Source organism: Chenopodium quinoa, unplaced genomic scaffold, assembly GCF_001683475.1.
Source record: "Chenopodium quinoa cultivar QQ74 unplaced genomic scaffold, ASM168347v1, whole genome shotgun sequence".
Classification (NCBI taxonomy): Eukaryota; Viridiplantae; Streptophyta; class Magnoliopsida; order Caryophyllales; family Amaranthaceae; genus Chenopodium; species Chenopodium quinoa.
This window is the reverse complement of record NW_018744092.1, coordinates 1,558,585-1,662,066: the sequence shown is the minus strand read 5'-3', so window position 1 is coordinate 1,662,066 and position 103,482 is coordinate 1,558,585. Positions and strand designations below refer to the sequence as shown.

General features: G+C 37.5%; 7 protein-coding genes across 10 annotated transcripts; 5 read left to right on the top strand and 2 right to left on the bottom strand.

Annotated features, from left to right (window-relative positions):
- Positions 1–8,311: 8,311 nt before the first annotated feature.
- On the bottom strand, positions 8,312–10,989 carry LOC110691790 (pentatricopeptide repeat-containing protein At1g03560, mitochondrial-like). The gene has a single exon (XM_021868740.1). It carries the CDS (start codon positions 10,847–10,849, stop codon positions 8,873–8,875), a length of 1,977 nt encoding a protein of 658 aa, XP_021724432.1. The 5' UTR covers positions 10,850–10,989; the 3' UTR covers positions 8,312–8,872.
- An 11,891-nt stretch (positions 10,990–22,880) lies between these two features.
- Positions 22,881–28,003, top strand: LOC110691702 (glutathione S-transferase T3-like). Its single transcript, XM_021868638.1, has 4 exons — positions 22,881–22,943; positions 27,037–27,125; positions 27,246–27,592; positions 27,687–28,003. Exons 1-4 carry the CDS (start codon positions 22,881–22,883, stop codon positions 28,001–28,003), a joined length of 816 nt encoding a protein of 271 aa, XP_021724330.1.
- Positions 28,004–29,080: 1,077 nt separating this feature from the next.
- On the top strand, positions 29,081–29,798 carry LOC110691701. Its single transcript, XM_021868637.1, has 2 exons — positions 29,081–29,207; positions 29,470–29,798. Exons 1-2 carry the CDS (start codon positions 29,081–29,083, stop codon positions 29,796–29,798), a joined length of 456 nt encoding a protein of 151 aa, XP_021724329.1.
- Positions 29,799–31,481: 1,683 nt separating this feature from the next.
- On the top strand, positions 31,482–45,566 carry LOC110691789 (GBF-interacting protein 1-like). Its single transcript, XM_021868739.1, has 11 exons — positions 31,482–32,072; positions 34,752–34,795; positions 36,889–36,994; positions 37,588–37,705; positions 37,804–38,102; positions 38,241–38,381; positions 39,049–39,436; positions 41,406–41,685; positions 41,923–42,075; positions 43,520–44,029; positions 44,686–45,566. Exons 1-11 carry the CDS (start codon positions 31,907–31,909, stop codon positions 44,977–44,979), a joined length of 2,499 nt encoding a protein of 832 aa, XP_021724431.1. The 5' UTR covers positions 31,482–31,906; the 3' UTR covers positions 44,980–45,566.
- A 1,249-nt stretch (positions 45,567–46,815) lies between these two features.
- On the top strand, positions 46,816–68,948 carry LOC110691787 (serine/threonine-protein kinase HT1-like). 2 transcript variants are annotated; one of them, XM_021868737.1, is made up of 12 exons: positions 46,818–47,369; positions 50,933–51,001; positions 51,135–51,212; positions 53,832–53,917; positions 54,006–54,126; positions 56,828–56,907; positions 58,453–58,512; positions 58,631–58,749; positions 60,152–60,237; positions 64,322–64,443; positions 65,427–65,538; positions 68,219–68,948. In XM_021868737.1, exons 1-12 carry the CDS (start codon positions 47,055–47,057, stop codon positions 68,312–68,314), a joined length of 1,344 nt encoding a protein of 447 aa, XP_021724429.1. In that variant the 5' UTR covers positions 46,818–47,054; the 3' UTR covers positions 68,315–68,948. The 2 variants fall into 2 exon arrangements, with proteins under 2 accessions (XP_021724430.1, XP_021724429.1); XM_021868738.1 differs by lacking the exon at positions 51,135–51,212 and having other exon boundaries at positions 46,816–47,369.
- An 11,910-nt stretch (positions 68,949–80,858) lies between these two features.
- LOC110691786 (HVA22-like protein f) lies at positions 80,859–82,186 on the top strand. The gene is made up of 5 exons (XM_021868736.1): positions 80,859–81,171; positions 81,278–81,304; positions 81,384–81,506; positions 81,603–81,849; positions 81,947–82,186. Exons 1-5 carry the CDS (start codon positions 81,125–81,127, stop codon positions 81,974–81,976), a joined length of 474 nt encoding a protein of 157 aa, XP_021724428.1. The 5' UTR covers positions 80,859–81,124; the 3' UTR covers positions 81,977–82,186.
- On the bottom strand, positions 81,463–84,628 carry LOC110691785 (histone acetyltransferase KAT6A-like). Of its 3 annotated transcripts, none has more exons than XM_021868733.1 (3): positions 84,299–84,628; positions 82,926–83,630; positions 81,463–81,820 (listed from the first exon to the last, which is right to left on the bottom strand). In XM_021868733.1, coding segments are annotated over exons 2-3 (600 nt in total). In that variant the 5' UTR covers positions 83,525–83,630; positions 84,299–84,628; the 3' UTR covers positions 81,463–81,819. The 3 variants fall into 3 exon arrangements, with proteins under 3 accessions (XP_021724425.1, XP_021724426.1, XP_021724427.1); XM_021868734.1 differs by having other exon boundaries at positions 82,926–83,621; XM_021868735.1 differs by lacking the exon at positions 84,299–84,628 and adding an exon at positions 84,216–84,277 and having other exon boundaries at positions 82,926–83,621.
- Positions 84,629–103,482: the final 18,854 nt, after the last annotated feature.

Here is a 103,482-nt window from a genome sequence, read left to right as displayed (position 1 = left end):
TTATTTTAATCTTCTTACCCAATTGATTTTCAACTTCATTTTTGTAGTTTTTGAAGGCACCAATAGCCTCATCTTTACTACTCAAAAGATAGACACAACAATATCTACTGCAATCATCTATGAAGGTTACAAAATAATTTTTACCTCCCCTAGATGGCAGTGATTTCATGTCACATAAATTAATATGTATTAAATCTAAAAGTTCGGTATTTTCTAGTAAATTTAGATTCAACACATACTTGACATTTCCTTCTTAAACAATCAAAATATGGTAATATTTCCATGGTAATTAATTTCCTTAAGGAGTTATAATTAACATGGCCTAATCTTGAGTGCCATAAATAAGAACACTCAAGCAAATAAATAGAAGTTGCAGTCTTATTAATATTGTCATCCTTGGATACAATAGTCATTACTTTAATTTAAATAAGCCATCACTAAGATAGCCTTTGCCTATATACATATCATTCTTAGAAAGTACAAACTTATCAGATACAAAGACCAATTTAAAACCATTTCTACTAAGTAATGATCCAGACACTAAATTCTTGCGAAGGTCAGGCACATGGAGCACATTATTTAGCGTCACCGTCTTGCCAGAAGTCATTTTTAGTGCTATTTTTCCAACTCCTTGAACTATAGAAGTTGAAGAATTTCCCATATACAACTTTTCTCCTTTCGATACAGGGGTATAAGATGAGAACATTGACTTGTTTGCACAAACATGACGGGTTGCACCTGTGTCAATCCACCATTCTTTTTGATTACCTACCATATTGCACTCCGATATCATTGCCGAAAGATGTACATCATCAAGTTCTTCGGAGACCTTAACAACCTCCACAAAACTAGCTTGGGCATTCTTCTTTTTCTTATTGGGATTTTTGCAATCTTTGGCCTTGTGACCAAGTTTACCACACCCACAACATTTAGGGGCCGTTTGGTTGGGGGTATTCAACAAAGGGAATGGGAATCGATGGGAATCATTCCCTTTGTTGTTGTTTGTTAGGCCACTTTTCCAATTCCCTTTACCCCCTTCATTCCCCCAAATCCCTCCAAGTTTATTCCCCACCCCCCCCCCCCCAAGGTATTTCCATTCCATTCCTTGGCCACCACCATATCACCACCCTCCTACCTACCCACATCACCGGAACCACCATCACCGTCGTCACCTTCGTCACCGTCTTCACCTTCGTCACTGTCGTCGTCGCCCTCCCTTCCCCCAAACCACCATCACCGAAACCTCATTCCCCTCACCTCAAACCACCAACGACACATCACCGGAAACAACTCCCCTCCCCAAACCCCGTGGCTACCTTAGTCACCGTCGTCGTCGCCCTCCCCTCCCCCAAACCACCATCACCGAAACCTCATTCCCCTCCCCTCAAACCACCAACGAATCTGAACGTTGGAGCAATGGGATTGATACGTCGTCGGAGTTAGGGTTTTTTACGTGGTGGGTAGGAGTCGGAGAAGGGAGAGGGAGCGGCAAGGAGGTCGGGGTTGGTGTCGCCGGCGCAGGGGAGGGGGCTGGGGTGCTGGCAGGGGGTCGCCGGAGGCCCGGGAGTGGGGAAAATTTTAATGAAAGAGATCAACAGTGGTGGTGGTGAATCTAGTGATTCCCATTGTTTTTTTACAACCAAACAACATATTACATTTGAGGGATTTTCATTCCTTTTATTCATTCCATTCCGTTTACCCCGTGCAAACCAAACGGCCCCTTACCTCTTAAACTTCTTTTTGTGGCTTTGGTTAGAGTCATCATTAGTACGTTTCCTTTTCTTGGTTTTCGAAGAACCTTCAACCACATTGTCCTTGGAAGACATGATAGTGTTGCCACCGACTTTTCGGTTATCCTCTTCGATTCTTAATCGAAAAATAAGATCTTTAAGTGACATATCCTTTCTCTTATGTTTAAGATAATTCTTAAAATCTTTCCAAGATAGTGGCAATTTTTCTATACAAGCAGCTACTTGGAAAGACTCACTCAAAGTCATATTTTGAGCATGTATTTCATGGATAATTAATTGAAGTTCTTGGACTTAACTCATTACAGTCTTACTATCCACCATCTTGAACTCCAAAAATTTACCAACAATGAATTTCTTTGAACCGGCATCTTCTATCTTGTACTTATGGTCTAGACTTTCCCACAATTCTTTTGTCATTTTAATCAGACTATACACATTATAAAGTGTGTTGTCAAGACTATTAAGTACATAATTCTGACACAAAAAATCGGAATGCTTCCAAGCATTTATGGCGGCAACCATGTCTTTGTTAGCCTCTCCATCCTTTAACTTAGGGGCTTCCTCTGTGAGGAACCTTGCCAAGTTCAATGTAGTAAGATAAAACAACATTTTTGTTGCCATCTCTTAAAATCAATCCCATTAAACTTTTTTGGCTTTCCCCATGAATAGGCAAAGGAGTAACCAAAGTGGAGTTTTTAGCCATTTCTATCACAACAATAGAAAATATAATTATATAAATAATCACGTTGTGTCCTTAAGACAATTTTGCTCCCTTTATGATACTCAAGGTTGTTAAGCAATTGTCTTCCAGGATAGAACGAGCTTCATTTCTTATAAAATGGTATTGTAATTATAAGAAACCATCGAACAAACTAAATTAAAGTAACCGCAACTATATGCATGTATATTTAGAGAGAGTAATTAAAACTTATATTTAGTCCCACAAAAAAAAAAAAAAAAAAAAAAAAAAAACATAGAACAACCAACAACTATTTATAGAAAAAGCAAAATAAACATGGATGAAAAAGTGCAAGTAATGAAATAACACAACTATCCATTATAACTAATGAAGAGTTAATGAAATAACACAACTATTCACATTAAAAATTACCAATGATAAGTTACCATTATCCAAATATACTATCCAAATAGTCATACGAAATGTCATATGACACCACTCTACATTACCTACATAATTCTTCATTAATACACAAAAAAAAAAAAAAAAAAAAAAAAAAAAAATCAATTATGACAATTGTTAGAAATCCAGAATATTCTATACTATTCTGTAATGTTCTGTAAACCTCTCCTCTTTCTATACTTAGGATAATTAAATCAAATCACTCTGATTTTTAGAGTGATTACAGGCTGTGATTAAGGAGTGATTACAGACCGCAATTGTAGCCCAATTAGGCAAGTAGAACTTGTATAAATGCTGTAACCCGAGCATTTTTGAATACATAGAAAACCATTGAAAACCTTAAAACAGTGTAGTTTATTTTTAAGTTGGTATCAGAGCCAGGTTCGTTTTTCCGGTAATCGGAGACGATCAGGCAACATCATCTACCATGGAAACAGACAGCAAAGAGGTTGTACAACAACCAGTGACCATGGAAGCTTTAATGCAACTTTTATCAAAGTTAAACACCACTAAAACAACCACAGACATTCCAAATCAACCCATCCAAATCCCAGAAAAACTAAACCATAAAAATTTTATGAAATGGTCCAAACTAATGCAGTTGGAACTCGAAGGCAAGGGGAGGCTCAGTCATATCACAGCCTCACCACCGCTGCATGAGGACCCAGAATACACCAGATGGACTCAGCGGGACTCGTTGGTAAGGTCATGGATTATCGTAAACATTGATCCAGAACTGCAAAATCAGTTTTTGGATTACCCAACCGCAAGAGACTTGTGGAAGGGGATTGAAACTTTGTACGGAGGCAGCAAAGACGGACTCCAAATCTTCGACCTTACGGTCCGGGCAAACAAGATGCAGCAAGGGATAGACCCAGTAGAGGTCTATTATAGCAAGTTAACAGCAATATGGAAGGAAATTGATAGAAGAGTTCCTAATCCAATGACTAGCCCAAATGACAAAAATACCTTTAATCGAATAACCCAGAACAACAGGTTATACCAATTTCTTGCCGGACTTGATGACTCATTCGACAAAGATCGGAGGGACATCCTCAACAGAGAACCCCTTCCAACCCCTGAAAAGGCGTTCGCCACCATCAGAAGAGAAGTGGCTCGCCGCAGAATCATGAAATCAACCGGAACAACCACCCCGATTTCCTCATCTACCCAATCATCAGAGATCGGCAGTGGTTTTGCGGCCAAAGGAAGGGCAGAGAAACCGGTTTTCCGGCGAGAAGATGAAAAATCGGGACTCAAGTGTACTCATTGCGGCGGTACTCGCCACACCAAGGATGGGTGCTTCAAAATAATAGGGTACCCGGAGTGGTGGACTGAACGAAAGAAGAAAGGAGGAAGAGGTAGTACCGGTAAGGCAGCTCTGAGCACCGGCGAAGCACCAGCGACAGGTGAAGGAGGAGTAACGGAAGCAGCAGCCACCACTGCTACAAAATCAGGTTTGAAAGAAAATAAAGAAGAAGGTATGAAGGATGAAACCTTAGACTCCTATTTATATGACTACAAAAATCAGGAGAGTATACCTCTTAAAAATTCATTTCAGCCCATTTGTGTTAAGCCCAAAACCGTGGACCTAGAACAACAGATTGAGCATGTGGACTTAGAACAGAAATTTAGTGAACCTACCCATTCAAACTCTCATAAAAAATCTGTTGGCTTAATGTGCAAACCCAATAAAAATAATAGGTGGATTTTCGATTGTGGAGCAACAGACACTATGACTTTTGATATCAACGATCTCGAAAAAATCCATACACCAAAAAAGGACCATATACAAACAGCCAACGGAGAGGTAATTAAAACAAAGGGGTCGGGTGTTGTCAAAATTTCTGATAACATCAAACTACCTAATTGCCTCTTTATACCGGACTTATCCCATAAATTACTTTCTATTAGCCAATTGACAAAGGACTTAAACTGTACTGTTCTTATGAATTCTCGTGGATGTACTGTTCAGGATTCTCGGACAGGGAAGATTATTGGGCATGGTACTGAAGAAGGCGGACTGTATTATGTTACTCGGATGCCTCAACATGGTAAAGCAGCGCTTGTTCGCGGGACGGTTGAACAACAGCTTTGGACTTGGCATAGGCGTTTAGGTCATCCGTCTCTTGGGTATTTAAAAAAACTCTTCCCTTCCCTTTCGAGTTCGAATTTTGTTTTTTATTGTGAGGCTTGTATTGTTGCAAAGAGTCATAAACATTTTTATCCAAGTAGTACGAGTCGAACTGATAAACCGTTTATTTTAATCCATTCTGATGTATGGGGTCCAGCTCCAGAGTTTAATAAACATGGTTTTCTATATTATGTTACCTTTATCGATGATTGCACTAGGATGAGTTGGGTTTATTTTCTTAGAAATAAGTCTGATGTCATTAACACCTTTGTCTCCTTCTACAAAATGGCCCAAACACAATTTCAAACCAAAATTAGAATTCTCAGGTCTGATAATGGAACCGAGTATAAAAACATTGATATGGAAACCTTCATCCAAACAAATGGCCTTATTCACCAAACTACATGTCCTGACACTCCACAACAAAATGGAGTAGCAGAAAGAAAAAACCGAACTCTCCTGGAAATGACTCGGGCCATGATGATAGAATCTTCTGTTCCTGCTTATTACTGGCCTGAGGCCATTTCCACAGCCAATTACCTCACCAACCGCCTACCTACAAAAAGCCTACATTTTTCTACTCCATTAGACACCCTTAAAAACCATGTCAGTGTTCCTACTGCCCACTCATTACCACCTAGAGTCTTCGGTTGTGTTGTGTATGTACATCTACCCAAACGGAATAGAAATAAGCTAGAACCACGGGCTGTCAAGTGTGTCTTTGTGGGGTATGGAACTAACCAAAAAGGATACCGCTGTTACGACCCAGTTGCAAATCGATTGTATACTACTATGGATTGTGACTTTGTCGAAACAGAATTTTATTATCACCACCTTCGATCTCAGGGGGAGAGCCCTAGTGAGGATCTAAGCTGGTTGGTCTATCCAGAACTGAATGTTCCTGACCCAAAAGAACAGGTAGGCGATACCGCCGAGGCAACTGATAACACTATACAACTCGATCTTCCTAATATCATGCCTACTAATCCAAACATGTCTGAGTCTCCAGTTCAAAATGAAATAGAGGTATGTACACCAGAATCGAGCCATATTTCTGAGTCTAGGTCACCTGAATCTACTAATGTACCTTCTGAAAGTGAAAATGTAGTACCAGGTGCAAGGGAAGATCATTCGTTGAGTCTCGTACATGGCAGGTATGAGTTGCCACCAAGGAGCACAAGAGGTGTTCCTCCCAAGAGGTATGATCCAGAATTTGAAGCGCAAAGATCAAAATATCCTGTGAGCAAGCCAGGAGAGGGAAATCTATCCCAAGGAGTAAAGAGCTACAGTGCAGCCTTATACTCTGAAAGCACTCCCGCCACAACAGAAGAAGCTCTTAGAAGTAAAAACTGGAAATCAGCTATGGAGGAAGAAATAGATGCACTGGTCCGAAATAAGACTTGGGAAAAGTGTACCCTACCTACTGGGAAAAAACCCGTAGGCTGCAAATGGGTCTTTACAATACAACGTAAAGCAGATGGCAGCATTGAAAGATATAAAGCAAGGCTGGTAGCTAAAGGGTACACGCAAACTTATGGGATAGATTATGATGAAACTTTCTCTCCAGTAGCGAACTTCAACACTATCAGAGTGCTTTTTTCAGTTGCAGCGAACAAAGATTGGCCCCTGTATCAGTTCGATGTAAAAAACGCATTCCTTCATGGAGATCTTTCTGAAGAAGTCTATATGGAAGCTCCACCAGGGTTCTCACATGGCTTTGGTAAAGGTGAAGGTTGTAGACTGAAGAAAGCCTTGTATGGACTGAAACAATCACCAAGGGCGTGGTTTGGAAGATTCACTGTGGCAATGAAGAAGTTCGGATACAAACAAAGCAATGCAGACCATACCTTGTTTCTCAAAAGAAGAGGTACTGCAATTACCTGTCTTATCATATATGTTGATGATATGATTATAACAGGAGATGATACAGAAGAAATAGAGCAATTGAAGGAGAAACTTTTCAAGGAATTCGAAATGAAGGATCTTGGAAATCTTAAGTATTTCCTGGGAATAGAGGTACTCAGGTCAAAAAGGGGTATCTTTATATCTCAAAGGAAGTATATCCTGGATTTCTTGACAGAGACAGGTATGATAGACTGTAAACCAGCCGACACTCCTATGGTTATGAACCATGGGCTCCAGATTATTGAAGGAGCTAAATCAGTAAATCAGACGCAGTACCAGAGACTCGTTGGAAAGCTAATATATTTGTCTCATACTCGGCCTGATTTAGCTTATGCAGTTGGAGTTGTTAGTAGATTCATGCATAAACCACAGAAGCAGCATCTTGAGGCAGTTTACCGGATTCTGAGGTATTTAAAAGGGACTCCTGGAAAGGGAGTTATTTATGAGAACCATGGCCATTTAGATCTTCACGCCTTTACAGATGCAGATTGGGGAGCAGATCGTGACAGTCGAAAATCGACTTCTGGTTATTTGACTTTTGTGGGTGGAAATTTGGTTTCGTGGAAGAGTAAGCGACAAAAGGTAGTTGCTATGTCGAGTGCTGAAGCAGAATTTAGGGCAATTGCAAAAGGAATTACTGAAGTGCTATGGATCAGAAAACTCCTAAAGGAGCTTGGGTATGCACCAAAGAAAAGTTGTAAGTTGTACTGCGACAATATGGCTGCCATACGCATATCTGAAAACCCGGTCCAGCATGATCGAACAAAGCACGTGGAAATTGACAGACACTTCATCAAAGACCATCTAGATGGAAAAGTGATAACTCTACCTTTTGTTCGATCAGAAGATCAACTAGCAGATATCTTAACTAAAGTTGTTTCTACACAGGCGTTTGGGCAAGCATTGAGCAAGTTGGGTGTTAGAGATCCTACCATCCAACTTGAGGGGGAGTGTTAGAAATCCAGAATATTCTATACTATTCTGTAATGTTCTGTAAACCTCTCCTCTTTCTATACTTAGGATAATTAAATCAAATCACTCTGATTTTTAGAGTGATTACAGGCTGTGATTAAGGAGTGATTACAGACCGCAATTGTAGCCCAATTAGGCAAGTAGAACTTGTATAAATGCTGTAACCCGAGCATTTTTGAATACATAGAAAACCATTGAAAACCTTAAAACAGTGTAGTTTATTTTTAAGTACAATATTGGCTTATTGCATTAAATTATATACGATGTATAAGTAAAAGTTATAAAAAGTTGATAATTTAAAAATATAAATTGATGTGGATTCAAACCATTCAATGTACATTCTAATATACAGTATGTTTTACGAGTAATTTGTAGAAAAATATTGGTCAAAAAAGAAAGCGTGACTAGTTAAAAATGTCAAAATAGTGCAATTTTATTTGAAACAAAGTTAATAATTTAATACTCCGGATAACACACGATTATTTCTCAACTTTCTGAATCTGTTTTCATATCACTGCTTTTGTACCTCCAATGGCCTGGATAATGTCCAAACATGACTTCATCTCTGATCTTCTAAACTTCAAAGTAAGAGTGAAAGGCCTTGCCTCTAAAAATTGTTGGACAATAAAAGGCATTTCACATACTTCAGTGACGAATCATTTACTTTGCTTTTCCTCTTCCTAATGTGATTGTCAGACAAAAGGTCAGACTCTATCCATAGTAGTTTTTGACCAACAGAAGGCTATTCAGATTTCACTCATTAGTTTGATCCCTCGATAATTGGCAGTCTTGGACTCTTGGCACAATATTAGGCCTCGCCTTCGTTCTTATGCAAAGGGAGTAGGGTACTTTTTTCCCTTTCAAATGGCATATATTACTTACCCAAATCTTGTTAAATAATGTTGTATACCATTCGATTCCTCTCTCCCAAACGTGTTTTGTCACCTCATGAACAATCACCTCTGAGATCTAAATGTCAAGGAGAGTTCTGAACTTTACTCGTCTTTTAACGCTCCCCATTCTATCATAGCCAATACCAATTTTACTATGCAACAATTTCATTGCCAAATCTGCATTTCCTGCTTTTCTCAGGGAATTGATCAATATAGTACGAACTCTCCCAGGTATCTCTCGGCCCCTATCAACAATCCCATCAGCCAATTTACAAGCCTGCTCTATGCGCCCTGCTTTACAAAGTGCGTTAATCATATCTTCACAGGCATTTTCAGGTATGACACCCATAGGTGCTAGGTCATCCAAAATTCTGCAAGCCCTGGCAACCTTACCAGAAAGACAAAGTCCGATTGCAAGAACTCTGAAAGAAGCTGCAGTAGGTGCAACTCCCTTATCAATCATCGTATTCCACAACTTCAATGCTTCTTCATTCTTGTGTTTTTTAAACAATCCATCTATGAGTATGGTGTACGTATAAACTGTCTGGTCACAACCCTCATCATCCATCTGATCAAAGAGTGTCAAAGCTTCGTCAATTTTGCCACATTTTGCAAGAGCATCGATCATTGCATTATAGCAATAAGAATCACGAGTGCAACCCTTCACAGCCATCTCTTCAAAAAGCCTTTCCGCTTCCTTTACTTTCCCTCCCTTGCCCAGTCCATCAATAAGAGAGCAATATATGGTAGCATTTACACCAATCCCATCGTATGTGCACACCCTGAAGTATTCCATGGCCTCTTCTAGTCTACCATTCCTGCAGAGCCCATTGATAATGGCGCCACAAGTAACCTCATCAGGAGAAAGACCCTCTTTCTTCATTTTCTTCAAAAGACTGATAGCATACTCCACATTTCCACCCTTGACATACGAATCAATTAACGCAGTATATATTGCAATGTTAGCCTTACATCCCCTCTGAATCATGTCCCCGAAAACCACATTTCCTTCGGCATACTTCCCACCCTTACAAAGCCCACAAATCACCAAACTATAAGCATGAGGTGGTATTTCCAATCCCTTCTCCACCATCTCATGGTAAAGAGACAAACAAGCATCAAAATCACTCTCTCCATAACAAAGCTGTATCAAAGTCATGTAAGTAATCTTATCAGGCTCTACATTTCCAATTTCCATCTCTTTCAACATCCCCATCGCCTTCCCGGTCTTCCCAGCCTTACTATACCCTTTAATCAAAGTATTATAAGTAACAATATCAGGCCGAGTTTTCCCATTTCGCATCACCTCGAAAACCTGCTCAGCCGACTCGATAAACATAGAATTCACAAGTCCATTCATGAGGAAATTATAAGTATACAGGCTAGGTTCAATCCCATTATCCTTCATTCGCCGCCATACCCACAATAATTCCTCAACCATTCCCAAATTCCCAAAACTCTTGATCAAAGAATTAAAACAATTCACATTCATAACAAAATCCAACCTCTTAAACTTACCAAACACAGTCTTAATCCTATCAACATTATTTGAAACACTCAAAACATCAATCATAGTAACATAACATTCAAGCTTATGACTATAATTCTTTTGCTTACCAGCCCAACAAAAGAAGCGAAAAGCATTATCTGGGTTCGTTTTCACCTGAGTTGAACCCAACACAAAAGCAACAAAATTAGGCGTTAATCTAATCAAAAACTTATTGCAATAATTACTCAAATTAGACTCCATTAATGATGAACCATCGAGGAGTTCGAGGATTCGAGAAACCCAAATAGAGGGTTGGAGATTTTGGTGGGGTTGTAAAACGACGTCGGAGATGTCAGTGAAGGGTTCGATCCATTCAGGTGGAGGGAGTGAAGAAGTAGTGAAGAATACCCATTTGAGTTCAGAGTTAGGTCGAGGGATTTGGAGCTGGGGTTGGGAATTGGAGGTTGGAGGAGAGAGAAAATAATGGCGGGGAACGCCATTGATGAAGGTGGAAGCTCTTAAGAAGGTTGAAAGTGGTGTGAGAATAACAAGGGGTTTTCTCATTTTGAAGGGTTTTTGAGGTGATTGTCTTCTCTACTTCTATATATCAAAGCCATTAAGCCATAAATTAAATTTTCGTAACTTTGTTCTAGATCGAAACTTTGTCATTTTTTGTACAACTATTTTTTTTTCCGAAAAAGAAAAGATGATATGCGAAGTGTTTGATTCATTGTAATGATTATATTCGAGCATAAACCAAACTTTTATCATTGTATTAGTAAAATATAATTAGAGATATTAATGATAAAAATTATGGATTAAACCGGTAAAAAAGGGGAAGAACAAAAGAAACGCATGGAGTAACTAGAGTATAACTACTTTTTAACTTTACCTTAAAAATCCGTGTGTGGATGTGTAGAACTGTAGAAGTACACAAAGATGATGTTGAGAAATGTGTGGTTTTCGTCGAACAGGTTGTAAGTGCCTCATTTCTTCAGCCGCGTGAGAGTGATTTTATAAGTAGCTTACTAGTTGACCTCCATTTTACTACTACTAAATCATTATTTCTATCTCCCACTAAGCTGCTAACTACAATAGAGTATTTGGAAATAGAGAAATGTTATTATATAATGTAATGTAAACCTTACATATATAAGATCTACCACCTAAAATTATTTGCATTCAATAAGTGACATGAAGTCACATTTACGATTTTCTCTATTGAACCTCTCAATCCGTGATCTATAACTTTTCCTCTCATATTCATTTTCTTTACACCTTGGAAGACACCTCCCACCACCTTCTTCAAACTCGATGTATAGTTCATTTTGTAACAACTCAACAACATTAAGAGTTATTATCAGAGATAGTAGCGAAGCCCTCATCAAGACATTCATGTTCAAGTTCGATAACACTAAGGCATTCATAGCAAAAATCACATTTTTTCATAAGGGATTCCGTAAAATTCAAATTAAAGGCGACAATTTACAGTCATTAACTTAGAGCACCCACAATGGTGGGCATTATTTTAGCTCATGGGCATTTTGGTGGGCAAGCATGTGAATTTATGAGTTACAATGGTGGGCTAAGGATAATATGCCCATGGGCATGTCTTAAAATGCCCAAGAGTTGGGCATAAATGCAAGTGAACAATGCTAAGGTGGGCCCCACTTATTGTTGAGAGAATTAAAAAAAATTCGGTGGACAAGGCAACTGATAAGTGGTTTATTTGACCACTTATTGTGTAAATTTAAACCCGATTTTGCGATCATTTCCCCTCTTTCTAACCCAATTTTGAATGAAAATGTTTTGTCTCGGCTTTCCCCCTCTTGGTTTGTGTTTGTCCATGTTTTGCAGGTCTATGGACTCAATTAGGCAGGCTTTCGGTGCATGAATCGTGTTTAAGACAAGAGGATTGAGGATTGGAGAGGGCGCTCTAGGGGAGCGGGCGTGCACCTCTCATGGAGCGGGCGCTCCTCGACTCTAGCTACATTCTGCCCAAGTTCAGGTGCTGTTAGGAGCGGGCGTGCTCCTCACCAGGAGCGGGCGCTACTCCCTTTGAAGATTGAATCTGCCCATGCTGCTGGAACAAGGGAGCGGGCGTGCATCATGTGAGGAGCGGGCGCTCCTCCCTGACACTTTCAAATCTGATCCTTCATTGAAGCATTCTGGAGAGGGCGTGCAGCCGCAAGGAGCGGGCGCTCCTCATTATGGAGCGGGCGCTCCTCGCTGGGAATCCGTTTTCTTTTGACGGATTTCCCTATGTGTTTCGGGGAGTATAAATACTTCCCCTTTAGCTCATTTAGAGAAGGGGTACAGTAGCCTAGTTTTCAGAAACCTCTCTTAGTTTGAAACATTCCTTAGGATTAATTTAGCTTAGTTTTCATCAAATCAAATCATTGTATTAGTGAAATTCAAGAATTACTCTCAAAGTTTGGCAATTTGTATTCAACATTTGAAGCTTCAATTAGTAATTTCTCCAACCTTTTTCCACTTAATTTCATATTTTATTTGGTATTTGCATGTTATTTAAATCTTCTTAGTTCTTGGTAATTTGTTATTGGATGATAGTTATTTCAATTGTTAACCACTTTTCCCCAATTATTGAAGTATTTAGAACCCTAATTCTTGATTGCATGTTGATAAACATGAGTTGTGAGTAGTCTTCTTGCTAGGGGTTGGGTGAAGCTCGACCTTTTGGGTTAACTATGCAAATGTGGGAGAAGCATTGATGTTTGTATTGCAATTAAATTGATTATATGAGATTGCTTGTTAGTTCCTCATGATAGGTTTAGCTACCCTTGACTTAGGAGCTTGATAGTATGATATGCCTAATTTGACATGGAAGTGTAAATTGAGTACGTCATTACTTATTGTAATTTGATTATGTATCATCTATTGCTAAACTAATGAGGAATCTAAGTTTAGTAGTGTGAGTTGTTTTCTAATTGCATGAGGTTGATTTTACATATAGTCCTTGCTATATCTTGTCTATTCTACTCCCCGTTTGCCTATTTGCCTTGGTTGAGTGGATCTCATTCCCTAGTATCTTTAATTCATTGATTTAGAACCATAGTTTGTTTGTCTTCTTGACGAACCCCAATTCACCAATTGACTTCGAATTAGCTTAAGTGTAAAGATCTTTGGCAACCATATCTCGTTCCTTGTGGACCGAACTATTACTTGTCATTATGCTTGGTTTGTAAGGTGTTTGTTAATAAATGTGTTTGATTGAGTGTGGAATGTACGACCGTTCTAACGCCCATCAAAATGGCGCCGTTGCCGGGGAACGGTGTTGTTGATAGCTAATTGATTACTTGAGTCTAGTTCACCATAAAAAAATTTTCAAAAAGATTGTTTCTTTTTGGCTACACTTGTAGCCTTGGTACTAATTGCGTTTGTTGAGAGTGTATGCGCAGAACTCATAACAGGATCTTGGTACCTTACGATCCCGAGATTGAGCAAACTTATAGAAGGAGAAAAAGAGCCGGTTCTAGGCTGTTTACTACTCCCCCAGCTAGAGACACCAATTTCGAGGAGGATCGAGATCAAATGGGTGACGCGGAACCACCACCTCAAAGACCTTTAAAGGAGTTGGGAACTCCGGGAGCTTATAGAGCTTCAAGCGGCATTGCTCCACCCATTACTCAAGCCAATGACTTCGAGATTCGGCCCGCAATGATTAATTTGATTGAAAGGAGGCAATATAGTGGAGCAAAACATGAGAGCCCTCTTGCACACTTGAACGAGTTCGAAAAATATTGCAACACGATCAAGGTAAATGGGGTAACTCAAGAGTTTGTGAGACTAAAGCTGTTTCCTTTTTCTTTGATAGGAAGGGCTCTTGAATGGCTTGAGAAGGAGGTGAGGCCTAACTCCTTGAGAACTTGGGACGAGGTCACCACGGCTTTCTTAGGAAGATTTTATTCCCAAAAGAAGACGGCCGAGGCAAGAGCTTTGATCCAAGGTTTCCGTCAAAAAGGTAGTGAAACCATTTATGAAGCATGGGAACGATACAAGGAATATCAAAGGGAGTGCCCTCATCATGGCATTCCGTCATATCAAGTGCTTCAAATTTTCTATGGGGGCTTGAGCCCACAAGGAAAGACTAGCTTGGATGCAGGAGCGGGTGGCCCGATTATGAACAAGACGGAGGAGCAAGTCATAGAGATAATTGAGGATGTGGTGAGGCACCACATGGATTGGCAAGAAGGAGAGAGAGATTCTCTAAACAAGGGAGGAAATGCGGTTTACTCCGTTGATCACCTTAATGCCATCAACAATTTGACCTCCCAAATCGCCAACCTTGGAAAGGAGATGACGTCCATTAAGGCAAAATTAGAGACCTCTAGTTCAACACAAGAGCATCCCTCCCAATCTAAGGGGAGAGGTATGAATTCTAACTCTTCTCCCTCTACTTCTAATAACATGCCTCATGGATGTTTGTTTTGTGAAAATTGTGGGTCTTATGACCATGATACCTCTTCTTGTAATTATGATTTCCAACCCCAACCCCAATACGAAGATGGTAATGAAAATGAAAATGAACAAGTCAATGCCTTGTCTTATGATAATAGACATAGGAATGATAATCAAAAATACTTACCACCAAATAGAAGAGAACAAGGGGGAATTCCTATAACCAAAGAGGAAATGATTACGATTACCATAATCAAAATCAATGGGGAAATAGGAACCAAAGGGAACAAAATCCCCAAGGTAACTACAACCAACAAGGTGTTTATGGTAACCATAATCATAATAATCAAGGAAACTATGGGAATCAAGGGCAATTTCACCAAGGGGGAAACTCTAATAATCGGAACAATTGGAACAACAATAATAATAGAGGTTCTTCTAATCAAAATGCGTCCAATCCGAATGTTAGAGGTAATAGGGCTTCCCAAGACAACCACTATGCACAAGCACCACATAGTAGGTCTAGCTTGGAGGAAATGATGGAAAATCAAACTAAAATGTTCAATTCTTTCATGGCCTCAAGTGAAAAGAAATTTAGTGAAGTGATGACCCATAATAAAATGCTAGAGACACAAATTTCACAATTGGCCAATGCTTTGAAGGAAGGGACTAGCACTTCTAAACTACCACCCCAAGGACTAGATCCTAAGAGGCCCGTAAATGTTATATCAACAAGGAGTGGTAAAGTTTTGGAAGAAAGTGTTCCTAAAAAAAGCAATGAGAGAATGAACATGAGTGAGCCTCCCTTTAAAAGTGATTTTGAACAAGAGAGAGAGCAAAACCATGAGAATGAAAAGGAGAAAGAATGTGAGAAAGAAAAAGAATTTGAGAAAGAGAAAGATTTTGAAAAAGAGAGTGAAGAGAGAAGAGAAAAAGAGAGAGAAACAAAACAATTGCAAAAACTACCATATCCTCACAAATTTGTTAGAAACAAATTAGATGTGCAATTTGGAAAATTTCTTGAAACATTGAAACAAATTCACCTTTCAATTCCTTTTACCGATGCTATCAAGCAAATGCCTAACTATGCTAGGTTTTTGAAAGATATTTTGAGTGGAAGGAGAAAGTGTGAATTGGTTGAAACGGTGAGTCTCACCGAGAATTGTAGTGCAATTATCATGAACAAGATGCCACCCAAATTAAAAGACCCCGGTAACTTTTCTATCCCATGTGCAATATACAAGATGCAAATTGATAATGCTTTGTGTGACCTAGGGGCTAGTGTTAGCCTAATGCCATACTCGGTATACCAAAGACTTGGGATAGGGGAACTTCTACCCACCAACATTACCCTACAATTGGCCGATCACTCTATTAAATTCCCAAAGGGTAAGGTAGAGGATGTTCCTCTAAGGGTGGGGAAGTTTGTAATCCCGGTGGATTTTGTTGTGTTAGAGATGGATGAAGATGTTAACATTCCAATAATTCTAGGAAGACCTTTTCTTGCTACTTCGGGTGCTTTAATAGATGTTCAAAGTGCTAAAATTTCACTAAAAGTAGGAGATGAGGTGATAGAATTTGATTTGAATGAGAGCATGAAATATCCAAGCTCTAGTCTTGATAATTGCATGATGATTGATACTATTGATTCTATTGTAACTTCTATGCATGAGCACTTGCTCACTACTAACGATGCCCTTGAGAATGTCCTTTTGAACAAGGAAAAGATAGGTGACCAAAGCAAAGAGATGGCATTGTATGAAGAGATGCTTGAAGGAAGTACGGAATCAAGCAATGAGCAAGTGTGCATGGGAATCACAACACATGATGCATTAGAAGTAGCTACCTCAAGAGAAGGTAAGGGTGTTCCAATGGTAGATTTGAAACCTCTACCATCACACCTAAGGTATGAGTTTTTGGGCCCCAATTCAACTTTTCCGGTTATTGTGAATTCTTCTTTGAACGAGTGCCAAACTCAAATGTTATGTGGTGTTTTGAGAGATCACCAAGGTGCTTTAGGCTATACCATAGATAACCTCAAAGGTATTAGCCCCGCTTTATGTATGCACCACATAACACTTGAGGAGGGTGCTAAGCCTTCCATTGAGAGGCAAAGGAAACTCAATCCTCAAATGGGGGAGGTGGTGAAGAAAGAAATCACCAAACTCCTTGATGCCGGCATCATCTTCCCCATTTCGAGTTCTAGATGGGTTTCCCCCGTTCATGTGGTCCCTAAAAAGGGAGGAATGACCGTAGTTGAAAATGAGAATGGTAATCTCATTTCAACTAGAACGGTGACCGGTTGGAGGATGTGCATAGACTATAGACGTCTAAATGCATCCACCAACAAGGATCATTTTCCTCTCCCTTTTATCGACCAAATGCTTGAAAGACTAACCAAGCACAAGTATTATTGCTTTCTTGATGGTTATTCGGGTTTCTTTCAAATCCCTATAAACCCGGATGACCAAGAGAAAACAACTTTTACTTGTCCCTATGGAACTTTTGCATATAGGAGGATGCCCTTCGGGCTTTGCAACGCACCGGCAACCTTCCAAAGATGCATGATGAGTATTTTTGGGGACATGCTTGAAGCCGAAATGGAAGTTTTCATGGATGATTTCTCGGTAGGGGGCCTTTCGTTCGAGGATTGTTTGTCCAACTTGGGCAAGTGCTTGACAAGATGTGAGAAGGTCAATTTGGTTTTGAATTGGGAGAAATGCCACTTTACGGTAGAAGAGGGAATTGTCCTTGGTCACAAGATTTCAAGCAAAGGGATTGAGGTTGACAAGGCCAAAGTTGAAGTGATAGAAAAGCTTCCGCCACCAATCAATTTGAGAGGAGTAAGGTCATTTTTGGGGCATGCCGGGTTCTATAGGAGATTCATCAAGGATTTCTCACAAATTGCTAGACCCCTAAATGCTCTTCTTCAAAAAGATGCCATCTTTATTTTTGATGAAGAGTGTCTCCAAGCTTTCAACAAATTAAAGGAGGCTTTAATCTCAACTCCAATTGTGCAAGGGCCAAGATGGGATTTGCCCTTTGAACTTATGTGCGATGCAAGTGATGTTGCGATTGGAGGAGTATTGGGGCAAAGGGTAGAGAAGAGGCTTCACGTGATTTACTACATGTCTAAGACTTTGAATGAAGCTCAACGGAACTACACCACAACGGAGAAAGAGTTTCTTGCCGTGGTTCATGCTTTTGAGAAGTTTTGGAACTACCTCATTGGTTCCAAAACTATTGTTTATACCGATCACGCAGCCATTAGGTACCTTATTGCAAAGAAAGAATCCAAGCCACGTCTTCTTCGGTGGGTCCTATCTCTCCAACAATTTGATGTTGAAATCCGTGATAAAAAGGGGGCCGAGAATGTGGTTGCGGACCATCTTTCCCGACTAGAGAATGTGCAAGCTAGTGATGATGAAATCCCTATATGTGATGAATTGAGAGATGATATGCTTTACATCTTGAATGAAAAAGAGCTTCCTTGGTTCGCCGACTTGGTAAACTACTTGGCTTGTGGAGAATGCCCACCCGATTTCTCCAAGAATCAAAGGAAGAAGCTAAAAAGGGAAGCAAGACATTATGTATGGGATGATCCCATTCTCTACAAACGAGGAGTAGACAGTTTGCTCCGTAAGTGTGTCCCGGATGAACAAGTGCAAGGAGTGCTCAAGATGTGCCATTCTGATCCATGTGGAGGGCATATGGGAGCCAACAAAACTGCATTGAAAATCTTGCATAGCGGTTTGTGGTGGCCTCACATCTTCAAGGACGCTTGGGGATTTGTGAAGACTTGTGACCGGTGTCAACGAACCGGCAACATATCCAAGCGCAATGAGATGCCCCAACAACCGATTCTTGAGCTTGAGGTATTTGATGTATGGGGTATGGATTTCATGGGGCCATTCCCAAATTCTCATGGGAATCAATACATCCTTGTGGCGGTCGACTATGTATCAAAATGGGTGGAAGCCATTGCCTCCCCAACTAATGACCACAAGGTTGTCATGAAGATGTTCAAAAAAGTCATATTTCCAAGATTCGGTATTCCAAGGGCGGTGGTGAGTGACAATGGTTCACATTTTGTTCATAGTGCTTTTCAAAAGATGCTAAGAAAGCACGGGGTCCACCAAATATTCGGCCTTACCTATCATCCACAAACAAGTGGACAAGCGGAAGTGTCTAACCGTCAAATAAAGCTAATCCTCGAGAAGACGGTTGCTAAGAACAGGAAGGATTGGTCAGAAAAGCTTGATGACGCTCTATGGGCATATAGAACGGCGTACAAGACCCCAATAGGCACAACTCCATATCGTCTAGTGTATGGAAAATCTTGTCATCTACCGGTGGAGCTTGAGCACCGGACCCAATAGGCAATCAAGAAGATTAATTTCGACTTGGCTAGCGCGGGAGAGCAAAGATGGCTTGATTTGCATGAACTTGAAGAGCTAAGGTTGGAAGCCTATGAGTGTGCTAGAAACTATAAGAATCGCACTAAGGATTGCCACGACCGGAACATTGAAAAGAAAGCATTTCTAAAAGGCGATAAGGTACTCCTCTACAATTCTAGGATGAAATTGTTTCCCGGGAAACTTTTATCAAGGTGGAGTGGACCTTTTGTTGTCAAGGAAGTGTTTCCTCATGGAGCCGTGGAAGTTTGGGATATGGACGACAAGAGATCTTTCAAGGTGAATGGGCATCGCCTCAAGCTTTACTACGAGGGTGCTCATGTGGGTGTTTTAGAATCAACTCAATGTAATCTTACCTCCTGAGTGTGGAGGTCGTCAAGCTATTGACGTTAAAGAAGCGCTTCCGGGAGGCAACCCGATTAAAAAAAAAGAAAAAAAAAGAGAGAGAAGAGAGAGTCAAGAAAATAAAAGGAGTGAAAAATAAAACAATGAATGAGAGAAGGAAAGAATATGAGTGTTGGGAATATCTGATTTTGGCCAATATTGTTGAATTTTGTTCTTGTGGTTTTGATATAGGTACTTGAAGCAAAAAGAGCCGAAGAAAACAAAACAGGAAGCTGTCAACAGCTAGGAGCGGGCGCTCCAACACAACTGCAAGCCCGCTCCAAGCTCAATGTACGAAACAGTAGGCTTCAAGACTGGTAGGAGCGGGCGCTCCAGCTCAACTGCACGCCCGCTCCTGTCTGGGTTAGCAAACAGGTTTCAATCATAGCATTAGAGCGGGCGCTCCACTATCATTGCACGCCCGCTCCTGTCAAATGCCGTAGCCAAAATTGATTTAAGGAGCGTGCGCTCCAACTCACCTGCACGCCCGCTCCTTGCTGGGTCAGAAAGTCAGATTCTCAACTTCGGCTTGGAGCGGGCGCTCCAACATCTCTGCACGCCCGCTCCAAAATGGTTTTAAAACAGGCAGAAACTCTTTCTCAGTTAGGAGCGGGCGCTCCTACCCTTCTGCACGCCCGCTCCTACCTGTCCGGGTAAAAAAAAAAAGAGGAACTTATCTCTCTTTTTATCACTTTACCCATCATTTCTCACCACTCATTCAAACATTCATACTCTCTCTCCTCCTTCCCATCTACTTCTCTCTCTAAAAACCTCATATTCTCCAACTTCTCTCTTCATTTTCATTATCAAATCTCAACTTTCTTCAACCGAAATTCACAAATTCTTAATCTACATCAAATTCTCTCTCCAAAAACCATAATTTTACAAAAATTTGGGCAAAAATTTCGAAGACCCACAAGTGGGAATTGAAGAAAATCAATAGGGAAAGGGGCAAGCTTGCTAGTAAAGGAGGAATTTGGGTAAATTGGAGGATTTTAGAGTATTTTCATACTCTAAGTGGTATAATTTTCTTCCTTATTTCACTTTCCCTCTTAAACCTAAGGGTTTTTCTTCAATATTTCTCTCAATTTGTTTATTTCATGATTGTTGTGTAATTAGTTGCATGATTAGGTGATTTAAACAAATTTTCTTACCTTTGATAATTAAATTGTTGATTTTTGTGGATAATTGTGGAGTAAGGGAATGGCTTGTGCATGAAAAATTAATTATAATTTGTGAATTTGTGAATTTTTGTGTGAGAATTGTTGTGTTAAGATTGTTGGTTGGTTGTGTGGAAATATTATTGAATTGTGAGCAGGTACCTTGGTTTAATTTGGGGGATTTGAAGTTAAGGAGGTTGTGTTTGTTGAATTTTGGTGCTTGTGTGAGGAGTTTTGAGTGAACCCTCTTTACTCCTTTTTCCAAATTTGTCAAGATGGTGCTAAGATTGTTTGGAGGTACGGGAGTAAAGAAAAGAAAGACTTCCAGCATCCAAATATCCGAAAACCAAAACCAAACCCAAACTCAAAACCAAGACAATGCTCCTCCTCCGGTTAGAATCCCCGAAAAATTTAAAAAGTATCACTCCGAGCTTTCAAAACGAAAAATCCTTCCAACAAGATTTTACGACCAATCAACTTGCCATCTTTTAGGGATAGATGAAGGAATTCGGCGTGTGGCCGATAATTTCGGATGGTTAAACTACCTCAAGAAGAGGAAGCTAACCTACGAATCGATCACTCTCGAGTTCCTCTCAACCTTAACCATGCGCCGAATCAATTGTGAGGGAGAGCCTCTTGAGTGCGAAATTAAGTTTAGACTTTTCAATCAAGAAAAGACTCTAACCTTAACTCGCCTCAATGAAATATTTGAGTGGCCCGTGTATAATCAAATAGACAACCCCGATAGTTTCTACCTTTCTAGCTACGAAGAGCAAAATTGGTGGAATACTATCGCGGAGTATCCTAATTTCACCACCCGGTCTAGCCACGCTAGCCACATTGTCCACCCCGTACTCCGTATATTCATGAGAATTATGGGGTACGCTTGTTTCTCGAAACAAGATCTCGGGAAGCTAACAAAAGAGGAGATCAAATGCCTCTTTATAGCTTCCCGATTTGAGGGGGACCTTGAGGGTAATGTAAACATGGGATACTTGTTTATCCAAAGGTGCCTTGAGATTAAGAGGAGTACGGAGTTCAGAGGGGAGATAAAATGTGGTGGCATGATCACAATAATTGCCAAGGCTTTGGGTTTCGCTAATTGGGTTGAGCAATTAACCCCGGTGAACGGGTCCAATGTCCTTGACCTTGCCGGACTTGCCTCAATGCAAATGCTTGTGGAGATCCGTGGCAATGTCACCTCATACTCTTGGTTGGTCAAGGGTAAGCACCGTTGCTTTCTCCCTAATGCGGCGGTAATGAACACCGTGGGGAACACTTGGCAAGTGCCAATTGAGCCACTCCCCGCGAATGTTCCCAACCCTGACCAACCATCTCAACCTCGTCGCCATAGTATTTCTACCGCTCCTAGGTTTTTCGGCGGCTCCTCTTCTTCTTCTTCTTCCTCCTTCGACCTTGAATCGGCTTTTCACCGCCTAAATCTTTCCAACCAAAGAATCCTCCAAGAAAAGGAATATCAAAGTTATGTGTCTCAAATGACATATCAAAGCCAAGTTGAGAGGGGAGACTTTCTCCCCTATGTCAACTATCCTAACCGCCCCGTTCAAGAGGGGCCGGTTGCGGGTTGGAACAACAACCAACCCACCTACTCTTATTGGCAAGGACCTCGTAGCTCCGTTTCGGAGCTACGATCCTTCCCTCCCTACGATTATACACAACCCGGGGGTTGTGATTTTAGGGGGGACCCTTCTTATTACCACGTCCGCGAGACATGTGGTAATATGACTCCCGAGGAAATCGATAACCACCCCTTAAGGGGATACTTCGGGTTTCCACCCGGGTATGATGGTGGGTGGGGCACTAGTAATGCACCGGACTACGGTCACTATCGTAGTAGCCCCAACTATGATCTTCCTCCATACGTGGATCAACCTTCCTTTTCCGGCGATGTAGACCTCAACTATAACTACATGCCATCACCGCCTAGGGAGGATGATCGGGAGTAGCCTTTAGACATTTGTTTTTACCGTTCCCTTCTCTTCTTTTCCCATCATGTGTAACACCGAGGCCAGTGTCGAGTTCTAGCTTGGGGGGGAGATGTTTCTCATTGTGTCCATCTATCGTGGGAACGGTAATCAAATGTCTAGCTTGGGGGAAGTCTTGGGGTCTTTGTGTCTAGGGTAGTTTTCGGTTTTGGTAGGAAATGTGCTTTCTTGTGATGCCTTTTGTGCTATGTATGGAGAAATTTGAGATTGTATGTGGAATGTTTGGCATGAAAGGCTTAGTCTAGCCTTTGGGACTTGTGGTAGGATTCATAAGGTATTATGTTCTAGTTTGCATGCCTATTTTAGGTTGGTTGTTACCCTTTTCACGTTTTTATGGCATGCCTAGGCTAGAACAATTGCATATTGATGTTTTTGTCTCACTTCTCTTTATGTGTGTGCTATTTGGAGCATCTTATCTATGGCTTTGATATGATCATGCTTTGGTTGGTTTGATTGTTGGTTGGTATCATGGTTGATTGGCATTGTTCTTGGTCTTGCTTGATGATGAATTTTGATGATGATTTCCCTTAATATCCAAATTTCTTTTTCTTATCCTCTAACCCCTCTAACATCCAAATTCCCTAATATCCAAATCCCTAATATCCAAATTCTTTAATTAGTTTCTCTTTCCCCCATTTTCAACCTTTTTTTCAAAAAAAAAAAAAAAAAAAAAAAAAAAGGATTTTGTTTGCCTTTGATCGGTTTGCAATGATGATATTGAATTGTATGTGGTGGATGTTTGTTTTCTTTTCGTAATAAAATTTCGAGCATGGTTTAGATGCCCTTGGTGGAACATAGAATTGGTTAGTTTAGGCTAGTGTGAGAATAACTTTCCCGAATGTGCGAAACTTAAAGTCTAGGTTTTTGGTAAGATGGAGTCGCCCATATCAAAGGAATTTGAACCCCGAAAGGTAGTAATTGATCCCACATTGTTCCCAAAAGTGAGGTTGTAATATTTTTTTTTTCAAGCCTACTACATTTTGAATGAGTGGCAAGGATCCTCTTTGATTTAGTACCTAGATCGAGAACTTGAGTCCTGACTCCCAAGATCGCGGCCTAAACTACTCTTAGTAATATGAAGTTGTTATGTATTGTTCATTCGCACAAAGTTAAGGCATGTCATTCTGGTTTCCTTAGTTCAATCTTTAAGTTGTTATAAATAATAGTTTGTGATGTAAATGCCCAAGTTTGAAAAAAAAAAGAAAAAAAAAAGAAAAAAGGGAAAGAAGTGATGAATAGCCACCACCCTAGCGATTAAACAAGCTTGGGGGTGCGTTTTTGTTTCAAGTTTATTCATAGTTTGTATTTTGGGTCAAAGTTAGAAACCTCTTTAGGTTTGCTCTTAGTGCTATATATCTTAGCTTGACTTTAATTGCAAAGCACTTCTAGTTTTCTCTATGCCTTAACTTTGTGCCGTATTCCTTGAGTCTTGTAATGTTAGTAGACTAGTTGAAGCCATAGACGGTGGAGGGAGTTGGTTCACAAGCATATGGAGAGGGTATTTATCATTGAGATGTCGAGTGCTCTAAACCTTCTTTGGTCTATTTTTCTTTCGGCTCCTTCGAGGAGTCATGAGACATTACCATTAGGGGGAATTTGAACTTTGTGTTGGGGACGCGGTAAGATTGGTTGAATGGACCAAAGTTGAGTACATTCGGGAAGGTTAGCTAGGCCTTGGCTAGTCATGACCGTGGTTGATCTTAGGCATATACCTCATGCTCGAGTTTTATTGCTTAAGGATTCTCATATCTATGCATGTGCTTTTCTTTGAGCAAATTGATCTTTGGGTTTGTTTTTGGGCAATGTGAATTGCTTGAGGACAAGCATTTGGCTAGCTTGGGGGGATTTGATAAGTGGTTTATTTGACCACTTATTGTGTAAATTTAAACCCGATTTTGCGATCATTTCCCCTCTTTCTAACCCAATTTTGAATGAAAATGTTTTGTCTCGGCTTTCCCCCTCTTGGTTTGTGTTTGTCCATGTTTTGCAGGTCTATGGACTCAATTAGGCAGGCTTTCGGTGCATGAATCGTGTTTAAGACAAGAGGATTGAGGATTGGAGAGGGCGCTCCAGGGGAGCGGGCGCTCCTCGACTCTAGCTACATTCTGCCCAAGTTAAGGTGCTGTTAGGAGCGAGCGTGCTCCTCACCAGGAGCGGGCGCTACTCCCTTTGAAGATTGAATCTGCCCATGCTGCTGGAACAGGGGAGCGGGCGTGCATCATGTGAGGAGCGGGCGCTCCTCCCTGACACTTTCAAATCTGATCCTTCATTGAAGCATTCTGGAGAGGGCGTGCAGCCGCAAGGAGCGAGCACTCCTAGCTTAGGAGCGGGCGCTCCTCATTATGGAGCGGGCGCTCCTCGCTGGGAATCCGTTTTCTTTTGACGGATTTCCCTATGTGTTTCGGGGAGTATAAATACTTCCCCTTTAGCTCATTTAGAGAAGGGGTATAGTAGCCTAGTTTTCAGAAACCTCTCTTAGTTTGAAACATTCCTTAGGATTAATTTAGCTTAGTTTTCATCAAATCAAATCATTGTATTAGTGAAATTCAAGAATTACTCTCAAAGTTTGGCAATTTGTATTCAACATTTGAAGCTTCAATTAGTAATTTCTCCAACCTTTTTCCACTTAATTTCATATTTTATTTGGTATTTGCATGTTATTTTAATCTTCTTAGTTCTTGGTAATTTGTTATTGGATGATAGTTATTTCAATTGTTAACCACTTTTCCCCAATTATTGAAGTATTTAGAACCCTAATTCTTGATTGCATGTTGATAAACATGAGTTGTGAGTAGTCTTCTTGCTAGGGGTTGGGTGAAGCTCGACCTTTTGGGTTAACTATGCAAATGTGGGAGAAGCATTGATGTTTGTATTGCAATTAAATTGATTATATGAGATTGCTTGTTAGTTCCTCATGATAGGTTTAGCTACCCTTGACTTAGGAGCTTGATAGTATGATATGCTTAATTTGACATGGAAGTGTAAATTGAGTACGTCATTACTTATTGTAATTTGATTATGTATCATCTATTGCTAAACTAATGAGGAATCTAAGTTTAGTAGTGTGAGTTGTTTTCTAATTGCATGAGGTTGATTTTACATATAGTCCTTGCTATATCTTGTCTATTCTACTCCCCGTTTGCCTATTTGCCTTGGTTGAGTGGATCTCATTCCCTAGTATCTTTAATTCATTGATTTAGAACCATAGTTTGTTTGTCTTCTTGACGAACCCCAATTCACCAATTGACTTCGAATTAGCTTAAGTGTAAAGATCTTTGGCAACCATATCCCGTTCCTTGTGGACCGAACTCTTACTTGTCATTATGCTTGGTTTGTAAGGTGTTTGTTAATAAATGTGTTTGATTGAGTGTGGAATGTACGACCGTTCTAACGCCCATCAGCAACTAAACACACCGTTTAATGGTGCATAGAAGAAGAGCCTTGATCAAAACGCAACGTTTTGACCTGCGGTTTTTGAAAATAAAAATAAAAAAGCTGACTGACGCGCGTCAGTCAATGAACGAATGGTGGAGCGCCACGTGGCATGTGCAGGGAGCTGGCCAATAGGAAAAATATAGCTGTTGCCAACGGTTATAATTTTTGTAATGTAATTTCTGAAATAAATATTTATTAAAAAAAAAAAATTACCAACGGTCATAAAATTTAATTCTCTATAAATAGACATGCATTTTGGTATAATTTCAGAAATACCATAAATCCTCCATATTCTTTATTTTTCTAAATATTCCGAAATTAGAAGAAGATTTTTGTTGTATTTCACCAATTTTCAGGTAAATATTAATTTATTTATTTTTGCAAAATTCAGTTATTTATTAAAATTAGTATATATGTGATTTTTTTGCAAATTAAAAAATTTAGTTCATGTTATGTAATTACAATTATATATATAATTGTATTTAGAAAGTTGTTGATATTTTGTTCATACATTAATAAATTTGAAGTTAATTTAATCTGAATTTATTTGCTAATTTTTTGGAAATTGGGTTGATGTTTTGTATATGTGAAGTAATTTGTTATGCTAATTTATATTTATATGTTATTTTTGTATAGGTAGTTAATTTCGTTACATTATATTATGTATTATATGTTTTGTTTATATATTGTTGAACGTGAATGTTGTATATTTAATGAATTAAGTGGTATTAGATTATATTTTTTGATTTATTGTCATTTTAATTTGTTGTTTAAATGTAGTTAAAATTGTTGCAAGTTGTATATTAGTAAATTAAGTGTTGTGAAAGTTAGGTTATGTACAACTGTTAAAAAAATGGCTAAAACAATGTTGTGAATGTCATGTCTTAATTACAATCTTTATAAACGTATTTATTTTTTGTTTTGTGATGCAGAATCTTTTAATGGATCCGAACAACCCAAATGTCCGTCAACAATTTTCTGGTTTTAGTAATGATTTCGAAACTAATCCCGAGTTTCAATTGTTCTTGCAAAGAATGGGAAATACGTCTTTGCAACCACCTCCACAGCATTAGACACCCACTGAATTTCCCCTAGAATACTATGATAATGAAGAACGTACATTTGAAACTGATCATGGTAGCAACACCCAATTCGATGACAGTCAAGAGGAAAGCGTACCAGAGACGCCGCAATATCCTCCACTAGTTCCCAGAATGCAATCCAACCAGGTTGCTGCACGAGCGACTCGTGTTTGGTCTATTGCGGAAGATGAAGCTCTGATTGGGTTGTACTTGCAGATTAGCGAAGATGCTATTAAAGGTACGAACCGGAAAGCAACTGACCTATGGCGCAATGTACACGCAGCTCAAATGGCTCATGCGGAGAAGCCGCATATACTTCCGCCAAGACCTATGAAGAGTCTATCGTCGCACTGGAGAAGGTTGGCAGCAGACACACTACAATGGATATCTTGCTATGATGAAGTGGGTAGACGTCCGGAGGGAGGGAGTGGTTACAACGAAGCTGACCGTGTAAAAAGTGCATTGAAGCTTTTTCATCTGGCCAAAGGTCACAATTTCAGTTTTCCTCACCAATAAAGATCCAAAGTGGAGGCCAAAGCTGAGATGGTCCTTGTCAAAGGAGGAAAGAAAAGCTGCTTGTGATGTTGAGGAGCAAGGTAGTCCTGGAAGTGGGAAAAGGTCGAGAGATGATGTAGGGGATGAAACCCCTACGGATGGTTTTTCATCTGGAGGAATACGACGACCCGATGGTGTTAAGAAAGCAAAGGCCAAGCGTAAAGGGAAAGCAGTGGCTACAGAAAGTGGTTCGTCTGACCTTGGCGAACGAATGAAGGAATTCGCTACAATTCGCGAAAGGGAGGCCAATCTAAAGGAATAGAGGATAAAAATTGAAAAGGATAAGGAATAGAGGAAACGGGAGGAACTTGACATTCATAAGATGAGAACCATGTTTGATATGCTGCAAACTCTGAAGAATTCGCCTACGCCATTCACTCCTCAAGAAGAGGCGTACAAGAATTTTTTACTTGGTAAATCACAAGGCTTTTAAGAATGTTATTGTAGTTGGTCTACGCTTGTATTACTCAAGTTTTTAATTATGCTATTGTAGTTGGTCTATGTTTGTATTAGTTAAGTTTTTAATTATGCGCAATATAGTCTTTTATTTTTAACTTGTATTAGTGGTGTGTTTAATTTCAATGTCAGATGTAAACTTGTATTCTGATTTCCAATATTAAACGACAAGTTGTTTAACAAGTTGATTTCAATTGTCATTGTTACCGACATAATTGCATTCACTTTTTTCATTGTGTAGTCACTTTTTTCTGAATTCACTTTGTCAGAATGCTTTAACTTTTGGTCATTGATACCGACATAATTGCACTCAAGATTTGTCATTGTCAACTAGCATAGTATACCTATCCCGTGGCTGAAAATTTGATTCCTTTAGTTGGTGTGGTCATTCAGATTTGTAACCACATATTCATTTGATATATTTGCTATATATAGTAAGCATGGCACATATCCACAATCTCACCAATTCAGAAACTTACATTATTAATACAAGATGTATTCCAGACCATCATCAAGTTCAAGTTCAAGTTCATCTTCTTCAAATACTGAAGAATTTGATCAACTCGTTGATGAACTCTTCACATACCAACCCCCAACTTTCCTCATGCCCCAAACACAATCCCAACCCACTACAGAAACACCTAGAGGGGGTACGAATAGAAGAGATAGGGAAATGGGACATGCCAGGCTGTTTAATGATTATTTTTCCGATAATCCTGTGTACAACACCAACCAATTTAGAAGGAGATTTCGAATGCAACGACCTTTGTTTTTACGTATAATGAACAAGGTCGTCGAAGGTGATGTTTACTTCCAGCAGCGTAGGGATGCAGCTGGAATGTTAGGCTTATCACCTCTGTAAAAATGTACAGCCACGATAAGAATGTTAGTCTACGGCTTGGCTGCAGACGCCGTGGATGAATACGTTCGAATAAGTCAGTCAACCGCTCGAGTTGCCCTTCAACGTTTTTGTGCCGGGGTCATTGATCAGTTCGGAACCGAGTACCTGCGTAACCCTACAACTGATGATTTGGCCCGAAATACTGCATCAAAATGAACTGCGTGGTTTTCCAGGCATGATAGGCAGCATTGATTGCATGCATTAGGAATGGAAGAACTGTCCAACGGCTTGGAAAGCGCAGTACGCCGGTAGAAATAAGAAAGCAACGCTAATACTGGAAGCCGTTGCGGATCAGGATTTATGGATCTGGCATTCCTTCTTTGGTATTCCCGGATCTTGTAATGATCTTAATGTGTTGTACCATTCACCAGTGTTCGATGAAGTTCTGCATGGTCGAGCTCCTCCGGTAAATTTTACAGTTAACGGCCATGAATACAACATGGCTTATTACTTAGCCGACGGCATTTATCCAAAGTGGGCAAATTTTATTCAGGGTATCACACACCCTCAACTTCAGAAGGATAAAATGTTCGCTGACCATCAGGCTGCTGCTCGGAAGGACGTTGAAAGAGCTTTCGGTGTTTTGCAAGCTCGATTTGCAATAATACGAAAACCATCACTGGCGTACAATGAGGACATGCTGCGGGACATAATGAAAGCATGTATCATTATGCACAACATGATTGTTGAAGATGAGTGACACAACTACACTCGAGCCGAAGTTCTAAGAAGCTTCTACGAAGAAGATCAACAAGATTTAACAACAGCATCAACGTCTACAACGCCACCGTTTGAATTCAACGTAGGGCGACCTACCAACTTTGACTTTAACTCATTTCTACAACGAAAAGCTTCCCTCCGTGATAGAGAAACTCATCTATCTCTAAAAAGTGATTTAGTCGAATATATTTGGTTACAATACGAGCCAACTAATTAGGGAAAAATTAGCACGACTTAAATAAGGCCAACTACTATGACCTACCTACTTTTCCGTGCGCAGTCGTTTTTTTTTTTAATTGTTTTGTTTATTTTATTCCCTAAGTTTAATTACGCATGACATTTCAAATATAATCGGTTTCTAGTACTATACCACTTTTTAAAATAAATAAAAACATTTACGAAATTTTTAGCGTTTTGTTACCATTATTTCATCTAACGTACATAATTTAACGACATATTTTACCGATAAAAATGACACAAATAAAAATTTTTTTTTTACACATATTTAGACTAGTTTTTATTTAATTGGAGTAATATTGTTAAAATATAAATGAAATTAATAAATAAAGAAGTGTTGTGTAGGAGAGAGAAAGTAATGGTAGGGTATTGAAAAAGTAAGAGAGAGAGTGGTGGGCAAGCATTATTTTTGCTCACCATTGGGAGAGAAATTGTGAAAAAAAATTGCCCATGGGCAAAACTGATTTGTTGAGAGAGAAAGTGGGTAGAGAGATATTGAGCAAGCATTATTTTTGCCCACCTTTGGAAGTGGTCTTAATAAGAGTCATTTGGTCACTCCTGTGGACAATTGAGCACATTACTGACGGCACTAGTTCTCTTCTCACTCGGTCTCAAAGTTGGAGTATCCATGAGACAGATTGCGCAACAAATTAGATCACTTACACATGTCATTTAATAATTTATAATATGGATTTCTATGTTTTAAATAATTCTAGTTCATCTACTATTCTTTAATTTAATTTAGTAGAAATTCTCATCGTAAGGAGGGGTTCCTGATTTTTTTCTTTTAGCTATAAAAAAAGCAACTAACTGAAAGGAGGCACATGAACGATTAGAGGAGTAGTTTTATGCATGAACACCATATATTGTCAAACCCTATGTTTTGCGTACCAACCTTTTCCTTTTTTCCGTATGTCTTATTTGTAACAGAAATTCCCATATTAGTACCACGTGGTGAACCTGTATTATTGTATTTGAATTCAAACCTTCTTTTTCCTAGTCATAGCTTAACTTTGTCCATTTTTAATCCTAATTTCTTTATCGTTACTCTTATTTGCATTAATTTGAATTAGCTTAGTCATCCAAACTCATTGAATAAGTTACTCTCTCTGTCATTTAATGTATACTTTTTTGTGCACATATTTAATAGATTAAATATAGATTAGCCGTTTGATTCATGTTAAATGAGTAATAATTGACTGATATGTCATTTGGTTTAAAATTACGTCGGATCACTTTAGTACCCAATTAATTATAAAATAATATTTATAAAAATTGATAAATCGATTTAGATATACTTTTGGATTCAATTCAAGTTATCCAACCTCAATTCAACTTAGTTTTCACAGCTATTGAAATCAAATACGATTTGAATATGAGTCGAGTAACGTAATAGAAAGAGAGAAAATGTTGAATAATCACACCCAAGGGAAAAACTGGTTGTCAAACTCAAACAATAAGAAAAAAGACAAGTGAAAAAATAGAGGGGGAAAGAGGAGAAGAAAAAGTACATAGTGTCAAACCCACCAAAAAAGCCCTACACTCCCCCCAAACCTCTCCATTTTGCTCTCTCCCTCTTCTCTTCTTCCTCTCTCTCTCCTCTTCTCTTCTCCCCCCTTTTCTTTCTCTGTCCTCTTTCTTCGTAGATCAATTCAAAGTTCCCATCCTTTTCCCAATTTCATCATTATCCCTAAATCAATTTTACCCAATTTCCCTCTTTTTTTCTTCTAGGGTTTTTATGAATTCTTCCCAATTCATACAGAAACGTTAATTTGATTGAGGAAACGTCGTTTTTGTTTGTTGTTGAAGTTGGGGTTTGATTTTTTAGGGTTTGGAGGAGGGGGTGTGAAAATGAGCGGTGGGGTTAGGGCGTCGTCAACAATCCCTAACAATGTGAAAAAGACGATCCAGAACATCAAAGAGATCACTGGAAATCACAGTGATGAAGAAATTTATGCAATGCTTAAGGATTGTTCTATGGATCCTAATGAAACCACTCAAAAGCTCCTCCTTCAAGGTTCGTCTTGCTCCCTATTTTATCTCTCTGTTCTCCCATTTTGTCCTGCTGATCTGTGTTTCGGCTCGATTTCGGCTTCAATATGTTGTGTTGTTTTTTTTTGCTTTGGTGGTTTTTCTGTATCTTTTGGGTCAATTGGGTGGTTTAGTTTTGAGGTGGGTTGGTTTAAGAGCTTGCTCGGTTTTCGATTCGTTGATTGCTGGTGTTTATTTTTTCCCCTGCTATATTTTGCTTTATGTAATGGAAGAACCATGTAGCATCATGCAAGTCGGTTTTAGTTACCTGAGTGCTCCTCGCCTTGCCCTCGGAAGCAACCGTTTACTGTAGTTTATACACTTCAGTGAATGTCAACTTGAACACAACTGTATGAGCTAGTTCAGTTCTATGCTAGGTGTCTTAACTAATTTGGGTATTTGGACCGCTCTAAGTGTAGTTATATCGAGTTGTCGTCGTGGCATTTAAGTTTTGAATTTTGAACCAGTTAAAGATGGAAAAAATAGTTAGCAGATCCACTGTAGATGTGCTTGCTTTATGAGTGATTGTGTCAATTGATTATTTGGCAATTTGGTAGTTATTGGAAACTACTTGTTATTTAGGTCTCTTGAAATTTGAATGGCAAGACCTGTTAATCCATTATCTATAAATACTATTTGTTTGAAATGTAAAAAAGAAACATGCAAAGTACAAGGCCATATTGAAATGAGTTGATGGGAGGTGCGAAGTGGTGCTCAGTTGCTCACTTAGTCCTATCCCACACCATGGGCACGATGACCTTCGTTAGATGGGTGCAAAAAGGCCTGTTTGTTTATCAAGAGTTTCATGTTTAATTTCACGCCAAACCTGATACATATAGAGCTTGTATTAATATTTAAGATGCACTGTCAAGAATGAAAGACTCTTAGTTGGAAAGATAAATTTACTTCTTTATATTGCCATTTTTGTCCTAGATGAATGAAGGAAGGTCATTTGTGCTTGATGTACATTTGGGCTTGTCTAGTGGTTTTAAGGAATGTTATTTTATATATGAATAAATGAAGCTGGGTTCTTGGAGGTAAATCATGGCTAGAGGGAGGCTTGTGAGTGGGGGCACACAACTGGATTAGGGCCAAGCATATGGTTCACTTTCACACGACTATTTAAGGCGATAGGGTAGTTGGATAGAAAGGTGGAAGATTGCAAGGGTGGATGTGCCCCTATGATTGAGCACTTGCCTTTCATCATGATTTTGGTTGTATTTGATTTAATCCCTTCATTTTTGGTGTTTAATGGCTTCAAATAAAATTTCGAGATCACAACAGTTTCCTTTTTCTAATATTTCTCCCTTTTGTTATCCCTAATACCCTGCTACGGCCCACATATTATTCTTTATAACAGTCCAAGACTTGATGGGAAAACTTCCTTATTTACTTGAGAGTGAATTTGCAATTGCCATTGAGAAAGTTATCATATTATTAAGTCACCTTTTGGAGTTCTAGATTAATATTATCACATTATAGTTGAACTGCAAAGCGCAATTGAGGTGCGCCTGCCCTAAAGCAGCTGAGGGTTACAACCTCTAGGTTGACTTAAGGCACTTTAGCATTAGAGGTTTGCCTCTGAGCACACTTTTAGTGTTGTGGATTTTCTTCTTTTTGATATTATATTCCAAAGCATTTCCCCCTATAATGTTGGGAATATACGTGACAATCTATGACTGAAAAGAATTTCCCCCTACGCCTCCTAGGCATCTTCCTTGTATTCTCTCCTTGTGTAAAATCAAAGAATAGAATAAAGAGTGCAGCCTGATTCCCAAGATTGAAAAGTGGGAGATAGTGTGGGGTTAGAAAGAGATAATAAGAGACATTACTTGAGAAGGCTAGTGTGCAAATAATTTTGAGCAACTAATAGTGGTAAGGGTGGAAAATATTATGAGATGGAAGGAGTAATCTAACAATAATGGTAAATGAAAGACAATGAAAGGGATAACATGGGAATCCCTGAGTAGGTTGAAAATTATTTACACTGGAAATTCCTAATAATGTATTTGTAAAGTTTATGAACTTGTGTGTATGCAATGCTGACGTGGGGTAGTTGATTTTTTTAAATTAATTGCTGATGCAGAGTAGTGGTAGTTATGCCTTTTCTCCAGTGAGCTGGTTTTTAAGCTGATTATTTTTGTTTGCATTGACATATTCTGATATCCATGTGGCTGCACAGCTGACAACTGTGGTAATAGGCATTTTAGGTGAAAGAACTAGGTTTTTTTCAAGTCTGTTGACAAGTCTTAGTTTGAAGTAAGGTTGATGTTTGAGGGATTTAATATTCTCCTTACACTAATGGGATACTTCTCACATTTAGTCTGCCAAAAAGCAAACCAGGCAATTGAAATGACGTAAAATGCTCATGGTATCCACACTTCCCACAGGGAGATTTAGTTTGTTTCCTGTTTGAATGCTAAGATGATTTGCATGCTAATCTTGATGGCTTTTAGTTTGAAGTTTGGTTTAGGTTATAGTAACTTGACATATTTTTTTATTTTTATTTTTAAATTTATGACCTTTTTAATAAGCTATTGAGAATAAGCATTTCTTTAACTGTCGTACATATATATATTGAATTTGTGGCAGTTGCAAACTTATACTCTTTATTGAATTTTCTGTATTACTCTTTGCATTCTTACGCTGTTTTTATGTTCTTCAGATACCTTCCATGAAGTGAAAAGGAAAAAAGATCGGAAAAAAGAGGTAAGTCTTGAAATTAGTGTATTTAGTTGAATTTTCTGAAGTTAACTTTGTGAGTGCTTATGTAGATGTACTTTTTTATGTAAAGCAATTAATGGATCAGTGGCTGTCTTGACCTTTTACCATGATTGAGACATTGATATTAAATGTGTTTATAGGTTATTTTGGTGTTTTTATTTTTTAAAATGATAATATTTAGCCATTTAATATTTTGTAAGCTTGAGTATGGATGTTTCTCTCTCCTTATCATTATAAGTCATCATCGTCCATTTATTTAATGTGTACTGGGAATAAAGAGGAGGTTAATACACTTTGGGAAATAGATGCATGATATTTTGATTATTTCTGTTATTACTGGTGTTACTTATTTTGAAAAGAAGATTAATTTGTTGCTGGTAAAGGGAATTGGAAAGACTCGGTGCTTGTTTTGCTGACCAATGTAGTCTTGTGAATCAGAAAGGAAGTGGAAGAACATGAACTTGTTTGGTTTACTGAAACATTGGAATTTGTAATCCCTTGGAAGCTCTACTTCCCACAAAATGGAGGGATTTATTACCTAGATTCCTTTACGTAAGTGAACATTCCATAAGCAACCAAACAAAATATAATAGTTCCTAGTACATGTGAAAATTAATTTTGTAGGAAATACTATTTTCTACGCATAACTAAACAAGCACTTGGTTTTGAATAAATTGGCATAAACAAGGGTTGGCTTCAGCCAATTTTCTTCAATTTTTGTAATGCATTGATGGCAGATAGTATTAGCTTGAATTGGTTTTGGAATTTTGACTGAAAAGTGAAAACCTTTGTATAGTAGAAATGAAAGCGTTTCATGTGTGACCGCTTTAAATCAATACTTTTTGTAATGGAGATCCTTTCTAAGACTTGGAACAATTAATACTACTTCTTGGAGACCCTGTTCTGCTTGCTGTTTAGAGGGGCTTTAAATTAGAGAAATTGACATTTAAGCCCCTTTGCAATTTCCCACTAAGGTATCTGCCTTTTGCTCCTGCAATGCCCCTATCCTTGACCATGGTTTTTATGGGTTGTGCTCTCCATCAGGGACCCATCTCTATGCCATGTGTAACTTCTATTGGGATGCATAAAGCTAGATGTGTGTGCAGTGCTACAGTAACAACAGTGTTTCTAGATCTTACTCATTGAACCGTTCAAGGCAGTTCAACCCTGATGCCCAAATATTAGTTGCATTTAGAAATTTAAACCTCAGAACTGGAAAAGACTTCCAATTTCCGCCTTTACCTTTCTTGGCATTGAACATCATTGATCAACTCATTTGTCTCAACCTACTTGAGAGTCACCAAGTCAGCATTAGTTATTTGGGTGATTTGAGGCGCTGCTGCTAGCATTATTCTTAATTTGGATAAATTATTGTTACTTGAGCTTCACTGATTTTTCTTCAGCCGTACATGAGTTTAAGGAGGTTTTAAAAAGTACTTCTTTAATAGTCCATTTGGAAAAGCCTTAGATTATTAAGGTATCAAACAATGCATGCTCTGTGTATCATACATTGTTTTTTAACCTTTGTGATTGGCGTTATGCTGCTCGTGTAAGGGGGGAAATGAAGTTTATCAATTGATTTTGCCATTGTCATAACAATGTATTCTTTATCGCAAACCTTTGGGATATTGTCTGAAGGAATCATGCTACTTGTATATTATATCTTTCTTGTTATGGGTTTAAAATTCTTAAGCTATTTCAGTTTCCAATTTTCTATTACATCCGTTCCTTTAAGGCTCTCACCCACTTATGTAAGTTATGTTAGTGCTTTTTCCTATTTTAAATAATTTGCTACTCTTTTTCCTGCTTCATCTTACACAAACTCCACTTATGACACTCTCTTTCCTACTATATCTTATACAAAACCACCTATTAAAATCTTTACCTTTCCTTATACATGCCCCACTTGCTACATTCTCTCTGCTACACTATTTGGTTTTGTTTTTCTGCCTGTTGCTCTTGTTTGATATTTGTAATTGGTGGGACTTTCTGCACTGAGACAGTCATTGTTGGCTGCTGCACCTGTTGGTCGGATTGCATTTTGCATTCTGAGTTCTTATTGTGTTTGTATAATACAGAACCAGACTGGCCGAGATATTGTTGATTCATGGTGGAGACCTGGTCCTCCAGGACGGGGTGATCGTGGTGGACGGGGTAATTTTACATCTCGTTATGCCGCACCAGGTGAGTTGAGGATTATTCTTTATTGGGTTCATGTCAATATTGCTCTGTAGAAATTTATCATATCTAAAACTTTCTGAAAAACTATTTTGACCATATTTTCCTTTGTTTGGATTAATACAACCACACATAATGTTTTAAATTGCACGTCTTTTGTCTGCTGTTACTAGCAATAGTAGCTGTCTGCCTTTTCAAATTTTGGCTTTTCTCGTATTGTTTTATTTTCTAGAGGTTTGATAACTTTTATTTGATATTATATTTGTGGTTTCTTAGGGCCTGTTCAGTATTATTGTAGTTTTCAGTTTTTTGGTTTTTTTTTTTGTGTTTGAAAATCATGATATGATTCATAATAAAAATAAAAAATTAGTCAAACTTATTAGAATCATCATGATTTTGTAAACTGGCAGGAAAAAAGTGCCAACTACCTTTTCTGGTTTCTTAATTTTTGTTTTAGTTTTAAAAAGAAACAAAAATAAATTAAAGACAAACGAAAATGAACAGGCCCTTACATGTTTTACTACTGTGATTTTCATTTTTTATTCTGTTCTGATCTGTACTATGAATCATCAATGTGAATTTTGGGACAACGTTTTCAGATGCTGGTGGTGGAAGAAGTATTCCTGCTAAGGAGAATGGAATCGCCCAATCTTCTAACAAAGCTGGATCTATTTCATCTCCTCCAGTTCAGGAGACAAAGAGAAAAGAAGATCGAAGGTTACATTTTGTTGAAATTGTTCCTTTAAAGCAACTATTCATATACGGTCTTGGCGTCACAACCTTTACATGTCTATACTCTTGTTTATCCTCTACAGCTCTGTGATAGAGATGCCCAATGGTCCAGTTAATGTAGTTTCAGGGGGTAATAAAGGTGCCAACACCTTAAGTGGTGCCAAGGAACTTGAGCCACAGGCACGGAGTGGTGGAAGCAAGAAATCGAACATGGTGTCTGGAGTAAATGTGGAATCTATTTTGGCAGCAACCTCCCCAGCTGTTGGTTCTAATGATACAGATGTCCCTGCTGGTGCTGGCACCATTAAACGTGATGTTGGAATCCAGCACTCGCATGTGGAGCCAAATTCAAATACTTCTCCTGAAAACAAATCAAATGCTGGTGATGGACGTTGACCAATATATAGTATTAGAGTTTTCTTTTACTCTTTTGATTTATAAAAAACTGAGGTTTTTTGTTTGTTTGTTTTTTTGTATTTGTATGCTTAATTTGCTCCTGATGTTGGTAACTTGATGTCAGGCAAAGTGGGTGCCAAGTCACATGCTGTGAAGAATCAGTCTACAGAATTGTTGCAACCTTCATCATTGAGTCATGGAAGCTCAAGTAGACCTTCCTCTAACTATGGTAGTCGTTCACAGCAAGCTTTGGGCTCTCAAAAAGGTATTCCTGTTGTTCTCATCAAGATATCTGTTGCACCTGAATGTTTAGTGTCAAAATTAAATTCTGTGATAATTTGTGTTTCTGTTCTTTCTCGGTTGAGTTGTAGGGCTAGCCTTTGGCATTGGATGGTGTTAGCACTAATGATATGCTTTTAAAGCAAATACCTGCCTGGCTTTCTTTTCTAACTCAATAGGAGTCATTCATGCATTTACTTCCTTCACTATTGGGTTGTATTATCTAGGAACAAGCTCTTTTTTGTGCTTGGGACCCTCAGGTCTACCCAGACTTTCCGTTAGCGTGGGAGAGAGTCTAAGGAGGAGTTGCCAGTCGCAACTCACAGCATGCCTATTGCAATTCTGTGGTGTTGATAATTGCTTGATTAGAACTGAAAGCTTGCATCTTTACTTCTTTATCACGTTTATTATGTAGGATAGGGATACTTAGATGATGTCTTTGTGACTAAGCATGCTGGGCCTTTTAAGATTAATTCAGTTGGAGATCTGATTGTAGCTAGATTATATTGTTTTATGCATTTACTGTCTGAGGGCAACTTGCTCCCTTGCTATGCCGTTTCTAATTTTTAAATGTCTTATTTTTCCGCCTGATGTCAATAGGTGCTCAATAATGAACATTTAAATATTTACACAACCAACTTTTTATGATTCAGTGGGGCCGAATAAGGAGTGGAAGCCAAAGGTGACCAACACAAATACTGTTCAAGGACTTAAGACACCAGCTGCACCTGAAGGTTCCAATAAATTAGCTGAATCTTTTGCAGACACTCAATCTGTGGAAAACATAACTGATTCAGCTTGTGCTACCAACAAGCTAGAGAAGGAGCTGGAAGGTCTACTACATGTGAAGGATGCTCAGCATGTTATTATTCCAAACCACATACATGTACCTGATGCTGTGCGGACTGGTTTGAGTTTTGGAAGCTTTGATGCTACCTTTGTTATTGCTTCAAAAACCTCCAGCGAATCTGAGGCTGAAAACTTGAAATCTGTTTCTGAGACAGAACAGGCAATTGAAGAAACAGTGGAGGAGGCTGCTAGGTATGAAACTTTGTATACATTTTCTCTTACAATATACAACCAACTTGGGAATTATTTGCTGTCAGCCTATACCTGCCAGGATGCCATTCTTGCTTTAAAAGTGTTCTTCGTCCTTTTCCCTGATATGTCACTAATTTAATTAGGCTTGAATCATTGTCCAAGTTACTGGCACAGTAAGATTGTGGTTGGCTCTATCACCCGGCAAGGAGGATTATGTTTTGGTTTGGATATTCTTTATTTATTTATCTATTTGTGTGTGTGTTTCATGGCTGCTCCTTTTGAATATTCAAGAAAGAATACTTTGAATTGGGTAGTGTCCACATACTTAATTGCCAAATATGTGAATGTGGACAGGGTTAGAGGTGTAGGAGGTACATGGTTAATCTATTAACCTTTGAAGAGTTTTTTTTTTCCTCATTTTTTTTTTGCTGTCATAGGCTTGTTATCGTAATTTCTAGTTATCTTGGTGATACTGTTGCTCATATGGTCTAGTCATTCGTATTATGTATTCATCTGTTGACTGTTGCCCAGTTATTGTGAGGATTGCTTCTATTTAAGCTGCAGAACTCCTTGGTTCATCATTCTTTTAATTCTCTCTAGTGGCACTCTACTTTGCTTTAAGTTGGTCATCTTTTCTCAGTTGTGTAAGGGAGAAAAGTAAGAGATGTGAGAAGAGATAGATGAATGGTGATGGAAATTCTTTTCAACTTGAAACTCCAGAATTTATTTGCTCTACACTGAACTGTTGACCTGATATGCTCTCATTATTGTAAATTGAATTCAATTAAACTTATTTTACTTGGCCAGTACTTTCATAAACTATTATTTGATTTTTAAGATTTTGACTGATTTTTTTAACCTTGAATTGTGTTTATTTGAACTAATTAATTATTACTCCCTTTGTCCCTATTTGTTTGCTTCATTGCAATTTTGTGAGTCAAAATTTAAAAACTTTGACCATAAATTATCACTAATCAATAAGAAATAACAGTCATGTGGGATCTTGTTGGATTTGTTTCAATGTTACTTTTAAACTATCATATGTTTATAATTATTGGATAAGCTAAATTTGAGATATTTATGTTTTAAGATGTGTTTTGGAGAGCTTGAAAAGTCAAATGGTTCAAACAAATAGGGACAAAAGGAGTAACCTTGAGGTGGTCTTTAGTAAGAATTTCGTAATTTGAATACTTCGAATTAAACTTATATGGACTTATTAGATCTAGGACTTGTATCTTTAAAGGTGAGAATAATGATTGGCTTAATTCAAAATAATTAAGAAATGCACCATTGCCTAGGTTGTGAAAATGGCATTGAAGTTGGACTCTGGGCCATGGTCTTATATCTTGGCCGTATTGTGATCCATTGTAACGGTTTTTGATTTTATCATGACCAATATATTAGGCCGGAACAGGTGCAAATCATCCACATTGCCTGCGAAGGTTGTTGTGCAATCGTTTCCACGATTGTGAATGCTTATGAGTTTAAAACAATATAGATTGGGCCAGGGTGGTCCAGTGATCAATGCTTCTTTCTAAAGCATTTGGCTTTACTCTGGTTTCCTCTTAAAGATTAATAGATACCCCCCTGCATTATTTTATTGTTACTTATTTATCTACTAATATATATAACAGATGTTATTATGTATTTATGTAAATTATTATCTTATTTGTTTTCATCTATCTTTTCAAAATATCAAATTTTTTATAATTTTTTACTATAGATATTTAGAAATGGTCAAAGTTGTGCATCGCCAAACATAAAAATCAATATGAAACAATTTAGAGAAGTCCGAGTAGTATGTCCTATATCTCTGCTGGCATGATTTACTATTCAAATTTACTGTGTATGTTATACCTCATGTTTGAACAAATATCTGATGTGCAATTTTATTAAATTTTTTCTTTATGGAGATTATATGCTTTGATCTTGTGATCTAACCTAACAATTTTTCAATTTTAATCTGCAGTCAGAGCACATTGTCACCTGAAGAGGAAGTTGATTATGTTGGTTCACAATCGCCTAAGCCTGAGGAGAACTTGTCATCTGGTGATGTCAACGCTCCATCTAATTCAGTACCTGATTTCAGTGACTCAAAGGAGACAGTTAGTGGTCCTCAGCATTCTAATGTCCATACTTCTACCCATTATAATTTTGGTCTGTTGCCGCCAATGCTTGGCAACCCATTAGGATCACCAGAGGCCTCAGAGACACAACTTCGTGATGCTTCTAGAGCTTCTAGCTTTGTAGTAAGTGCTTTATTTCCCTTGCTGATGTCAATTTGGATCTTTGGTCTGATGGATGTTTGATCCTGCTAAGCAGTTGATTGGCAGATGTAGGGGTGGGTCATGTGCGTGTAATATTTCCAAAATCCTTAAATCTCATACATTGTACTGCTACAATATGTTTACAATATCTATATTTCACCTCTCGCCCCCTGTTGTTTGGGTAAGGTTATTGATGTACTAAGTTGATTTTTTGGTCAGATACAACAACCAGTGGATCCTTCAAGCTTCTATGCCCAATTTTATCGCTCTGGAGCAGACAGTGATGGCCGTGTGTCCCCCTTTCCTGCACATTTAGCTGCTGCGAAGTACAATGGGAATGTGGCAGTCCTGCCTTCACAAACTCCAACAGAGGTTTGTATGCTCACTTCATTAAAGAATTTCAAAGCATAAGGGGCTAATGTTGCAATGTTCAAATAGAGCATGCCGTCTCCTATTATTGATTATTATACACTCTCTTATTATTTATTAAGCGACAGATATGATCATCCTCTGTAATCGAGACCTTAAACATTAGAGGATATGTGTTGAATTGTGGAAGACCTGTTGAAGTAGTTTTCATCCTCATCTCATGTTGTGACTCCACTTGATTGGGTTCTGTTTTACTTATGGCTTCTATATTTTTTATTCACTTAATAAAAGGGTTTAACACTATAATGTCTCTTGCATGTCAAACCTAAATTTGTGCCCGCTGAGTAACTGAGTTCTAGCATTCTTCCCGCTTTTGGTTATTTTTACTGCTTTAATGGGTTTAATTACATTTTACTCTTTACTTTGTTGAGTTTGTTCCTTAAAGCTGGAGGTATGTGCTGCTCTCTCACACATAACTTTGGTATCCTTTCTCAAGGACTTGAGTGATATTTAAGGCTACAGTCTTTTCAAGAAATTGGCTTATATTTGTTTGATAGAAGGGCTGATTTCATCTCCTTTTTAATAATGTACTATCTGGCCCCAGATGAATCATTATAAAAGTAATCTTTGGTTTCAATTAGTTGTGCATGTCTCATCTAGGGTATAGGGTTGATAATGAGAGGAGTTTAGCTCACAGTAACCCATTTTATTGGAGTTTGACTTTTGACACTAATTACCACCTCTTCTTTTACAAGCCTATGGATTTTATAGATAAGGAAAAACATGGTCATGTGGGATCTTGGTTTTTTTTATTTTTATTTTTAAAAAAAAGATGTCTTGTTTGGTTCGTCTTAAAGTGTAGTTTCAAATTTCTCGACTTTTTATGATTTTTAACTTACTGGGATTTGAAAATATTAGCAGTTGAATTTATGCATTGGCCAACATGATTCAAAAACATGTCAACTAAAAATGAAGCGAGGAATTTTGTATTAATGTCCATTTTGGTGTTGGGTTAATGTTTGTATTATTTTAACCTTTTTTGTTATTGCAAACATCTAATATATACATGAATAGTTCAATTTCTTTTGTGTCAGATTCTGCTGAATTTGATACATTTGAACTGTCATGTTTGACACTTATCCATACTTGACCTTGAGTAGGTTTTTAAATGGATTGATCTGTAGTTTCTTGTGAGGTTTCTGGACTCTGGTCCAAAACTTGGTTATAGAAGGGTCTAGTTGTCATGTCGGAAATCCATGAATTTACTTGTCATTTGCTTGGAAAATTGTTTATTTATGGAACTTGAGTGAATTAGTTTTAATTTTTCTGAAGTGCCCTTGCTAGTTTGTACAGTCTTTTTTTAAAAATTTATCAGATCGATGTTGATCTTATTTTATTAAGTAATTCTTGCATTTATGCATTTGTTTCCTGTTTATTCCATTTGCAGGGTGGAAATTCTATGGTCTTGTCAACAGCAGCTCAAACACCACTTGTAACTCAAGCTGCTGGTGTGATGCCAAACTCAATAGGTGTCACTCAACAGCCAATGCCTCATTTCCGCCAACCAGCTGGAGTTCATATACCACATTACCCTCCAAATTATCTTCCCTATGGCCATTATTTTCCTCCATTTTATGTCCCACCTCCTGCCATGCATCAGTTTCTTGGTAATCATCATGCATTTCCTCAGCAAGCTCAGCCTGGCAATGTATATCCAGCACAACCTGCTCCTGCGGTGGGCCCTACAGCAGTTAAATTTCCAATGTCTCAGTATAAGCCAGCAAGTAATACTGGGAACTCAATGCACATGGGTATAGGTGGAGGTTATGGACCATATGGGGCCTCACCAGTTGGTTACAGTCCTGTTTCAGCTTCTACAGCTGGAAATTCAACAGCAAATGAGGATCATGCTGCATCCCAGTATAAGGATAATAATATGTATATCACTGGGCAACAGGTTAGCTTATTCTTGCCATTTTATTTACCTTATTTCTTTCTATAATTGTTATATGACAAAACTTACCTGGTGATGTGTGTTAAAAGTGGTTTTGGGGGGGTCATGCATGGACAAGTTATACATCATCACTGGAGTCCATTGTAATGTCAGCTTTAAGCTATCTTTATATTCTCTTATTTAATTTATGCCACCCTTTTTTTTTTTTGGGGTTGCTGTTGTATCATTTTCTGTCTACACTGCCAGTCGTCGTTTTCTAATTAAACCTTAAAAGTTGTTTTTTTTAATTTTTTTTTAATTTTTTTATTTTTTTGGTATGCTCTGTATGCTTTTCCCTTATGTAGAACATAGTTGGAAACAAACTGAACATAGGGAGGGTTTACATTTTGTTCTGAATGCTTGTGCTGTTTTTAATTGGAACTTATGTTGGCTTGGCATCTTGTGTCAATTGAATAGGACTTTTAATTTATTTAATTTTTTTTTCCCCTTTGGGTGTTAATGTGCATGAGCTCAAGTGGTTAATATTTATATTCTTTCTATTTTGCCTTAACTACTTAATGTCCCTTTTTTTTTTGATCGGTTTTTATGTACACTACTATTTTTGGCTGTCTTGCATTTCTGGTGGTTGTGGGGTGATTTAAAATTCTATTGTGTTGCAGAGCGAAGGTTCAACTGTCTGGATTCCTGCACCAGGTCGTGACATTGCCAATTTACCAGCAAACTCTTTCTACAATCTTCCTCAAGGTCAGCATGTGACTTTTGCACCTACACAGGCTGGCCAAGGTACCTTTGCCGGCATCTACCATCCTGCTCAAGCAGTTACAGCAGCTAGTGTGCATCCCTTTCTACAACAATCCCAGGCCATGCCTGGGGCTGTTGATATGGCGGGTGCGACAGCTAATGTTTATCAACAATCTCAACATGCACAAATGAATTGGCCAAATAACTACTGATCTGGAGCGAGTGCTCTTTTCTTGTAAGCTCGACAAGATCTTTTGATGGTGGGAGTTCTCTGGGATTGATAATTGCTGAAAATATCAAAAAGATTATATGGGGGTTGTATGTGAGGACATAACATCATAAAAGCAGGCCGAAGGATTAGCCAAAGGTATCTTCTGGTGGTGCTAATAGCATAAAATTGGGGTATAGAATGACAATCTGCCATTGACTAAATATTACAAATTTTTAGCTAGCTTGGGGGGTGATATGAGCAGGTTTCTTTTTCATTCTGTTGGTATATGGTTTTCTGATCTTCCCCAGTCATATTTAAAGTTTTTGTTTTTTAAAAGAAAAAAATTCAAGTTTTGTATTAGAATTTACTTGAGTGACTGGCAAGGTATTTTTCGAAGTTTATGAAGGTTAGGATTTATAAAGAGAGGTCTAAGATGTAGGTTAGTTGGATTGGATTCCCCTTTTTCTCCATTTTCTTCTTTCTGTTCTCTTATCTGTAAAGTGAATTTTGTTGGGAAGAAGAGGATGTATTGAATGAACTGAAATTGTTGTATTTGGTATTAAGCAAAAGCAGCTCGCAATTGTCTCACTTGATTCTCTCTTGTTTCCTTGAATTTTCTAGTAGAGATTCTCTTTCATCTCATAAGCTGTCTGCACTTGCTGCCTGTGAAAGTATGTATTCGCGTAATGCAGGTTCTGTACTTTCCAGACATGTCTTTAGTAGATCTGGAGATCTAATCTAGTTGAGTTTTTTTTGTTTTGTTTTGTTTTTTTTTTTTTTTTTTCAATTTTCATTTTACATTGAAGACACGTTGGTTATGAGATATATTTATTGTCCTTATAAGTTGCAAAATCTTAGAACTTTCTTACCCAATCTTTATGAAGGTTATTGATGCTGTGCTATTGTACTTAACAGTTGGGTCTCGATTATGTAATGGATGTGGTAAGGTCCGAAGTCCTAACTATGTAATTTATGTAGTAGATGTGGTGATGGTTCTTTGTAAGTAAGCTAATGGGTTTGTAGGTTGTCATGTCGATCATTATTGTCTTGTTTGGCAATAAACACTCGGTTGCTGGCTGTTTTACATATTGGTAAAATTGGCAAAACGACTTTTAAACACCATTTATAAAAAAGGTAGAAGGCAACCATGATATCTACAATAGAGATGATTATCTGAAATGTGGTATTCCAAGTTACCAAGGATGTTTTTTCATGAATCATATTAGAAAACATAACATACATATTGACTTTTAATGACACCATCTTTAAGTCATCTCATTGATACACATTATTAAACAGAACATACAACTATAGTTTGGACATTATTAAAGAGGAATGGAGTCAAACTTCATTCATACACATTACATCCAAGATTTTCAGTAAATTGGATTCTAAGTTTGACACCGAATGTTCACTAGATAATCAATATCTTTTTCAGGTTAAAAAAAAAACGCAATGTGTTATTTTAAGTCTACCATAAATCTCATAAATAAAGATTGATGAAAACCTCTAAGGAAATGTGAAAATTGGGTGGAAAAGGGACAAAAAGACGAAAAAAGTCAACTCTTAAAAGTCAAACCCATATGAAATTCGACAAGTGACTTATGGGGAAGCCCCAATTATCTTTGTGATAAACAAAAAAGATTTATTTAGTGACATGAAAAAGTTGTTAATTTATCATGAACATAAATTTGTATTTTTTTTTTTATAATTTCTTCAACCTTTGTTTGTAAGATAATATTTTTTTTTGATTTAATACTTTGTTGTTTTTTTTTTTCGTTTTTTGGTTTTTCAATCAATATTTTAGAAAATTTGTTTTATTTTATCAATTTAAATTTAAAATTGGGAGGACAAAGTATATAAACCACATAGTGACAATGTGAACACTTTTCAAAAATTCCCCCATTTTCAGATTCGTGAGTCCCTCTTTCTCTTTCTCTCTCCTCCAGAGGGAAAGCAGAAATATCACTCTTTCTTCCTTTCCATGCACTTTCCTCCAATTTCCTTCTCCAATTCTTCAATTTCTTCCTCTTCACATGCTAATTTCACCAATAATCCAACTTTAGGGTTTCATCAATGGACTCGAAATCTCAGGGGAAGTTCAGCTATGGAAGACAGTCATCAATGGCGCCGGAACGTGAGGATGATTCCCCTAATTTGTTCGAGAACGTTGAGTTTGATGAGGAAGGAGTTAGACTGATGTTCTTGGCGAATGAGGGTGATTTGGAAGGGATTAATGAGGTTTTGGATTCTGGGATTGATGTTAATTTTAAAGATATTGATTCCAGAACTCCTCTTCATGTTGCTTCTTGTCAGGGCCTTCCTGATGTTGTTCGATTGTTGCTCGAACGCGGCGCGAAGGTTGATCCTAAGGATCGTTGGGGTAGCACTGTGAGTATAATTTTCCACTATTGACAAGTATTGTACTGTTTGTGTTTTTGGTTTTTTGAGATCATAGTGTGTTTTATATTTGATATAATTGTGCCAATTTATAGAATTGGGAGCTTATTGCTGTAGGTTTACCATAAATTTATTACTGGTATGATTTAAAAAGATTACTTTGCACTTGGTTGTGGCAATGGATCATAGTTTCATAGTTTGGTTGTGTACTTGTGTTAGTGTTATGAGGGAGAACTAGTGTGACATTTAGAACTTGGAATATAAAATCACGAGGGAGGTTCGTCCTATATTCAATCGATATTGTGTCCGCTTGGCTTACAATCTTACGTAGTACTCTCACTGTCCTTATTTATGAAAACATTGAGAAGTGACATGCTTATGAAGAAAACACATGTGGGATGGATAGAGATATACTACCTCCGTTAACTGTTATTTGCAACAAAGGGGGTAGCACGGAGTCCTAGGCAAAAGTTTTTAAACATGATTATTGAAATATAAGGGCATGTACTTAAGCACTGATCCAATTAAAAAAAAACCCACAATTAATCAGAACAACTAAACAACCAACCCCAGAACCCATAATCACCACCACCACCACCGAACCCACTGAAAACCCAGAACCCATCAAAAACCACCAACACCCACGAACCCAATGGAAACCTCCACCAAAACCCATCGGAAACCACCAAAACGCACCGAATAACACTAACCCACCAAATCCCAGCGAAAACCACCAAAACCCAACGAAAACAACCACCAAAACCCACCGAAAACAACCACCAAAACCCCGAAAGCCCCAGTTAAACCACCACCACCACCACGAATTGAATTAATTACAATTAAACCACCACCACCACCACGAATTGAATTAATTACAATTAAACCACCACCACCACGAAATCGAGCACCACGCCACCCATTACCCTACGAAACCCAACACCACGCCACCTACCACCCTCGGAAATCAACCACCACAAAACCTAGACCTAAACCCAGACCCAGAACCACCGACACCTAGATCCACCTTGGAAACCCACAAAACCTAGACCACCATCCAAGAAACTCGTGCCCCCACAACCACCACACCCACGAAACCCACGAGAGACTACCTCCGAATCTGGACATAAGATGGGGAAGATGAAGGAGGAGTGAGATTTTGATGATGAAGGAGGAGAGAGAAATTTGATGAATAAGATGAATGTTGAGAGATTTGATTTTTTTTGAAGATCTGATTTTTTTTTTTGTAAAGATTAGATGAGTTAAGAGGGTTATAATAGAGTATGGTTAGTGAAATGATTAAGGTAGTAAGTTGGTTAAGTGAGGGCAGTTTGGTCATTTCATACAAAAAAACTTACTAAAAGAGGGAAAAAAACATTTGTTGCAAATAATAGGTAGCATCCGTTTATGGCAAATGTTGCAAATAACCGTTAACGGAGGAAGTAGATAGAGATGGGTGGGAATCTTTCCTGCATGATAGGGAAAGGAGCGGGAGGCAACTTACTAGAGAATGTATGTTAATATTATCTTGAAACAAATAAAATTTAGGTATTGATACTCCCTCCGTCCCCTAATACAAAGCCTCATTTCCTTTTTGGTAAACCAAAATGCAATGTCTCTTTCTATTTAAAAGTTGTATTTTTTGACATTATTACCCTCTTTTTGACGAGTTGTCATTTTTTTTTCCGTTACGTTTTTGTATTTTTAACATCAATTTCCAACACTTTCTCTCTCTCTCTCTTCAATTATTCCCAACTACTTTTTCTTTCTCTCTATCTCTCTTTAACCCCACATGCACATATGTACTTTTAATCATTAGTTTTAAAGAATTTACAACTTTCTTAATTCCCGCGCAAAAATCAAAAGAATCTTTGTATTAGGGGACGGAGGGAGCACTAGATAAAAGACTTAAGGAGCTCTACTTTTAGTTTATTTTATCAGGCATTTAATGCTGTATTATGAATAACCATGATCCAACGAAAATGTGTGAGTACCTGGTATATGAGCCTGAAGTATTAATTTGGTCTTAGTTTGATAAAGCCTACTTGGCAATACGTGGAACGTGCCACTAGAAGTACTTGGCGATATCATATATCTTGAGAACTTATGGGAGACAAGAATCACACTGTACTTGACAAATATCTTCCCCCTCATTTATTAATGCTTACCTTTCTCTCAAGTAGAAATCCTCACTTCAAAACCCACATAATAGTATAGCATATTAGCATGCGGTATGCTAGCTTCACAAGTTGTTTATTTGATTAATTCCCAATAAATGTAGTTGCAAGAACCTCATGGTTCAATGGTGTGTAGGGCCTAAAGCCAAAGCATAAACATTTTATAACTTGTTTGACTATTATGATAGGCTATCACTGTGAAATTATGTCTGGAAGACACATTGAATGTGGTTTTCATGTTTGCTCATCCAATTTGAACCTTTCATTACGTAGTTGTCATGATTTCTATTTTGATTTCCCCCTTCATTTTAGGGGTCTTATGTTTGTTTTGGTTCATATCCACTGACTGGTGTTTATGCTATTGCCACCACACTATTGATTTGTAGCATGTTTCTTTTTACTCCATCTAGTGGCCTTTCAGCAGGTTGTTAGTGTAATTTACAGTGTTTGGTACTTTGGTCCTTATGGGAGTTAATTGCTGAACACCACCAAACTTACATCATGCTTTGATTATAATGCAAAAACCTCCTTTTTTCTAACCCATCCTTCTGGATCATTCCAATTTTTATGGAGTAATTTGGCTGGGTAGGTATTACCATTACTTAAATAAAATCTATTTAAATCCAGTCCAATGTAGGTTTTGTAAAGTTTGGTTTTGTTTTGCTCTTGTACAATCTCTTTGGAATACAATTTGGTTAAGTAATACTTTGGATAATTGTACTTGAATAATAACAAAATTTTTAAGTCACCTATTAAAATAGATTAATTCATTTATATATTATTTTGTGTGTAATGATTTAATGATTTAATACTTCCTCTGTTTATGTTTACTTGCAAGTTGCAACATTTTTACTTATGCACTATTCATATACTTCATTTTAACTAGCTTTGATATGTATAATTAAGGATAAATATAGTCATGTGATGTCTTGTTATATTTTCCTCAATTTATACTTTCACAATATTAAATTTATATCAATTTTACAGATTGGTAATTAAAGATATTAGTGATTGACATAATGCATTGACAAACGTGAAATGAGAGTTGTTGCAAGTAAATAAAATTTAAAAAACTGAGGAAGTAGTAATTACTTTGTAATTTTAGACTCAATGTTCTTTAATAAATAAGGAAAAGTGATCTTTGTTCCTATATTGGTCCTTTACTCACACGTGTAATGGAATGTTCCATGTTGTTGGCAATATTGTGACGGGGCATAGACTGTATTGTCATCAAATGCACCATTGAAAGAAATAAAAAAAATATTGTTGGTATTTTCTGAAATTATTTCCCTTGAATATACTTTGCAATAAAGAACATGAGAAATTGGATGAGATTAATTATTTTGTTAAACTCACTTTTTTTCCTCCAATTTTAAACAGCCACTTGCAGATGCAAAATATTACAAACATCTAGATGTAATCAAGCTTTTGGAGAAACATGGTGCAAAGGTAAGTCTTGATGTTAATCTGCATTTGGTGCTCTATTTTGTTGTCCTCTTTCTGTATCTGTTGACCATTTTAGTTTTGTCTGTGGGTCTTTTTTCCCCCTATCCCCATTGACATCCTGTTCAATTCTGTATAGGTGGATTCTCCTGAAATCCCTGAATATGAGATTGATCCCAGTGAGCTCGACTTTTCCAACAGTGTTGACATTTCTAAGGTTACTTGGTGAATTCACTCTTTCTTATGGAGATTGTTTTCCTAGTTTTTTCCATTTTGCTTAATTATGTTTATTTATTTATTACATATATTACTGTTTTAGTGACTGTCTGGTTTATTACAAAGCTTAGGAAACTTCAAGACCAGGGAGCCGAGAGTGGGAAAGGGGAGGGAGGTGGGCAGCGTGGGTGGGGGAAAGGGAGGGGGTTGGGGTTGCCGGCGTCAGGGGATTGTTTGGGCGCCGGCAGCTGGCACGGGGAGGGGTGGCTGACGGGGAGGGGGAGCAGTGGCTGGATTTTTTTTTTTTAAAAATTAAATCATTAATTAATGAGATAATGGGTCCCACTTAACGGAACCCTTACAGATTCTGTTAAATGGTATCAAGAACTATATTTTGTAACTTTTGGTGGTAGCAAAATAAAATAAAATTTTAGATAGGTAGCAAAAGTCAAAATAGAGTGTTTTGGTGGTAGTAAAACTCAAAATTTCGTTTTTAAAATTTATTTTGTAAATTTTTTGTATACTTTTCCACCTTATTTTTTTCCTCCCATTTTGTCCCCATCAGGGGCCGGTAAAGGTCCGGGCCTGCTTTATTTAAATACATCCCTTGCATCCTACAGTGTAACATCTAAAAAGTACTCCTACAACCTAAAATTACTAATTGTAGCTGCTGAATTTGCCCAAATCATGCGCTTATGCTTATGTGTTCTTTCAATCACCTTAATCACCTTACTGTTGCCTGCATTCCCATGCAAACCAAGACATTCTCAATGCACCAAATACTCAACTAGCTGCTTCCAATCTCCACATATTTGTCAAAACCTGTAAGAATATGTTCAAATAAACAGCTCCTTTCAAATGCCTTTGAAAAATTGAAGAATTCTATTAAATAACAAAGCAAGTTTAACTCTTGCTCTTGGATCAAAATCCTTGAATCACCAAAGTTCTTTGACATGAAAATTCAGAATATTGATGGCTCGAGATGCTTTAACAGCTGAAGAGCTCATTAGCCGGGAGATGATGCCAACCACATTTAACTGCTTTATGTAGTGAACTTGAATTTTTTTGGTAACATTGAGCGGTAGGGATCAGTTTGGCTCATGTCATGGGATGTGACAAAGTTTTACATTGGCTGTCACTGGCGTACCGAAATCCTCCTCCTTTATCCAGGCTTGGGACTACCAGCGGGAAAACCCACAAAGACCTAGGACCATGAGTGAATGTTTTAAGTATTTTGGATCGATCATCCAGAAAAATGGTGACATTGATCAAGACGTGGCCCACAGGATTAAGTCGGGGTGGCTTTAATGGAGAGCGGCAACAGGAGTCTTATGTGACCGAAGCATCCCCTTACAGTTGGAGGAAAAATTCTACAGGACTGCCATAAGACCAGTGTTGTTCTATGGTACAAAATGTTGGAATTCTAAAAAGGAGTACATTAAAAAGATGGAGGTTACGGAAATGTGCATGTTAAGGTGGATGTGTGGAAACACTCAAAGAGATAGAATCAGAAATGAGGTTATTTGCAAGAAAGTAGGTATGGTAGGCATTGCAGACAAACTAAGGGAAAATTGCTTGCGTTGGTTTGGGTATGTAAGACGGATTCCCGAGGGTGCACCGGTTCGAAGAGTGGAAGAGTGGGAACATGGAGGGGTTAAACGAGGGACAGGGAGACCAAAAATGACTTGGTTGGAAGGAGTTAGGAAGGATATGAAGTATATGGATTTGCATGAGGATGAAGCATTGGATCGTAAGGGATGGAGGAGGAAGATTTATGAAGTACACGGAATAATCAAATTTGGTTCATGTAGCCGACCCCACTTATGGGATTAAGGCTTTGATTGATTGATTGAGCGGTAGGGATGAATTTCAGCAGGTTGCATGACTGATTAAAATAGTGCTAAAATCTTCATTTTTTTGTGTGTTTACTATGAAACTATGAAATCATATTAAATTATCTTTCATGTCCTAGGTCTGAAGCTCATATTTTAGTCTTTTCATAAATCTGTCAAAATGATCTTAGATGGACTTTGTTGCCTCACTTGCCTGAAGCTGAACTTATCTGAAGTTTGCTTCACCTTTCCCTTGGTAGCATACTAACATTAATGCCATACCTACGACAACCTTCCACCACCCCAAAAAAAAAAAAAGAAACGGAAAGAAAGAACAGGTAAAATAAAAATTTTCTCCTAAGATAAAGAATAGTTTCGTTTTCATGTTCTTATACTCTGTTTGAGACAATTTGTAAAATGGTTGGGACCTTTTATTGGCTGCTTTCCTAGCTAGTGTAGTACTCCCTCCGTCCTTTTATTAGAGACCCATTTCTCTTTATTATGCTAGTAATAAATGTTAGAAATAGGTCTCCTAATTTAGGGACGGAGGGAGTATTTTTTTTCCCTTCTTTTTGTTGCTTTTTGAGAGGATTTGAAGTTATAATGTTAAATTAAGTGAAAATGATCTAGCTCTATATCAAGTTATACTACATTTTTTATTTATTTTAGATTGCAGTATGTTCTCATCGTTTTTCTTATAGTAAGGCACATATAGTTTTGGTGTCAAATTATTTTGGTTATGTTGCTTGGACTCTCAGCATTATCATTCCCTTGTTCATCAATATCAGGGTACTTACCGCATTGCATTGTGGCGTGGGATTGAAGTTGCTGTAAAAACACTTGGAATTGACGTGGTGATGGATGAAGAAAAAGTGTGAGTTGACCCTATATCTTATTTATTTCTCTTCTGATTTAATTTTGTTAGTCTCTGATTAATTTTAATTTTTGTCCTTGGCTTGTAGAAAAGCATTTACAGATGAGTTAGCGTTACTCCAAAAGATACGCCATCCAAATGTTGTACAATTCTTGGGAGCTGTGACACAGAATAGCCCAATGATGATTATAACAGAGTACTTGCCTAAGGTCTTCTTTTCCAAATGAGATAATACATTAAAATATGCTGTCTGGTTTATGATGAAACAGTTAAAGCTTGATGTTATGCTTTAAATATATTCTACCTACTTTTTTTTGAGCTTTACTCACTTTCAGTGTTCTTCACTCTTCTTCCTATTTGTTAAGCTCATTTCTACCCCTTGTATGTCTTTTGCTCATAATTCTGAAACAATCTCTTGTTTTAAAGTATACTTCTCTCTCTCTCTCTCTCTCTCTCTCTCTTTGTTGTTGAATTTTATTTTATTTTTTTTAAATTTTATTTTTTGCAGTTGTCCCTTATTAATCCTTGGTAATATTAAGCATTCACATACCCCACTTTGACCATCTTTGCTAATCTTTACACTAGGAATACTTTGTTCCTGTTATGAGTTGCACTCATTTATCATTTTTCTAGCATCTGTTGTTAGGATTCATGCCAGCATGGTTTTAGTTGGAGCATAGATGTTATCACTTAGTTAGAAAGAGGTTTAGGTTTGGAATCTAGTGTCTCGAAATGTCTTCTGTTAGGATGAATGGAGGTTTGCTTTGGAGCCTAATTTCCTTTACAACAATAAGCAAGGAGGGTCTTTAAAAGAACTAATGGGATGTATTAACAGGGAATCATGTCTCTTGTATTACTCCTAGGTAATTTATGCAAGTCTCTTTCTTTTCTTTCATGGTAAGTTTTAAATTGGAGCCATTTGGCTTATGGTGAAAAAATTATGGCTGGGCAATATCCTTTTTTGTTTCTTTCCCTGTCTTTACCAACTCCTTTTTGTTTACATCATGGCATTATGGGTTCTTTCATGATTAGAGAGGTCAGGTATTTAGGCCCTATTCTCTTCACCTTGATTTTTCTGAATTGAAATTATTTTTTACTGAACTAAAATTATTTTTGTTAAACTTAAATTTTTTTTTTCTTTGATTCTCTATTATATTTGCTCTTTAAAGTTATTGATTTTTACTGAGTAAAACTTATTTAACTTATTTTTACTAAACTGAAAATATTTTTTGTGAATATTATTTGAATAAGTTGAAGAGAACATGGCTTTAGTCCGAGTCTTCAGAGTAGATGTGTTGTGCTCTGAAATTATTGTTGGTCAAATCGAAGAGTTCAATGGCTGAATATGCATGGTGCATTTTCTTGTAAGCTTCTTGTACACTCTCGCAAACTACTTGATGTTTTACCCTTCTGAATTGTTTGAAAATGAAATTCAAAGGTTAGAAAAAGGCGATTTTTTAATTCTGGACTAAAGTTTTTTGCACGAGGTTCATACTAATGATAGTCAAATTGAGACCTTTCCCCCAACTGTATGTGCTTTGTGCTAACAAGTGGTAACCCTAAAACCCAGAAACCACTTATCTTTGCATTCTGATTTGGTTGTTTGGATTATTCTTTGTGTCTTGTGATATTGTGAAGATGGAATGAGTTGGTATATCTTCTACATTGAGTTTGAATAAGATGTAGTGGCCTTTTTGCATGCATTGCTGTTTGTAAGAGATGTGGTAAGGCTCTTTGTGGGAAAAAATTATTTTATACTTCCTTCATTCTATTGTACCCATGTTTTTTTTTTTTTTTTTTTTTTTTTATGGTGAATAGTCAGTTTTACCCATACTTTTATTCTCTCTTCTCATATGAGAGCGATCTCTCTCCTCTCCCACCAGTCACACCCAATTAACAGACCATCATCCAATTTCTCTCTCTTTCCATCCATTGCACCATACCTTGTTCCTCACTACCACCACCACCTCCTCCACTCGTCATCTCTTTCTCTCTCCTCCCTCCACCACATTGTACCATTGCACCACCACTACATATAACTCCTCTTTTGCATCAACACATCAAAACCCTCATCATCACCATCACCACGAGATAGAATTAAGATCTTGATTTCGTCGCTCTATTGGAGGCTTACATCGCAGACCCATGTTGATTGATTTCATCAATCTACTGGAGGCTTACATTGCAGACCCATGTCAGTGGATTTCGTCGATCTATATGAGGCTCACATCGCATCAGTCATTCCTCTTTTGATTCCGTCAAAATGACTAGTAATTTTGTTGTCTCTCGCACAATATCTTTTATATATATATATATATATATATATATATATATATATATATATATATATATATATATTACTTTATTGGGAATTTGGGGTGATTGTTGATTAGGAGAATGAAAGAACATTTGGGGATTGAAGTTTAAGGGGAGAGGAGATAAGGTATGTCTGAGGTGAAGAAAAAGATGGTGACCAAGGTGGTTTATAATGGCTGAGTGGATGAAGGTTTGATGGTGGTGAGCAGTGAAAGTGGCTGGCTGTTTAGTCGGATGCTCAGATCAATTGGCCAAGAAGAAAAGTTTAAGGAGAAGGGTAGGAGGGTAGGGATGAGTAAGGGTATTTTTGTCTTTAGCATATCTTTCCCACTAATCCTTAATTTGTGTGCTAAAAAGAAACACGTCAACTAATAAAAAACGGAGGAAGTAGTTTCTTTGTATTGACATTCATGATTCAAGGACCTTTCCAGGATATTCTTTATTTGATGTGCCATATGGCATGCATCTTAAATCACCAGTTTCTAGAAGGCTACTTGTCTTCTTTTGATATAGCTGCATACTTTATTGTATTATTTTACATTTTCTTTATTTGAAATAAAACAAACATTTACAGTTTGCTTGTTCTGTATGTAGGGGGATCTTCGTGCTTTTCTGAAACGGAAAGGTGCTCTAAAGCCGTTAACTACGGTGAAGTTCGCTCTCGATATTGCAAGGTGGCTTCTCCTGTCTGCATATGAAATCGAACTACAATATGTTTTTGTTCATACTTTTCTGTTTCATGTGCATGATACTCAATGAACAGCGAAATAGAGAGAGCAGACAAAAGATTCTAAGCTATTTCTCACTTTGTGCACCTTCCTATGTTTCTTCAATGCATCAGTAGTCCTTAAGGTTTTTATATTGTTATCATGGTCTATGGCATGTGAGTAACTTGTGATGAGCATAAAAGAAAGAATTAAAACAGAATGTATATCTTGATATTTTGCACTTCTCCCTTTATTAGTAGAAGCATTGGGAGTTTGGGATCAATGTAGCGTTGCTGGCACAGGCTTAGCTGAACCAAGTTCAAGGCTAGCTTTGACTGAGCTATAGGTCTGATTTGTTCCAGTCCTTTCTCCTTAGCACTCTAATTCTATTTCTGTCTACTGGTCAACACCTTCAAAGTATTGGAGTGCAATCTGTGGTCTTTAATCAATATAAATCAATGACTTTGATTTTTTCCACTTCCAAAGTATTTTCTTTTCCCAACAGGGAGGTGCTGGCTTGGAAAGCTGAGTGTGAGGAAGGTTGTGTGGATTGCAATTATGTGGAAGGATGGTCAATTATTTGGATTGTGTATGTTTGTTTGTGTTTTGCGCTCTTTAGACTGCAAATTTATTATATACGAATACTCTTTGGTCTGGACTAGGAAAAAAAAAAAAAAAAAAAGACACCAATCATCTTATTTTACTTGGGTGGTGTGCTGTGGATTATGCTGTGAAGATTAGTAGTTTTAGGGCTGAATCCTATGTTAGTCAGACACGGCTAATATCGCGAAGTGTCCGTGTCGACACGACACTTCACGGACACGGGACACGTGTCCGATCCTTCACTGTGCACTCGGACACTTCCATTAAGAGAGGAGAGGAAAAAAGAGAAGAAACATGAAAGAAAAACATATCTTGTTCGAAAACCACCATTAGGAGAATTTACCGAGGAAAGAATTATAATAAAAAAATATGGGTAGACATAATGAAAAATTTAAAACTTTTGTAATATATAATTTATTTATATAAATTTAAGTGACGTATTGACGTGTCCTCGTACCCGTGTCCAAATATCGGACAGAGTCCCCGTGTCCTAAAATTTTGGAACTTGCCGGATCGGACACTTGGACATGTGTCCGTGTCCGACATCCGTTCCCGAGTCCATGTAACATAGGCTGAATCTATCATTGTAGATTTGCTGCTCTCCAATCCAAACAGGCTAAGTGGGAGCTGTGTCAGACTATGTAATGTCTTTAATTGAATGTAGGTTTAATAGAGCTATTTAGGCTTCCGTAATCTTAAACTGAATAAAAAGATGCCTTTAGGTTTACATTTGTTTATTCTTTACGCTTCCTCTTGTGTGCTTTTTATTGTTTAAAAGTTTGATTCAGGAAAATAAAGTTCAAGATCTTTTTAGGTAGGCTCTGAAACTGCATAATTGATTTGGTGAAGCTTTCATTGATATGATGAGCATGCAATTTGCTTTAGATTTGAAAGACTATTATATTGCAGGGGAATGAATTACTTGCACGAAAATAGACCAGCAATTATACACCGAGATCTTGAGCCTTCGTATGTCTTTCTAACTTGTTCTCTATTATCTTGACTTTCATTTTCAAGTTGTTATTTTAAAGAATGTGAAGCTATGCGTATTGGAAGCATTCTTACTCTGTATTGGTTAAGATCGCAGTAATATACTGCGGGACGATTCTGGGCATCTGAAAGTTGCAGATTTTGGTGTGAGCAAGCTGCTGAAAGTCTCGACAACGGTTAGAGAACATGAGCCTCTGTGGTGTCAAGAATTCTCATGTGAGTCTTCTACCTTTAAATTTGTTTCTGGTTATCAATATTCTGCTATATTCTTATATTTGGAAATTAATGTCTTTAGTTGTGTATTGTATGATGATGTCTCTACTTATTGATATATGTCATTATGATCTTATGAAGGATTTACTGCTTTTATCATCTGATGCAAATATTGAATATGAATATCTGGTAATGTATACATAAAGTTTCTCCAAAAATGGGATTCGAGAGAAAGACGAGAAATAGAGGACCACCAGAAAGGCTAAATAATGAGCGAGGTTGTGGAAAAGTAGCTGAAATATGCATAGGGAGTTGGGTGCTTTCAAATTATAACACCTAATATATTAAGATTTTCATAGCTGAATTATGACTTTCATTTTTGGAATACACGTAAAGCGATAAGGGTATGAATCCTTTGTTGGACATTTCACTTCTCACTAGGACCCTTCAATCATCCTAATGCACATGTTGGTAGAGAATTTGAATTGAGAAGAGAATCAATGCAATATGTGCTGGCAAGTGTGGCTGTAGATGAGTTTTAAACAGGAAAAAGAATTTGATAAACCAATTTCCCTGTAATGTTTGTGGGTATCTAGCAGTTATTTAGAAGGCACATGCAAAAGCCTTTTGAAAAAGGATTGCTTATGTTAGGTTAGTACCCCAGTGTCCAGAATTTTGAGTCAAACACTCAGATATATACCTGGCTCTTGGGCTCATGTATGGATAATGTAGGCTGAGAGAGGTTGTTTGAGAGACCTACAAAATTATGTACATTTTTGAAAATTATTGAACTTAGAGAAATCGTTTTTCAAAATATCGAATTAATGTTCCTCTCTCTCTCTCTCTCTCTCTCTCTCGCTCTTGTGGAAGCAAAGGATTATAAATAGTTTATAATAAAATCTCTATCAAAGTGCTTCACACAAGGGAGTAGGAAAAGAGAAATCTGGGAGGTTGGTAATTTGGAAACTTGGAATACATGAACCACTTTGACAAAAAATTCTGAAAGAGGATCCACTACTACTTTCTACTTTTGTTTGAAAAGATGTCCTCGGGAAAATGGCCCTCTCCTACCAAATTTTTGCCAAAATCTGTTTGAGGTACCTCCTTTTCTGTTACAATTTATTAGTCGATTTTGTACTCGTGCATATAACGTGCTTCCCTTAAAGTGCCTGAATAATCAATATATTATCTGAAATGAATTTGCTTTTCCCTTGTAGTTAGATTGCATATTTGTTTAAGTATTTTCATCTCTGCTGCTATTATTGTCAATGAATTGAATTTCATAAAAATATGGACTCCTGGACTTATAAATGAATGGAAATAAAAGAGGTACTAGGTAATTAATTGTTCTTTTTCCCCCCTATTGTAACCCATTTCTCAAAACTTATGCTGGTTGTTCTGGCAGGGAGATATGTGGCTCCAGAGGTTTTTAAGAAAGAGGAATATGACACAAAAGTTGACGTTTTTTCATTTGCCTTGATAATTCAAGAAGTAAGATTCTAGCTTTTCCTTCACATATCTTTCATTGTTTCTGAGATGCTGGTACTCTAATTGGTTGGTCTGTCTAGAGTTTTAGGATCAGTGTGTCTGATTGAATGGAGTTTAGGAGTTGCTTGCATCACAACCTTATTTTTTAATAAAAAAATCATTTATTTAATTTATATTTTCAAGATGCTAACTTTTATTATTTTTACATATTGGTAATTAAGATATAAATGATATAGGTTATGCATTGGCAGACGTGATATATAAACGTGTCAACTAAAAAAGAACAGAGGAAGTTTTGCTCTCTATGTTTGCTAGGCCTATAGTATCCTAGGATATTCCCAAATTTTATGCAAGATTTCAACTTACGTGACACTAGAAACTTTTACTCATACGTGCTCTTCTTTTTTGAAAAGTGGAAAAGTCATATTAAAGAAACCATCTTTCTGGAGTTGACATGACATCATTCTTAGAGGAGGTCATACAAAGATAATAAGGCTATTTTTTCCTCAACCTATAAATCTGAATTACAATCCTTGACATGAGGAAAACTATTATACACCTGCTAATTAAAAAGAATAGCACAGCAACAGCCCTGTTAAATGTAGGAAATAAATTCCTAACTCCTGTCCTCTTATCCACATCGGCATTAATTCCAATTCTGTAGGTACCAACTTCCTAGTTCCTACTATTTCTGTCTCGCTATAACTCTTCTTTTTGATAGCTACTATTTTATGGAGTCTTGTTTGAGAGTTTGAAACTCCATTTTCTACCTTGAATCTTTTGGCAGGCATACAATCAAGATTTGATGACTAAAATTACTTTAAAATATACTCCCCTCGTATTTTATTGCTTGCTCCATTTCTCCGGACACGGAGTTTTAGGAGGAATAGTAGAAAGTATTATTTTATGTGGAAGTGGGGTTAGTTGAAGAATAAAAATTCTGAAAAAACAAAAGTGAGTATAAGTGGGGAGGAGAGATAATATGAAAAATATTGGAATATGATATGAGGGGACCACTAGTAGGAAGGAAAATAGTAAAATATTGTTAAATGTTTCCAAAAAGGAAATGGAGCAAGTAATAAATATGGCCGCAAAAGGAAAGTGGAGCAAGTAATAAAATACGGAGGGAGTAGGTTTTTGTAGTCTTCTTTAAGTAAATAAAGACCTTCCATCGAATGTAATTCCTCTGTACCTTTGCATCTCACCTATGCTGCTGCACAATATTTGTTTCACGTTTAGCCAAGTCTGAAGAAATGTGTTGGCCTGCTAAACGGCTTAGATTAAGGCTATGCCTGTTGATATTATGATGATCAGTACTGCAAAACAAACCTCACTTGCTTAATATTCTAAAACTCCATGCACAACCTAGTGTAGCACTTGAAAAAGCCAAGGAGTACTTTTTAATGTAAAAGTTAATGCAGTGGGGGAAATTTTATCATGTGAAAGCTGATGCAGTGAGTAAAATTTTATATTCCATGTGAGAGGATATTTACCTTATTATTTTTACACACTTTCTACTAATTTGTTAGGCATACAAGGAGAGAGAGAGAGAGAGACAACAGCAACACCAAAACTTTATATTTGAAAGGATGGTCTCAGATGCATAAACCTAGAATACAGCATCCAAGAATATCTCTTGTAGTTATCCAGAAAAATCCGCTTCCTCCATTTGCATCTTTAGTGAGGTATGCAAGAGTAGATAGAAATAATTAGATATTGGTGGGACTTGGTCAAATTAGGGCCATGCTTGGATTGGGGGTAATATATTAAGGGGGTAATAAAAGCCAAACTTGAAATAACACAAGTAATTAGTGGGGTTATTGTAGGAGACAATGTGTTTACAAATGAAATAAAGTAGTTGTGCCATAAGAAAAAGAGAGAGATGGAGGAATTATTATCCTCATAACGAGGGTAATAGTTACCCAGCCTCCCCCTAGTGTAACTATTACTCCCAAAATGAGGGTATTAATTCTTCTTTTTTCACATCATACCACACTATCACTACATAATTTTCCTTACAATCACAACATCACTATCTCCTCTTTCCCTATATTCACTTTCATTTTGCTTAGTTTGACTTTTATTACCCTAGTAATACATCTCCCTCAATCCAAGCATGCCCTAGGAAGTTACGTAATTAATAGGAAATAGATGGACATTGGAAGTTGTGATTTTAAAATAGAGAGAGTAATATAAAGCTTTTATTAAAAGTTTGACTATTTCTTGATTATAGTTATTTGTTCTCTTTGCCAAATGCTGACAATTGGAATAGGTAGGTTATATTTACTTGAGGCTTGTCTTGTGGGCTGGGGGATAGGTTGCTTGGTTTACTTTGAAGCTTAGCCTTTTTCTCATAAAAACAAAATCATGTTTTGAATGATATTAAGGGCATTAAAGCATAATGTCCATTTAATTGATTGATTTTGTGCGGTACACCCAATTCCTGGTGGTGCATTTGTTTTTGCATATCAGAATGTAGAACTTTCACATATCTTGCATTAGCGTTGTGATTGATGGAATGGATTATATGATTAGTGAAATGCATGCCACACTGTAGGCCCACACATTTTTATTAATTGGTTCTTTGGTACATCGTTGACTAAGGTTTTGTCTTCTTATGTATTATATTCTTTAGTTGTAAAAGCCTATGAGCAAATTATGTCCTCTAAACATATGCTTTAGTGTCTATGAGATGATTAATTGTCATACATTTGTTGAATTCATCCCTAGCTACAATAGATTTTGGCGACTGTGCCTTTCTAAACATTTAACGTGTTACTCCCTCCATTTTAAAATAAGTGCATCACTTGTCTATGCACAAAGTTTTAGGCCAATGAATTAAAGTGAGTATTCTAGTATGCAAGTGGGTGAAGTTGAGGATTATTATCTTGATAAAAGGTTAGTGGGGAATATTTTATTCACACATAAAGGTAGTGTGAGTATACATGTGGGGAGTTGGGGACCATGAGAGAGATAGAAAACATATAAAATAGCATGTGAAGTTAGTAGGATGGAAGAGAAATAATGTAATAGATGAATATTTCATTTAGGGAAGTGATGCACTAATTTAAAAATGGAGGGAGTAGCAAAGAGCCTATAATAACCTTCCGCAAAGACTTATCTAGTTCCCTAATTCTCTACGGCTTCACCACATATAGCTAAACTGAACCCTATATTGCTTTCATGACGCCACGTGAGAGCGATATACTTTAAGATCATCTGGTAAGAGTGAGTTTCCATTCTCAAATAGCTGACATACTTGTTTAGCTATCAATACTTCATTCAACACTCCATCATCCTTTATGTGTAACTTTTGGATCTCCACCATCTATTGAACACGATTTACCTTCCCACAACATGTAAATTTCATCCGTTAAACTATTTTCCTTTGATCCAATCCTTTAACGAAAGAAATAACTGCTTTACAAAATGACCCATATGTGCTGGAAACCTTGGCACTTGCTGTAGTTTATTTATGAATCGTGACCTGTATTTGATGTCTTTGTATTCATGGTGCTCCTTTTTTGAGCTCAACTTAGGTGGGCCATTAATCTATGTCTGTATCTAGAGAAACCGGTGTTTTTAACAAAAGTTGGCTATATGAATCACTTGATCCTTCCAAGCGTCCCTATGGTGTGTAAAGAGTCTGACCTAAACCTTGCGAGCTTGATTGTTGGAATTTGCCAAATGAAGATGTGTGCTTTTCCACAGAGCTAATGAATTGTTATTCTCATGAATTCATGATGTATTTTGGGGACCCTGTATCACCTAGGTGTTGCATCAGCCCCATTTGAGATGTATGGGTGTGTATCAGCCATATTGGTTCTGTATAGGCTGTATTGGTTGATGTTAAATGCATGTTATAACTACATAACTATCAGTTCAATCTAATAAATCTACTGAAGTTCAGATTTATTATGATGGCTTATGATGTGGACTGTTATTTCCATCTAAAATTGTTGGACTCGTTATTTATACTTTAGACTTGTGGTTGTGGAGGTTTTTTTATTTATTTTTTTTATATCATTTACATTCATAAATTTCAGTTTCTTATTGACTTTTGGTTTACTGTCATGTGTGTCTTCAGATGATCGAAGGATGCCCTCCCTTTGAATCAAAGCAAGAAGAGGAAGTAGCTAAGGCATATTGTTCAAATGAACGCCCACCATTTACAGCTCCAGCCAAATATTATGCTCTTGGATTAAAAGAGTAAGTTTCCAGGTTTTATTCTCTTTTTATTAATAAGTTGGAGGAGAGCTGCTGCAGTTTTTGTCTTCCTTATTCCTGTAAGATTGTGGCTAAGTTCTAAAGAAGTTACTACTTTACTAATATCAAAACATGGTGGCAAGTGTTAGATATGCATCTGTTAATTTTTTGCAGTGCTTGGCTGAATTTCTGTTAAATCTTTTGTACATATCATCTAATGCAATGTATGACCAGAAATTTTGTTTGATGATAAGATTGATAACTATGCTTATATCCTATAATTTTAATTAAACTATTGAAGATTATCTCTCTTGTGATAGGTATTAGGTTGATTTAATCTATGTCTGAAAGTATCTGGTATATATATATGTATCAGTAAAGGTGTATAGGCGTGTAGTTCAGTGCTTATAATATTCAAACCAGCCAGATCAACTTAAATAAAAATTTGACACCCATGTCTTAAGGTGAAGAGAACACAGGGCTTATTAGGCAGGAATTAAAATGCCTTTGTATCCCTTTATCTTGTAATTTCGACTGGCAATGAATGAAGGGGCAATATTCGGTATAATCTTTGTTTGGGTAAAATTGGAGATTAGGGGTGATCCTGCACATGTAAAGGCTTCATGCGAGGGAAGCTTGAAGCTGATTGAAATTGATACTGAAGTTCCCATGGGGAGTTTATTTCGTAACAAAGGCGTGTGTAGTGTATGTGACCACACATGCTGCATTGACATATGGTTGCATAAACAGTAATTTGTTTTTTGGCTCTTCTTTATTTGCTTTTCATGGCTATTAGATTACTCTAGAATATTACATTTGAGATTTGTTCTTGCATGTATGTTCTTCTTTGTAATTTTATCTTAAGGGTATAGACTACTGGATATCCAGCATAGCAGGGCGCATACAGTGATTTTTTGCTGAAGATAATTAGCTTATTCAATATTTTAATGTATAGTCTACTGTGCTGACTTGAATATACTTTGCAGATTGATCGAGCACTGCTGGAATGATAAACCAATGAAGAGGCCAACATTCAGACAAATAATAAGTAGGCTGGAGGTTATTGAAAATGTATTGGATCGTAAGAGACGCTGGAAGGTGAGTTATTTAATACTATGATTGCTAGTATCTTTGCTATACTCTAAGTTTTTAAAATCGAAAATGAATCAAGGGCTTAATAATATTGCATCTTCAAATGCTGCAAGAAATGTAGGTCAATTTTTTCAGCGGCAAGTAAAATAAAGAATTTTATTACCAATAAAGAGCATTACAACCAAACCACCATTACAAAGAAATCACAAGAATAAAAAATGCAATAGCACTAATAAACTCCTACCTGCGGTTGTGCAGCCTTTTTTCAATCCCACTCGTACCTTCTAGGAAGGGCAGAGAATAAAAGTCATCATATGCAAACAACTAAGAACAATAACCTCTGACAATCTTTAGCTCTACATGCAACTGTAAAACAAATTCTATGAAAACTGCAGTTGGAGCTTCACATTTAACATTGAATGCCTTCCCGTTCCTCTGAATTCAGATTTGATGAATTTTCTCTGCAGAGAACAAGTACAGCCTATGGTTGTCACCATTTCTCTTCCCAGCTTTCTCTGCCCAAGCAACCTCCTTAGAACTAGCAGCAGGTCTATGAAAACTCAGCATACCCAGAACCTGAGACCAAACAGTAGCTGAGTAGGAACATTTGAAAAATAAATGTTCAACAGATTCTGGTCAGAACCACAAAGACCACACATATCACTTGCAACTACTTTCCTCTTCAACAGTTTAATTAATAGATTCAAGCCAAGCACAATCTCACAACAGAGTATAAGCAATAGAACAGTAAGATAGAGAAGACTGATTGAGGCTTTGATTAACAAAACAACGGTTTACACAATCGATAGGTTTAGCCTATCAAGCTCTATAGTGACTTGAGGTCACAACTCTCACAAGGATTCACTCCCAAATTCTGCCTACCTTTTTCCTTTCTCTCTGTCTCTATTTATACTAACACTAAGTACTATTTACCTAATAATACTAGACTAGCCATATTGCCCCTCCTTGTGTTAGTTTATTACAAACAACTTATCACGAGTCAAGAGCCTTTTCAATAGAGCCAACCAAGTAATAAATTTACTCCTTGGAGTTGCTTTATTGAGAATAAGAATTCTGAACCAAGGACTTTTTGGAAAGGAACATCTTATCTTCTTACATGTCTCCTTGATAGAGAATTGACCTTTCTTAATCAAATAATCCCAACCACCAGCAATCGCAAGACATTCCTTAGCCTTGAAAACTTTTTTGAGGGACCAAGACATATTAACAGGACAAACAAAGCTATCAATGCTCCTGCCTTTGATATAATAACTAGCAACCCATCTACTCCAAAGTCTATACCTCTTATGGGAAATAGCCCAAAGAAGCTTGGTGACAGATAATCATATCCTTCATTCCTTCACATTGCTACCTCCACCAACCCCAGGAAGACAATGTCTTTCCAATCAACAAAGAGCCTTCCTAGAAGAACAAATAGTACCAGTCCAAAGAAAGCAAACACCCTGAATTTCTCTGATAATTTTTTTGGGCAGAATGAAAATCTGGCACCAAAAGGACTGCAAACTGAGCAGAATAGCCTTACTAAGTTGCAATCTACCTGCATGAGAGAGGTGTCTAGCAGTCCAAGACTGAGCTCTACAGTCACTCAAGACAAAATACAAACTTGAGAGAGGATCTTCTCAAGTTTTGCATTGATTATAATGAAGCTTCTTGCTGGATAAAGGAACACCTAAATATCTTAAAGGATAATCACCAATGGAAATATGAAGACCAAAATACAAACTACACTTGTCAAGATTAGCCTCAAGACCAGAAGCATGAGAAAACATACTAAAAGCCTGGAAATCAGTTCTAGCAAACAATAATAGATCATCAGCAACATCAAATGTGTAGTGGCAAGCTTTTCACATTTTGGATGGAAATTGAAATTTGGATCATCTTTCAATTTATTCAGCAAACAAGTGAGATTTTACATTTCAATAGCAAAAAGGAACGAAGACGTGGGATCACCCTGCCTCAAACCTTTTTTTAGCAGCAAAGGGAGGACAAGGCTTGCCATTTAAGAGAATATTTAAAAAACATTAGAAAGACAAGCAAAAATCTACTGAAACCAAGTTCAGTCATGAGTTCATGACATCCTTAAGATAACTCTGTTCAATGGAGTCATAGGCTTTTGTTTAGATCCACTTTGATCATGCATCTAGGAGACACATTAACTCTACTGTTACCACTGATAAGCTCATTAGCCAATAAAATATTATCAGAGATATGTCTATCAGGAATGAAACCAGTTTGAAACTCACTAACATCACCAATAACTACTTGCATTCTCTGAGTTAAAACCTTAGAAATGATCTTGTAAATAACAATACAGCATGCAAATGTGCGAAAATTCTTCACCGCAGGAACCTTGGGAATGAGAGTAACTGCGGTACAATTTAGTTGCCTCATAAATGAGAATCAAAGAATTCCATAACTGATGCATACACATCTTTCTTAATTATATGCCAGCTTTTCTTGAAGAAAACAGCATCTAGTCCATACAAGAGGCTTCCAGATAACGTCTTGAAACGCTATATCTTGCTTTTTGTTGCCAACATTCTCTAGTAACCCCTATCTTGTGCTAGATCATAGGAGTGACATTTCTTTGTATTTTAAGTTGATAATACATCTGTAATGTGAATGTTTTATGTGTTGACATCTTTTCACCCTCTGGATTTGACAGTCTGGACCTTTTGGATGCTTCCGGATGCTAGAGAAGTTGGGCAAGAAAGCTCCTATTGATTCAGGCAGCCACTCGTCCACCTCAATAGTTAGATGATGACTACCAATTGGAATGTGCATTATGTTCATAGGAATTTAAATCATTCAGTACATCCTAAATATTTCTCTGACCGCGGGCTGTTAAAGCTGCTTTTCTTCCTGCCATTCTTTCCTGACTTGCCAAGAATTCAGTTTCTATTGAATCTTCTGTGTAAGAAAGTAAGTTGGAAGAACCTTTAAAGTGAATTACTGAATAGGTTATACGCCTGTAAATATGAGACAGGTCTTATGTGAGGGTGCAACTGGCCGTTTCAACTTCTGTGATACCCATATCTCAAGTGAAAGATGGTTGATAGTACTTGTCTTATATTATTAGGATTCTTAGGAGAATAAAATGCTCCTTTGTGTGGTAGACACTAGACAGTTTTCTAAGTATACGTTTGGTCTTACAGATTATATTCTGAAATGAGATCCTTGTACAGTTGAGGAATGTAACTATTTCTGGTTCTATTGTTAGTGATGACAAATGATAGCATAACTTTGTTACTTTACACTAGTTTTTGTTTCCATTTTAATTTCCTAATTTATGTCATTTAGAAAAGGTTATCGAAGTGTAATTTAAATATACAAATTATTGCTCTGATTCAAAGAGGAGAAACTAAGGGTTCATATGGTGTCCCTTAGAAAAACTACTTTGATTATGAAATTAATTTTTCCATAAAATTGACAGCAATAATCTCAACTTTGCTCGATTCGCTCAAAATAATCTCAACTATTAATTATTTTTTAATAACCCAAACTTTAACATAAATTTGCTTCTAATGATCCCAACCGGTTATAAAACTTGCTATAACAAGTCACTCGATACGTGTTAGGACATGATTGTTCAAAAAATTAAATTAAAATTAAAAAAAATTAATCAAAGAGAAAAAAAAAATAATTAAAAAAACTTTAACCAGCCCAGCCAGCCACCAGCGCTTGACCTCATCTTGGCTGCCGACACCACTCCCCGGCTCGCCGGCACAAACAATCCCTCCCCCGCCGGCAAAGCTCGGTCACCTTACCCCTTTTCCCTTCCCACGAACAACCCCTATTCCCTAAATTCCCTCACCTCGACGCGCCACCCTCCTCCCATTTCCCTCTCCCCAATCCACCACATAATTAAACGCCCCTCCCTCCCCGGAACGACCACCGTCCCCTATTTGCCGGCCCCCAAAACCTTAAATCAGACTCAAAACTACCTAGAAAACCCAGCGGGAAGCCTACCTTAAACAACCCAGAAAACCAAACGACAAGGGGAGATGAGTGAGGTGAGCTTCGCTGGCGGAGGAGGGGGGAAATAATCCAGCGGGATGGGCGCAGGCCAGCGAGGGAGTAAGCAAGGCGCCGGCCATCGGAGGTGGGGGTCAGGCTGGGCTGGGGGCGACGGTTGTTAAATTGGTGGTGTTTTTTCTTTTTTTTTTTAATAATATTTTTTAAGTTAATTAATTAAACAATTAAATCAATAATATAAATTAAAATTAAACTTATTTTTGACCAATCATGTAATAACATGTGTACATTAAACTTTTGATAAAAAAAAATTAACTATTCATCAGGTTACTGGTCACTAGAGACCATTGAAAGCAAATTCATATTAAAGTTCGAATTATTAAAAAATAATCCCAACTTTAGATTATTTTGGGCGAATCGAGCAAAGTTGGGATTATTGCTGTCAATTTTTCCATTTTTTTCCTATTATTTATTTATTTATTTTTGTACTTATAACACTTGATTTTAGCACCATTCACTAGGGGTGTCAATTCGGGTAAACATTCGGGTTTGGGTTTGGTTTATCAATTTCGGGTTATAACGGGTCGGTTTATAATGGGTTGAAATGATTACTGAGTCAGTTTGGGTCGGTTTTGAAAATCATTGGGTCAGTTCGATTTGGTTTTTTTTTTTTTTTAATTGCGGTTTCAATTCAGGTCCGGTTCGAATCGGGTCGGGTTGTAGTTGGTTCGAGTCATAATTAGTTTGGGTTGAACTGAGTCGGTTTGGATACGGGTTTAGCTAGTTTAAAGTGGGTTTTGGTTAAAAACAGTTCGGATTCTAATCGGGTCGGGTTGTAATTGGTTTGGGTCATAATCAGTTTGGGTTAAATCAGATCGGTTTGAAAATGGGTTTCGGTTCAAAACAGATCGGGTGAAATTGGGGGTCTGGTCATTATTAGTTCAGGTCATAACCGGTTTGGATTGAACTTGGTCGGTTTGAAAATGGGTTTATCCAATTTGAAGCGGGTTTCTGTCCAAATCATATTGGGTTAAAATCGAGTCGGATCATTATCAAGTCGAGTTAGTCAGATAATGGGTAGGAACCAGGTCATGTTATCATCAAGCTAAGTCATAAATAAGTTGGGTTTATCGAGTAGTGGGTTGAAACGGATCAGATCATAAACATATTGGGTTACGAGTTGTAAAAAAACTCGGTCATAACAGGTTACCGGTCGTAAACGGTTCGGTCTTAACGGGTTACGAGTCGTAAACAGTTCGGTCTCAACGAGTTACGGGTTGGAAACAGTTCGGTCATAACAGGTTACAGGTTATATAAATGGTTCGGTCAAAACGGGTTACGGGTTGGACCGATTCAGGTTTATCGGATTTTTGCCGGGTTTAAACGGTTTTCGGTTTAAAATGGGTCGGGTTAGTAACGGTTCGCACAAATTCGGTTTAGTTCAGTTTCGGGTTAGAAAAAATTGGGTTGAGTCGGTTTTCGGTTTCCAAAAAATGGGTTTTTAACGGTTCAATTCCTTATCAGATCAGTTTGAAACAGTTGGATTTAACGGTTCGGGTCAGAAATTAACAGCTCTACCATTCACCTATGTTACTTTTATATATATATAATTAAAAAAAAAAACATTTACCTATGTTAGTTTGATTACATTTGATGATTGTATTATTTGTTCACTTCACAAACATATTTTGTACTAGTGAGAGTGAATGCTTTTCTGTTAATTAATTTAAGTCCAATAATACAGCATTAATTTGATTGATAACATTTCATACTATTGGACTTGGGGTGATAATATAATTATTAAAATATATAATTTAAAATCATTGGATTAAATTTTCGTATTATATTATGCAGATTATAATAGTTATTATATAATCAGCATAATTAATTAAATGTTGTTTCTTGCGACATTTTTTATGTGGCTTCTCACAAATTTGGCAATTAGAGTGTATCCGCGGAATACACATAATGTATGTACATTTAAAAAAAAAAATACTTACTATAAGTAGAAATTATAAAAAGTTTTTTATATTTATGAAACAAAACTTCTCACAATCCGCCTACAGCTTACAAAGTTACAAGTGATACTAATCAAGCTTAGTGTTAACACTTTCAATATTTGTATAATGGCAAGAACATTAACTTAGTATCATAATTTTTTCAAACAAATAACATGAGTACAAAATAAAAACCTGACAAATGTTTAAAAAAACCCGATGTACAATAACGCTGTTGTAAATTGGTACAAATAAAGCAAGTTAAGCACTTCAATTTGGGCTTGCATGTGTGAGCCCTGTTTGCCTTTTTTTTTTTTTTTTTTTTTTTTTACAGTTTTCAAATCCATTCCTTATTTTCTTTTTTCAGTTTCTTTCTCTACTCTTACCTTCCTCCTCTCTCTTCCTTCATCAGTTAATCGCAATTTCGTTTTCTCTGTCCAAGCTATCTTCACTACTTTCTCTTTGGTGATCGAGTGTTTTAAAGGATTGCTCGCAATTTATTTCATTTTTATTGATATTCGTTATTTATATATTACTGTTCAATTAGATATAGTTTCGTTTTTTTTGAATAAATTATTATGGTGCTTTCAATAGTTCAAAATAGAGGTACCATGATAATTTTCTCTCTTATAATTTAGGATTTTGTAACCTAATTATTTGCATGTGCAATTTTTTTTTTTTTTTTTTTTTTTGTGATTATTGGATCATATATGCTTTATGTGTTCATTCTGTGCAAATCATGGCAGTTTTGATGTACAATTGTTTTCTGGGTAATACTCGTAGTTGATTTCATTAAATATTTGGTATTTCACATGAAATTGACCCTTAAATTGTTTAGTATCAGCAAATTTGTGAAACCATTTGAAATGCAGCAAAGTAATGTGATTATATTCATTTTGATGGAGCTAGTTTTGTATTGCAATTATTGTGTTGCTAATTAATGTAAATGCAATGACAGGGATGCAACCCACCACCAATGGATATGGCGGGGACGTCGGCGAACATTAGTGTGTGTTCATCCCTTCAGCAAATTCCACAATCATCAGCAATTCAGCATCCTAGTCCTATATGTGATTATGTTGCCATGGTTATAATAGAATGAAAAGTGTACATCTACTTTCAAGGCCATTAGCTCAAATGGTAGAGCAATGTACTATAGTGTACATGGTGTGGGTTCAAGCCCCGCATAGCCTATACATAACACTTTCGTATTGGTGTATTCCTATCGTTGGTGTAACTACCTTGACCATTTTTGCCTTGGTTATGGTCACTTTCACTCTTAAATACAATTACTATTGTCTATGGTTAAGGGTACTTTTTCACTTGAGTAGGGTCATTTTTTACTCGATGAGGGTCATTTTTAATCCTCGGTGAGAGTCACTTTAGTTTTGTCTCCTTGCTTAGGGTCACTTTTGTCTCAAAATTAGGGTCACTTTTGCCCTCGGCTAGAGTCACTTTTTCCTTTGGTTAGAATCACTTTTGTCCCCAATTAAGGTCACTTTTGCCCTCGATTAGGGTCACTTTTGTGCCAGTTAGGGTAATTTCTGCCCTTAATTAGGATCACTTTTATTTGCCCTCGGTTAGGGTCACTTTTACCCCCAATTAAAGTCACTTTTGTCCCAATTAAAGTCACTTTTGTCCTCAATTAGGATCACTTCTACCTTTGGTTAGGGTCACTTTTTTCTCTAGTTAGAATCACTATTTGTTAAGTTAATACTTCGTACATATAAAATACAACAAAATAGCCTATGTGGAGTCGAACCTACATCCTCTGTGCGTAGAAGCATATAGTGCTCGTCCAATTAAACTAATAGGCTTGTAAACAACACAATAAAAAATTGTTTTATGTATATACAGGTTTTCTCTCTCCAATTAACTACTGGCATATTTACAGAGGGCTATGAATATACTCTTATATTCAATAAAATTGCATAGTACCTTAATTATTGACAAAACAAAATCAACTCCTCAAAACCCTCTCATTAATTCAATCAAACGTATATATAATACAATAGTTTCCTAACTCCTAACCCCTTTACAATAGGAAACACAATAAGATAGACTAAGATACAATAATAAGATATTCTAGAATATATTGCACAATATCACAATATTTCCTAAATTCCATCTTAACATCCCCCCTCAAGATGGAGCATGAAGATCTTGAATGCCCACCTTGTCTAGAAAAAATTCAAATTGTACCTTCCCTAGTGCTTTCGTAAAGATATCCGCTAACTGAATCTTCGTAGAAACATAAGATGGACGAATAACACCTTCTTTAATTGCATCTCGAATGAGATGACAATCTACCTCTATATGCTTTGTTCGTTCATGAAACACTGGATTATTAGCTATGTGAAGAGCCGACTGACTATCACAAAACATACTCATCCCTTGCTTGTGTTCTACACCTAAGTCTCTAAGTAATCGCTTCAACCACTTCAACTCACATGTTAAGGCTGCCATAGACCTATACTCTGCTTCTGTAGAACTCGTCGAAACTGTATGTTGCTTCTTGGTTTTACAAGATACGGGCGAGAAACCAAGCTACACAAACCAGCAAGTCAACGACTGACGAGTCAAAGTACAACTCGCCCAATCTGAATCGCACCACCCTTCCAACTGCAATGCACTATCTGATCTCAAAAGAATTCCCTGACGAGGACATTTTTTCAAATACCTCACTACTCTCAAAGCCGCCTCCCAATGTTCTTCTCTAGGCACCTGCATAAATTGTGATAAAATATGCACGGCATATGTCAAGTCTGGCCTAGTAACAGCCAAATAAATCAAACGACCAATCAAGCGACGATATTTTTCTGCATCTGATACTCTTTCCCCCCGCTAGAGCTAATTTGTGGTTTTGCTGTATTGGAAAGTCTGCAGGCTTAGAACCCAACAAACCTGTCTCAAAAATGATATCTAAAGCATATTTTCGTTGACAAACATAGAATCCATGCTTGTTACGTGCCACTTCTAACCCCAAAAAATATTTCAAAGCGCCCAAATCTTTCATTTTACAACATTCACTCAAATATGCTTTTAAACTCTCCAAAGCAAACTTGTTATTTCCTGCAATGATCATATCTTCTACATAGACAAGTACGCTTAATTGCAATCCCCCTTTTGAAAGAGTGAACAAAGAATAGTCAGAATACGATTTTTTAAAGCCGTACTTTTGTAGAGCTGTAGATAATTTTTCAAACCAACACCTTGGAGCTTGTTTTAAGACATATAATGACTTCTTCATTCTGCACACCTTATTAGAGTTATCTTTCTGAAATCCCGGGGGAATTTTCATATAAATTTCTTCTTGTAAGTCACCATGTAAAAATGCATTGTGTACATCCTTTTGGTGTACCTCCTAGTTCTTCACTGCTGCAACTGCTAGAAAAGTACGAACCGTTGTCATCTTTGCCACTGGAGCAAATGTCTCATTATAGTCGATTCCTTCCTCCTGTTGATTACCAAGACACACAAGTCTTGCTTTCAATCTGAGCAATTTACCATCCTCATCTCTCTTTTCAGTGTACACCTACTTGCTACCAAGTGCTTTCTTTCCTGCCGGAAGATCTTCCAAAATCCACGTTCCTTGATCTTCTAGAGCTTTAATCTCGGATGTCATAGCATCTCTCCACCCTTCATGCTTCATTGCTTCCTTAAACGATCTCGAAACTCTAGCTTCTGTCACAGCTGCAATATAATTTCTGTGTTTCGAAGAGAAACGTTCATAATTAACAAAATATGTTATATGATAGGGTGTACCTGAGGAAAGTGATGTCGTGGATGAACTTGAAAATTTATTTTTCCGTATGGTGTGTGTAACGCAATCTCGCAATCTTGTTGACGGAATTTTAACTCTTTTTCCTCGACCTAACTCTTCCCCACCTAACCTTGCAACATCCGTTTCTCTTCTATCCTCACTGTCGCTGCCAAGTTCACCACTTCCTCCTTGTTCTTGCGGCACTACAGCAGGCTTCGCAGCCCCCTTGTGGTCGCTTGTCGATCGCTGCGGGCTGGTCGCGGAGCTAGTTGCTGTTGCTGCTTGTTCTTCGCTTCTCCCTTGCGGCACAACAGTAGACTCCGCAGCCCCCTTGCGGCTTGGAGGAGTACTCCGTGGGATGCCTGCGGAGCTACCTGTTGTTGCGTGTGGAGTACTGCTATGGGCTTACGTTTGTGACCCTGCGGGCGCAGGAAACCCTGCGAGGCAATCAGTCCCTCCTGGTGCGTCACCCACTACAGGTACGGGATTCGTAGGATTAATCCCCCCTTCACCCGGCACCTCATTGCCACTCAACTCATCATGACCAAGCCCAATTTCACCCTTATGCCATGTGTCGAAATCATCATCTCTGAATTTGAAATTTTCATAGCAAAAACAGAGTCATGCTCCACAGCTAATGTCTCCCCAAATGGAAAAACATGCTCATGAAATTTAACAACACGAGATACAAAATATTCTCAGGTTTTTACATCAAACAATTGCCACCCTTTCTTTCCGAATGGATAGCCAAGAAATACACACTTTTGACTTCGAGACTCAAATTTATCACCTTTACTTCATTGATTATGAGCATAACACAAACACCCAAACACACGAATGGACTCATAAGACGGGGGTTTTCCAAACAACATCTCATATGGTGTTTTTCCTTTAAGAAGAAAACTCGGAGTCCTATTAATCAAATATTATGCCGTCAAAGCACACTCCCCCCAAAATTTGATAGGCAATTTTCCTAGAAATCTCGAAGCCCGAGCTACATTCAAGATATGTTGATGCTTTCTTTCAACTCTCCCATTTTGTTGTGGAGTTCCAACACAAGAAGATTAAAAAATAATTCCATTTTTCACAAAATAGTCTTGTAGATGATTAAATTCGGTACCATTGTCACTCCGAACAACTTTTATATCTCTATTAAACTGACGTTTGATCAAGGCAATATTGAGAAAAGTAAATTCGACTTCAGTTTTATTGCTAATCAAATAAATCCAAACACCCTTAGAATAATCATCTACTATTGTTAAAAATAATCTTGCTCCACAAGATGATGGCTTTTTTTAAGGACCCCACAAATCAATATGGACTAAATCAAACAAACTACTAGCTTTATTCTCACTAATAGAAAAACTATCTCTAAATTGTTTTGCACGAGGGCATACATCACAAACATAATTATTCTTCCTAACAGAGTTACTCACAGGCGGAAGTAACTTTAGAACTTTCTTCGACGGATGACCCATGTGTTGATGCCAAAGATCCACCACACAATCCACTGCTAACACCTTCACTTGCGGTACACCACGGAAAAAATAAAGTCCATCTTGACGTTCACCCACTCCAATCACCGTCCTCGTCAACTGGTCCTGATTAACACAAATTTTGTTAGTAAATTGAATAATACAACTCAGTTCATCACTAAGTTGCGTGACAGAAATTAAATTGCAATTTAAATGGGGCACAAACAACACATTATCGATCAACAAGCCACCCTCTAGTGTAACCGAACCCAATTGATTCGCATTCACCGTTTGACCATCCGATAATCCCACCGGACAATTTTGTATTGTCTTTATATTTTTCATAATCGAAATATCATTAGTAACATGGTTAGACACTCCAGTATCCACAATCCACAATCCACAATCTTACATTACCTTCTAATCGAGACTTAGATTTATTATTAATGATTTGTTGTGCTTGATCCAGAGTCACTCCCGTCAAACCTTGTGTAGACAATCCTTGGGAACTATGGCTTGTGTTGTTGTTAACTCCTCCTTGTAGAGCATTTGCTCGATGTGTGGAAGTTGTAGAAGAATTTCCACTCCCCCCACCTGGATTACTACCCCCTCTTCCTCCACGAGAGCTAGAACCGCCTCTACCATGTCCTTTTCCACCCTTCCTATTCTCATCCCATCCTTCAGGAAAGCCGATCAATTGATAGCAACCCTTCTTTTCATGACCGACCCTATTACAATGAGTACAAAAGGGCTTCTCTCCATCACCCGTACCTGAGAATCGACCTTAAAAGTCATAACACTCTCCTTCGGCTTCCCATCTCTAGCCCGAAGTCTCTCGGAGTTGATCACTGTTTGATAAGTACTATCCACAAGCGGAAGAGGTGATTGTGCTAACAATTGAGCTCGAATGGCCTCGTAGGGATCATCCAGACCAATCAAGAAATAGTGTAAATAGTCTTCTTCGCGAATATCACTCACTTGTTTCGCGATATTGCTTCCGCAAGAACACTTCGGAACCCTAAAGTATTGAATTAGCTCCTTCCATACTTTGGACAATCGGCCAAAATAATCTGTCACCGTCTCCGAAGACCCTTGCTTACACTCACTTAAAGCTTGCTTGAGTTGACAAACTCTCGTCCCATTAACAACACAATAACGTTGCTTCAAATGCATCCATAATTCAGTCACAAGGTCATAGTCTCCAATAGTGGTACGCAAACTATCCTCAAGAGTATTAGGGACTTACGACACTAACATAGAATGAACTGCAATCCAATGTTTCTTTTTGGTGGAGTCCACAGGTTCTTCAACTGAACCGTCTACGAAGCCGAATTTCCACTTCGCTATCAAAGCTCTCCGGATAGCCTTTGCCCACTCATCATAGTTTTCACCTTTCAGCTTTACCGGTGTAATAACAATACCCGGATGATCACCCGATCCGAGATGATACTCAAGATCAATGGACGGCGGTGGTGGAGGAACGTTATCATCTTTCGTCATGTTCACACTCCCTCGCACAAATAATCGTCACAGACAAGTATGCGGAAAAAAATAAAATAAAATTTGGAACCCTAAACCTAGGCTCTTGATACCATGAAAAAATAAAATCAACTCCTCAAAACCCTCTCATTAATTCAATCAAACGTATGTATAATACAATAGTTTCCTAGCTCCTAACCCTTTCACAATAGGAAACACAATAAGATAGACTAAGATACAATAATAAGATATTCTAGAATATATTGCACAATATCACAATATTTCGGCCAAATTAGAAAATAACACCCAAAAAAACCCCCGATTTTGATATTAACACCACAAAAAAAAAGTTTTATTATAACACCACCAAAATCCCAAAAATTTGGTTTCACCACCCACTAACGGATTTTTGGATGGAAACCGTTAGTGGAAATGACACGTGTCAAATGCTTATTGGTTTAAAAATAATAATTTAATAACAAGAAATATTAAAAAAACAAGAGAAAATCCTAAATCCAAAATCCAGCCAGCTCCACCATCGGCACCATCTTCCCTAGCCGCGCCGAGAGCCGAATTTAAGTCGTTGGCACTCCCTGCCCCCACCAATACTGCCGAAACCAGCCCTTACTCTCTTCCCCTCCCCAAAAACCACCCCAGCTTCGCCTAGCCTCACAGATCCAATCACGCGCGCCACTACGAACAACCAATCCCACCTCTTCGAACCACCGTAAATATCGATTCGCACCGTTCCGATGGATTGTGGTTGGTATTTGCAGTGGCTCGAAGGTGTTGGGGTTCGAATTCGTTGGATTGTGGTTGGGGTTTCGGCAGTTTGGCGATGGTGATGTTGTTGTGGTAAGCGGTGATTTGCGGTGGTAAGGCAGGGTTAGGGTGGTTTTCGGGGAGGGGGAATGGAGAGTTTCGCCGGTTTAGTGGGGTAGGAGTGCCGGCGGCTTGCGTTAGGCTGTCGGCGGTGGGGGACATGTGGGTTTCGCTGGTTTTGGTGGGGCAGGAGTGCTGGCGGTGGGGGAGACAGGTGGTGCCGCTGGTGGGGTTGGGCTGGGTTAGGTTGTTTAGGGTTTTCTTTCTTTTTTTCTTTATTAATTTTTTTAAACCAATGGTTTAGTGACACGTTTTGTTGTGGGCCCCACTAACAGTTTCCATCCAAAAATTTGTTAGTGGGTTGTGAAACCAAATTTTTGGAATTTTTGGTGGTGTTATAATAAAACCTTTTTTTTTTTTTTTTTTTTTTTTTTTTTTTTTTTGTGGTGTTATTATCAAAATCGTGTCTTTTTTCTGGTGTTATTTTCTAATTTGGCCCAATACTTCCTAAATTATATGTTAACAATTATACATAAGCACCAACAACAGTTTACCTTGATAAATTGCATATTACCTTGATAAATTGTGATACACCAGTACTACAGTGAAGCTAAAAGTGAAAGACAACACAAAAAAATAATCAGAAGAATCAACATAAATATCAGCGAGAAATGGGATAAATGAAAACTAATACAATAACGACTGGAAACTAAGATTAATTTGACATTACCAAATACAAAGTAGTCGTCTTCATGTAGCTTCAATCATGATTTGAGAGTTAAATATTTGAATTTCATACCATGATTTGCAGTGAAGCTTCGGAAATATGACCGGAAAAATCAATTGGAATTCTTAATGATAAATTTGAAAGCAAGTATAGCGATTGAGTAATTTAGGGTTCGTAATTTGATCAACAACAGGTCAATCAATTGCCGGTCGAAATATTTAGATTAGTGGAATTGAAATTCTATACAGATTATAATAACAATCTTGTGGTTTTTGAGGTTCAATTTGGTTGCAATATTCTTTTGCTTAGTTGAAGAAACATGATAGAGAAAAATATTGGGATTGTTGTTGTTGCTTTCATGAATGAGTTGATTGCTCATGGCACGTGTGAGATTTGGATTTACAGTAATATATATATATATATATATATATATATATATATATATATATATATATATATATATATATATATATATATATATTTTGACGGGTGGATTTACAGTAATATTACTGTACATCCGGGGCACACAAAAACTGACAATATCATCTTATAACTTGTTAAAGATATGTGTTGCCCACTTTTCCTCATTAGTGGATATAAGAGGTTTATCATGAACTACTATCAACCCTAATTGTTTTTTAGGATTAATAACTTCTTAGTCCATTTTTATTTTTTCTACTCACTTTGCCTTATACGGTTTTTGGCTTACCCTTTATACCATCTTACCCTTTCAACCAAGCAATAATTACACAACTTTATCATTCTTTTCTTAAACTAACTCACTCTTTTTACATTCCTGGTCTTACTTTAACCTTGACATTCTTCAATATATTCATAAATTGTCTATCTATAGTGATTGAGTATAACATAAAAGAGCGAAGGGGTATTAATAAACGTCTCAATTGTGTGTTTCGTATAAATTGAAACTAATGTGATAGAAATCTAGCAGTATACCCATGGTACCATGCATATTCAAGAAATTCCAAGCATTATGCTAGAGTTGCCGTTGTGCGAATAAAATAGAAGAGGCTAAAAAGGCATTACGTAACTTTATGTCAACCGACAACCTTTTCTCCTCATCAAACTACCTTTGAGAGTTGAACTTTTTAACAAATGAAAATATTCTTTCCTTAATCTCAGTTTACCCTTTCCTTGTTAGTTGCGGCAACACCAGACTTTGGTTTAGCCCAACAATTATCCTTTGCTTCATAATATGAACAGTTACCATATAAACCCAGAAATCCCATCTTCTCTATTAAAGCTCTGTATATCTCATTTTGCTTATATCTATCTGAAGCCAAAAACTGTACCAGGAGCATAACAGTCTGCAAACATGGGTATTCTTGCAAAAATTGCTATGAGTTTCGATGCACTTATTGGGTTAGCCCTCCTTTTTTACTTCTAGTTTACAAGTTATTTGTTGTTCCATTTTCGCCTGAATTTTTTTTTTTTTGATTAAAACTTGATTGTTCCTGTGCCATTTCAGGCCTGGGCTGATGCTTCTGTATCCACTGTAAGTTATACTTCAATAGTTATTTCATTAGCAGAAAATCATTCAGCAAAGTGCAATATTGAAGATTGCTATATAACAGATATGCATCTATGCGAGCAATTGAGAGCCCTTCAACACTGGATGATCAACAATGGCTGACATACTGGATTCTTTACTCGTTGACAACTCTCCTTGAGCTCTCATGTTGGAGAGTCCTTCAATGGTATCTTTATTTATGGATCGATAAATGGTGATCATATAATGTATTAGCAATAAGAAAAGCCAAGTCAATTAAAATAAATTTCCCAAAATGTTGCAGGCTTCCTTTCTGGCCATATGTAAAGCTCTTGTTTTGCATGTGGTTGGTGCTACCAATCTTTAATGGCGCTGCATACATCTATGAGAACTACGTCCGCAAGTATGTGAAACTTGGGTTGTCGGTTAATTCCAACTATCCTCAGGGCCACCGTCAAGTGCTCCAATTGATGTCTCTTGATGCTCGGAAATCTGTTGAGCGCTACATTGAGAGATATGGGCCTGATGCATTTGAGCGCGTTGTCAGAGCAGTAAGATGCAAATTTTAATCTCTAACTTCTATCTTGTCCCTGTTTCTCAGTCATAATGTATCTACAATAATACTAATATGCTTGCAAAACATTGCAGGCTGAAAAAGAGGCAAAAAGGCAAAGCTAAGGATGTCAATAAAGATGGCTTTTTCCAATAGATCAGTTATATAACGTTCATTTCAATACTGTTTGGCAACTCCTGTAACTTTGTATTATAGAAATGTTTTTATGAAAAATTCTAACAGATATTGTAAAAGCAACATATACGATTCTGAAAAAAGAATGTAATTAAAATTTGGTGAATGAGGAAGATGACATAAACTATCATATGTAGACATTCATTCAAGTTCTAGCTTTACATACTAAAGCAATACAATCTCTCATCAGCTTTATTGACCTCCATTTAACAATCCATCATAACAAAAGATGCATTCATTGTTTTATATACTTGCTCCGAGAGTTAGAAATATGGGGAGGGGGGGGGGTGGTTGTGGAGGAAAAGGTACACATAACACAAGACAATTTATCTTCAGCCCTCCCATAGTTTCTATAAACTGCGGCTAGTAATACCTATTAAAGCAAGAACATCATAACATAACTACTCATAATGGTTACCTTCAACCTTAATTTCTCTAAGTACGACCTTTGACAAGGTTCAAAGAGAGGGAGGCCATTGATTTTGTGATATTAAACTACAATGCTGGCAAATGATATGAAATGGCATTGTTCCATTTACAATGCCATATGCCATTTCACTTACTTTATGGGAAAGAAATAAAAGGAATTTCCGAGCTTTTCAGAACATGCAGATGGTTGTCATCAATCTCTCCCTCACTTTTCCACTTTCCTATAACAGTAAAGCCGTGTTTATTAATTTTCACTCCTCCCTTCTAATTGCTAAGATTAAAACATGATTAATATGGAGTATACGAAGTAAATATTTGAAGTAACGTGACAAAAAATTCTCATGCATCAAATGATGAGAAATCTGTATTGGCCTACTGCATAATATAAGCTATGAACCAATGCACCACAAACACAAGAGGAGAAATGTAAAGGTTATAGCAGCAACTTACTATTTGCATTTCCCCTTTGGTTTCTTTTTAGAGCTCTCAACATCTTCATCACTCGTCTCATTGTCATCAGAATCATCATCTTGTGTATCATCTTCTAACTCCTCATCATCAGAAGATGGAGATGGATCAAGACGCACCGCATCCATAGCCCACCTTATAACCTTCTCTACTTCATCTTCCTCTTCATTGTCAATGATAGCTTTACCTTCCAAACTGCCACCAGCAAGCTTATCCTCAACAGAAACATCTGATGTCTCAACACCAACAAATGAAGAGGAAGCAGAGGGAGATGGCTTAGGCAAAGAGGCCTTCAGAGCTGCAAATCTGGCTAATAATTCATCCTCCTCAATCTCTTTGTTCACTTCAGCAGACTGTGGTGGAGGTGTTTTTCTGGTTACACTCTCTTTCTTTGTCTTCGATTTAGAGCCCATCTTAAGGTCCCTGAATCGCTGCTCTAGGTCTGGGTGTAGATCAGAAGGGGAGGCATGAACTGTGTGTGAGTTGAGGTTAATTTTTAGTAAAGCTGCATCCTCTGCAGCCCTAAGCAATTCTTCAACCTCATCATTTACATCTTTCGTGTTCTTTTTATCTTGGCTCATACTTCCCTTTTCTCTTAACAAGCGCACGCGCACACACACACATAACCCCCCTACTATCTATCCCTCTGGTCAGATGAAAGGATCGTCACTATAATATCTGAGACAGCTGAAAAAACCAACCTTAGAATGACAGTACAAAGAGCTCAAAACAAAAAGAATGAATTACGAACAGCTATTTGTACCACCACCTAATTGCAAATTCAGCAAGCAAACATGTAGAATTTAGGACTTATACGAGTATCTGTCAACTGAAAGGAATTCAACAGAAACTATAGAGATTTTAGACAGCATGATTGCCTAAAATTGTCAAATTTAGTTCTCAATGCTCCAATCCAGCAAATAGTTTTTACCTATTACCAACTAATCCATCCAATGAATCGCGCTACACACAGAAACTGCGAATCACATCAACAAATAACAAATTATGCATCAATTACAATACCCCATCACTACTTTATCAGTAAAACAAAAGTTAATTACAACCCATCAACATGATTAATCGCAGCAAGCTAATCAATATTCAATACACAAGCCAATGAGCAAAATAATCAAATTCATGAATAATAATTAAAAAAAAAAAAAAACATTGGCAATTTTGCAGCATAATTCGTTTGAAACAAGAAAAAATTCATGATTTCATAAATACTTTTTTTTTCTTAATATAATAATAGGCAGTATGATCGAACATTACCAATGAATTAAGCTAGGGAAGCGAAAATTGAACATATTTCTATGTACCAATTGATCAAATCAACGAAGGTTAAAAATCAGTACCTGGTAGATTGCAGAGAGATTATAAGTCACGATTGACTTGAAATAAAATACTGTATACTGAACCCAAATAAAGTACTAGTCCAGAAATTTCACACTCACATTGTGACTACCTGTCTACCTCTACTTGCGATTTATTTACCTTAGATTTTTTTTTTATTTTTTTTTATCCATATATTGCCTTGGAAAATTTAATAACAACAAATCAATCTTTGCCCCATTCTCCCAAAATGGATTAACCTTAAAATCTTCCTAAAATAAACTTAAATTTATATTTTTTTTCTCCCAAAATGAACCCAACAGGTCACCTTACCCGTTATACCAAGTAAAAATCCACGTGTCATTAAATCATTGGTCAAGGTTTTTTTTTTTTATTTATAATATATATATATATATATATACAAAAAAAAAAGAAAAAAAAAAAAAAACCCAAACACCCTTCCACATGCCAGCCACCCCACTGCCACCTACTAAGCCTGATCCCCCTGCCCCTGGCGCTGACTGGCGCCCAGAACCTCCTCCCCCGGTCGCCGGCGTCGGCTATATCCACACCTTAATAACCTTCACCACCTCTCGCCATCAAAACCACCATCAATCACTAACAACCTCCATCTCCACCTGCTGCACAAACAGAGCAGCACCAACAACCCACATCTGCCGCACAAACAGAGCAGCACCATCTCTCCTCTTCTCCTTCTCTCTCCCCTTCTTTTTTCTTCTGTCTTTTGTTTCTGCCTCCTTCTTCTTCTCTTTCTCTCTTCTGTTCTCTTCTATTCGCTTTCCTCTTCTCTTCTTTTTTTATTTCTCACCGGCTAGTGTGGTTGATGGTGTTCACAGTGGCAAGTGGGTGAGTGTGGTTGATGGTGTATGTTCACGATGGCAAGTCCGGTGGAGGTCGATTTCTTGCCGGTCTGGGTTCATAAATTCAAGGCTAGGTTAGGGTTTGCAGGCAGATCTGGGTTGTTGTGGGGTGTTGGGCGAGTTTAGAGGTGGTCGGATTGGCAGCCACTGTCAGGTCGTGGTGCACTGGTTACAGGGGGAAAATAGTTACAGGTGGTGGCGAGGTTGGGAAAGATAGTGTGTGCGTGTTGTGGGGATGGGAGCAGGGGATGTGGACAGGGGGTGGAGGTTGGGGGGTGAAGGTGGACAGGGGGTGGAGGTGGGAAGTGTTTAATTTGAGGTTTTTTTAAAAAAAAATTCTGTTAGTGGCGGTGGTGGATGATGATGGTGGTTGTATGGCAGTGAGGTGAGGGGTGAGTGATCAATTTTTTTTTTGGAAAATTTCACTTTTGCTACCACCAAAACACATGTGTTTCACTTTTGCTACCCATTTAAATTTTATTTTTATTTTACTACCACCTAAAAGCACATTTGTTAAAATTTGCTACCAGTTGACGGAATCTATAACTATTGCCGTTTGTGGGCCCCACTTCAACGGTTCTTTTGTTAGTCTCCTCTCTTTAAATAACTGCTTCTATCTTCTCTAAAGCTGTACTCTTACAGAAAAAAAAAATAAAAAAAAAAAGATCAATCAATTCCCATTTGACGAAAGACGAATTTTGTTGGAGAATTTGACAAATTCAATCAATTGTGAAGCGATTTAGCTCAGAAGGTGAAAATTGCATTCGAAATTTAGGGCTATTAAGGTGAGCACCTTTAATTAAGCCAATGAATTCCTTTATGCGAAACCAATTAGAAGATTAAATTGCACTTTACGTTCAAATTATTGCTGGTTAATTGTATTTGTGAGTGTTTAGGAATGATACAGAATCCGAATTTGATTTTCAATTGGTTTAATTGGTAGTTTATTTATTTCATTCAATCGAATTAGGGTTCATATCCCAATTGAAATTAGGGGTTATCAATTGAGATATGCATGGACGAAATTTATGGTGATGTTTGGTGAATAATGAATGTATGAATGTAATTGTTGATAAATCTGGTTGAATTGCAGGCTATAATGTCATTGATTAGGTGTTCTCCCTCCAAACAGAGGAAGTGTGACTGTGGGATTCCTATGGCTAGGTTGACATCATGAACAAGAGAGAACCCTGGAAGGAAGTTCAAAGCCTGCAAATTCTATGATCCTAAAACAGAAAGTAGGGGTTGCAAGTGCTTTGAGTAGATGGATGAGGAAGAAGGCACTGACTGGCAAAGGGATGTCATCAATCAACTTCTACTGGACAAAAAATTGGTGAAGGGAGAAATCAACTCACTGCAGAGAAAAGTTGAAGATTTAAGTGGGCAAAGAAGGTGTTTGCTAATTGAGAATGACAACCTGCTAGTGAAGTGCAAAGCTCTAAATTTTGAGAGGAAGAAATACAACAAGAAAGGGCAACAAATCTGTGTTGGTGGATGCACAGCTGTCCTAGCAATTACTATCTGTTGTGTATTTCTGATTGTACTTGTTTTAGTTGTATTCAAATGAGATTAGGGTAGTGCAAGTGGGTTAGAGGTAATGATTGTGTATTTAGATGATGTTGGTTTAAGACAACAACTTCTATATGTAAGACTTTGAATTATTATGAATGAAAGTTGCAATGTTATTTTGTAGCAATAAAATAGTCTTCCTTTCAATAGCAGTAAGCACTAAAGTGCATGGAGAACATCAAAGTTAAATTCTGATAGTTAGTTGTTACAGACAATTAGGGTCAAACCAAAGTTCACCTAAAAAAACTAGTAGCATAGTTGCAGGGTACATTAAACACATGGATAAAAGACCTAGGTACTTAAAAAACTAGTACAACCTAATTTTTCTTATTTTTCCCTCTCCCTTACTTTGTTGTTGACTGTGTTGCTGCTGTTGTTGTTGTTGATGCCTGGGATTCTTGGGTGCAGGCTGCATGTTCTTGGGATGGTCTCTCTTGAGGAAATGTGTTGTTAGCTATGCTCCATGGACCCAGAGTTCCACCAGTCTGTATTTAAAAAAAAATAAAAATAAGAAGAAGACGGAAAACCATCAAAATCTTACAGTTTGGGCAGGATAATTTACACACCTTCCTAGCAACCCTTGCCTCCTTCCTCCTTTGTTCCTTCATCCAATCATTTTGCAAAACTGGTTTGCATGCTTTGTTGGCCTCAGGTGGAGCTGCAGGAGCTTGCATTGGTGCATTGCCACAAGTCTTAGCATAATGACCAAGCTGTCCACAATTGCCACACCTCTTCTATCTTTTCTGTGCTTTTGGTTGTCTACCACTGCACTCAGGTGCTCCCTCTCCTCTCTCCAACTTTCTTTTCTTTGACTTTGGCCTCCCAGGCATAACTCTTACTGCTGGAGGCAGGGGCTCTCTGAGATGATGCTTTTCCCAATGCTTGGGTCCAGTAGGCTTCACAGCTTCCTCATATGCACACAGATATTTCTGCCTTGTGTAATACACATCCACAAAGTCTTCTGGGTCCACACTCTTGTCCAATATGCATGCAAACCCATGTACACATGGAATACCAGTTAACTGCCAATGGTAATATGTGCAAGTCATCTTACCTAAGTCAACTAGCACTGTATCACCATTGAGCTCAACCTCATAGGAGTCTCCTCTTGAAACCTGCACTATGTAGTGCCTTGCGGCCCTCTCAACCCTCTGAAAAAGCTTAGTCACATAGGGCATCAGCTTCCCATCCATTTTCTTGGCAGCCTCCCATTTCTCATTATGCCTCTTCATCATATACCTTCTTATCCACTTTATCTGAGTGAGTATTGGCTTGTCCCTTGCATCTCTTATAACAACATTGAATGTCTCACAGACATTGTTCAATAGCATATTTGATTTGCAATCAGAAGAAAATGCATGCCTAGACCAGTGCTTAGTAGGAATGTTATCTAGATACACATATGCATCTTTAGACAGGAATTTTATTGATTCCATTGCCACCTCAAAGTCAGCCTACCACATCATACAAAAAACAACAGAACAAAATCAATGTTTCTTGTACCAAAACTGACCAATGTGTCCAAATTCAGCCAAAAGTAGCAAAATGAATCAAAGCACATTGAACTCAGGTGAAAAGATTGACATTCAACACAGTCCACAAGGTTGACATCAAAGATTTAGCAAGCAAACATTCAACTCAGTTTAAGTAGATTGACATTCAACTTAGTTTAAGCAATCAATCAAAGTTCAAGCATTTCCTACATTCAACTAAAGTTCAGTGACTCACCAATGTTGTAGCCCTAGCAGCATTCTAGAAGAGCTCTTTGAAGGTTAATCCACTGAATTGAAGCTTGAAGTAGGCCCAGATATGCCTGACACAGAATCTCTTCTCAGCAAATAGGACTTGCAATTCAAAGCTTCAAGGAGACCCTGTATTAACAATCAACACATTAGTGCATAACTACTCATATCATATTAGTTACTATAAATAGACTAATTAGGGCATGTAAGCTCACCTTTTGTCTGTCAGACATGAATGTCAACCACCACCTTCACACACATCACCAAGGTCCTTTTTCAAACACTCCAAGAACCAGCACCATGTGTCCTTATTCTCCACTTCAACTGTAGCCCAGGCAAGTGGATATATGTTATTGTTTCCATCTTTTCCAACAGCCACAAGTATTTGTCCTGGGTAGGCTCCCTTTAGATGACAACCATCAACACCTATCAGAGGTCTGCATCCTTTTATGAAACCACTTTTCAATGGTTGAAGACAGATGTACATCCTCATAAAAAGTGGTGGTTCAAGGTTGCTTTGTTCCCCTTCTACCACTATGCACACCCTAGAGCCAGGACTGTACTTAATTACAACTTTTCCATAATCCCAAACCCTGGCATATTGCTCTACAGCTGACCCAAAAATCATCAGCTTTGCCCTAGCTCTAGCAAGCCAAGCTTTGGAATACCCTACTGTTATGCCTAAGTCACTCAACACCCTAGCCCTAAAACTTTTTATTTTCCAAGTTGGGTTGTGCCTCCATTCCTCAACATACTTCTCAGTAAGATACTCAACATTCACCATTGAATTCATCTTACTCCTCAGACACCTATGTTGTAGCCTCAAATCTTTGATTTGCCAAGCATGACTGTTGTACAATCTTCTAGCAGCCACCTTAAAATTACACTTTTTAACCTTATCACTACACTTGCAGCTCCCAAGCACTTTGCTTCTTTTGGAATTCCACTCACACCTACACTTTCTCTTACAGAATGTGGTTATCCTACCACCGCCATTGTGCAGATAGTAATACTCATATCTGTTCTCTATTACATGTGTCCTCAAGGCTTTCCTTAGAATGGTGCTATTGTAGAACTGCAGCTTCTTCACTAGCACAACTGCTTTTTTGAAATCAGTTTCATGAAACCTAGGACTACCATCTTCTTCCTCATTTGACCCATGTAAACTTCTAAGCTCATCTGATTCAAAACCTTCATCATGCACTTCCACTTCCTTACAACCAATGTCCTTAATCAGTTGTTTCAGTTTCTCCTCCCTTTCCACAACTACACCCTCTGAAGTTTCAGCCTTATGTCTCACAACCTCCAAGCTACTTTCTACTGCAGTTAAGATGCCTTCTCTAGTTTGCCTATGCCACTCATCATCATCACTGTTTGCCTCTTCTTCCCCAGGCTCCCAATCAATTCCTAGATCAGTTGTATCTGAGCTTGATGACCCAGATCCTAATTCATCCTCTTCACCCAATTTAAGAGCCCTCTTTGCTTTATTTTTCCCACTTCCCTGCCCTATACCCTTATGTAGCCTCACACCACCATCACCTACTTTTTCTATAACCTTACCCTTCCCCTTATCAACAGATCTAGAAAACCTAGGGCTTCTCCTCACTTTGCTCACACCAGCTTCTGTTTCAGGTACTTTAGAAACTATAGGGCTCCTTCTCAAGACAAGGTCAGTAGGTTTATGTGTTTTGTTTTGGGTTTGAGGTGGGGTAAAGCATTGTTGTGTTTGGGTTGAGTTGGATCCTGTAACAGTATGGGCAGACACATGGGCAGTCCAGTTGGATGCACTTTCATTGAATTTGGATTGTTGTGGGTTTGAGGTGGGGTTATTATCTTCAACTCAATGCTCTGGGGGTCCTCACTAGGGGTAGGGTCATTAGAAACTGTACAAAATACCTCTAAATATCCATCCCTGTGCTTAGCTTCTAATAACCCTTGTACATCCTCAACATTTTCTATCTTCCTTTTACCAGTCATCCAAGTCTTACCCTTTTCTTTGTACCAGAGAACATATATGTTAGGTACATCCCATCCCATGTCCCTAATCCCTTCAATACATAAATATCTTAAATATCCTACTGTCAAGTAAGTCAGAGATACATTCCTTTTCCAATAAGTGAACCCAACTTCATACACTTGGTACTGGACTCCCCTACAGCTCTTAAACACAAAACCCCAAAATATTCTAAGCTTAATATCAACATTATCATCACCATCAGCCATTTGTTTAATCTACAATTAAATAGCAATAAACAAACAAATCAAACACTATTTTATTCCTAACAGTAACTAAATCAATTCAATTGATTAAAAAAAGGCAATCTCAATATACCCCCATACCCTACCAGTGCAAGCATCAATTTTTAATTAGTCAAACAACGTTGCTTAGAATAATCAAAGCTCACTAATGTAGGGTTTACTGCATATTCTCCCAAAAATACCCCAACTAGAATGCATTATTGCGAAATTACCACCATTGTTGGACCACTATAAATAGATCGGGTTTCGTACCTTCCAATACGTCGTTGTCAGGCGAATCTTCAGCTTCCAACAATGGAGATGACGCTTCCTCGCAGCTGTTTGTCTTCCCCTGCTTCGTTGTCCCAGTTAAGACCTTCCACGCGCACAACTTTAAGCTTCAATTTGCAGAAAAGTAGAGATAAAGAGAGACGGAGATGGTGACAGAGGAGAGAGAAAGATTCATGGGCAAAAAAAAAAATTAACCCTGCCTTCAATGGAGTTAAATTTGGGGGTTGAGAGTATTCAATGGAGAGACAAGGAAGGGTTAGGTTGGCAGAGGATTAGATTCGAGGAGAGAGAAGAAGATAAGGGGGGTTAGTTAACTACGTGGGGCCCACAAACGACAATAGTAACAGATTTTGTCAACTGGAGCAATTTTTAACAAATATGCTTTTAGGTGGTAGTAAAAAAAAAATAAATTAAATGGGTAGCAAAAGTGAAACACATGTGTTTTGGTGGTAGCAAAAGTGAAATTTTCTTTTTTTTTTTAATTATTTTTTAAACTATTTGTTAATTTGGAATAGATAATTAAAGGTTTTTAATTAAAAAAAAAAGATAATTAAAGGAAAATTAAAAATGACCTGTTGTACAGGTCATCGATCATTTGGGTATTTTGGGAGAAAAAATGTAAACTTATGTTTATTTTGGGAAGATTTAAAGGTTGGTTCATTTTGGGAGAATGGGCAAAGGTTGGTTTGTTGTTGTTAAATTTTCCTATTACCTTTTATTATATACGTACTATCTCCATTAATTATGTGCAATTTTAGAATATTTTATGTCTCATAAATAATACCAAAAGTTTAATTATATCACTTATACTGGGACAGAGGGACAAAAGGAGTAATATTATTTATAAAAAGGTTATATTGAATATACAATTTTATTGATTTATTTACAACATAAAAAACTGAAAATACAAATCGACTTGCAAATTTGTAATTAAAAATCACCAAGGAAACTCAATAGTACAAATATAGAATAACTTTTTAAATTATACATACATATATATATATACATATATATATATATATATAGAGAGAGAGAGAGATAGAAATTTATGCTTTTTTTATTTTTAAGGTAACCTTTTGTTTGTTCATTATCTGTCTCATTGTGATTTTGATTTTTTAACTCGATTATACAATATCTTATCTATAGATGAAAACTAAGATTTAACGATACTTTTAAAGATTTTTTTTTTTTTAAAAAAAAAGTCCCAACAAACAATGATTTTCATCAATTAAAGTTACACAACATCTAGAATTGACAATCAACTATATTGCATGGAAACAGATATGGGTACAAAAAAGGGGTACGGGGATGGGATACGGTAAAATCAAAATTCCAAAAAAAGGTAGGCAATAAATATTAGCAAAATATAAATTTAGAAAAGAAAAAAAATTAACAGAATATTGTTGTACCCAAAAAAAAAAAAGTGGAACGCTAAATGTCGCCCTCGAATTTCCAGCTAACACCCGCATTATGTTTGTGAATTGTGATGGTGAATTTTTGTTCATATATGAGGGTAAATTTGTAAAATAAATTTTATTTTGTGGGCGTTAATTGGAGATTCGAGGGCGATGTTTAACAAACCCCCCCCCCCCAAAAAAAAAGAGGTTGTTTAACAACTAAATAAGAGATGGGATTCAATAAGAAAGAAGAAACCTCCCCCCCCCCCTAAGCTAGAGTTCGTCTTGTGTGTGTTGTAATAGAACAAAGTAACCCTTACAACATGACTGAATTACAGCTGCAATACTGACTAAGTAACCCCTAAACACTGACTGAGTAACCCCTATAGTATTGATCAAATAGCCCTTGTAGCACTGAACGGATAACCATTGTAATACTGATGAAGTAACCCGTGTAATAGTGTAATACTGCACGAGTAACCCCCATGATGGCTAAGCCACATATAAGAATTTGTAAATAACTCAAGGAATCTGATAATCACTATGTTTGTACTCTATACTTCGTAATAAACAAAAAACTTAAAAAAAAAACAAAATAAAACTCCAACCACAATCTATCTATCTTTTTTTTTTCCCAAAAAAAAAAAAAAAACAAAACACCAACACACCATCAATCATTCATTAAGTAAGAGAGAATCTGAGAGTACATACGGGGCGACCTCAAGGGGACAGTGATTAGCCCAAATCTATTCAACATCAAAAGGAACGATTCTAGCTAAGTGATGAGCTACAAAATTCCTCTCCCTTTTAACGTGAGACTAAGAAAAAAAATTAGAACAGGAACAAATGTCTAAGAAATCATCACGGATATTGTCGATGTCCGATAAGAAAGTTGAGGCTTTATCCAATTTGTCCACCACTACTTGCGAGTTTGACTCAATCACCACTTCTTGAAGGTTGAATCTCTTGCTAAGCTTGGAACCAAAGTAAATCGCCATACATTTAGCCGGAGACCGGAAACTTCTGACACGCCTCGTTCCAGCAAACAAGACCTCACCCTTTGCGTTTCTAGCCACTGAACCGAGCCCCACCCATCCACCATCAAAGATTGCAGCATCACAATTCACCTTAATGGCATTGTCCAGAGGTGCTTTCCATACTTTGGAGCTTCTACTACGCATAACAGCCCTCTCCACATAACAGCATAATTGTTGTAGTCAGTCATTGTAACACCCCAAAAATTCATTTCTTTTAAAATACCTGTTTTGCTCCTTTTAAAATACGAAATAGGAAATTCTAAGACATTATCGCCACCATGAAAATGGCTAAGGAAATTATCAAAGACACACAGCGGAAGACTCACTTTAAAAACCATTCAAAACAAGTTAACTTAAAAAGTCAAACCAAGCGAAAGTAAAGTCAAACCAAAAGTTAAACGAAGTTAACCTACAACTTGGAACCATTGTAGGCCCTTATCAAAACCCAAAACAAATTTTAAAAACCTTTATGTTAGTCTCCCAAGCAAAATATATGATAATAAAAACAATAAATCATATTCTTATAGAAAGTAAGCATGATTCGTTCTTTACTCATGCCCATCATGAATATGCTTCATCACCTGAAAAGCTTCTCTTTACTTTGTCCCCACTGCTCGCCATTAGAAATGGGTCGTTGACAGGCTAAAGTCGTATCACCTAATCAAAAGAATTACCTAAGTCCTCTAACTAAAGTAGATAGGGAAGTAGGGTCGAATCCACAGGAAAACAAGTCTTTCTATTCCTAAATAATTAATATAATCTAAAATATTAAGTAGCAAGGAAGAATTGTGAGAATTAAACTAAGGAAAATAAATAAACTAAAGCAAATTAAGGGAAAATCAATAAATCAAAGCTTAGGGTATAGGTTCACCAATAAATTATATTCCAGGGTAGAACACAATAATCAATCATCAATGCATCAATTAATCAGATCATAAAGGGCTTTCTCTATGTATTACAATCACATAATTAATCTACCAGTATTAAATCGCATGTCTCAAATCTTGACTTAACCATTTATAAATTAATCTGCCTATTGAAACTAAGCCTAAACATCAATTCTCATCTCTCGAATCTCGGATTAATATTGCATAACTCATACAATTAAACCAAGCCTAATCTAATTGCATAACATTAAATAAATCAATAGGAAAATCAACCAAAGCATTAACAATCAACAATAGTAAGTTACTCCTTCATATTATTATTGGGTCCCCACAACCCTAGAAATAAAACTAATTACACATATTTAAATCTAAACTAAGCAAAGCAAATAAACAAGACATAATTAATTAAGCAATTAATTACTGAAAATAAAAGGGGAAAAATCGTTACCAAAATGAACGGAAATAATGAATTGCATAAAACTAAAAGTGTAGAGAGAGAAAACAAGAGTATTAACCAAAAGCTTAAAACTAAAATCTAGAAATTAAGTAATGACAAGAGGTCTTCGTATCTAGCTTAACTAAAACGTATTTATACTTAAGCACAAAAAATCCTATATAAAAACAAATAAATCATCGAAATCCTCTTAAAAACACGCGCCCGGTCGGGCTGAGCTTCGCCCGGCCGGGCCCGTCTTTTAGATGGAGACTTCTTCGCTCGAGCGCGAGATAGGGTGAAGGGCTGCTTCTCTTCCTTCTGCCTCGCCCGGCCGGGCGCGCCTCAGGGCGAGGGCACTCCCCGGTCAGGCGAGCTCTCGAGCAAGGGAGTTCTTCGATTGGGCCACTCTCTTGGCCCAATTCGGATTTCCTCTTTGGGTCTGTATTACTTGGTCCAATGCCTCGAACTCTTCTTCTTCGCCGAGCCCTTAATCACTGGTTTGATAAATCTAACCGGTCTTGGGCTAAGGAAAATGGTCATATGAATGCGCTCCTGCTCCGATGCTCGTAGTGGCTCCAATAAGTCCGAGAAAATGCTCCGAATCCGCAATTTCCTATAAAATAATACCAAGGCTACGAGAACACTAGAAAACGCATGATATTGTAATAAAAGTGGCTCCAAAGAGACAAAAATACTCCTAAATATGACCAAGGGATGGAGGTAAAAATGAACATATCAGTCGTCTAGGGCCAAGATAAAGACAAGGCCAAACAAACATACAAACACACAATCAGCAATGCTGAGTACATAAACATAATCAGTACACACTAACATGCTTTCATCCTATCAACACACAACATACCATGTTGCATCTTTTACAAGCATACATCATACCAAATGACCAACCAATAAATAAATGAATTTCTTATTTAATTTGATTACGCATCGAACGGGTTTCCCACCAAATCCTTGCCCCAAATAAATTGAGGTAAACTACATCGGGAGCTAACCGAGTAGGCAAATGCCACATGAAAGTGACTGGACGTCCTGCGTATAAAATAAATAAAGGAAAATACAACATCCTGTACTCCCAGTAGAAGTTATCATCAAATATAAAGTCGCATAACTCCCCCCATATATTCATACTCAAGGTATATACGTTCCAAGAGTTTTGGTGCGTAATCTCTTTCACTTTACGTGATTTACATATTCTTAGACTTGGTGATGACTCTCAAACCATTATACAATCAATCATAATAAATCATTCAAGCAATCACACAAACCAATTTAATTCTTGAACAATTAGTCACCACATAAATTCAATGTTGAACCCTTTTTAAACTACCTCGGCGTTAGATAAAACCATAAGCGCATAAAGCACTGCAAATCCTATCCCTCGGTGTTTAGATTACCTTAAGTGCACTTAGGCACCGCAATACATTTTGTTCATGTGACTAAGACACTTAATAGCTCATTTCCTATGCTTAAAGCATCAATAAAATTGTATGAACCATCATGAAATTCCCTTTTTATATTCCAAACCAAATTAAACATTTAGTTTAATTAAACATGCTCTCAATCATGCCAATAATAAAGTGTGGTTCATATTCAACATGCCAATATAATTAATTCCAATCATCAATTCACCACAAATAATTCATACTTCACAAATCAATCACCAATCATCAATCCAATCAATAATTCCAATCAATACCTATCATGATACTACCTCGGAATTAATTAAACAAAGCCTAGCATGCTTCTATACACTTAAATAATTATCAAGTACGCGAATGTACCTCGAATATGATCTCAAAATCGCCACGACTACACGAAATCACTCACTTGAAAATCTCCTACAACCCAAAATTACAAAAAGACATTAATACCTATTCTATATAAGTTTCCAACAATATATACACTCTTTAAATAACTTTAAAACCCTCTAAAACAAGCTGAAATTAATTTAAAACCCCTACTTTTATTCCCATTTAATGGGTAATTAAAAATCCTTTTAAGAAACATAGTTCTAACCTGTATATAAAAATTCTAGCTTTATAAAAACATGTAAAATTGCTGTAATTATGTTTAAAAACACCTATTTAAATAATTCCAACCAACTTCAATCAATTTCCATCAATATACATTAATTTAGAAACCTTGGGTTTTCAATTTGGGACTTTTTCAAAAACTAAATCCTAAAATTATATACATACTAATTATTATTCAAACACCATAAAATCATCACACATAACAAAAACAATAATTAATTCAAAGTTGGATTGAACTAAAATAAAAGAGAAAGAGAATTTTTTTTTGAACCACACGCACAAGGGGATGGAGGACGGCTACCGCCACCTCCACCGGCGGCTGCTGCCGGCGAGCGCTGGTGGTGGAAGTCGGCCACCCGTGCGGCGTTTGTGCGCGTGTCATGCAAGGTGAAAGCAAATTAAAAGGGGAGGAGGAAAATTAAGGGAGAGAAAATAAGAGGAGAGAGAGAGAGTTTACCTTTGGGTATTCTCCACCTTGGGCAAGATCTAACTTGCTCATAAGATGGATATTTATACCCCCTCTCAAAACCCTCCTAACCTTAAATTCCCTTTCTACCCTTAATGATCCCTTCTCCTAGTCAAACTAGTCATTTGACTTCTTTTAAAAATTCCATTGACTTTAAAACTTCCTTTTATAAAATAATATGCCCTAAAGTTTCTAAATAATAAAATAAAATATTTTCAAAGCAATTAAATAAATAAAAATGGACCTTTAATCAAAATAAACCTTTTTAAATTAATGAAATACCATAAATAATTCATTTCAAATTATTTAAATGCTTCATAAAATAATGATTTAAATTAAAATGCGTATAAAAATACGGGTATTACAGTCACTAACCTGTGGACTCTCTTGAGTAGCAATAGGTGCGGAGTCTCTTTGTTATTAAATATTTTCTCGTTGCGACGATGCCAAATAAACCACATAAGAGCCGTACATGCCTGCTTGATTTTTAGATCGTACTTACCCCATGCCACTATCCAGCCAAGGCAACCATCAGGTTTGTAATATCTGAGCAACACATCACAATTTGCCTCAGTTCCTAGATTTTTTAAAGCGTAGCACTCGAAGAAAGCATGCTCCATAGTCTCACTTTCAGAGCACCAAGGACATACATCAGTATCAGTCATGTGGCATCTATGAAGTAACACCCGAACAGGTAGAGTACCTGTGTAGAGATGCCACAAGAAATGGCGAACTTTTGGGGTTGTTTCCTTCGAAAGAATTATCGAAAAAAAATTAAACTGACGCTCCAGTTTTTTGCGCAAAAGTTTGGTTTGTGTCGCAGAAGGCCAGCTTTATCGCGATGCATATCGCGCCGCGATGGTTCGGTCTTTTCTTTTCGAGTCTTCACGTCGAGTCTAAATTTCATGATTAATTAATTTAACGTTTAACCGAGGTCCTAACCTAGTCCTTGTTTGAGTCTAATCACATATTTAGTCCATGGTCATTACACGAGTCTTGAGCATGTCACTTTCACTCACGAGTCATAGCACACACTTTGTACATGTCTTTTCACCATGACCATGTCTTAGGTCCATGCATGAGTCTTCTTTTTGTCATATGAGTTGAGGGTTCATCTTATTCCCAAAAATTTCCATATCTTTCCACATTCACATATACCTTCCCACATACTTTCCATACATTACACTTTCTCTCTTAAACACTTTCCACATTCACATACTTTCCTCTTACATGCTTCCCCCATACATATCATTCCCCTTATACACTATGGTATTTCCCATCTGTGCATGTTGAATCGAGTTCGAGTCAAGTCATTAAAAGAGTCAATGGTTTAATTTTACAGCGCTTGGTCAAGGAGAGAAGGGCGTTTAATCAAGGACAACGCTTTTGTTCAAGTATTACTCTTTAATAAACCGATTCGACACAGGAAAAAGTTCGTAATAATGGCCAGCTAAGAAGAATTCGAGAAGCTTTAAGAAACTGTGAATGGACTTGCCGAAATGCTCAAGGGACTCACTACTTAACAAGCAAGTACCCATTGAAACCATCAAGCGCATGGAGAATAGCTTGAGTCAAATCTCCAATGACTACAAGTATTTTGGATTAAGCTCCAAAGGGGTCTCAGTGGGTAAAGATCTTCTTCCGCAGAAGTTCTCTGCCAATGAAATCCCTAAATTCAAAGCTACTGACAACCCTTACTTCCACTTGAGGGCCTTTGAGACGATTATGGAGATTAAGGGAATTGACAAGAAGGTTTTCCCCTCACTTTTCTCTCTTTCCTTCGAACCAGTATGTCAACAATGGTTCTTTTCCATGGATTCTGAGAAAATGGCTTCTTGGGATAGTATTACGCATGCCTTCATTGATAGATACAAGTGTAACATTCAAGTTAAAACTGACTATAGAGAGTTCGAAATCCTGAGGCAAAGGGACAATGAAGGTTTCACCGAATTTTATACTAAGTGGAAGGAAGTTTCTGCCAAGATGATCACTGTCCTGAATGAAAAGGAATCCATGAGATGTTCATAAAAAATCTTCAAGACAAATACCAAAAGCTCCTGAAATATCAACCTCTAAGCACTTTCAAAGTTGTCTGCAATGTAGGTATCGAAATTGAAGATGACCTTTTAAAAGCTGCTAACAATAATAATGCAAAAGGAAAGAAGAACGACTATCCTTCTTCTTCCTCTAATGAAGTACATGCTACAAACACTTTTAAGCAACAAATCCAAAGGTCGAAAAGAGTGTTTACTCCACTCTGTATGAGCTACGAGACAGCTTTCGATAAACTACACCACAAAGGACTGGTCATGCCCATAGGACCTATCAAAGACCCAGTTCTGGAGGCCAGACTACCTAAGTGGGATCCTAATAAACACTATAAGTACCACCAAGGAAGGGGTCACGATACTGAGGAATTTCGGAAACTCAAACAAGCTATCCAAGATTTGATTGATGATAACAAAACTTCTGAGGTTCTAGCCATCGCAGAAGATCAAATATTCTTTGATCCTTCTCTCCTCATTACACCTGTTGGTGAGCCCATGATCAAAGAAGTCTATATAACTGCCATTAACGAAGTGGCCATGATTAAGGAAGATGAAGAAGTTTTCTTAGATATTACAAAGGAAAACTCATCAAGCCTAATAGAAGACGTTCATAAACTTTGAGATGTTGTTGCCATTCTTATGAGTATGGTGGAAAGCCTAGCGAATCGGATATCAGTCATCGAACAAAACTCTCATTTTCAAGTTCGAAAGAATGAAAAGAACGAGCATCCTCCTTCTTCTTCCCATCAAGGACTTAAGGAAAAACTCAATGCTCCTAAGCCACGGGTAAAACGAACCATTGATGAATACACACCAGTAGGAATAACTTATAATGAAGCTTTCGACTATCTCCATGGACAAGGTCTCATTCATCTCATTAGTCCAATCCAAGATCCACTAACCTAAGAAACGGTCTCCCAATTGGGATCCAAGCTCTCATTGCAAATATCGTAGAGGCCATGGTCACACCACCGAAAAGTGCTTCACCCTTAAAGACCGCATTCAAGACCTCATTGATTCAAATTGCCTTCATATTTCTCTAAGCAACAAGAAGTCCAAGGCTAATAACAATAGCGATAATGGAAAGAGAAGGAAGAACGACAATCCTTTTTCCACTTCTTCCTATCAAAATAGCAACTACATCAATGACGATGAAATCTGGGCTCTTGACAAAGATACTTTAAAGACCAGGGAACCAAAAAGAGAGTTCACACCAATTGGAATATCTTATGATGCTGCTTTTGATCGTCTCCGTGATTGGGGCTTAATCAAGCTTATTGGCCTATAGAAGACCCAATGCCAGAAAGGCGATCTTTAAGATGGAATCCCAACTCGTATTGCAAGTACCATCAAGGCAATGGCCATACCACAGATGGATGTTATAGGATTCAAAACCTCATTCAAGATCTCATTGATGCAAACAAGATTCCATTCCCTCTAACATGCAAGAAGACCGAGTGTTGACGAAATAAGGCACAAGGCACCTCGATTTTTAGGATTTTCATGACTTTTTCTTCTTATCTTTTGTGATTCCCCTTCCCCGATAAGTCTAGCTTAGGCACCCTCCATCATTTCTTGGATTTACTCTCATGAGTTTGATTTTTACCCTTTCCATTTCAATAAAATGAGCATTTTATTTCCTTGCATATGATCATCGCATTGCCTTAAAAAAAAATCCATACCAAACTAAGCACAGGGTACACCAATGATTTGAGGCAACCCTTGTAGCCACATCATATCATCTTTACCCCTTTCGAATATACAAACCTTTCTTGATAAACCACTTTGAGCCTCGTCTAACGATATACCTTTATTTTTTCAACCCACATCTACCTAACCTTGGGATGGGATGGTGTGTAACTTATGCAATATACAAAGCCAAGTACAAAAGCTTGAGTGATTTTCCCAAAATTTCAAAAGTGCAAAAAAAAAAAAAAAAAAAATATAGCAATAAAAGTGTGCAAAAGGGCAAGTGTTCCAATGTCTTTGATATGAACATGTCTCAGATTGCGTCTCTTATCGAGTGCTCGCTACCGTGCCTGAGAAACATGAATGCAGTGAGTGATAGACCGCATGATCGGGATTGCCCATAGTTAAAAATAAAAATAAAAAAATAAAAAAATTGTAAATGCAAAAGACATAAAAACAAATTCAAAAACTGAGAAAATCTCAAGCATACAAATACAAAGATTCAAATGCAAGGTTGCACACCTTGGGGGCTTATCTTGGGTCTTGATCCTTTTATCCTTTCTTCTTTAACCTTTAGCCTAACCCCGTTACAACCCTTGAAAGACCTCTTTGAGGTGTACACACACTTGTGCAAGGTTCGGCTAAGAGCTACGTTTGGCCTGATTCCTAACGGATACATAGGCAACCTCACATTGAGGTGCAGCTGTAATAATTATTCATCACATATTCATGCATAATTATATCGAGGGATCTCCAATTCTCATCCCTATCCATTTAGAGCTAGACTTGGGGGCTTAATTCCTACTTTATTAGCCTACCCAGCCTAAGAGTCATCATCATTTGACTATTCTCAAAATATTTTTCCACACCTTTAGCCTTTGCAGCCTAACTTTAGTGTCACTTTCACACACATCACACATACATAGCCAAAAAATCCTTCCCTTAGGAACCCTTTGTCATGAAATCTTCATGCAACCTTGAAGCACGCCTTGTCATCTTAGAATCACATACTCATAATTATCATTGCATCACAATGTATGAAGTACTTAGCCTCCGCGGCTAAGTTACCCAAATACTTTCATCAATTAAGATAGCTTAGGATGCTACAATGCTTGCACCATGAGATACAACATCAATGCATACACTTGATTAAGCTCACTCAACATATACCGTCACTTGATTCATCTTTTTTCCATGTGAGGAAGCTCAAAGACTTTATCTTTCACCGACACTTTACCTCTTTTCCTTTTCACGTCTTTCTTTTCGGGAGAAAGTCGATACCCTACAAAAATGACAATCACAATACAATGCACACACAAGTCATGTACATTGAGTCATGTCAAGTCATATCACATCGAGTTAAGTATGCACACACGTGTCAAAAAACATTGAAATGATTTAAACACATTAAGTTACAAAATGAGTCAAGTACACTAAGCCTTGAGTCAACCTCAAGCCAATCAACCACAATGAGTCAAGTACACCAAGTCTTGGGTCAACCCCAAGAAAACCACCAGCAAAGTCCTTTGGCAATATTTGATTTTACAGGATACAACAAATCATTGAAGCTTCTGTTCGGAGTCAATCGAGCAATCTCACCAAATCATCGAAGCTCCTGTTCGCAGCCAATACTTTTCAAAACTCTTTTGTTCAGAGATGTGTGGACATCTCATTCAAGCTCTTTTGTTCAGAGACGTGTGGACATAACATTCAAGCTCTTTTGTTCAGAGACGCGTGGACATTTCATTCAAAGCTCTTTTTCTCAGAGACGCGTGGGCATCCTTTTCAAAGCTCTTTGGTTCAGAGACGTGTGGACATCTCATTCAAGTTCTTTTGTTCAGAGACGCGTGGACATAACATTCAAGCTCCCTTGTTCAGAGACGCATGAACATTCTTCCAAAGCTCCCTTGTTTAGAGACGCGTGAACATTCTTCCAAAGCTCTCTTGTTCAGAGATGCGTGAACATTTTTCTAAAGCTCCCTTGTTCAGAGACGCGTGAACATTCTTCCAAAAGCTCTTTTGTTCAGAGACGCGTGAACATTCTTCCAAAAGCTCTTTGTTCAAAGACGAGTGGACATCGACAGCGCTCCCTGAGAATGAGGAGGTTGTCAAACAAAACAAATTTGATTCAACAAGATATCACCCAGAGACGTGTGCTCGGCAAGCCCAGATACGCCTTTCTTTCCCTTTACTCCTTCATTGGTAGAACTGATGCTTTTCTGCAGGTATCGGCGTTAAAAAGAATGATTTAGGATCGCAGAACGTTCTGAATCATTCTCCGTCCCTATCGATCTACTTTGATTTTTGTTTTCGAAACTATGTTTCTCCAAACTTAGTCAAAGTGGGGGCTTCTGTAGACAAGTGATTGTGTCTCTCCACAAACCAAACCCAGTGATGAGTACCTTTCACGTCTTTAATTATTGAGTTAGGTGAAGACTTGAAGAGTCTCGTGAATTTCCTCTAGCCTTGACCATT

Coding starts and splice junctions, on each gene's coding strand:
- LOC110691702 (XM_021868638.1), top strand. CDS start 22,881: ATGTGGAATGTTTGGCATGAAAGGCTTAGTCTAGCCTTTGGGACTTGT. Junction 22,944..27,036: donor CTTGTGGTAGGATTCATAAG/GTATTATGTTCT, acceptor TTTGTGATGCAG/AATCTTTTAATGGATCCGAA. Junction 27,126..27,245: donor ACTAATCCCGAGTTTCAATT/GTTCTTGCAAAG, acceptor TGATCATGGTAG/CAACACCCAATTCGATGACA.
- LOC110691701 (XM_021868637.1), top strand. CDS start 29,081: ATGTTAGTCTACGGCTTGGCTGCAGACGCCGTGGATGAATACGTTCGA. Junction 29,208..29,469: donor GTTCGGAACCGAGTACCTGC/GTAACCCTACAA, acceptor ACCATTCACCAG/TGTTCGATGAAGTTCTGCAT.
- LOC110691785 (XM_021868733.1), bottom strand. CDS start 83,524: ATGAGCCAAGATAAAAAGAACACGAAAGATGTAAATGATGAGGTTGAA.
- LOC110691787 (XM_021868737.1), top strand. CDS start 47,055: ATGGACTCGAAATCTCAGGGGAAGTTCAGCTATGGAAGACAGTCATCA. Junction 51,002..51,134: donor TGGAGAAACATGGTGCAAAG/GTAAGTCTTGAT, acceptor AATTCTGTATAG/GTGGATTCTCCTGAAATCCC. Junction 54,127..56,827: donor TAACAGAGTACTTGCCTAAG/GTCTTCTTTTCC, acceptor TTCTGTATGTAG/GGGGATCTTCGTGCTTTTCT.
- LOC110691786 (XM_021868736.1), top strand. CDS start 81,125: ATGGGTATTCTTGCAAAAATTGCTATGAGTTTCGATGCACTTATTGG. Junction 81,172..81,277: donor AGTTTCGATGCACTTATTGG/GTTAGCCCTCCT, acceptor GTGCCATTTCAG/GCCTGGGCTGATGCTTCTGT. Junction 81,850..81,946: donor TTGAGCGCGTTGTCAGAGCA/GTAAGATGCAAA, acceptor AAAACATTGCAG/GCTGAAAAAGAGGCAAAAAG.
- LOC110691789 (XM_021868739.1), top strand. CDS start 31,907: ATGAGCGGTGGGGTTAGGGCGTCGTCAACAATCCCTAACAATGTGAAA. Junction 38,382..39,048: donor AGCTTTGGGCTCTCAAAAAG/GTATTCCTGTTG, acceptor TTTATGATTCAG/TGGGGCCGAATAAGGAGTGG. Junction 41,686..41,922: donor CTAGAGCTTCTAGCTTTGTA/GTAAGTGCTTTA, acceptor TTTTTTGGTCAG/ATACAACAACCAGTGGATCC.
- LOC110691790 (XM_021868740.1), bottom strand. CDS start 10,849: ATGAGAAAACCCCTTGTTATTCTCACACCACTTTCAACCTTCTTAAGA.